The sequence below is a fragment of the Rana temporaria genome, chromosome 3, assembly GCF_905171775.1.
Source record: "Rana temporaria chromosome 3, aRanTem1.1, whole genome shotgun sequence".
In the NCBI taxonomy this organism is placed as follows: Eukaryota; Metazoa; Chordata; class Amphibia; order Anura; family Ranidae; genus Rana; species Rana temporaria.
This window is the reverse complement of record NC_053491.1, coordinates 127076526-127179102: the sequence shown is the minus strand read 5'-3', so window position 1 is coordinate 127179102 and position 102577 is coordinate 127076526. Positions and strand designations below refer to the sequence as shown.

At 43.3% G+C, this 102577-nt stretch overlaps 1 protein-coding gene across 1 annotated transcript; it reads left to right on the top strand.

The window, feature by feature from the left end:
* Positions 1–37043: 37043 nt before the first annotated feature.
* Positions 37044–101281, top strand: CCDC3 (coiled-coil domain containing 3). Its single transcript, XM_040343403.1, has 3 exons — positions 37044–37653; positions 48648–48813; positions 100553–101281. Exons 1-3 carry the CDS (start codon positions 37199–37201, stop codon positions 100826–100828), a joined length of 897 nt encoding a protein of 298 aa, XP_040199337.1. The 5' UTR covers positions 37044–37198; the 3' UTR covers positions 100829–101281.
* Positions 101282–102577: the final 1296 nt, after the last annotated feature.

Genomic DNA, 102577 nt, shown 5'->3' with positions numbered 1-102577 from the left:
ATATTTATAGTTACTAATGGTGCAAAAAAAAAAAAAAAAAAACCTGCATAGAACAAAGCAGGCCCAGTGCAATAGCAGCCATAAAATTGTCACCACTGTGCCATAACATTTTCGCCACTGTGCCATGCCATCAAACGCAGCCACTGTGCCCATCAATTGTCGCCACTGTGCCATGCCATCAAACACAGTCACTATGCCATTAATTGTTGCCACTGTGCCCATCAATTGTCGCCACTGTGCCATGCCATTGTCGCCACTATGCCCATCAATTGTCGCCACTGTGCCATGCCAAACGCAGCCACTGTGCCATCAAATGTCGCCACTGTGCCATGCCAAACGCAGCCACTGTGCCATTCCATTGTCGCCACTGTGCCATGCCATTGTCGCCATTGTGCCATCAATTGTCGCCACTGTGCCATGCCATTGTCGCCACTGTGCCATGCCATTGTCTCCACTGTGCACATCAATTATTGCCACTGCGCTATGCCATTGTCGCCACTATGCCCATCAATTGTCGCCACTGTGCCATGCCAAACGCAGCCACTGTGCCATCAAATGTCGCCACTGTGCCATGCCAAACGCAGCCACTGTGCCATGACATTGTCGCCATTGTGCCATCAATTGTCGCCACTGTGCCATGCCAAACGCAGCCACTGTGCCATGCCATTGTCGCCACTGTGCCATGCCATTGTCTCCACTGTGCCCATCAATTATTGCCACTGTGCCATGCCATTGTCGCCACTGTGACCATCAATTGCCACCAGTTTGCCCCTAAAATGCCGCCAGATTGCCCCCCCCCCCTGGCACTTACCTTTCTCGGTCAGCCATCCTCGAATCTTCCTCCACGATCCCTCAAAGTAGTGCCGCCCTCGATGTCGCTTCAGACAATCAGGTTCCCGGTAACCAGAACCGGTGAACCTGATTGGCTGAGACGCCTGTTAACCAGGGAACGCACACCCCCTGCGTCCCCTGGTTAACTATTTGGAAGCCGATTACAGCCCTCAGGCCGCTGGCTCTGATAGACACTTCCAAAGCCAAGCAGCTGCCGTTATTCAGATGGCCGGCGCTCACCAGGGGGCCAGCCATCTGAATAGTGGGCAGCGGCAACAATACATAGATTCATCCACTAAGAATAGACCCCCCCCCCCTCCCCCTGTACAGACCCAATTCTACACCAAGTATTGTTCTCCCTCAGTATAGACCTCCCCTCTCCACTAAGTATAGACAACCCCCGCTCTCAGTACTGACCCCCCCTCACAAAGTACAGACCCCCTCTCCACTAAGAATAGCCCCCCTCTATATCAAGTATTGTCCCCCCTCAGTACAGACGCCCTCTCCACTAAGAATAGACCCCCCTGTACAGACCCCATTCTACATCAAGTATTGTTCCCCCTCAGTATATACCCCTCCCTCTCCACTAAGTATAGACCACCCCTCTCTCAGTACAGAACCCCTCTCCACTAAGAATAGCCCCCCTCCCCTGTACAGACCCCATTCTACATCAAGTATTGTTCCCCCTCAGTACAGACCCCCTCCCTTAGTACAGAAGCCCTCTCCACTAAGAATAGACCCCCCTTCCCCTGTACAGACCCCATTCTACATCAAGTATTGTTCCCCCTCAGTACAGACCCCCTCCCTTAGTACAGACGCCCTCTCCACTAAGAATAGACCCCCCTTCCCCTGTACAGACCCCATTCTACGATCAAGTATTGTTCCCCCTCAGTACAGACCCCCCTTCCTCAGTACAGACGTCCTATCCACTAAGAATAGAGCCCCCCTTCCCCTGTATAGACCCCATTCTACATCAAGTATTGTTCCCCCTCAGTATAGACCCCCTCCCTCTCCACTAAGTATAGACCACCCCCCCCCCCTCAGTACAGACCCCCCTCCCTAAATACAGACTCCATCTCCACTAAGAATAGACCCCCTCTACCCCTGTACAGACCCCCTTCTACACAAAGTATTGTTCCCCCTCAGTACAGACCCCCCTCCCTCAGTATAGACCTCCCTCTCCACTGAGGATCAATTAAAGGGGAGGTTGGAGGCTGGTATTTTATTCAGATGTGTGTTGGATCACCTAAAGGGGAGGTTGGAGGCTGGTATGTTTTTAGGCGTGTGTTGGACAGGTCATAAGGGGAGGTCGGAGGCCAGTATTGTATTTAGATGTGTGTTGGATCACCTAAAGCAGGGGTATTGAATTCAAATTCATGGAGGTCCGATTAGTAAAATTTTCTTCCAGCCGAGGTCCGCATCGCAGTTTTGTGCGATTACCCCGATTCTTTACATCGCAGCCCAGGGGTGCAGGCACGACACACCATTCGTTTGAATGGGCTGCTGCGCCTGTGTTTCTGCTGGGAAAAGGTCCTGGCATCTTTTAAAAAAGGCAGCCACATGGAAACTGCATGATGCGTTTGTACCATGCAATTTCCTTGTGCAGAAAATTGCACTTTGCATTTTAGTGCATTTAGGAGTCAATGGTACCCCTTCACGTTTTCTGTGCAGCACCTCATTTTGTGTGCAGCTGCTTGTCCCCTTCACATCTTCCCCACCACAGCCCACACAGTATTACCCCCTTCACATATCACCCCACACAGTATTACCCCCCTTCACATATCACCCCACACAGTATTACCCCCCCTTCACATATTCCCCCACACAGTATTACCCCACTTCACATATCAGCCCCTCACAGTATTACCCCACTTCACATATCCCCCCACACAGTATTACCCCCCTTCACATATCACCCCACACAGTATTACCCCCCTTCACATATCACCCCACACAGTATTACCCCCCTTCACATATTCCCCCACACAGTATTACCCCACTTCACATATCAGCCCCACACAGTATTACCCCACTTCACATATCCCCCCACACAGTATTACCCCCTTCACATATCACCCCCACACAGTATTACCCCACTTCACATATCAGCCCCACACAGTATTACCCCCCTTCACATGTCCCCCCACACAGTATTGCTCCCCTTCACAGTATTACCCCCTTCACATATCCCCCCCCACACAGTATTACCCCCCTTCACATATCCCCCCACACAGCATTGCCCCATCACATATCCCCCCCACACAGTATTACCCCATCACATATCCCCCCACACAGTATTGTCCAATTACATATCCCCCCACAGTTTTGCCCCCTTTACATGACCCCCATCACAGATCCCCCACACAGTATTGCCCCATCACATATCCCCCCACACAGTATTGCCCCATCACATTTCCCCCCCACACAGTATTGCCACATTACATATCCCCCCACACAGTATTGCCCCATCACATATCCCCCCACACAGTATTGCCCCATCACATATCCCCCCACACATTATTCCCCCCTTTACATGACCCCATCACATACAGTTGTGTTGAAAATTATTCAACCCCCCAATGCTGTAAAGGGTTTTAGTGAATTTAGTGTACATTTGTAATTGTATTCAGAATGAAATCCTACAAGGACTTCTTAAAGAACCATATGCAACTAAAATGACATCAAATGGTTTTGTAATACAGTAGTAAATGTTTATTTTGTGAATTCTTCATTTACACAATTATTCAACCCCTTAAAGACTACCACTCTGAAGAACAGAGGTTCATTGAAGTGTTTTCAATCAGGTATTGAAAACACCTGTGGATGTCAGGGAGCAGCAATAACGCCTAATAAGCACCAATCAGGCAGCTTTCAAATGACTTTGATACTCGGCTCCTTCTAGACATTTACTAGTGTGGTTACAAACATGGTGAAGTCAAGGGAATGGTCCGGGAAGACAAGAGAAGAGGTGATTACTCTTCACAGGAAGGGCAATGGCTATAAGAAGATTGCAAAGATGTTAAACATACCAAGAGACACCATAGGAAGCATCATTCGCAAATTAAAGGCAAAGGGCACTGTTGAAACGCTACCTGGTCGTGGCAGAAAGAAGATGCTGACTTCGACTGATGTGCGTTACCTGAAGCGTAGAGTGGAGAAAAGTCCCCTTGTGACTGCTGAGGAACTGAGAAAAGATTTGTCAGATGTGGGTACTGAAGTTTCTGCTTAGACAATACGGCGCACACTGCGTAATGAAGGCCTCCATGCCAGAACTCCCAGGCGCACCCCCTTGCTGTCTCCAAAGAATAAGAAGATTCGACTGCAGTATGCAAAAATCATGTGGACAAACCACAGAAGTTTTGGGATTGTGTTCTCTGGACTGATGAAACAAAATTAGAAGTGTTTGGGCCCATGGATCAACGCTATGTTTGGAGGAGGAAGAACAAGGCCTATGATGAAAAGAACACCTTGCCTACTGTGAAGCATGGCGGGGGGTCAATCATGCTTTGGGGCTGTTTTGCTTCTGCAGGTACAGGGAAGCTTCAGCGTGTGCAAGGTACCATGAATTCTCTTCAGTACCAGGAGATATTGGATGACAATGTGATGCAGTCCGTCACAAACCTGAGGCTTGGGAGACGTTGGACCTTTCAACAGGACAATGATCCCAAGCATACCTCCAAGTCCACTAGAGCATGGTTGCAGATTAAAGGCTGGAATATTTGGGAGTGGCCATCGCAGTCACCAGACTTAAATCCGATTGAGAACCTCTGGTGGGACTTAAAGAAAGCAGTTGCAGTGCGCAAGCCTAAGAATGTGACTGAACTGGAGGCTTTTGCCCATGACGAATGGGCGAAGATACCCGTAGATCGCTGCAAGACACTTGTGTCAAGCTATGCTTCAAGTTTAAAAGCTGTTATAACTGTAAAAGAATGTTGTACTAAGTACTAAGATTGAATGTCAATTGGGGGTTGAATAAAACTGATAATGATGTGAGCACAGAAAAGACATTTGTGGTTATTTCTTAATAAAGGTTATGTTATATTTGTCTGACCTACACGTGCCTCTTTGATGTAATTGTAAGCAGGATGACAGGATGATCAAAATCAGTGTCAAACTGGGCAAAACAATCAATTTCAGTGGGGGTTGAATAATTTTGAATACAACTGTATCTCCCCACACAGTATTGCCCCATCACATATCCCACGACACAGTATTGCCCCATCACATATTCCCCCACACAGTATTGCCCCATCACATATCCCCCACACAGTATTGCTCCATCACATATCCCCCACACAGTATTGCCCCATCACATATCCCCCACACAGTGTTGCCCCATCACATATCCCCCCACACAGTATTGCCACATCACATATCCTCCCCACACAGTATTGTTCCATTACATATCCCCCCACACAGTTTTGCCCCCTTTACATGACCCCATCACATATCCCCCACACAGTATTGCCCCATCACATATCCCCCACACAGTATTGCCCCTTTACATGACCCGCATCACAGATCCCCCCCACAGTATTGCCCCATCACATATCCCCCCACACAGTATTGCCCCATCACATATCCCCCCCACACAGTATTGCCCCATTACATATCCCCCCACACAGTATTGCCCCATTACATATCCCCCCACACAGTATTGCCCCAATACATATCCCCCACACAGTATTGCCCCCTTTACATGACCCCATCACATATCTCCCCACACAGTATTGCCCCATCACATATCCCACCACACAGTATTGCCCCATCACATATTCCCCCACACAGCATTGCCCCATCACATATCCCCCCACACAGTATTGCCCCATCACATATCCCCCCCACAGTATTGTCCCTTTACATGACCCCCATCACAGATCCCCCCCATACAGTATTGCCCCATCACATATCCCCCCACACAGTATTGCCCCATCACATATTCCCCCCCACACAGTATTGCCCCATCACATATCCCCCCCCCACACACAGTACTGCCCTCATCACATATCCCCCCACACACAGTACTGCCCCTTTACATGATGCCCCCTTTACATGACCCCCCTCCACACACACAGCACTGCCCCAGCTCCCCATCCTTAACATTTTCATACATTTTCCTCCCTTCCCTCTCCACTCCTACGTTTCACAGAGCGGAGGGCGGGAGGCGGGACAGTCGTGGACTGAAGGCGCGGGAGCTGTCGGGTTGACTTTTCGGCGAACTGGTCATTGGCTGCTAGGACCGCCTCCTAGCAGCCAATCACCTCCCATCTAACATGACAGGCAGCTACCTCTCTGGTCCCACCCACGGTCCGGGATTGTCCCGCCTCCCGCCGTCCGCTCCTCTTCTCTGCTAATAATAGCGGAGGAGGCTGGGGACAAAAGCGGCGACTAAATGGCGCGATCGCCGAGGCCCGGAAAGAGCAGCAGCTCGGGCCGTACGCGGACCGCGGGCTGCCATTTAGTGATGCCCGACCTAAAGGGTTGGTTGGAGGCTGGTATTTTTTTAGGTGTGTGTTGGACTGGCTAAAAGGGGAGGTCGGAGGCCAGTATTTTATTCAGATGTTTACTGGATCACCTAAAGGGGTGGTTGGAGGCTGGTATTTTTTTAGGCGTGTGTTGGACTGGCTATAAGGGGAGGTTGGAGGCCAGTATTTTATTCAGATATGTTTTTTTTGGATCACCTAAAGGGGAGGTTGGAGGCTGGTACTTTCTTAGGCATGTGTTGGACTGGCTATAAGGGGAGGTCGGAGGCCAGTATTTTTTTCAGATGTGTGTTGGATCACCTAAAGCGGAGGTTGGAGGCTGTAACTTTTTTAGGCGTGTGTTGGACTGGCTAAAAGGTGAGGTCGGAGGGCAGTATTTGTTTTTCTTTTTGCCATTTTTTACTAGTTGTGTGCAAACCAGCAATAATATATTGACTGGAATAATATGACTTTACTCTCACAATAAATGGTAAAAATAATCAAGTGCTAGTGACTTTCTAAACGTTATAAACACCATCCTTTGTATAACTATGAGCACCCAAGATTCAGAATAGATTATGCGATGTGTCTCTGTGATCAAGTGCAAGCCATAAAGTAGATCCACACGCTCTGCTGTGGGAGTGCTGTGTAACTTCACATATGTTTGCAAATATATGCAACAAAAACCTCTGTTTTATCAACAGCTGATCACAGAGAGGGATAATCACAGCAGCCCTTTACCATGTAATCAGCTGTGTCCAATGACAGCTGATCGCGATGTAAACACAAACTGATTATCACAATAATTTCCACACGCTGGCAACGTGAGGAGAGGAGAGCCAAGAACCGGAATGTGTTAAAGGGACATCTACACTCATAATCAGGGTACTGATTATCAGTGCAGTCTCAGTGCTGCCAATCTGTGTCCACCAGTGCTGCCTATCTGTGCCCATAAGTGCCTCCTCATCAGTGTCACCTTTAAGTGCTGCCCATCCCTGGCGCCTATCAGTACCTATCAGTGTACCCTATTAGTGCAGCCTAACAGTGGCCATCAGTGAATGCGAAAAATTACTTGTTTGCAAAAAATATAAAACTATGAAAAACCTTTTTATTATTTATTTTTAATTTCGGCCTTTTTTTCATTTGTTTAGCAAAAAAAAAAAAAACACAATAGTGATTAAATACCACTAAAAGAAAGCTCTATTTGTGTGAAAAAATATGTCATATAAGTATAAGTGTTGCATGACCGCGCAATTGACATTCAGAGTGTGACAGCGCTAAACGCTGAAAATTGGCCAGGGCAGGAAGAAGGTAAAAGTTGCCCAGTAGGCAAGTGGTTAAAGGAGTACACACCTTTTATGAATAGCAGCAGTCCTGAATGTTTGTATTGCACCAAGCACAAATGTTTTTTGTAAATTTGATTGTACAAAAATGTAGATGGATGAATATAGTGACAGACAGAGAGAAGAAAAAAAAAGAGAGCAAGAGGGAGAAAAATTTAGAAAAAGCAAGAGAGAAGTAGAGAGCGTATGTAATTATTTCTACTTACTGATGACAGATACACTCCGGAGTGCACTCAGGCAGCATTCATTTGGTTTGTGTTGATGTATTAGAAAACAGGATGCCCTGTTCTTTGTCAACTGCTACCACAAGGGCTACATTTTCATTCTCAGAGAAACGTGGTCCCCTTTTGGGTGGCTTCTTGGAGTCAGTGGCATGACTACCATCATCAGCCCAAGGTTGAGAATTGGGAGTCCTCACATAATGGAGAAATCATCCTGCTCCTTCCACCCTCCTTCATTTACTCCTAACAGTGTGAGTACCCCCTTCCTCCTCCACTCCATTCCCGTCTACACTTACTCCTAACAGTGTGAGTACTCCCTTCCTCCTCCACTCCATTTCTGTCCACACTTACTCCCAACAGTGTGAGTACCCCCTTCCTCCTCCACTCCATTCCCGTCTACACTTACTCCTAACAGTGTGAGTACTCCCTTCCTCCTCCACTCCATTTCTGTCCACACTTACTCCCAACAGTGTGAGTACCCCCTTCCTCCTCCACTCCATTCCCGTCTACACTTACTCCTAACAGTGTGAGTACCCCCTTCCTCCTCCACTCCATTTCTGTCCACACTTACTCCCAACAGTGTGAGTACCCCCTTCCTCCTCCACTCCATTCCCGTCCACACTTACTCCCAACAGTGTGAGTACCCCCTTCCTCCTCCACTCCATTCCCGTCTACACTTACTCCCAACAGTGTGAGTACCCCCTTCCTCCTCCACTCCATTGCCGTCCACACTTACTCCCAACAGTGTGAGTACCCCCTTCCTCCTCCACTCCATTCCCGTCCACACTTACTCCTAACAGTGTGAGTACTCCCTTCCTCCTCCACTCCATTCCCGTCCACACTTATTCCTAACAGTGTGAGTACCCCCTTCCTCCTCCACTCCATTCCCATCCACACTTACTCCTAACAGTGTGAGTACTCCCTTCCTCCTCCACTCCATTCCCGTCCACACTTACTCCTAACAGTGTGAGTACTCCCTTCCTCCTCCACTCCATTCCCGTCCACACTTACTCCTAACAGTGTGAGTACTCCCTTCCTCCTCCACTCCATTCCCGTCCACATTTACTCCTAACAGTGTGAGTACCCCCTTCCTCCTCCACTCTATTCCCATCCACACTTACTCCTAACAGTGTGAGTACTCCCTTCTTCCTCCACTCCATTCCCGTCCACACTTACTCCTAACAGTGTGAGTACTTCCTTCCTCCTCCACTCCATTCCCGTCCACACTTACTCCTAACAGTGTGAGTACTCCCTTCCTCCTCCACTCCATTCCCGTCCACACTTACTCCTAACAGTGTGAGTACTCCCTTCCTCCTCCACTCCATTCCCGTCCACACTTACTCCTAAAAGTGTGAGTACTCCCTTCTTTCTCCACTCCATTCCCGTCCACACTTACTCCTACGTGCATCAACATCACCACCCTCCAATGCACCCACACCACTTTCAGTATCAACTACAAGCTCTGACTCTCCTCCTGACTCTCCACCAAACACATTCACTCGCTCAAAAACACCCACCAGTTCAGGTACAGGCTCACATTCAGACACAGCACCACCAGCAGGATAACCGCCTCCATGTACAATAACAACATGCTCACGCTCACACACAACCACCTTCTCCACAACAGACATCCTGAAAGCACAAAAACACATCAAATGAATCTTGTCTAACCAAATTAACACAGCACCTCAATAACACTGGTTCTCTCCTCTCCCTCTCACAACATGGCTGCCACAGATGACCCTATATAATGTGTATAGCGCCCTACTCCTGTTCAGTGTTGCCAACCTACCAGATTAAAATTTACTGGCACGACACCCGAATTTTACTGGCACAGCCACGTTTTTATTGGCATTTCACAAAAGTTACTAAATTACATTTTTAGGTGCAAATTTCATTCAGTATTTAGGCTACAAACAAGCACGCTAGGCAAATAGCAATGTGATTTAAGGTAGATATTAAGGTAAAAAAACATATATTTTTGTTATTTTCGATATAATAAAGGCAAATTATTTAGTCACATCACCTCCTGCCTCCATCCCCCTCTGCCACCAACACCCTCTGCCTTCACCCCCCTCTTGGGTGCCACAATCTCCTCCTGCCTCCAATCTCCCCCAGGCCCCCTGCCTCCAATCACCCCCTGCTTCCATCGTCCCCTGCCTCCATCCCCCTCTGCAGTGCCACCAACAACCCCTGTCTCCATCCCCCACCCTCTGCGGTGCCACCATCCCCCTCAGGACGGATAGAAGCGCCGCGCTTCGTGGATCTGGTCCTAGGTGTTTGGTGCATTCATCTGTGGACTTATTTTCCAGTACAGACTCCTGGTTCTGATATGGTGAACAGTGAGGTAACGGTAGACCCAAATTTAATTCAGCAGCTCCTACGGGGGTAGTGTTACACGTGCAAGGGCCAAGGGAGATGCATTGCATTATGGTAGTGCAGCGCTGTCTTTAAGGCAGGGCAAAAGGGTCATTGTTGTGGGGCCCAAAGCAGCTGCCAATTGCCTTGTCCCTTGAAATGTTAGTCCCGTGCTGAGTCCCGATATCTCAGTGTCAGCTGCTAGTAATGCTGTCCAGCTCTGCTCTATTGTTGCGTACAGATGACTCACCAGCAGACCCTGTGTGTACATGTAAAAAACATCATTCATATGTAAATATAGGGATCATTCATATGTAAATAGCAGCTGTATTTATATGTAAATAGCTGAGGCCAGGGGCAATTATATGTAAATAAAGGCGGCATTCATATGTATATCATGCCCCTCTGCAGTGAAGAAATTATGTGCTGTAACCTCTAGCAACCAATCAGTGAGCAGTATTACTGTACAGTAATCTCTAGCAACCAATCAACAAGAAGAAATCATGTGCTGTAACCTCTAGCATCTAATCAGTGAGCCTTAAAGTGTGCTGTAACCTCTAGCATCTAGTCAGTAAGTGGTAATGATATGCTGTAACCTCTGGCAACCAATCGCAATCACTGCCTGATCTGGTACAGTAAACTTATTTTAAGTCTAGCTGATATTTTTTTGCCCAGGGTCCAGTCAACATTAAAGACGACTCTGTGGTAGTGGTGCATAAAATGTGCATATTTTACCCCAGTGCTTGTGAAATAAAATAATTTTATTCATTTCGCCATTTAAATTTTCGATTTGTCAGTCAGTTCCAAAAGAAAAATGCACTTCTTAAATCTTAAAATTTCGACAGCCGCATTCTAAAATAAAAAATAAAAAAACAAAATGTGATTTGAAAATTTTAGATTCAGGTAGTTCGGAAAAAAATCATAATAATAAAATCGTGAAAATAAAATAAAATTCGAAAAAATAAAGGAAACAAATTCCAAAGATGAATTCTAAAAACAAATTCAACAGATAAACCGAATTTAACAAAATGAAATAAAAAGATTAAAGAATCTAAACGTAATTAAAACAAAACAAATGTTTTCGTTATGCACATGTCTACTGTGCGCAAGAGATAAGGCTGAAATGCAATAATGGATGCCTGATCTTCAAGTCCTCAGATGGCACTGCAATTTAACCACTTGCTTACTGTGCACTTAAACCTCCCTCCTGCCCAGACCAATTTTCAGCTTTCAGTGCTGTCGCACTTTGAATGATAATTGCGCGGTCATGCAACACTGGACCCAAATAAAATTTTTATCATGTTTTCCCACAAATAGAGCTTTCTTTTGGTGGTATTTGATCACCTCTGCGTTTTTTTTTTTTTGTTAAAAGAAATTAAAAACACAGATTTAAAAAAAATAAAAATTATATTTCTTTATATTTTGTTATAAAATTTTGCAAACTGGTGATTTTTCTCCTTCATTGATGAGGCTGTAATGATGGGCACTGATGGGCTGCACTGATGGGCACCGATGGGCTGCACTCATTGTGTCGCTTTAACTGACAATTGCGTGGTCGTGCGGCGTTGTACAAAAACAAAATTGACGTCCTTTTTTCCCACAAATAGAGCTTTCTTTTGGTGGTACTTGATCACATGTGCAAATTAAATTTGTTGCTCTATAAACATAAAAAGAGCGACAATTTTGAAAAAGAAAAATATATATTTTTTACTTTTTTCTATAATAAATATCCCCATTTTTTTTTATTTTTTTTTTTTTATTTCTTCCTCAGTTTAAGACGATATGTATTCTTCTACATATATTTGGTAAAATAAGTGTATATTGATTGGTTTGCACAAAAGTTATAACGTCTACAAAATTTATTTTTTTACTAGTAATGGTGGTGATCTGTGATTTTTATCGGGACTGCGACATTGCGGCGGACAGATCAGGCACTTTTGAGATTTTTTTGGGAACACTGACATTTATACAGCGATCGGAGCTAAAAATAGCCACTGATTACTCATTGGCAGGGAAGGAGTTAACACTAGGGGCGATCAAGGGGTTAAATGTGTGTCCTAGGGAGTGTTTCTAACTGTGGGGGGATGCGACTTCCTGGGGGAGGAGACGGATTGTTGTTCCTAAGCATTAGGAACAACTGATCAGTCTCCTCACCCCTGATATAACGGAGATCTGTCTATTTACATTGACTGGCCTTCGTTCGGTCTCAGTGTGGAGTGATCACGGGTGCCCGGCCGACATCGCGACCGCCGGGCTCACGCATCTGCTCAGTCGTCATGCCACGTGCATGCGCGCGCCCCCTAGTGGTCTTAAAGTTATGACAACTCGTCCAGTGATTGATCTGGTTGGACTGCTATTATTTTAAACACAACTGTATGTAAAGCGCTGTGTAAATTGACAGCACTATACTTGTAATAAATATAATACTGTACAGCAGAGATCTGACTGCGAGAAGCACAAGGAGCCAGTCAGGAGTGCTGCAGTTCAAGAAGCATGCTATAAGATGGAAAGAGCAGAGTGATGGGGACATAAGCTGACCAGTGTACTGTTTCTCTTTTGACGGGCAAGGGTGGGTATGAAACTTGTAAAGATCAGGTCCCCTCCCCTGCTAAGTAGGGCTGTGTGGCAGAGCTGTATACTGTATATCTCAGAATTGGTTGGACACTTCCTTTGGCATTTAAAACAGCGTTATATATTTTATCTCTGCAGGCTGCCTCTGATGCTTTTTGGGGAAAGGGGGTATATGAGTTTCCAGAACATCTCGCTTTGCTTCATAGTCTTATTTCAATGGATATACGGTAATCATCGCTATTTTATATTTAAAAAAAATGAATAAAAAGACAAAAGTTCTAACTATTGCCTCGAGGGAGGTATGTGTACCAAAACATGTTATTCTCTCAGACTCTATGGCTCCCATATTTGTTTTTTCCCACAGAGAAAATGGGATTTGCCTAGCTTTGTTTATCCAGATGCAAAAACAGACTGCGATTAGACTGCAGTATTTGTGGAATAATGAACATTAAGGAAGCAGGAGTCCAACTGAGGGTAGCGTTTCTCTGCCCTGTGGGAAACGGAATAGCGAGTAGCAGTCACATGCGCAGGGACTCAGCAGGATGTCGCAGAGAGACAAAAGAAGTAAGGCAATGTGCACAGGTCAAATAAAGTGTATCTGGCATGAGCTACAAGCTAAACAAAGTTGGCTTTCCAGCGGGTCAAAAATCTCTAAGGTTATTATAATTGAATCCGATAATCATAGGGAAATATTCATCCATTGTAAAAAATGTTACTATTTTCCAATGTATAGGACTATACCTATATTCCTATACCTGTGTTCTAATTGAAGAGGTACTGAAGTCATCAGTTATGTGTACATTGGTCTACTGAGCAAAGTAGTCTTCTGAAGGGTTGTTCAAAAGAAAGTCCGCACCAACAATTCGGTTTCTTTTTCTTCAAGAGTTTTATTAAACAGGTTCTCAACAGAGGGGGTAGAGGGATAGGGAAGATTGAGGTACCTTGCTTTGCGGATCACGGGTACAGTCTTAGATCCAGAGGACAAATCGGTGCCACGCTGGATTTAGCAACCACCGGCAGGGATGGACTGGCCCAGTGGGCTCAGTGGGCCAGCTTCAGTGACAGCGGAATGCCGCGTCCCTCCGCTCCTCTGTCTCTCCCTTCCTGCAGCGCTCACCTGGGGGGAACAAAGAAGCAGGGGGAGGACCAGAGGAGCATGGACGACGACGACAGAGGAGCATGGGGGGAGGGGACAGACAGCTGACTCAACAGCTATGGCCTGGGAGTTTCTCACTTCTGCCTAATCTTGTCCCATAAGGGGGGCACCGAACTGATTCTTTCCCCCGGGTGAAATAATGTCTAGCTTTCCCACTGGTACTGCCTATAAGAGTACCAGTACCAGCTATTCTACTCTAATAAAGTAGAACGGCTAGTGGCTAGTGAAGGGGGAGAAGGGGCTTGGGTGGCCGGGGGGGGGGGCGGGAGTTGTCCGGCCGCCATGGGAGAGACCTGTCAAAGTGGGCCAGTCTGGATGAAGTCCAGGGCCAAATTTCTGTCCCAGTCCAGCCCCGACCACCGGGTAGACCCACTCTCACTGACCTAGCAGCCGGTGCGAAGCTCGTTTTAAAGTCTCTGCCACAGACTTGATGAGTGTCGTTGGGTCGTTACACAGCCCTCTGCCACAGGATCGTGTAACCACACATACACTTATCGAAATTTCCTTGACTGACACCCTGCTATTGATTCTTGTGACCTCGTTGTATGGTGTAATTTCAGAAACTTGTACATCTTTCTACTGACCCCTTGTGACTTTTGGGTATAGGGCAGATTCTATTGCAAGAGGTGAGATTTAAAACATCTACCCCGCACCTCATGCTTAGCCATGGTGGTATATGTGCTGTATGTTTTATATTTACAGACACTACGCCTCCATTGATATACTCTGTGATTCCTAATAATTTCTGGGCTTTTGGAATCGACTTACTTACTGTATATATTAGTTGTTTGTCTTTTTTCGGGTCTCAGTCTAGGTGTCGGACACGTCGGCTGGTGGCTCGGGTCTCCCGGTGGGACGGGAGGCCCAGGAAGAGTGGCGGAAGGTGGGATGTCCCCTCCTGCAAGCCGCTTAGGGCCCCGCAAAGCTGCGGAGGGCCCCCAAATTACTAGAGGCCCCGCCTGGTGAGAAGTAATTTTCGGCCCCTCACCCCGCTTCTCAACTCGCTGGCTGCATGGGAGAAGAGGTAAGAAGTCAGCACCCCCCACTTTAATGTGACATGTCACTGTCGGCAGTGCCCCCCCCAACCCATCTCCCACGCTTCTCAACTTTAACCACTTAACGACCGCTGCATGTACATATACGTCCACAGAATGGCACGTACAGGCAGGTAGGCGTACCCGTACGTCCCTGCCTTGACGTGGGTCGGCCCCCCCCCCCCCGGTAAATGCGGTGGTCGGAAATCGTTTGGGAGCGATCCGGGATGAGGGGGCGGCTATTCGTTTCTAGCCACCCCCTCGCGATCGCTCCCCGGAGCTGAAGAACGGGGAGAGCCGTATGTAAACACGGCTTTCCCGTGCTTCACTGTGGCGGCTGCATTGATCGAGTGATCGCTTTTATAGGGAGACTCGATCGATGACGTCAGTCCTACAGCCACACCCCCTACAGTTGTAAACACACACTACGTGAAACATAACTCCTTCAGCGCCCCCTGTGGTTAACTCCCAAACTGCAACTGTCATTTTCACAATAAACAATGCAATTTAAATGCATTTTTTGCTGTAAAAATGACAATGGTCCCAAAAATGTGTCAAAATTGTCCAAAGTGTCTGCCATAATGTCGCAGTCATGAAAAAAATCGATGATCGCCGCCATTAGTAGTAAAAAAAAAAAAATTAATAAAAATGCAATAAAACTATCCCCTATTTTGTAAACGCTATAAATTTTGCGCAAACCAACCAATAAACGCTTATAGCGATTTTTCATTTTTACCAAAAATATGTAGAAGAATACGTATCGGCCTAAACTGAGGAAATTTTTTTTTATATATATTTTTGGGGGATATTTATTATAGAAAAAAGTAAAAAATATAGATTTTTTTTCAAAACTGTCGCTCTATTTTTGTTTATAGCGCAAAAAATAAAAAACGCAGAGGTGATCAAATACCACCAAAAGAAAGCTATATTTGTGGGAAAAAAAGGAAGTCAATTTTGTTTGGGAGACACGTCGCATGACCGTGCAATTGTCAGTTAAAGCGACGCAGTGCCGAATCGCAAAACCTGGCCTGGTCTTTTAGCTGCAATTTGGTCCGGGGCTTAAGTGGTTAATGTGACATGTCATTGACAAATGACATGTCATTTTAGGCAGCCCCCCGCTCCTCAACTTTAATGTGACATGTCATTTTGCTTAGGGCCCCAGGGAGGTCAGGATCGGCACGGCTTTAGGATAACAGCCAGGCGGCTTTTAGCAGCATCGGTTGTTATCACTAAATAGCCAACCGCTTGCTCTAAAAAAACGGTACCCGGGTGATGCCCGCAGCTATAACCCCTTCAAGCCATGAATGCAAATTTGCGTACGGTCGGCGTGAAGGGGATATGTGAAAACTGCATAAAATCATACTTACTTATCATAAGCAGTCTGTTCCAAGGTGCTGATGGAGTTGAGAGTTCTTTAGTATGTGTCCATGCTGATGGTGTGCAGCTGCTTCTTTTTTTTTTAGTTCTTATTGGTCAGATTTCCTGCCCACTTGTTGATTAGAAAAATATTTGAACCCTAGCTTCTCACATGTCCAGTGTCCCCAATGCTCTTCCCTCTTTTATATTTATATATTTCTTGAAATATTTATAGATGTGAGTTTGAGTCAAACAGGGTGAAATATGTGTGGGAACTCAGTAGAGAGCTTTTTCTTCTATATCCCCTTAAATAATAACAACCACATCAAAGTCCATAATACTTTTTAATTCGCTGCTAACATTTGTAGTACAAACCAATCTGTAGGGGTGAATTGGGTCAGCTGCTTTTTTTTTCTTTTTTTATTGTATTTTGAAACAATCAACGTATTATCCTCCTACTAATGCTGCTCTACATTCAAATTCTATTCTAATTGTGAGTTGCTTATGAAGGAATTTGCATTTTTGTATACATGTGCATTTAAGGGATGCAGTAAACTTTCTGACCACTAGAGGGAACACTTTATAACAAAAAGGGGAAAAACTGTTAGCTATTCAAGGATTCCTAACTAAATTGAATCTGCTGGCATCCAAATGAAAGATATGATGTTACAATTTCTCTGCCAGAGATTTACTATAGACAGCAATAATTTACAAAAAAAAACAAGTTAGCCCCTCCAAAAAAATCATAATGGTATACAGCAAACCAACAATATTTACTTTTGGCGCTATATAAATCTTGTATAGTTACAATAATAAAGTGGTTTCCAGAGAGAAGGATTGTAGAGTGAGTACATTTTTTATAATTTGTCTACAGTTCCGATTTATAAAGTTGTTTCCCAATTTTTAGTTTTAAATGCTGTATTCATCCAAAGCATTGTAATTAGGGTTGTCCCAATACCACTTTTTTAGGACCGAGTACAAGTACCGATACTTTTTTTCATGTACTCGCCGATACTGAATACCGATACTTTTTTTTAAAGGTGTCCCCACAAATGCAGCAATGTCCCCACAAATGCAGCCATGTCCCCCACAAATGCAGCCATGTCCCCACAAATGCAGCAATGTCCCCCACAAATGCAGTCATGTCCCCACAAATGCAGCAATGTCCCCACAAATGCAGCCATGTCCCCCACAAATGCAGCAATGTCCCCCACAAATGCAGCCATGTCCCCACAAATGCAGCAATGTCCCCACAAATGCAGCCATGTCCCCCACAAATGCAGCAATGTCCCCCACAAATGCAGCCATGTCCCCACAAATGCAGCAATGTCCCCCACAAATGCAGCCATGTCCCCACAAATGCAGCAATGTCCCCCACAAATGCAGCCATGTCCCCACAAATGCAGCCATGTCCCCCACAAATGCAGCCATGTTCCCCACAAATGCAGCCACGTCCCCCACAAATGCAGCCATGTCCCCAAAGCGAAAGCCAAGCCCCCCCGCCGCCATTGCCTAGTTGATCAGCGCAGGGAACATTACAGACTTCATTTGAATAGCTGTGTGTTCCCCGCCGCGCCTCATCATATATAGCCCCTCCCCCTTGTCCGGGCACTTTGATAGACAGATCACCCATCCAATCCTGGGACGGGTGATCTGCTATCAAAGTGTCCGGACAAGGGGGAGGGGCTATATATGACAAGGCACGGCGGGGGACACACAGCTATTCAAATGAAAGCTGTATTGTTCCCCGCACTGATCAACTAGACGGCGGCGGCGGGGGGGGGGGGGGAGGTCTTGGCTTTCTCTTTGAGGACTGCTCTGCTCCGCTCTCCGCCCACTCGCCGCCCCCTCTCTGCCCGCTCTCCCTCTGGAAAAAAAAAGTATGGGGTGAAGCATCGGGAGCATTTGCACGAGTACTCGCGCAAATACTCAGTATCTGTCCCGATACTGATACTAGTATCGGTATCGGGACAACCCTAATTGTAATGCAACATATTGAATATGTTACATGTCTGATTTTTCATGCATTATAGTGTGCTGCCAACACATTCAAATAAGCAGGCTGCCCTACGCAGCATGCTTTAACACAGTAAGTTTCATTAACATAAATGATCGTTTAAGGGGGTCTTATTAGAAGACACACAGGGGGCTAATATTCCTATTTGGAAGATGCTGGTTGTCTGGCTAGGTCATTGACCAGCTGGGTTGAGTAGGGCTTGAGTCACTGATCTGGAACATGTATGCATCTTTGTAAAATCAGAAATCCTTATTTATATATCTAGTCCAGGTAAGGAATATAAAGCACTGAAGCAGATAAACATGACAGCCAGGAATCTAGCATTTTTTAAATTAGAGGCAGCAGTGGAAGACTCCATGCCTCTAACATGAAAGGTTTCTTGTAGAAACTTTTAGCTGGGCTGGAAGCCTTAAAGCAGGCGTCTCAAACTGGCGGCCCTCCAGCTGTTGCAAAACTACAAGTCCAATGAGGCATTGCAAGAATGACAGTTACCAGCATGACTCCCACAGGCAGAGGCATGATGGGACTTGTAGTTTTACAACAGCTGGAGGGCCACCAGTTTGAGACCCTTGCCTTAAAGGGTTTGTAAAGGAAATTATTTTTTTTTATCTTAATAGCTTCCTTTACCTTAATGCAGTGCTGTTTTCATGTCCTCATTGTTCGTTTTTGCTCTCAAGTTGCTGTAATTCTTCTCTGATCTCCCCACTTCCTGGTTGTCTGTTTCCTGATAACCACAGTACTGGGAGCTTTCTCTCTGTGGTCACTAATCAAGGAGGTGTGATTACTGTGTGTCTAAAACACCTCAGCACCAATCAGTTTTGTTTTCTAAACCATCACTGCCCTGTATTGCCTCTGTACAGCAGAGAAGCATGAAACTAGATGCAAAAACGAAACTAGAAACTGCAGGTTCATTATATGATTGATTTTTATCTATTTGTAATCGTTTTTAAAAGGAATCAATTAACTATTATGTCTCTATACCCTGTAAACAGTCATTTCAGCAAAAAATGTTTTTTTATTTACAACTCCTTTAAGACCCCTTTCACACTGAGGAGTTTTTCAGGCGGTTTAGCGCTAAAAATAGCGCCTAAATACCACCTGAAAAACTCCTGCCCTGTAGTCTCAATGTGAAAGCCCGAGGGCTTTCACACTAGGGTGACCACGTGTCCCGGATTGCCCGGGACAGTCATTCATTTTGTAGGTCTGTACCAGGCACCTTCATTCCAGGACAATACAGTGTCCCCTAATGAAACTGACACAGCCACCCCCCGGGCCAATCTGATGCCCCCAAAAAATGCAGCCACATCACCGCTTTACTCACTGAAAGTACTTGTCCTGGCCGGTAATGCCTGGAGGAGCACAATCCCCACCCCCTGCTTGTGATTGGAGAAATAATAAATCCCGCCTTTTGTGTCCAATTACTGTGCTGTGATTCGTTACAGCACAAGCAGATTTTTGGGAAGGGAGGGTGTTCCTAAATGGTAGTTTGGAAATGTGGTCACCCTATTTTACACTGAGGCGATGCGCTGGCGGGACCGCTCCAAAAGTCCTGCCAGCAGCATCTTTGGAGCAGTGAGAGGAGCGGTGTGTTTACCGCTCCTTCCCATTAAAAACAATGGGACACTGCGCTAATATCGCCGTCAATGCGCCTCTGCGCCGTCGGTATTAACCCCTTTTCGGCTGCTAGTGGGGGGTTAAAACCGCACTGCTAGCAGCCGAATACCGCCACAATTCCGTCACAATTCCGACGGTATAGCGCCGCTAAAATTTACCGGTGCTATACGTCAGCGCACCTCCCGCCCCAGTGTGAAAGGGGCCTAAAGTGTTACTAAACCCAGGACCCTACATTCACTATATCTAACAGTACAGAGAACATGGAAATGCAATTATTTTAGTAATTATTTTAGTAAATTTAAACTGCTAAATGCCTTTTATCAACAGCAGTATATAACAATCTTGTGACTTCTATCAGTGTCCAGCTGAGTACTGGTTAAAGCTTACAGGAGTTTTCATTCTCCCCTGATTGTCCTATGAGGCTGCAGGACCCCTGACCCTCTGTCTGGACAGTGCTGATTGGCCCTGTGCTGATCACATGCACTCTCACAGGGGGAAACAACTCTATAGCACAGGGCCGGGACAAGGGGTGGGCAGGAGGGGAGGCTGCCCCTGGCGCAACGTTTTATTGGAGAGATGGGGGGCACCCTGGCCCTAACCCTAAGGGAAAGGGGGGCGCACTTTGCCCTGGGCGCTGGATCGCCTTGTCCTGGCACTGCTCTAGCAATACACACAAAACTGAGCATGTGCAACTTGCCCCCAAGGCTCTGTTCTATAAGGAGATGGGTTTGGTGCAGTGGAAGAAGGGAAGGGTCAGAGAAGACAGGATCAAACAACTTTTTACACAATGCAGAGGATTAACCCCTTCCACAGTGAGTATAACAAGCATGCTTTACTGCATATACAGTATTAGCCAGATTCAGAAAGACTGGCTTAACTTTGAGGTGGCGTAGCGTATCGCATATACGCTACGCCGCCGTAAGTCAGAGCGGCAAGTGCTGTATTCAAAAAGCACTTGCCTCCTAAGTTACGGCAGCGTAAATGGGCCGGCATAAGCGCGCCTAATTCAAATGAGGAACAGGGGGGCGTGTTTTCTGTTAATGACTCGTGACCCGACGTGATTGACGTTTTTAACGAACGGCGCATGCGACGTCCGTGGACATATCCCAGTGTGCATTGCTCCAAAGTACGCCGCAAGGACGTATTGGTTTCGACATGAACGTAAATTACGTCCAGCCCCATTTACGGACGACTTACGCAAACGACGTAAAAATTTCAAAATTCAACGCGAGAACGACGTCCATACTTAACATTGGCTAGGCCAGCTTTTTGTTCGACTAACTTTACGCCGGAAAACGCCTTACATAAACGGTGTATCTTTACTGCGACGGGCAAGCGTACGTTCGTGAATAGGCGTATCTCGCTGATTTATGCATTCTAGGCGTAAATCAGCGTTCACGCCCCTAGCGGTTGGCGGAACTAGACAGCTAAGATACGACGGCGCAGGCAGTCGTATCTTAGCTGCATTTAAGTGTATCTCAATTTGAGAATACACCTAAATGTACGACGGCTTAGATTCAGAGTTACGACGGCGTATCTACTGATACGCCGGCGTAAACGTCTCTGAATCTGGCTATATGATTTTACTGTTGTGGGTTTGGTAACACTTTAAGGCAGGGGTAAGCAACCTGGGGCCCTCCAGCTGTTGCAGAATTATAAGTCCTATCATGCCTCTGGGAGTAATTGTAACTGCCAGCCTTGCAATGCTTAATGGGAAATGTAGTTCCACAACAGCTGGAGGGCTACTGGTTGCCTATCCCTGCTTTAAGGTTCCTACAAATGAGGAGGAGGTTGAATAAAGAGAAAAAATATAGTCGGAATTATGCTCTGTTGTAGGAGATGTTATTTGCATGACAAGCAATTTTAAAATAATCTTGTCACCTAAAATCAAATAACCTTAAGGAGCTATTCTGAAAGATCAATCTGTATTTCACTCAGTTATTATGTAAATTCCAAGAACAAGACTGTATCCATGTCAAAACAATTAAATGTTCCTAAGAAATAAATGAAATAAAGTTGCGGGTTGAGGCATTCGCTGGGTAGAATGGCTTTGTTTAAAGAAGACCACCAAATTTGTAAGAAGCATCGTGACAGAAGCCAAATTGCCATACCAACTTGGCATTCTATACAAAGCTGTATCAGTGAATCCATCTGATGTCAGACTGAATAATAGTCCATTGTTTAAAATCTCTAACTAGGGCAGATCTAAGGCAGACTATACACAGCCAATGATCAAGGACATTTTATTATATTTTGCAGTAGCATTCTAGTAAGGTGTCTTTTCTTTTCAAAAATGCAGTGCCATTCATCCATCAGCATATTCTACAGAATTATCAGCAAATTAAAAATAGTTTGTGCTAATTGCATGAAAACTGCGGCACTTTAACTGACAATTGCGCGGTCGTGCAACCTGGCTCCCAAACAAAATTGATGTCCTTTTTTCCCCACAAATAGAGCTTTATTTTGGTGGTACTTGATCACCTCTGCGGTTTTTATTTTTTGCGCTATAAACAAAAATAGAGCGTCAATTAAAAAAAATGCTATATTTTTTACTTTTTGCTTTAATAAATATCCTCCAAAAAATATATAAAAAAACATGTTTTTCCTAAGTTTAGGCCGATACGTATTCTTCTACATATTTTTGTTAAAAAAATTGCAATAAGCGTTTATTGATTGGTTTGCGCAAAAGTTATAGTGTTTACAAAATAGGGGATAGTTTTATGGCAATTTTATTAATATTTTTTTTTTTTACTACTATTGGCGGCGATCAGGGATTTTTTTTGTGACTGCGACATTATGGCGGACACATCGGACACTTCTGACACATTTTTGGGACCATTGTCATTTTCACAGTGGAAAGTGCTATAAAAATGCACTGATTACTGTGAAAATGACACTGGCAGTGAAGGGGTTAACCAGGAGGGGGCGCTGTAGGGGTTAAGTGTGCCCTGAGGGAGTGTTCTTACTGTGGGGGGGCTCGGCTGTGCGTGTGACGTCACTGATCGTCGTTCCCTAACACAGGGAACAGACGATCAGTGACAGCCACACTAGGAAGCATGGGAAGAGGTTTGTTTACACTTACCTCTCCCCGTTCTTCCTCTCTGTGACCCGATTGTCGCCGGTGTCCCACAATCGGAAGAACGGGGAGAGGTAAGTGTAAACAAACCTCGCCCCATGCTTCCTAGTGTGGCTGTCACTGATCCCACGGGCGCGGTCATGGAGGACAGGACAGGACCCACGGCTGGGCATCTTAAAGGGGACGTACCTGTACGTCCATTTGCCCAGCCGTGCCATTTTGCCGACGTAAATAGTCGTGCGACGGTCCTTAAACGGTTAATATTGGCAAAAGCTTAGTATAAACAGCTGTAGAATATAAATGCACACATAGCAGATCAAGTTGAATGTAATCTGCCTATTTCACTAGCTGGAGTCAATACGGATATTAGCAGGCCAACAATAAACAATGAAATGGCCCCAGCCCCTGTTCCAGTCCAATCCGGGGACAAAATCGGGGACAGTCTTGGTCTGGGGACAGTGTCCTCAATCCGGGGACTGTCCCCGGAAAACAGGGATGTCTGGTCACCCTACTCTATGGGGGGATTGGATGAAAACGGACCGTAGAGTCTGTTTCACAAATTAATCTAATTAATTCACTAATTAATCTATTAGCGCCCCCATTAATATACACATTGTGTGGGGGTGTCAGTCAATTCCTTGGGAGTAATACATCCATCCTGACCAAATGTCCTTAAATCTCTCTTGTTGGTCTCTGACCAAGTGTATCCATCGTTCCGCCTTCATGATGGCGTCCACTTCCTTTTTCCAATCTAAAAGCGTAGGACAGGATGCTTGTTTCCAGAACCTGGGGATTAGGGATTTGGCTGCGTTTAGTAAGTGGGGAGTAATGTTTTTTTTTTTATAATTTATTAGAGGAAGGAACAACATGAAAAAGAAAGTGCATAAGGGAGCTCTCTATGGGTCTATGAGTCGAGGACAGGATCTATGGGTCTTAAGCCCCATACACACGGTAGGACTTTTTGACAACAAACTTCAAAATGATCAAGTTTTCAAAAAAATACTACCGCGTGTACTCTCCACCGGACAAACTTTTTCGGTTTTCATCGGACAAAAGTTTGCTCCGCAAACGGACAAACTTTTCAGCAACAAAAGTCCTACGGTGCAAAGTCCTATCGTGTGTACAGAAATCCATCAGACTTTTGTCCAAAGTATAAACACGCATGCCCAGAACCAATGTTAAAATCAACCAACAATAGCAGAAGTTGACCAAAGAGCAGAAAAATCATGTGATTTTGGGAAAGTTTGCAGAAAAAGTCCTGCCGTGTGTATGCTATGGGTGTTCCCGGCCAACACCCTTCAAACAAAAATCCACTGAAAAGTTTGTTTGAAGTTCTACCATGTGTATGGGGCTTAAGAGTCGAGGACATCCTTAGCTAGCAAAATGGAGAAAATGCTTTGAGACAGCAACGTTTCGTCTTTAGTCCTGACTCTTCAGCCAGCTAAAACGTTGGAGCTCTTTAACCGTTGGTGCACTTTGAGGCAGTCGTTAAGGCCTGCAGGGCCTTATGCCGCGTACACACCATCACTTTATGTGATGAAAAAAAAAAAAACATTTTTAAAAACGTCAATTCAAATGACCGTGTGTGGGGGAAAACTTTATTTTATGTCTTGTGAAAAACGACAAAAAAAAAATTGAAGCATGCTTCAATTTTATGTGTCGTTTTTCAAAACGTCGTTTTTTGTTTTTTTACAGAAATTGACCGTGTGTAGCAAAAAACGACGTTTAAAACAATGTTTTTAAACCCGCGCATGCCCAGAAGCTAGTTATGAAGCGAGCTTCAATGGAAAAAAGTGGTGAACGTAACCTCGCTTTGCTAGAGCATTGTGAAAAAACGATGGTGTGTAGGCAACGTGTTTTTGAAAATTGAAGTTTCAAAAACGTCGTTTTTTACTTCACAGAAAATGTCGTTTTTTTCCATTACATAAAGTGATGGTGTGTACGCGGCATTAGAGAAGATAGTCAGAACATCCAAGTAAGAGACAGTAAGTATGCCTCAATGATGGAAACCTGAGCGTATGAAACAGAGGGCAGGCAATCACTGGTGATTATGTGATTGGGACAGGAAGGTCAGACCCACATTATATCCAGCCACGTGTATGGTGTGAAATGGCGCTGCACACTGTCTGGCTATAATGTGGGTCTAACTCTTTCTGTTCTAATCACATAGTAACCAGGGATTGCCTCCTCTCTGTTCCATACTTGGGTTTCCATCATTGGGGCATACTCACTGTCTCTTACTTGGATGTACTGACTATCCTTTCTAAGGTCCTATGAATTGAACCATGCCATCTTTAAATTATTTCTACTTGACGGGTCTTGTGTGGTAGTGATTTTCTTTCTCCATGATTACTCATGCACCTTGGATAGAGATATATATATATATATATATATATATATATATATATATATATATATATATATATATATATATATATATATATATTACCTGTCTGATCATAGCCTGATGTGCATGATGTATTTCTGGTATTCTATGACTACAGTTTGAGCTAGAATGTCTAAAAATAGTGACAATCATGAAGAAGCCCCTCAATCGGGCGAAAAGCGTTGATCCATATACCTCCTCTTGTCCATTAATGTACAGACAATTGTATTATATATCTACAGTGATGATATTATGATTGGACTTGCAAACAGAAAGCACATGGCAGCAAGCCCTCCAGGCTGGACAAGCAGCAGGCAAAGACCCAGCAGCTCAGTGTCTCAGAGAATTTATACAGACTTCCAGTAGCCTTCAGGGCCACCCTTCCTGGTATTGGCCAGGGCTGTATAAATACTCATACTGCTTTTTGCATTGCTCTACACCTATGTTCCAGAGGATTCTACTGCTCTTTGAAAAACAGAGAAAATAATCAAACCAGCAGCAGCTGAAACACTGAACAGACCTAACTAATCAATGCAGCTGCACTGATTAGAGGGAGCACAACTATATTTACTGTAGCGCTACCCCCTCAGGGGCCGCTGGTTAGATTGGGATTGGCATAATTATGTTACCTCTGTGATGTGTCTAGGGATGAAGATGATAATGAGGAGCAGTAACGGAATGTCCAGATAGCAGGGTGACACTTTCTATGCTTTATTACTGGTCCAACATGACCAACAGTCAAACAGAGGTAGATAGAAGTAGGTTGGTGAAAAGGAGAAAACTTTGCAGATTCAGGCTATGAATAAAAGGAGCAGTCCTGCCTCCAATGAATATTCTTGTTACGTCGCCACTCCAGCCGGAGTGGGTAAAGTGCCCCTGGACAGGTCCCTCTAACAGGCCTGGCAGCCAGAGCGTCACTTAGAACCTCTGGGAAGGAACAAGTCTCTGCCACGACTTGGCTCTATTAGAATTAAGATTAGTGATGAGACCTCTGCCACAGGCCTAACACTCAAGAACATGAATGGTAGAGCGAATCCTCCCAGTTAATAATTTGCCTGAATCTTCCTCATTGTATCTTTGGGGTCACCGACCGACAGTTTGCAGCATACAACCTGTCAGTGTGCGGTCACCCAGATCCCCAATGGTTCGTCTAAGCCCTGTTGGATCACCTGCCTCTGGGCTCACCTCAGACCGACTCCCCATCGAACAGCACAACTCGCCTAAGATCTTCTCAATAAGAGATGGGGGATCCAGTAAGTCACTGGGGCCCCTTTGCAGCATCAGTTGCTCCGGGCCATAAGGGCCCAGAGTCAGGAACTACGCGTAGCACGTGCGCCCCGGCCTGGTAGGCTAAAGGTGGGTGCCGCACCTCGAACCAGGAACAGGCGAAGAACCCCAAAAAATGGCGTCCGCCCCAGAAATACCCTCCTCCAGCATGCCCCGCGAGGGAAAAACTCCTCCAATTGCCTGCTGGAGAAAGGCGCCTCCGCCTGGACCCCTCTGGCGCCACCTGCCACCCAGAGATGGAACTACATCTCTGGAGCACAGAATGACCCACAGGACAGTCCAGGGCTGGCGACAGCCTAATTTAAACAAATAAACATTGATGAGAGCAAATAACTCTCTCATCCCACTAAATTTGAAATACCACCTGTACTGAAAAGTACACAGGCGCTACATTACCTAACGCAGCAATTACAGCCACACTGGTTACAGTGAGAAAAGATATGCTACATTTAACTAACCACAAAAATACAGCTCCACTGAACACAGTGAGCCAGAACAAAGTCCTGCCTAGGACGGTGCTAAATTAGTATACATATTCCATACCTGTAGGATCCCTGTGGAAGCTGGAAATCACTTTAGTAGGCACCACTACTAGAGCGACTGCTTCTGTCCTCTGTGTTCTGTGCTGAGAGCCGCTGCCCTGCTGCTTAGTGAACACAGATCGCTTGCTCAGCACAGGTGCCATTCTCTCACTTGGCATGGGCGAATGCTTTGCAGTTTCTCAATGATAATGCAAAGTGTTCTTTGGATGGCACCAATGATAGTCTATTGCAATCTGTAGCCTCCTCATACTGAATGAATGACTATAAAGTCTCAGCCATGTGTACAGGTTTACTGAGTGAGAGTCAGCTTCATCCAACTCTGTGGGCAATCACATGTAGTGGGGGCCAACTGTCAGAAAGAAATAATTTCAATATAAATGCAGCTGGTTTTAAAGTGCCCCCATCTGAGCACAGAGGGGAAAATATCCCAACCAGGATGTGGGTTTCCTCTTGGTACTCCGGTTTCCTTCAACACTCCAAAGGTGGATGATCGGTTGCTGATAGGTTAAATGGCTCCCTGTCAAAATTGTCTCTCGTATGTGTATGCATGTGAGATAGGGATCTTAGGGCCTGATCCACAACGAGCGGGCTTAACTTAAATATTCGGATTTAAGTTACACCGCTGCAAAATCTCTACCTAAGTGCCCGATCCACAAAGCACTTACCTAGAAATTTTGAGCGGTGTAACTTAAATCCGTCCGGCGCAAGGTGTTCCTAATTTAATGGGGCGAGTCCCATTTAAATTAAGCGCGCTCCCGCGCCGGACGTACTGCACATGCTCCCAACGTTATTTTCCCGACGTGCTTAGCACGGTTTTACGTTGCGCCGGGTTTTGAGAATCGCGACGGGCGTAAAAAAAAAACGAGTTGCGGCAGGAAAAAAAAAAAAAAAATGACAGTGACGTGGGATAGAAGGGTCTACTTTTACGGTGTAAACAGTTTAGACCTTGTAAAAGCAGCCCTAATTTTGCGACGGCAAACTAATACTTACAGGAAAAAAACGAAGCGTAAAAGCTTCGTGGATCTCCGCAAGTGCTAATTTGCATACCCGACGCTGGATTTCGACGAGAAATGCCCCCAGCGGCGGCTGCGGTACTGCATCCTAAGATCCGACAGTGTAAGTCCCTTACACATGTCGGATCTTCTGCCTATCTATGTGAAACTGATTCTGTGGATCAGTTCCATAGACAGAAACAGGGATACGACGGCGTATCAGTAGATACGCCGGCGTATCCCTTTTGTAGATCAGGCCCTTAGTTTGTAAACTCCTTGAATGGCATGGAATGATGATGTAGCACTACCCCTGAAGGAGCTGCTGGTTTGTTTTGGGTGGCATGTTACCTCTGTATCTCCGCCGTCTAGGGTACTTAATGAGAGTTGTAGTAAAGGAAATGTCCACATTTTTTATTACCCAGCCGGGTAAAAACGATTAAACAGTGGAAAGGTGAAGGGATAGCAAATAGAAGACAGCAGACTCAGGTGTAACTGCATACAGGGAAACAGTCCTGCTTTCAACAACACTTTACTTCGCCACTCCAGCCGGAGTGGGTGTAGCGCACCTGGACAGGCCTCTCTCACAAGCCTGGCAGCCAGAGTGTCACTCGAACTTGGGATCAAGTTATTGCCACAGACCCTCCTAGAAGAATGGCGACAATTATGGTCCAGAAGCCTCTCTCAGTAGATTCAGCACCTGGATCTTCTTCAGGTAGTTTTTTGCAAGTTAGCGACTGACAGGCGATCAACATCCAGCTTGTCAGATCCCAGGTAGTCCCCCGACGAATGGACAAGCCCCTCCTGGAACAGCAGCCTCGTGCTTGGTATCTTTCGGACAGACTCCTTATCGGTCAGCCTCCTCAAATTGGACGGACAGCTCGGGACCCCCTTCAAGTTGGGGACCCAGTCAAACACTGGGCCCGCACAGCCAACGTGGTCCCGGAACCAGGAATACTGCTACCCACGCACACCCCGGCCAGGAGGGCCATATGCGGGGGTGTCGTGGAATGGCTACCCCAATGGTGGGCTCCACACGAGGAAGAAGACCTTGAGGCAATGGCGTCTGCCCCTTTATACCTCTCCCCAGCATGCACAGCGAGGCGACCCACCCCTGACTGCCTGCTAAGGAGTGGTACTCAGAAGCACTTGACCCTACTGCTGCCACTTGCTGTCCGGAGGGTGACCTGAGTCCCCAGACGTAAGGTTAGCCCACAGTACAGCCAAGCTAGAGCAGAGACCCAAATTTAAACAATTAAACTAATTCAGAGCCAACTATTTCTCTGAATTGTCCCCCTAAATTTAACATAGCACCGTGTCTGAAAGTAGCCCGGCGCTACAATGAGAATTTACAGTATATAAAGAGCTGCTTTAATTGTTTGCACTTTATAAATACCTGTAACAATAATAGTTATATTGATCCTGTATATCATTAATATTTCATTAATCAATCCCCAAACTAAAGCTGTACAGCTCTAGCACTAGATACTGAACAGAGAGGAGGCCTAAAATATTTAAAGGCGAGCCTCCTTGCTATCAAATATATTTTAAAAAATGCTAGAAAATGGGTATGTTTTGAGAGACTTCTGAGTTGAGATTTCCATGGCATTGCTTGTTTTTATATTTCTTCCAACAAGTCTTTAAAGTTGAACTCTGGGAAACAAAACTATTTGGAGCCATTCACTGTATAAATTATATATCAATACTGAGATTTGTAGTTCCGGTAGTACGATGCAATGCGGCCGCAGGTAGGCCCGTTCCTCTCCCTCTCCTCTCCACGGCGCCATCATTAGAACTGTGGGCACCCGGCCGTGACAGCTTGTGGCTTCATGGCGCTGCACATGCGTGAGTTTCGCTGCGCTCTCGGAGTGGTCAGGCGATCTTCTGGGACCTGCCGCGTGTCCCAGAAGATCGCCTAGAGGGGGGGGGGCATCTAGGGGGAGGGGAGAAGTCGCCTAGATGACCCATAGGCGGAAGGAGGAAGTGGGACAGGAAGTCCCCTTCAAATGAAGAACCCACTCCCTCCCAAAAAATTGACATGCCAAATGCACTTTTGGGTGGAACTCCGCTTTAACTGAATGTAATGCTTTCTATAATTGGAGGAGGGGAGATTGTGATGTTCATTTTCCCCTCCTCCAATCACAGAAAGCTTTGTGCGCAATAAGGATAGAAGTTTTTTTCTCCATGAAGGAGGTGTACAAGCGACTTTCTTTGTTCTGTGTAGTACTGCTGGAACAACAAGTCTCAGCATTGGACATTCAACACTTGCTGTAGGGGCTGAAGTAACACTTTTACCACTTTTTAAGTGGATGTGGAAGAGGTATCAATAGAGGTATGCATTCTACCACAGCAGATGGACCAAAATATTTTTTTTTTCCTCGAGTTTAGCTCAATCGATATTGTGACTCTCTCTGGTTCCACAATGTTTTTTCTACATCAGAAACTTTTGGAGAGATAGCATTATCATTTGGATTTTTAACACAAAAGCAACTACACAAAATTTTTGTGGCAATGTCATGCCACTAGAGTCCCGAGAAATACAAGACAAGGCATGTCATTCAGATTTCCAGTAACTTATTCATGTTCAGGCAAAGTAATTTCAAATTCATATAAAGGCTAAATATTTTTATTACCGTATTTTTCTAACCATAAGACACACCTGACCATAAGAGGCACCTAGATTTTAGAGGAGAAAAATTTGAAAAAAAAAAGATTCTGACCCAAATGGTGTACTGAAAAATGTAATAAAATTTAACAGAATTATATTTCAACCATGTAAAGTGAACAGCAGGCACCTGGTCCCTAGACTGGGTGGCTGAGCTGGCACCAGGTCAGTGTTACCAGTATTCAGTTACTGTAAATTCCTTATTACTGTAAATTCCGTTTTTTTTAAATGGGACTACTAGTGTCCTGTATTCTGTATGCTGTATTCCGTATGTAACAGATGCTGTCCAGATGCTTGTGAGGGAGCAACCAATGAGGTTACATTATTATGGCCAGCTGACTCAGGGGTCAGCTGACTCAGGAGAGCACTGAGTGCACGGAGCAATACGTAGTGACGCCGTGTGGGCGTAGCTCCGTTCACTCGACATGGCGCAATGCTTCCTGGGGCTTCTCTGTAGCCCGCTCCCCATGCTGACATGCCGCCGTTAAACCATCCGACCAGCCGCCGTTAAACCATCCGACCAGCCTGATCCTGTGAGCCCGCTGATTGCGCCGACTGCCTGCCCGGTATGTTAAATGGAGGTGCCGGGGGGGGGGGGGGCTGTCCATTCAGTATTCAGACCATAAGACGCAGGGACTTTTTTCCCCCATACATTTGGGGGGAAAAAGTGCATCTTATGGTCCGAAAAATACGGTAGTTATGGATAGAGGGTGGAAGAGGTAGACCCTCCACCAAGTCTTTATTACTGTCTGAGAGCAAGAGATAATGGGAAATCATCCATCGGTGTCCCAGACTTCCTCCATGGGCCAGCGACATTTTCTGTGAGCCCAGTCTATCATTTACATGCCCACTTGGAGGCACATCATCATGCAGGCTGGGCTCACAGTTCTCCAAGACTGATCATCATTACGGTGGGCGTGCTCATTCCTAGAAGAATACATGTCCTCTGTCACCAACAGAAAGAAAGAGAAAGCTGCTATGACATCACTGGGAGGGCTAGAAGACTGAAAAAATATATCTATAAAGTTTTTTAACTCAAACATCTTGGGGAAGGGGAGCTTCAGGATGGGGTGTTTGGGAATAACTGGTCAAAAAAGCTGGAATTCCACTTTAAAATGTTGGCGTTGCCATCACTTTCTGTACCAGTGATAATGGACGCCTGTGCAAAAAGGAGGTGAATCTACCTTGCAAGGACACAAACAGAAATAAAAGCTTCTAATCCTCACTAAGATGGAGGACTCTGACACTTGGGATCCCGCTGCTGGTCATATGTTGAAATTGCAAATGGCAGGATTGCTAAATCTGGCCACACAATATACAATCTGATTGTACAATCTTTGTAAAATCTCTTTTAGAGTTGCCACAACTTTGTACTACAGGGACAAATGTATACAATCCATTCAAATTGTATACAACAAAGGCAGACCCTTCCACTACATTACGTTAATGGTAGATGTCCCTATGGAATATCTTCCTCTGTAGCTGAGGCAGTGAGATACCATTCCCATATACAGTTGCAATAAAAAGTATGTGAACCCTTTTGGAATGATATGGATTTCTGCACAAATTGGTCATAAAATGGGATCTGATCTTCATCTAAGTCACAACAATAGACAATCACAGTCTGCTTAAACTAATAACACACAAAGAATTAAATGTTACCATGTTTTTATTGAACACACCATGTAAACATTCACAGTGCAGGTTGAAAAAGTATGTGAACCCTTTGATTTAATAACTGGTTGAACCTCCTTTGGCAGCAATAACTTCAACCAAACGTTTCCTGTAGTTGCAGATCAGACTTGCACAACGGTCAGGAGTAATTCTTGACCATTCCTCTTTACAGAACTGTTTCAGTTCAGCAATATTCTTGGGATGTCTGGTGTGAATCGCTTACTTGAGGTCATGCCACAGCATCTCAATCGGGTTGAGGTCAGGACTCTGACTGGGCCACTCCAGAAGGCGTATTTTCTTCTGTTTAAGCCATTCTGTTGTTGATTTACTTCTATGCTTTGGGTTGTTGTCCTGTTGCAACACCCATCTTCTGTTGAGCTTCAGCTGGTGGACAGATGGCCTTAAGTTCTCCTGCAAAATGTCTTGATAAACTTGGGAATTCGTTTTTCCTTCGATGATAGCAATATGTCCAGGCCCTGACGCAGCAAAGCAGCCCCAAACCATGATGCCCCCACCACCATACTTCACAGTTGGGACGAGGTTTTGATGTTGGTGTGCTGTGCCTCTTTTTCTTCACACATAGTGTTGTGTGTTTCTTCCAAACAACTTAACTTTGATTTCATCTGTTCACAGAATATTTTGCCAGTACTGCTGTGGAACATCCAGGTGCTCTTGTGCAAACTGTAAATGTGAAGCAATATTTATTTGGACAGCAGTGGCTTCCTCTGTGATATCCTCCCATGAAATCCATTCTTGTTTAGTGTTTTACGTATCGTAGATTCGCTAACAGGAATGGTAGCATATGCCAGAGACTTTTGTAAGTCTTTAGCTGATACTCTAGGATTCTTCTTCACCTCATTGAGCAGTATGCGATGTGCTCTTGCAGTCATCTTTACAGAACGGCCACTCCTAGGGAGAGTAGCAGCAGTGCTGAACTTTCTCTATTTATAGACAATTTGTCTTACCGTGGACTAATGAACAGCAAGGCTTTTGGAGATACTTTTATAACCCTTTCCAGCTTTATGCAAGTCAACAATTCTTAATCGTGGGTCTTCTGAGAGCTCTTTTGTGCAAGGCATCATTCACATCAGGCAATGCTTCTTGTGAAAAGCAAACCCAGAACTGGTGTGTGTTTTTTTTTATAGGGCAGGGCAGTTGTAACCAACACCTCCAATCTCATCTCATTGATTTAACTCCAGTTGGCTGACACCTCACTCCAATTAGCTCTTGGAGATGTCATTAGTCTAGGGGTTTACAAACTTTTTCCACCTGCACTGTGAAAGTTTACATGGTGTGTTCAATAAAAACATGGTAACATTTAATTCTTTGTGTGTTATTAGTTTAAGCAGACTGTGATTGTCTATTGTTGTGACTTAGATGAAGATCAGATCACATTTATGACCAATTTGTGCAGAAATCCATATCATTCCAAAAGGGTTCACATACCTTTTTTTTAAACTGTATATACACTATAAAGTATACACTATACTCACCGTCTTTCTAGTGCTCCCTTACCAGCTGCTGACATCCTTGGTACTTCTTCAGGGGGCAGATCTTTTATCTTGGCATTGCTGAAATTGTGTGGACTGGCAGGTAAGAGACTTTAATGCGGAGAGAAAAATATTTAAAATCCTGCCTGTTCACATTCTTTTTGTACTTAAAGTAGAACCTATAGGCAAAACGATTATATATATATATATATTTTGATTGAGAAATGGCCTTTACACACAATCCGAAAATCATACGAAAAATACCGCTTTCTAAGCGATCGTACGATAATCGGATCGTTAGTACAGAGCTTTCGAGAGTTGACAGATCCATCATTTTTATCGTACAAGAATTTTCGTAACTTAACCACTTGACAACTGGGCACTTAAACACCCTTAATAACCAGACCAATTTTCAGCTTTCGGTGCTCTCACATTTTGAATGACAATTACTCAGTCATACAACATTGTACCCATATGACATTTCTGTCCTTTTTTTCACACAAATAAAGCTTTCTTTTGGTGGTATTTAATCACCGTTGGGTTTTTTATTTTTTGCGCTATAAGAGAAAAAAGACTGAAAATTCAGTAAAAAAGTGAATTTTTCTTTGTTTCTGTTATAAAATTTAGCAAATTTGTATTTTTTCTTTATGAATTTTGGCCAAAATTTATACTGCTACATATCTTTGGTAAAAATAAGTACAAATTGGTGCATATTATTTGGTCTTTGTGAAAGTTATAGCGTCCACAAGCTATGGTGCCAATATCTGAAAATTGATCACACCTGAAGTACTGACAGCCTATCTAATTTCTTGAGACCCTAACATGCCAGAAAAGTACAAATACCCCCCAAATGACCCCTTTTTGGAAATAAGACATTCCAAGGTATTTAGAAGGAGGCATTGTGAGTTTTTTGAAGTTGTCATTTTTTTCCCACAATTCTTTGCAAAATCAAGATTGTTTTTTTCTTTTATTTTTTTTCACACAATTGTCATATTAGCAGGTTATTTCTCACACACAGCATATGAATACCACAAATTACACCCTAAAACACATTCTGCTATTCCTCCCGAGTATGGCGATACCACATGTGTGAGACTTTTACACAGCGTGGCCACATAGAGAGACCCAACATGCAGGGAGCACCTTCAGGCGTTCTGGAGCACCCAGGCCAATTCTGACATTTTCCTACATGTAAAAATCATCATTTATTTGCAAAAAAATTACATAGAACCCCAAAACATTATATATGTTTTTTTTAGAAAAGACCTTCGAGAATACAATGGTGGTCGTTGCAACTTTTTATATCGCACGGTATCGCGGAGTATTGCAGGGTATTGCAGGGTATTGCGGAGTATTGCAGGGTATTGCAGGGTATTGCGGAGTACTGCAGAGTATTGGGCAGTGTATTGCACAGTATTGGGCAGGGTATTGCAGTGTATTGCAGTGTATGGGGCAGGGTATTGCACAGTATTGGGGCAGGGTATTGCACAGTATTGGGGCAGGGATGACTGATCATGGATGGCTGGATCTGTGACTGTAGTTGTCACAGATCCAGCTCACACTGCTGCAGCCTCCGCTCTCCTCTCACACTGTACCGATCGGTACAGGGAGGGGAGGGAGGAACCGGCGTCATCACATGACGCCGGTTTGTTTACAAGTGATCGCTCCATCATTGGACGGAGCGTTCATGTGGTAAACCTCCGATATCAGCGGCGATTTACCGTGATCCGTGATGCGCCGGGTCCTCTGGACCTGGCGGTCACGGACACTCCCTTGCGCGCGCCCCAAGGGCCGCGCGGAAGGGCGATTCTGGATGGCCGTTAATTAATGGCCTCCCAGAGTTAAGCAACCGCCCTGTAGCCGTACTTTGGCTATGGGCCGGTTGCCAAGTGGTTAAAGTTGAGTTCCACCCTGATTTAGTCCCCCCCCCCCAAAAAAAAAAAAATTGTGATACTCACCAGAAAGGGCGGTTGCTATGCGGAAGTAGCTCTTCTGCCCCTTCCTCCACCGCGGTGGTCCTCTTCCTCGTCCTCCGTCGCGGTGTTTTCTGGTGGATGGGGCGCGCTGCCTTCTGGGAACTGTGTGTATCGCAGAAGACAGCCGCCCATTCACAAAGCGCCTCGCTAATCACGCATGCGCAGTAGTAAACAGGCAGTGAAGCCGTAAGGCTTCACTGCCTGTTTCCCTTAGTGAGGATGAAGGTGCCAGGACCGAGCGATCGCCTTCGGAGGGCCGACATCGTGGGCGCCTAGGACAAGTAAGTGTCCTTATTAAAAGTCAGCAGCTACAGTTTTGGTAGCTGCTGACTTTTAGAGAAAAAAAAATCGTAGGTGGAATACCGCTTTAAGTAAGCTTTTCAATTTCGATATATAACTAGCATGCAAAAAAAAAAAAAAAAAAGACAATCTGTCACCCGATTTTCAGGTCATGTATACGGGGCACAAGGGAGGGCTCTAACCCCTGTCAAATATATTTTTGCCATTTGTGTCCCATTGCAAAGATTTCACTTCTTGTCCCATAGCCAAACAGAAATTGAGAGGAAATCCCTGAAAATTAAGAGAATTCCTTGGAGACCCTCAGGTCTCCAGATCTAGTGTCCCCATAGGAAGATTTCCCCTCTATTACTTTTCTGGGGACAACCAAACATTTGGGATTTTCTTTTACTTTCAATGATAATGGTAAATAGGACACATAGAAAGAATGAGTCTCCTTAACAGGGGCACAGACAGCAATAAAAACTGACAGGGGTTCTAATCCTCCTCCAAAAGTTATACTTTTAAGTTCCACTTTAGATTCTTCTTTTATTTAATTTATAACAGCTGGAAAAATGAAAAACAGCTGCAATGTATGTATCTCTCTCTATATATACAGTGTATATCTGATGTCATTGCTGTTGTGTAATTCATGATTGAGGAACTCACTCCCCCTAATGTATTGTGTGTGATGTAGCAGCAAAGGGAGGGCACAGACTGCTGGAGTCCTTTCAAACTATCTGTACAGTTCAGGCAGTTAGCAGTCTGCTGCTCCAGGACAGGACACACCACAGGGACAGTGCAAGCTTTCCATTACTAGGCAAGAAGATGAATCTGTAACATATGAAAAGCCTGTATTGCTCATGGCAATGGAATGTATACTCTGTGTGTAAACCTTTGGAGGATTAATTCCTTTCCTTTACATTTGGGTGACAAGGACAGTAAGTCTGCCATGCTGCACTTTGTGATCACAGCCTGGTTTGTATGGAGCTGTGCCCAGGGTTGTCAGCTGTCATCAGATTGGAGGCACCTGAGTGAAGGATGCAGAGCAGAGCTGGCACAGATAATAGTCTATGCCAAGGTGTTGGCTGTACATCAGGAAACACACAGTAGTATCTTCAGCAGTATGTACAATTACCTGCCATGGCAGTATGAATCAGGGGACAGCACCTTCTTCTATTCTGCAGAGATAGAAATGCTCTGTGATCAGGGATGGGGCAGTATGCTGGAGGTACCTGCAGGATCCAGGCTCAACATCACTGGACTGGGATACTTTGATTGTCACTCATACACAGTTGTGCAGGGTCACTCCTACTTCTTCTTCCTCCGGTGAGTAGGACCATAAACCAACTTTTCATTTTAAACCTTTGATGGTGTAATAAAAACTTTAAGATCAACTACCAGTTGTGTTCAGCTGGTATAGTGATCATCGCATTGGTGACAAAGCTTACTGATGGGAGATGGAGTGCATGCATTTCAAAATAATTATTGTTTAAAGCTGAAGTTTATGTTTTTTTTTTTATATTCGTGATGTGTAATGGTGTTTGTCCCATTATTACCTGCAGGCTGTTGCTAAAAATCTTCCTGTCTGTGCCTCCTTGTGGCCGCCATATACTGCCACGAGCAGTCATCTTCCAATAGATAGCTGCTGCTATAAAAGAATATATAAAATAATAATAATAATAATTATCTTATATTATATATAATATAAAAAACTATATATATATATATATATATATATATATATATATATATATATATATATATATATATATATATATATATATACACTGTATATATAAAATAATTATACTGTTCAGATATATCTTGGCTATATAAATTATTATAGATAAATATTTTGTTAAAGCTGAACTCCGCGATAAGCAAAGAGGTATGTGGATTCTTATTTGAATCCTGTGCTTTGTGTATTTTTCCAGATCTGTGCAGTAATCCAGTGTGAAATGATGCAGACACTTCGGCCCAGATTCACAAAGCACTATAACACGTTACGCCGACGTAAGTGCAAATGTGCGCCGGCGTATGTGTGAGCCAGACCCACAAACAAATCTGCGCCTAAAAACGGGCTACACCCCGCCGACGTAGCTTGCACACGCTGGCGTAGGGTGGGCGCACATTTAGGCTGGGCGCATGGTGCCGCTCCCATTGATTAGCCATTCAAACATGCAAATGAGGGAAATACGGCGATTCACGAACGTGCGTGTGCCCGGCGCATGCTTCGCGAGATGCGCGTAAGTTGTACGTCCGGCGTAAAGTTATTCCCCATAAAGGAGGTGCAACCCGGCAGCAGACATGCACAGGTCTGCACCAGGGAACACAAACCGGCGTATTGTGCGTTGGACGTGTGTCTGGCTGGGCGTACGTTATGTTCACGGCGTACGCAGTGATCCGGCGTAGCTTAGGCAGTTGTGCCGGCGTGGTTGTGACCAGGCGCATGGGGGTGCTGTGCTTGCGACCACGTCACGGCGCATGCGCAGTTCGTGATACGTACCTGTCTGGCGCTCGGCCCATCATTTGCATGGGTTCACGCCCACTTCAACCTACGCCGGCGTTCGACTTCGAAACCCACGCCACGCTGGCGCAGCGTTGGGAGCACTGGCTTTCTGAATGCAATGCTTGCCTCTCTGCGCTGCGTTGGCGTAGCGTACAGTGCTTGCTCTACGGTGGCGTAATGTGCGCCATGCTCTCTGTGAATCTGGGCCAATCTGTTTTATAGACCAGTCACTGCTGCTCTCTCTTTGTGAAGGGTGATTGGTCCTTTACCCGCCCCCTCCTGCAATTTTCTGTAGTAGGTGGACCTGCTGGGCAGGCTATATGCAGCACAGTGGTATTGCCTTTGCTGTTTTGCAAGGTTATATCTGGATTTGCAAAGGAATTTGATGCACACAAATATGATTTATATATATTTGAGTAAAAGTTTTTGTGCCTGGAGTTCAGTTTTAAAACAAAACTACAGCTAATACTTTAGATGTTGCTTATTAATAGGATTGTGAAAGGACAGAACCATATTTGTATTGCTACACGTCCACTTTGGGGGAGTTGAGAAAGGCTAGAACCTCTTTCAGGTTTTATTGCTGTCTGTGTCTTCTTGTGCCACTAAAACCTATTTCTCTTTCTTCTCATCAATTTAGATGGAAATATCCCTATTGAAGGAACACACAGCAATAAAAGCCTCATAAAAATGCTCTTTACCACTCTTTCCAAAACATAAAAAAGGTTTTCGCTGGAGTTGCGCTCCAATGACATTAACTGGCAAATTACATTCAGTCACTTCTTGCCACTATTATATATGTATAATACAGCACCTTCTGATAGACCTTTAGAAGCCATGTGTGGCCCTTAAAGGACTTCAGTTTAGGAACTGTAAGGCCCCGTACACACGACCGGATTTTCCGTCGGAAAAACCTTGAATGTTTTTTCCGACGGAATTCCACTCAAGCTTGGCTTGCATACACACGGTCACACAAAAGTCCTCTGAACGCGGTGACGTACAACACTACGACGAGCCGAGAAAATTAAGTTTAATGCTTCCGAGCATGCGTCAAATTGTTTCTGAGCATGCGTCAGAATTTTGCGCGTCGGAATTGCTACAGACGACTGGATTTTCCGATAGAAATTTTTTCCGTCTGAAGATTTGAGAACCAGCTCTCAATCTTTTGCTGGTGGAAATTCCGCCAGCAAAAGTCCAATGGAGCATACACACGGTCGGAATTTCCGTTCAAAAGCTCACATCGGACTTTTGCTGGTGGAATTTCCGATTGTGTGTACGGGGCATAAGTTGCATTAGTCACTCTCTCCTGGCTAGGTATGTCCTGAGTTGTACCATCTCATTCCAAAAGCCATGTGTCATTTGAACTGTGCATTCTAGCTAATTTTAGCTAATATATTATTATTTTTCAGCTTGTGTGTAGCTGCCATATGTGGATCGAAAATTCGGCTGGTTCAGCAGGGATTGACTGAATTTCGATCCATATGTGACCACTCCTGCCCATCAGAAATCATCCTAACTTCTGAAGGATGGGTTTGTGGGAGAATCTTCGTATGAATTTTTCCTAAGACTTTACGTTCGAAATTCTATCCATTTATGGCCAAGTTTATAGATGTTTCTGACACGTCCCTTGAAGAGTTGAGAACAGCAACTAAACACATCCCTACATAGGGAGATCGTTGACTGATCCTAACAGACAATGATGGCTGTTCCTGTAGGCAATATCCTAAAGACACCTCAGTTGAGAATATTGGAAGTTATTTTTTGCTGATAGCCACTTCCAGGTTAACTAGTTATCAGTCACCCAGAAGATAGGGCATTCATCGAATCTAAGTGTAAATTACAGTTATACATATCACAAATTGTCACTAAATTATAAACCAGATTAAGACCAGTAACAAATAAAAAAATGTAAATATAAGACACATGATTCCAGCACAGTAGCACTGTAGTGGGTGTCAAATTGTATGCTCACAGGCTCCAGTGATAGAAATCTGGAAATACTAATTGCTGTTACACAAAAGCTGGTGGAAGAGCACAAAGACATGCACAGTTGTGAAATATGAGCATTCTGACTGAGCACGCTCTCTGGTTAAGGGAGTCATTGACAGGAATGGGTGCTACTTTGGAAAAGCCTATACATTACTTTAGTAATGGTTTCTTTGAATGTGCAGAGCATTCTGAGCATTGACTCAAATAGCAAGGATAACTTGCCATAAATTTGCGGCAGTGTTGAATTGTAAATCTTGTTAACTTGCTGCACATTTTACTGGCAAGTTGTATACTTTCAGAGCACTTGAAGCGCAAGCTCTAGTTGACACTTTTCCAATTTGTAGAAAATTAGAAAATGCAAAGTTGCAGTAATGAGTCTACAGCAAGAGCTCTGCAAGTCTACAGCATGAGAATTCAGCCACACTGACCCCTGCGGTAGGATGACTTGCAGAATGTTTGCAAACAAAGTTGACCTGGAGTCATGTAATGCGGACTTGCTGCAATTGTGCAACAAACCCATTTGTGCAATCCACTCCTTCAGTGAGGGTGGTTCAAAATCATTTCAGTGCCTAAGTATTAGCTTCTGGGCTTGAAATATAGTTCACCGAATGGCTTGTTTGGGAATGTCTTCAATGGGGAAGTCATGAAGGATTTATTTACAGTATTAAACACTCCTAACCAATTGGACAACGGGTCCTCCCTTAGTCCCATTTTGAATAACCTTATTGCTGTTAATTGAACCCTTAACGCGATATAAAGCAGTATCAAGCGTTGCAAGACACTAATGCCGCGTACACACGACCGTTTTTCGGGTTGTAAAAAATTACGTTTTTTTAAATGTCATTAAAAACGATCGTGTGTGGGCTCCTGAGCATTTTTCAAAATGTAAAAAATGGGCATTAACAATTTAGAACATGCTCTATTTTTTCACGACGTTTTTAACTTTGTCGTTTTTAACGTGGTAAAAAATGGTTGTGTGTGGGCTTTAACAAGGTGAAAAAAACGCACATGCTCAGAAGCAAGTTATGAGACAGGGAGCGCTCGTTCTGATAAAACTGGCATTTGTAATGGAAATAGCACATTCATCACTCTGTAACAGACTGAAAAGCGCGAATCGGCTATTACTAACACAAAATCAGCAAAAGCAGCCCCAAGGGTGGCGCTATCCGAATGGAACTTCCCCTTTATAGTGCCGTCGTATGTGTTGTACGTCACTGCGCTTTGCTAGAGCATTTTTTTTTCACGATCGTGTGTAGGCAAGGGCGTTTTAACGAAAAACGGTTGTGTGTACGCAGCATAAGAGAGAATGCTGGTACCGCCTGCTGTTCCTCAGCGAAGCCACCCACATCTCTTTTCCATCTACATCGGAGAACTGGAGAAAGTGCAGAGAAGGGCAACCAAACTGATAAGAGGCATGGAGGAGCTCAGCTATGAGGAAAGATTAGAGGAACTGAATTTATTCACTCTTGAGTAGAGGAGAATAAGGGGGGATATGATCAACATGTACAAATATATAAGAGGTCCATACAGTGAACTTGGTGTTGAGTTATTCACTTTACGGTCAACACTGAGGACAAGGGGGCACTCTTTACGTCTAGAGCAAAAGAGATTTCACCTCCAAATACGGAAAGGTTTTTTCACAGTAAGAGCTGTGAAAATGTGGAACAGACTCCCTCCAGAGTTGGTTCTGGCCAGCTCAGTAGATTGCTTTAAGAAAGGCCTGGATTCTTTCCTAAATGTACAGAATATAACTGAGTACTAAGATTTGTAGGTAAAGTTGATCCAGGGTAAATCCGATTGCCTCTCGGGGGATCACGAAGGAATTTTTTCCCCTGCTGTAGCAAATTGGATCATGCTCTGCTGGTTTTTTTTGCCTTCCTCTGGATCAACTGTGGGTATGGAGTTGGGTGTATAGGATTTTACTGTGTTTTTTATTTTGTTTTTTTTATTTTTTGTGGTTGAACTGGATGGACTTGTGTCTTTTTTCAACCTGACTAACTATGTAACTATGTAACTATGTAACTATCTATCGGCAGACCTAGACGGAAATCCTTTCAAAAAGATGGTCAGCAACATATAATAGCACCTGGAGATGAACCCCCTAAAAAAGTACACATCTGCCATGTAGTTGAAAATTGGGGAAGGGGATAGTTCCCATATATCTACACATGCTTGTGCCCTGACAGCATGTTGCAGTTGCAAATAGTGGAACCACATAGACTGTGGAAGGTGACATTTAGCCTACAAGTCCGCAAATGTGCATAACCCCCCCAATTTAAAAAGATATGAGACAGGCGTGTGACCCCACATAACCTCCTTCTGGGCCCATTTTGCACTGATAGCAGTTCATTATAGTATCTATTATCCCATATCGGGCATATATATTGTAACTGTCACACTTTAATCCAAACCTTCTGCATAAGGACAAACGTATGGAGAAGTTTATTGGATTTAGCAAACATCAGCCCCTCTAGGCCCTAAAACACATTATCCATCCCTGTCACATGATGCAAAAGGGTCGTCGTAGAATATACTTGGTTCTCCCCCTCTGTCGGTATAGCATGGGCAATATGCTGCAGTTGAGCTGCCATGTAGTAAAGCCAAGGGTTAGGCAGTGCCAAGCCTCCATTGCCTTTAGGTTACTCTAGCTGCTCTAGCCGGATCCTTGTGGGCAAATTCTGCCAAAGGAAGTTACGAATAATAGAGTTGGACTATACGGAATTGTTTGGGATGAACTACTATTGGGGAATTGTGCAATATATACAGGAGCTGGGGCAGATTTATCAGATTGACTTTTCCCACCAATGACAGCCTAAGTTTAACCCATATCTTTGTCTTATCACGGATGCGTCCCAATAATGGTGATTAATTGCGCGAGAGATAAGCTAAAGGTCTGGGTGTTACGAAAACCCCCAAGTATTTAAAGGAAGAAGATACAGGTATATCTTGGAGGGTGGTGGTCTGATCCTCTTTTACAGCATCAAGTAACATAATTGAAGATTTTGTCCAATTAACTACTAGGCCAGAGTATTGTCCAAAAATTACTGACATGGCCTGACACAAAGAGTTTGGGTGATATTTTGAAACACGGTGATGGTGATGTAGCTCAGGGCAGAGTTGTAGATACTTTTATATATTGTTTCTAGTATTTTGATTTTGATTTGTTGGGCAAGGAGAGGCCAGTGGAGAGATTGCCAGAGAGTCTGACAGTAGCCTTCATGATAGACTGAAGCAGAGTTAGCCTTTAGGCCAAAGAGAAGGAATTTGCAATAGTCAAAGTGAGAGGTAACAAGGGAGTGAATAAGTATCTTGGTGGTGCAATCGGTTAAGAGGGAGCGTATTTGGATAAGTTACAGAGGTGAAGGTGGCAAGATTTGGATAGTGATTGGATGTGGGCCCTGAAGGAGTGAGTCCATGATTACACCTGGCACCCTGGTATAAGAGGAGGTACTGATATTTGTGTTATTGACCTTATAGAAAAGTCGAGGGAGGGGACATGGGAGTGAGGAACAATTAAGATCTCAGTTTTGGAAAGATTACATTTTAGAGAATAGTGTGACATCCATACTGATATGTCGGTTAGTAAATACAGGAGACTAAAGTGGAGAGCTAAGGAGAAGAGCAATAGGTTTGGGTGTCATTAGCACAGAGATGTTTTGGAAACCATGGGAGGCAATCAACTGATCATGGGAGGAGGTGTAGATAGAGAATAGATGGGTCCAAGAACAGAACCTTGGGCGACCCCTATAGAAAGGCAAAGAAGAGAGGAGGAGAAAGAAGGCACTGAAGGAGTGCTTAGATAGATAGGTGAAAAAACATGAAAGAGTCTTGAAGGCCAAAACAGTGAAGATTTTAGAGGAGGAGAAGGTGGTCAACTTTATCAAAGGCAGCAGAAAGTTCTAATAATATGATTAAAGTAGTGGTCATTGGTTTTAGCAGTTAGTATAAATGTATTAATCTATTAGTTTACATTTTAACCACCCAAGGAGATTTCTTAAACCCTATGTTCTATGCTTGTTCAACCCAGGAAGTGCACTTACAAATATGTCTTGCTCAAGTAACAATTGCCATGTGTATAATCACTTATCCTGTTCTTTTGTTCAAAGGTTAAGTTAATTTGCTGGATTATATTTTCTTTGGTGAGCATTAATTTTCCTTCAGGATAATGCTGGTCCTGGGGTAGACTGCCCACTGCATACACAGTCTAAATTCTATATTCTAATAATGTTGTGTTTGCTTTATCTCTTATCTCACTGCAGATCTACATGACACTCAATTTCAAGATACAGTGTCATTTTTGCCTAATCTTTTACTCACGCAAAGCGATAGCATATTGGTGTCTTATAATATAAAACATCTGCTAAAATATCAGCTTTTAGCAGTTTAGTGCTGACAATCTGTTGTCAGCTGATTCATTACTACAGGTTATTGCTCTTAAAATCAGATAATAAATGCTCTATGTACTGATTAGTAGAAGAGCCAGTTTATATTCCTCAATAAAAACCCAGATAGCAATTGAACTACAAGTTTGAAAATGACTTGCTAAGCTATTGCTGGACTTGCCAGGCTTTACAATTTGTTGCACAATTGCAGCAAGTCATCATCGCATGACTCCAGATCAACGTTCTTTGCAAACATTCTGCAAGTCTGCTGCAAGTTCTGGTTCAGGTATATTGTGTAATAGTCACCCCACCACATGGGACACTTTGACTAACATAGCTCTTGCTGTAGACTCACCACTGCAATTTTGTTCTTGCTAGAGACTTGGCACGCAAATTTGCTACAAATTGGAAAAGTGTCAACTAGAATTTGTGCTTCAATTGCTCTGCGAGTATACAATTTGCCAGTGAAAATGTGCAGCAAGTTAACAAGATTTACAATCCAACACTGCCACACATTTGTGGAAAGTTATCCTTGCTCTCTGGGAAGGCAATTATTTTACATTCACTAGGATTGACTTTATAAATATGTAGACCCTCCAAAAAAGTACAAAAAGTGATATTTGTTATCACTCACCTTAGGACTCTTTCACACGGGTGGACCGTATGTCCGCTTTTTCAACACATCCGTGTACGGATGAAAAAGGAACATACATTGATCCCTATGAGATAGCGGGTGCCAGCGGATGAACATCACCCGGTTCCGCAATCCTCCGATTCTGCAGACGGAAGAAAACTCTATTTTTTCATCCGTCTGCGGATCGGGTGAACACGGACAGATGGTCTGTGTTTATCCGATCCCCCCATAGAGGAGAGCGGAAAAAAGGCAGGGCGGTCCCTGCACAGTGTGCGGGGACCACCCTGTCATCAGGCGGCTCAGCAGGGATCAGCAGAGCAATCCCTGCTGAGCAAGCGGAGGTTCACGGGGGGGGGGGGATCATCACTGTTCCGCCCCGTGTGATCCTCTGACTTTAGTTTTTTATTTCAATGGCTCAGAGTAGGTGTCCTGTTCAGGAAAGTCAAAGTGTAGTGAGAAGTTATCACATGAATGATTCCCTTTAAAGTAAACCTATGAGTGTAATATAGATGATATCATTGGTGAAATTTGATCAATGACGTCACAGCTACTGTTTTTAAATCATTGAAGTGTTGAGGATCTGGTCTGCCACTGCCCAGATAGCAAGGATAACTTACCACAAATTTGTGGCAGTGCTGAATTGTAAGTCTCGCAGAGCACTGAAGCAAAATTGCATTGGTGAGACTACAGCAAGGGCTCTGCAAGTCTACAACATGAGAGTTCAGCCACATTGACCCCTGTGGTGGGATGATTTTTGCACAACATTACTGAACCAGAACTTGCAGCAGACTTGCATAATGTTTGCAAAGAAAGTTGACTTGAAGTCATGCAATGTGGACTTGCTGGAATTGTGCAACAAACTTGTGAAGTCTGATAAGTCTAGCAATAGCTTAGCAAACTTGCAGCATAACTGCTTGCTATCTGAGTGGTAAGGAACACTTAAAACTATTCTCTTCTGACAACCCTAGCTACATGAAAGACAAAACCGAAAAAATTGCCAGCTCAACTCACCAACAAGTCTGCTTACCAACCAAAATAACCCGTCCAACAGTATGCGTTAAAAATTAGTAAGCACACATTTGCAAATGCACGTGTAGGCTGAAAGGCCTCTTCACGGCACCCTGTATCACTTGAAGTCCCAACATTCTAAATTTGTAAGTGTCTCCACAAAGGAAGCACATGCATTCTAATGAATAGATAAGGGGCAGGTGGCCCTGGAGGTAGCCGAATCTTACTTAAAAGAGAAGTTTGAGTTTATTTTTTATTTTTGATTCATACTTACCTGGGTGGATGGAGCATCGGACGGATGCTACAGCTATCCCCTGCCGTCTCTGCACTGAGAACTGAGCCACCGAACATCGCCGATGGCTCGGTTCTCACAGATCCCAGAGAGGAAAGCTGCTGACTGTCACTCAGCGTCTTTCCTCTCTGCTTCTCCACGCTCTTTGTAGCGCTGAGCCGTGGAGGGGCGGGGAGAGGCTGTCTCACCGGTTCGCTGAGCCACTGAGACTGCCATCAATCAGGGCAGCTGGTGGATGCCGACTTGGAAGTCATGATGACGCGATGCCCCGACTGATGGCAGTGACGTCAACGGAGAGCGGACTTTAGACCGCTCTCCACTGAAAACGGGTCACAGGAGTGACCCTCAGGAGAAGCCCAGCCAAAAAAGCTCAGGCTGGACTTCTTCTTTAAAGGCACAGGGGCACATTGGACACCCAGCACATAGCACAAATGGCAGCAAAGGTGCCCAGTGTGTTCCCTGACCAAATTATACCAGTAACAAAGAGATGGCGCCTGCCCCCACCTATAACTGGCCTTGACAGCAAGGAGCACATGGAAGGACAAACACATGAAAGACAAAGCCAGAGAAAATTCCCAGCTCAACTCACCAATCAATCTGCATGCCAACCATCCCTAGCTACAGGCCTAGGTATAAAGGTATTTTTTGAATTTCAAATGGAATCTCATGTTTCTGTTTTTTGGAGAGGAGAGTACATATTTAAAAAGAAACAGCGTAGGGTTGTGGCAAAGCCTCCTCCCTTGCAAAGCACCTTGTCCCAATGTCATGAGACAACAACCTCTTCCCCATGTACTGTGGGAGGTTTTGGAGGTTCAGGGGGGGGGGGGGTGGTGACTTGTAAAGAAACTTGGGAGCCGCCTTTATAATAAGAGGATGCCAGATATTTATCCCCTCCCAGGGGAATGAGTACAGGGGTACATTACTACCACTTATTACACAATCTCAAAAAATCTAAAACATGTAAATAAGCACAGATCTTAGAAGTGCTTTAAATACATAAAAAAATAATAATCATACAATTTTTAAAAAACGATTGTCCCTGATGAAAGTCCATCATCAAGCAGGTTTTCTAATTATGTAAATTCACAGTCAATCACAGTGTCCAGCAATGTAATTCCTCAACAATCAACAACCCACCACAACCCGTGCAAACCTTTGGCTCTCCTATTGCTAAATGACACAGCCCTGGTGCTGCGGTAATATAAACACCACAGTGGGTATCCCAAGTGACATCCTTAACCAAACATGGTCATGACCATATTTGATCAATGATGCCCCCCAGAATCCCCAGCATTGTGTTTACATAACAGCAGTGGCAAGAGTTTGGGTGGGAAAATGGCCGCGATAGTTTGGAAGGTCCCCAAAAAGCCTTGGTTTACCTTGAGCACAGACTTGACCCGAATCAGAATGGAATCCCTATTTATTATGCTAATTCCACTTGCAATAAAGGTAATGTTGTAACCCAACAAATTTAGCAAACTTTATTTAATGTTTTTTTTTATATTGTAGAATGGATGAAAATTACAGTCTGCTTCCACATGGAGTGAATTTCCAGGATGCAATTTTTGCAGATACTCAAGACAACTGGAGGCTGTTTTCCAGTCTTTTCCAGTACTCCAACTGTTCTCAAGGACAACAAGTCATGGATGAACTAGAAAGCCAAGAAGATAGTAGGGTAAGCCTTATTTATTATTTTTTTTTAATACACAGACTGACCATACCAGAAAATATAACAACTGTCTTTCTTGAATGCCCAAAGCCATCGTGGCTTCTCTGTTCACCTTTTAAACACTTTCAGGTCTCGTACACACGACCGAGTTTCTCGGCAAAAACCAGCAAGAAGCTTGCTGTTTTTTTTTTCTGCTGAGGAAACCGGTCGTGTGCACACTTTTCGTCGAGGATCTCGTCGGACCAAAAAGAAAGCATGTCTTCTTTTTCCTCGACGGGAATGGAAAAATTTGGCTCGCCGAGATCCTCGGCGGCTTCACAAGGAACTCTCCGAGCAAAACGATGTGTTTCGCCCGTCGAGTTCCTCGGACGTATGTACGAGGCTTGAGGCAGTGATCTATCAACTGTAGTGATTATTACTGCAACAACAGCAATATCCAGTGTGCTGAATATTCTTTGCAACTGCAGAACCAGATTGTATTTGATTGTAAATGCACCATTAGGGCATGTCTAGAGTTGTGTTACTATCAAAGATTGGTGGTGTACAAGAAGCTATAGAAAAATAAAGACGTTCTGCAAAATATTCCTTTCAGGTATAGCCAAAGTCTGTCCCCTCTTAACCCTGCCTCTCAAGCTATTTCCTATTCTTCATCTCCAGCATTTATTCTTACTTCCTCCACTTTGCCCTCTAATCTTATCTGTCATCCGCCCTGAAATATTACACTGTAAAAATTATGGTGGTATGTGGGAGTGCCAGTAGTTTCTTGTTTATGTTAATTAAATTCAATATTTTTCATTTTCCTGTCTGTAAGTTCCCATTTTGTTTGACCCTTTATGTCGCCTCACATTTAGCTGCATTTTTTATATTATTCCAACTGCTTGTACAGTATGTGTTTACTTTTGTACAGTTGTGAAGTCTTAAAATAAATGAACATATTTTTAACCATTTTATTTGGTTTTATGCAAAAGAAACTTGGTTACAATTAATCAGTATTTCACAAATACAAAAGTAAGTGGTGATGTCAATGGTTGTTGCCAAGTAAAATGTCTTACAGTAAAGGAAAAAGCACATTTCATTGTAAAAATCTAATTCATAATACTTCAATTATGTGGAGAAGGATCTGGGGGTTTTAGTTGATCATAAGCTCAATAATGGCATGCAATGCCAAGCTGCGGTTTCCAAAGCGAGCAAAGTCCTTTCTTGTATTAAGAGAGGTATGGACTCCAGAGAGAGAGATATCATTTTTCCCCTGTACAAATCATTAGTAAGACCTCATCTGCAATATGCAGTTCAGTTTTGGGCCCCAGTTCTCAAAAAGGATATCGGAGAACTGGAGAAAGTGCAGAGAAGGGCAACCAAACTGATAAGAGGCATGGAGGAGCTCAGCTATGAGGAAAGATTAGAAGAACTAAATTTATTCACTCTTGAGAAGAGAAAATAAGGGGGGATATGATCAACATGTACAAATATATAAGAGGTCCATACAGTGAACTTGGTGTTGAGTTATTCACTTTACGGTCAACACTGTGGACAAGGGGGCACTCTTTACGTCTAGAGGAAAAGAGATTTCACCTTCAAATACGGAAAGGTTTTTTCACAGTAAGAGCTGTGAAAATGTGGAAAAGACTCCCTCCAGACATGGTTCTGGCCAGCTCAGTAGATTGCTTTAAGAAAGGCCTGGATTCTTTCCTAAATGTACATAATATAACTGAGTACTAAGATTTGAAGGTAAAGTTGATCCAGGGTAAATCCGATTGCCTCTCGGGGGATCAGGAAGGAATTTTTCCCCCTGCTGTAGCAAATTGGATCATGCTCTGCTGTTTTTTTTTTTTTTTTGCCTTCCTCTGGATCAGCTGTGGTTATGGAGTTGGGTGTATGGGATTGTACTGTGTTTTTTATTTTGTTTGTTTATTTTTTTTTGTGGTTGAACTGGATGGACTTGTGTCTTTTTTCAACCTGACTAACTATGTAACTATGTAACTATGTAATTACGTGTCCCAAAACTCCCTTCCTTCCAAAAATGTACATTCACAATGTTATAATACTGACAATGCAACACCATACAAAAAACAATACTACTGTGATTGCAAACACACGTTCTTAGATGTTAGTACTGCTGTGTAAGGAAAGTACCGGTAGCTAATGAAAAAATTTTTTCAGTTACTTATACTAGCTGTATTTAAAAGGTCATTTTAATGATACAGTGGGGTTCATGTACTAAAACTAGAGAGTGCAAAATGTGGTGCGGCTGTGCACAGAAACCAATCATCTTTCAGGTTTTATTGTCAAAGCTTAAAGTGGAGGTTCCACATGAAAAATGTTTTTTTTTTTTACGTATCCTAAATAGCTGTTGCTATGCGGAAGTGCCGAATCTGCCTCTTCATCCTCCGCGGCGGATTCTCTTCCTCCTCCTACACTCGGTGTTTTCTTGTGAATGGGGCGCGCTGCATTCTGGGAACTGTGTGTGTCCCAGGAAAGCAGCCGGCCCGTTCACAAAGCGCCGCGCTGCTCGTGCCTGTTTCCCTTACTCGGCGGGGGCCGTCACCTCTGGCGGCTAGGACAGGTAAGTGTCCTTATTAAAAGTCAGCAGCTCCAGTGTTAGGAGCTGCTGACTTTATTTTTTATTTTTTTTGTAATAGAACCTCCGCTTTAATAGAACAAGCTGAAGTTAGAAGCTGATTGGCTACCGTGCACAGCTGCATCAGATTTTGCACTCTCAAATTATAGTAAATCAACCCCAATTAGTAACTGGATTAAAGGGTGTTTTTCCTAATACTTGGATTTAATTAATAAGTACACATAAGGAGGAGACGGGTATAATGTAATGTAATATAATAAAGGTCTTTGCATTAAGCAGTTATTATCTCTAAGCTGATAGGCTAAAGATAGAAGTCAGTTAAACAAGGTTGGATTTAAAAGGTAAGCACACTTTTGTCAAAATTAAAAAACAAAATAAAGGTCTAGGTCTGCTGTCAGCTGTCTTGTAGAAAAAAATCAAACAAGGCTGACTTCTATGGGGGTGCTGGGTACACTGTTGGGGTATAGAACTTCCCCAGATCTGTCATTTTCTTTTCATTTAATTGGCTTGTTGCTGTTGCAATCTTTTTTTGTTCTCAAAATAACACTGGGGCTGATCATTTGACTACAGCAGGATGACCATTCAATTCAGAGAGTAGGAGGTCGGTATAGACGTTGAGAAGAATACACATGTGGACTTCAATACAAATGGCAATTGGTAGGACTATGCAATGAGGTTTGTTACAGTCCTTGTAATGTACGAAACTTTACAGGGGGGTATTTTTTATTTCTCATCAAACGGGAGTTACACATTATGTAAGCTATAATGTTCCATGCAATAGATGCACCAGATCTTGTCAACCAATCTTTTCATTTTAGGTGGAAGGGTTATGTTGTTTTATCCTCATTTAACGCTGTCCAGGAGTGTGAAGAAATCTTAAACTATACTAGACATATAAAATTAATTTTGCAATTGAAAAGGTTCACATTTTTGGAAATACATACATTTTTTGCCCACTGAGGTATAGAGTAACAAGTAAATAATGAAACGATTGCATATACATTAGCATACAGCAGTATATGCACACATCTGTATATGATTTTAACCGTAGACTTCAATAAATCTCATAATATTCTGCAAAAAATGGGAGAGTTATATTAATAGTAGGTGACTATGTTTATAATGCATCTAAATGATTCATACTAGTACAGTGTTGTCTGATAAATCAAGAGCAAGTCCACCATGTAACATAATACATTTGGATTTGAAAGCATTCTTTGACATAGACAGATATTTTGCAGTATACACACATTATTAAATCATTATAAGGTCCTGTGTTATAGCCTTAGGCAGACCTAACCTTAGGTTACTGGAGACAAGAAAATACTTGTTTCATTTTTGTATCTGTGGTTCTCTTCAAATGTGTTTTGTGAGAATTATCATTTTTTTGGCAACACTTGAGTTTTCTGCTTTCTCAAAAGAGAATATATTCACACTCATATAATACTGGCACATCTAGACATGGTGTTTAGGGGTATCCATAGATGGGCAGATATCTCCCTGACAGTAATGGGAGGATAGATATCTGCTTGTCATGGAGTTGTCAGAGTACCAGGACCCACTTGCCAGCTGGTAATGGTGGTGTAAGTAATGTATTTTAAGCATTTACTCTTCTCCAAAATGTTGAATAATCTCCCTGTGTGATTACAAGTACCTCTTCACATCAGAGAGCTCCATGTTTCCTTCTTGAGTTTCAAAAAATAATTTCTATTTTAATTACAAATCGGGAAAGCTTTAAGTTAGTGTTGCACCGATATCGGTATCGGTGCCAATACTGAGAATTTTCACAAGTACTTGTACTCATGAAAATGCTTCAATACCCAAAACCTATACCTTTGCGGTGCAATATGAGCTCATACAAAATAAATGGGCTCAAATCACACTGCAAAGAATTGCATGCGATTTGAACAGGAATGCTCATAGTGATTTCAGCCTGGGTTCACACGAGCGGGAGACCACATGCGAGTCGGACAGAAAGTCTTTGCAGTGCAATTTGAGCTCATTCATTTTATATGAGCTCAAATCACACCGCAAAGGTATCGGTACTCTGCGAGTACTTGACTGAAAGTATCTGTACTTGTACTCGCCGATAAAAATCCAGTATCGATGCAACCCTACTTTAAGGTTCATATCACATGTACAACACCTTAAAGCGGAGGTTTACCCCAAAAAACATCTATGTACCATCCCATCCAGCATACTTGCGTCAGCTATAGTATGTTTTTTTATTTTTTTTGCGCTGTATTTACCGTTTAATCGTGCAGTTTCATTTCAGACTCCCGCGGGGAGTAGGCGTTCCTATGAAGAGGGGAAAATGATTGACGTCCAGCTATGGTGCGTCACGCGTTCCGAAAATAGCCGGAGTAGGACTCGGCTCTTCACGGCGCTATACGGCGCCTGCGCACAGACTAGGAGCTGACTGCGCAGGCGCCGTATATATCCGTGTCCTATTTCGGCTATTTTCGGAACGCGTGACGCGCCATAGCCGGACGTCAATCATGTTTCCCTCTTCATAGGAACGCCTATTTCCCCGCCAGAGTCTGAAACGAAACTGAGCGATTAAACGGTAAATACAGCGGCGAAAAAAAAATAAAAACATACTATAGCTGACGCAAGTATGCTGGATGGGATGGTACATAAAAAAAAAATAAGTTTTAGGGTGAACCTCCGCTTTAAGTGGCAAAAACCTTTAATTATAAATTTTTCTGCTGTAATCACCAACCCACATTGTGTGCGGACATGGATTACCAATTTTTTAAAAGAGATCTGTTATTAGTAGTGATATCCAGTTGCCAGAAGCATCCAGAAAAGTCTCAAATCCAAGGTCCCAACCAGCATAAACTACCAAACGCTTCATCCATTCCAGGAGTTGGCCTCCCCTCCCAGATCAGACCCCATACTGGAATTGCTTGTGCTTTGATCCCCTTCATTGTCCGCCTTCTCCCCTTGACTTTATACTGATATATTAATTGTTGTTGCTTCTTCTCTTATTATCATTTAGGAATTATATAGCGCCAACAGTTTGCCCAGCTCTTTACAATCTGAAGGGAGACATACAGTTACTATACAATAAAATAGAAGAGAGTTATAAGGCCAATTTTTTTAAGAGCTTACAATCTAATAGAGTGAGGCAAGTGGTACAAAAGGTTATAATTGTGGGGATGAGCTGATGTAAGTGATAAGAGTTCAGTTAGTTGGAAGTGTGATAGGCTTTCCTGATAAGATGAAATTTCAAGGATCGTCCAAAAGGCACCCAGAGTAGGAGATAGCCGTACAGGGTGATGTAGAGAGTTCCAGAAGATGGGGGAAGATATAGAGAAGTCCTGGATACTCTTCTTTTTAATTGACCTACCTTTCATCTCTTTTACTGCAATATCAAATAAGTATACAAGATATTTGTATCAGGATGTCAACACTAGTGGACTGAGTCAAAAGGTCACTGCAAAGGACCTTGCTCCCAAAAGAGTCTGGTGTAGTTGCAACATATGCAGGCTTTGTTCCTACAACATTTACAGGTTTCAACCTAAAGTCTGCTAAGTCTACCATTTACCAACATTGTTCGGATTACTGCTGTGTCTTATGTCTCGTACACACGACCAGTTTTCCAGTCGGGAAAACTGCCATGACAGCTTTTGGCCAGAAAAACTGTCAGGCCCCGTAGGTACGTCCGAGGAACTCGACGGGCAAAACTCATCGTTTTGCTCGTCGAGTTCTGTGTGAAGCCGCCGAGGGTCTCGGCGAGCCAACTTTCCTCATTGAACAACGAGGAAATAGAGAACATGTTCTCTATTTGGCTCGACGAGGAACTCGTCGGCTTCCTCGGCCGAAAGTGTACACACGCCGAGTTTCTCGGCAGAATTCAGCTCCGACCGAGTTTCTGGCTGAATTCTGCCGAGAAACTCGGTCGTGTGTACGGGGCCTCAGTGTGTATGCTCCATGGCAGTTTTCCCATCAGCGGAAACATGTTTTCTTTTTTCCTGCCGCGATTCACGGCGGTCTTGTTCCTATAGGAAACACTGCAGTGGAGCACACACACAGCTGGTTTTCCTGGCCAAAGCTCTCATGGCAGTTTTCCTGCCAGGAAAACGGTCGTGTGTAGTGGGTTCTCGGGTTTCCCGATCATGTGTACAAGGCATGAGAGTATTTCTGTATTGGTATAGGCTGCTATTTAGATTTAATAGGCTCACTGTAACTTAAAATATAAGTTCAGGTTTACAAAAAAAGCACACTAAGTTGTCGAATATTGGTATATGTGCATAGTGTGCTAAACCTACCTTCTATCCAGGGCCCCCTTTCTGTTCAAACAATGAAGTTCACAACCGCATTTCAAAGACATTTCCTCAAATCCTCTGCAACCAGAAATGGCTCCTAGTTATTGTAGGTACAGAGCAGCTGTCAGGACCAGCACCCCCTAGTGCAATGGGAGGGAATGCCCTTCTTTTCTTTTAGAGTGCACATGTGGAGTATGCACTCTCCCCGGTTGCAGCTGCTGAGATAATCTTAGGGGCCAGGTTAAACTACACACTGTGCATGTGTGGCCCAAAAGAACAGGATGCGCCCCTTCCGGTGGCATTATGGGATGCTGGCCCAAATGGCCTACTTCCGGTGTCGTTATGGGATGCTGGTCCCAAAGGCTGTTCATTCCTAAAATAACCCGGGATGGAGCCTTGCTGATTTCTTAGTGTTGAATGCAACATATTCTGGGAATGGAGCAGGGGGTACTGTAATTATCCCTCCTTTCCCTCATTCACAGAACATGTTGCATTCTGTGAAAAAAACAATACAGGGACTTTTCTGAATAAAGGAGTAAAAAGTAAGTGGCGGGTGGCCCTTGGGACTTCTTTAATGTACTGAAGTGTTAAAGATTTGGAAATTAACCCCCGCAAGGCTGTAAAGAGGACCTGTCCTCTTTACAGCCTTGCATCGCATACTAGCTGATTATGAAAAATGTATCTTAGATCAACGCTGTTGCAGTGGTCCCAGTACATCGCTGTTACCAGCATCATGGCTCCCGGAGTTATTTCCGGGTTCCCGGGCTCCGGCACTGTGATTGGCCAGAGCCACGATGATGTCACATCCGCACATGCACGTGGGAGCCGCCAGTCACGACACGGCTGCTAAAGAAATGGCACAAGTGAGCTGTTTCTTCAGTGCGCATGCGCCAATGACGTTAGTGCAAGCGTATATAATAAATATCAGTACCAACAGGTAAGCCTTATTATAGGATTACCTATAGGTACAAGTAGTGTAACTAAGTTTACAACCACTTTAAGCTTTAGTTCAGCCACATACTTTTTAAATCTCTTTATTAATTTTTCCCTTTCTCATATACAAATATTCATTTCACATTTTCATTTATCTACTTATTAAAATCACATTAATAAAAACATTCTATTACATCTTATTCCCATTAAACCTCTTTCTTATCCCTTTCTTCCATTACTGTAGTTCCATCCCACCTCCATGCCCCCCTACCCTGAAGCCGCATTCTCTGTCCAATTTGCCCATATTTTTTTATACTTTTCCCCATTTCCTCTATTATAGTATGTCTCTTTATACAATGACAAATTATTATTTATCAGATTTTTCCATGGCGCCACCGAAGGGGCTTCTGCTTTTTTCCAATTTAACACTATAGCTTTTCTTGCGTAGAAAAGCAACAAACCCACCTGTATTCTTCTTTCTATAGGGGCCATAATTTCCTTTACAAGTCCTAACAGGCAGATTCCTGCCTCCAGGTCGAGTTGGACTAACGTCACTTCCTCAAGTACTCTCAGGACCTCTCTCCAGAACGACCTTATCTTCGGACAGGTCCAGAATATATGTATAAAGTTCCCTTGAGTGCCTGCGCATCTCCAACAGTTTTGAGGATTTGATGGAAATATTTTAAACAATTTATATGGTGTATAGTAGCTCCTATGTGTTATTATGAATTTGATTAATTTGTCTCGTAGTGAGACTAAAATATGAAATGGAAATTTGTATATCTCCCCCCCAGTTTTCTGATGACAGCTTTGGGATATCTCTCAACCAACACTCACATAATTTATTCATGTCTGATGCCTCTGTTTTTACTAAGTGGGTGTAAAAAGTTGAGATCGACCCTTTTTCCTTTCTCTTTCTCACTAGTTGTTCTAAGAAAATTGGGCTGCCAGGGCATGCATATTGCATATGTCTAAAAAAATAATTCTCCTGCACATTCCATTTGTCTCTCATATCTGCAAATGAGGATATTTTTCCCTCATATATTACTTGTGATATTCTTTTTACTTCAAATTTTGTCCATGCTCTAGGGTCCTGAATAGTGCAGAAACAAAAAATATAACTAAACCTAAAGCGGTGGTTCACCCTTAAAAACAAGTTTCTACCATTAAATCCAGCATACTAGCGTGAGCTACAGTATGCCTTTATTTAATTTTTTTGCGCCGTACTCACAGTTTAATCGTGTAGTTAATTTTCAGACTCCCCGCAGGGAATGGGCGTTCCTATGCAGAGGGGAACATGATTGACGGCCGGCTATGGCGCGTCACGCTTCCCGAAAATAGCCGGAGTAGGACTCGGCTCTTCACGGCACTATACGGCGCCTGCGCACAGACTAGGAGCTGACTGCGCAGGCGCCGTGAAGAGCCAAGTCCTATTTCGGCTATTTTCGGGAAGCGTGACGCGCCATAGCCGGCCGTCAATCATGTTCCCCTCTGCCTAGGAACGCCTACTACTCGCGGGGAGTCTGAAACTTAACTACGCGATTAAACTGTGAGTACGGCGCAAAAAATGTAAATAAAGGCATACTGTAGCTCGCGCTAGTATGTTGGATGACATAGTAGAATTTTTTTTTTTTTTTTTTTAGGGTGAACCCCACCGCTTTAAAGAGGTTGTAAACCCGAAGAAAACACAAACAAAAAACAAACCCTGTAAGACAAAGGCATAATCAGTTAAATGTACCAATTCAGGATTTCTCCATAATGGAGTATTTGGAGATATATCTGTTTTTAGATTACTCTCTCTTGCTATACCTACTTTCCATACCTTTATTGTTGTTATCATTGATGGAGTTAAATCTCGCCTACATTTTAACCCACAAAATGGTAATGCCTGCAGTGCCTCCAAAGACTTGACCACTTCCGCCTCCACCATTGTAGCGGGATCATATCCATCTGGATTCAACCATCTCCCTATTGTCACCAGCTGGGTTGCAAGATAATATTTATGTAAATCTGGAAATGCTAACCCCCCCCCCCCTGTTCTACTGGACGCATAAGTGTTTTTAATTTAATTCTGGCTATTTTATTTTGCCATATGAATGAGGATAAAACACCATGTAGCTGTATGAAAAAGCTTTTTGGTAACCACTGTGGTGAATTTCCAAACAGATATAGCAACCTGGGAAGAATCTTCATTTTTAATAAATTTATACGTCCCAAAAGAGACAAAGGAAGCGTTTCCCATATCTTTAGTTTTTTCTTATATCTCATTGGACTTAGCTGAAAATAACTCATCCTCAAAAGATTCTTCTCCTGGTTGAACCTGTATAGTGTAAAGTAGGAAGGGACATATGGTCCAGGATCCATCGAATAGGTGGTTGGTTTAATGAGACATTAACATGATTTACTGTTCCTTTGTTTAAGCATGTAGCTATTCAAATGAATAAAAATAAGATTTTTTTTTGTTATTTGAAACTGGGGGGTAAGAAGTGACCAGGGACGTTGACCTCTCCATTTACATGCATGGGAATTTTTCTGTATGACCTCTAAATGCCAGAGAATATACTGCAGAGAAATTCTCACCCATATAAATGGAAAAGCATGGGATTTGTGTTTGTGCCATTAGATTCTAGATGAGAAATGTGCTTTAAAAAGCTCAAGGGCGACTGTAATAAAATAAAAAAGTAACAACGTAGCAATTTTACAATCACAGCGACTGTGTGCTATTTCCTTTGTGTTGTGTCTCATAAAACGTTTTTACAGCCACATATCTGATGAAAGGGTCAGCATGCCTGTGTATGAACAATCAGCAATGCAAAAAGCTAAACATACAGTGCGTACTAATTTACTTATCTGCAGGGCACAGTCGCACATATTTGTATGCCACAGTTCAATTAATCTGCAAACTGCAACACCTTGTATACAAAAAATTGCATATTTATAAACGGTTGTGAATTTTCTACTTCTTGGCACATATGAAATGGCAGATAGAATAGCTGAGTGTCTTCAGTGGTCCAAGCAGACATGGGGGTTATTTACGAAAGGCAAATCCACTTTGCACTACAAGTGCAAACTACTAGCCAGATTCACAAAGAGTTACGCCGGCGTATCAGTAGATACGCCGTCGTAACTCGGAATCTAAGCCATCGTACATTCTAAGCCGTCGTATCAGCCTGCGTCGTCGTATCTTAGCTGTCTAGTTCCGCCGGCCGCTAGGGGCGTAAACGCGGATTTACGCCTAGAATGCGTAAATTAGCGAGATACGCCGATTCACGAACGTACGCTTGGCCGCCGCAGTAAAGATACGCCGTTTACGTAAGGCGATTCCCGGCGTAAAGTTAGTCGAACAAATAGCTGGCCTAGTCAATGTTAAGTATGGCCGTCGTTCCCGCGTTGAAATTTGAAAAATTTACGTTGTTTGCGTAAGTCGCCCGTGAATGGGGCTGGACGTCATTTACGTTCACGTCGAAACCAATACGTCCTTGCGGCGTACTTTAGAGCAATGCACACTGGGATATGTACATGGACGGCGCATGCGCCGTTCGTAAAAACCGTCAATCACGTCGGGTCACTAGTCATTTACATAAAACATGCCCCCCTGTTCCTAATTTGAATTAGACGCGCTTACGCCGGCCCCATTTACGCTACAAGAAAGGGCTGGGACAGCCGCACTCCAAAAAAACTTCTCCTTTTATTAAAAATGGATCAGCTATGAATAAGCACTGAGATAAAGTGCGAAACGCGTCAGGTTTTGTTCTGTTTTTGGCCGTGGCATGTATTTTGTGATCCATTTTTAATAAAAGGAGAAGTTTTTTTGGAGTGCGGCTGTCCCAGCCCTTTCTTGTATTCAAACCTGCATCCTGATTGCATTGCCTGCACCCTAGGCTCGGACCATAGGAACTTGATTATCTGGTTCTCTTTGAGCTGTTACCCTTTCTCTATCCCATTTACGCTACGCCGCCGTAACTTAGGAGGCAAGTGCTTTGTGAATACAGCACTTGCCTCTCTGACTTAAGGCGGCGTAGCATAAATACGATACGCTACGCCGCCTGAAAGATGCGCTGCCCTACCTGAATCTGGCTATACAAGTGCAAAGTGCACTTGAAATTGCACTGAAAGTGCACTTGGAAGTGCAGTCGCTGTAAATCTGAGGGGTAGATCTGAAATGAGGGGAAGCTCTGCTGATTTTATTATCCAATCATGTGCAAGCTAAAATGCTGTTTTTTATTCTCCTTGCATGTCCCCCTCGGATCTACAGCGACTGCACTTCCAAGTGCACTTTTAGTGCACTTTGCACTTGTAGTTTGCACTTGTAGTGCAAAGTGGATTTGCCTTTTGTAAATAACCCCCACGGTGTATGTTGGGTGGGCTGGATTGTACATTCCTATTACTGTAGTGGAAGAACACTTGACGTTTACTACAGTTACACCAGTGTTGCCTTAGGAGTATCAATTTTATGACTTTGCTTTTAAGGTTATTGTGTACATTTCCTCTTGTATCCTTTGTATCCCACAATGAACACAGTGTGGTGACTCCTCCTGTTTCACGGTCTGTTTGAAGGTATAGCTTGCTCCTCACAGCTGTGCTTTTACTGCCACCAGGTTCCCGCACAGTTGCCATTTACTAATGCCACATTAATTATATGTCTACTGATTTTGGGAGGGGGGGTGGGGGCAGACAAAGGAGGCTAAACACACAAGGCTCTGACAACTGGGGCATTTCCCACACCAGACGTTTGGTTTACTTAAAAAGGTAAACTATTTAGATATCCCTGAACAGACAGGAGAATGCTGGATTAGGAAGGGGGGACCATTGCGTAAGATTCAGTCACAGCAGTAAACTGTACATTCTAGGGTTACGTTAGGGGATTATCTTCTTATAAATGAGGGAGCAGTTGTTTTGTGACATTACCTCTTCAATGTCTGGAAATGCTATTATTCCGGCCATGTGTAGGGGGAGATCAACAAAATAAAACAAATGTAATGTGCAGCTTTGTATTTAGAGTTTTGTTAATTTATAAATCTTACATACAGTAGGCACATCCATCTTTTTTAGCAGGTCGTTTTATTGTTTAAGGCTCTGACAAAGTTTAACTGTCCCATGTAAATATTTTGGCGTCATGCAAAACTTTGCACATCTATGTCTGTGACATATTCAAGGGTGATGGAACTCTTTTTATTGGATCTTTCAAATACTAAACATCAGAAAATGTACCCAGGACTTTTTTGTATTTAACAGCGTAGTGTAGTTTGTACACGAGTACAGCGAGTGTAGTTTATAGAAATATCTACCGCAGGGGCATTGCAGTTGGTAACTAAAGGCAAATAGACAGCAGAGGCGTTGCTAGGGGGGTGCGGGGGGTGAGGTCCGCACCCGGGTGACACCCGCTAGAGGGGTGACACCATTCCGACATTGAGGAATATATATATTTTTTTATTAGCTGACACGCCCCTAGCCCCAGCGCCGCCGCGTGTGGGGTGTGCAGTTCACTTTGCAAGGGAAGTTTCCTTAGCTTTGGGAATGTGGTGAAAATTTTCCTTGTAAACCATAATTGACCACATGCAAGGAAAACAAAAATCTTATTTTTGCTTGCACATGATTGGATGATGTAAGTCAATAGAGCTTCACCTCCTCACGACTGCCAAATGCTATTCTGAACTTCTGTCACTGTGAGAGTTAAAGCGAGATTAACCACTTCACCCCCGGATAAATAAGCTGCCCAATGACCGGGCCATTTTTTGCGATTCGGCACTGCTTTTTAACTGACAATTGCGCGGTCTTGCGACATTTTACCCAAACAAAATTGACATCCTTTTTTTCCAACAATTAGAGCTTTCTTTTGGTGGTATTTGATCACCCCTGCGGTTTTTATTTTTTTGCGCTATAAACAAAAAAAGAGCGACAGTTTTGAAAAAAAATCTATATATTTTTTGCTATAATAAATATCCCCCAAAAATTATATAAAACATATTTTTTCCTCAGTTTAGGTCGATATGTATTCTTCTACATATTTTGGTAAAAAAATTATCAATAAGCGTATATTCCCTCTTCTGGGAAGCGCTCTCCCAAGGGGATTAACTTGCAGGCGCTCTCTTGTGTGATATAGTGGCGGCCATAGCCACCAAGTGTATCACTCATCCCCGCCCCCCAGCGGGCCGCATCATTGATTTGATTGACAGCAGCGGGAGACAATGGCTGCGCTGCTATCAATCTCCAATGAAGAGCCTCCTCAAGCTGCGGGAAAGCATCGCGCCCACGTAGTTTCGTGGCTCTGGTATGTAAAACGGGGGGGGGGGGGCTGGGGGGCCCGAGAGTGGAAGGTGTTTTTTCACCTTAATGCATAGGATGCATTAAAGGGGTTGTAAAGGTACAATTTTATTTCCTAAATAGCTTCCTAGTAATGGCGACGATCAGCGATTTTTATCGTGACTGCGATATTGCGGCGGACACATCGAACACTTTTGACACTATTTTGGGACCATTGGGATTGGATAGATGGGAGAATGGTTAGAACATATGTCAGTTTTTACTGCTGTCTGTACCCCCATTAAGGAGATTCACCCTCTCTATTTGTCCTATTTACCATTATAATTAAAAGTGCAAGTAAAAGGAAATCCCACATTTTGGGTTGTCCCCAGAAAAGTAATAGAGGGGAAATCTTCCAATGGGGACACTAGTTCTGATGATCTGGGGGTCCCCAAGAAATTCCCTTAATTTGCAGAGATTACCTTTCACTACCTGTTTGGCTATGTGACAGGAAATTAAGGTAAATCTCCTCAATGGGACACAAATGTCGAAAAAAATCCCTCCTTGCTCTATCCAAAATTTAAAATAAAGTTTGGCCTATAGTTCTACTTTAAGTTTACATATCATTTAAAAACAACACAAATAAATTGGATTATTTAAATTAAGATGAAATCTTTTTCATCTATATTCCAAATATATGTAATAAAACGACTGTACATTATATTTAATAATATTCAAAGCAACTGGTCATCCCAAACTTAGGAATTTCAACTTTATCGTCATCTTAAAGCCTTAGTTTAGTCAAAAAATGTTTAGAAAAAAATCAGAGATTTCTCTTGCAGTGAGTATAATGTGTTTCTCTGGTGCTGCTCGCTGCTGGTTTAATTGGTATCTTCTACCTCCGATGCCCCCCCACCCACGCTACCGTAATCGTCTGCTACTGTAAGGCCTCGTACACACGGCCGAGGAACTCGACGTGCCAAACACATCGAGTTCCTCGGCCAGTTCAGCCCTGAAGCCGCCGAGGAGCTTGGCGGGCCGAGAGCTCCCATAGAACAACGAGGAAATAGAGAACATATCTCTATTTCCTCGCCGAGGTCCTCGTCGGCTTCCTCGGCCGAAAGTGTACACACGGCCGGGTTTCTCGGCAGAATTCAGCCAGAAACTCGGTCGGAAGCTGAATTCTGCCGAGGAAACTGGTCGTGTGTACGAGGCCTTAGGGTTTAATCAAAGAAAAGGGACCTTTCATATGCACTAATCAAGCGTTCCAGCTATACCCACTCTTTCCACCCTCCTTCCCCAGTCATGGAAGCTGTACTATAGTTTTTTATTAATGAAAGTGCTCTATGAATGGAGGAAGCAGACTTTTTATTTATCCACCTGTCCTCCATTCATAGATAGTTTTTTTGTTGTTTGGAGCTATAGTACAGCTTCTACGAATGGAAGAGGGACTAGGAATGGACAGGTATAGTTGGCACGCTTGATGCCAGCAGCACAAGGGACACATTGCTTTGAATGCAAGTAATGCCCCTGTGCTGTTTTAAAAAAAAAATTGGACTACACTTATGCCGCGTACACACGGTCGTTTTTCGGCATGAAAAAAAATGACATTTTTTAAAACGTAACTTAAAATCATTGTGTGTGGGCTTCACATCGTTTTTCAGCTTCTGAAAAACGTAAAAAAAAAAATCGAACATGCTGCATTTTTTAATGACAAAAAATCTTCTTTTACTAACACGGAATCAGCTAAAAGCAGCCCAAAGGCGAATAGAACTTCCCCTTCAGAGTGCCGTCGTACGAGATGTACGTCACCGCGCTTTGTTCATCATTTTTCAAAAACGGTGTGTGGGCAACATCGTTTTTAATGATGAAGTTGGAAAAATTTTGTTTTTTGGACATGCTGAAAAATTTCATTTTTTTTAATGCCGAAAAAACGACCATGTGTACACGGCATTAGGCTTTATTGAATCCCAATCTGACTGCGCACAGACTAAAGACATATAGGGCCATAAAAACCCCAGAGTGTTCTCATTTTTTGTTTCTAGCTTTTATTTCCTGTCCTCTTTATGGTGCCACTGCCTATATACATCAATTATCTGTCAGGTTTGTTTATATTACAATGCACGTCATTTACCAGTAAATTAATCACCCCCTCCACTCAAGGCTGACAGTGCCTCCCTAATACTATGGAAGTTATAACTTCAAAGAAAACAGCAACATGTCATCAACAAGCTGAAGCTGCAGTATTAGGGATTTTTCTACTAATAATCGGCACTGTAATGTGAACAGCATTAGTAAAAATAATAGGTATCATATTGAGTACGGTTCGATGTGCTACAACTGTGGTTAAACATACACACCTCTAAAATACGTCTGTATTAGCTCTTTAAGTAGTTAGTCTATTCAACGTTTACATTTAGGATGCAAAATTTGAAGGACAAGTATACTTACAAGTTATATATTATTATTATACAATAATACAGTGGTGGCCCGTTCATTAGGGGCGCCAATCCATGCATCTGGCCCTCTAATCTACATGCGAGACGCCGGACGCATGGATTCCAATTGTTTTTTTTTGTGAAGCACGTAAATAGAGCCAGAGCTTCTAATTGGCTTCAAAAAAGGGTGTGCTCAGGGCACAGAGCAGTGTGCCCAGAACCCACCCAGTTGTGTGACAATAGCGAATGAATATTCGCTATTGTCACACTGATTCTCCTCCCGGCCAATCAGAAAGCAGGTCTTGAGACCCATTTACTGATTGGCCAAAAGGAGAAGCAATCCTATTGGCCACAGGGAACGGAGGAGGAGGGAGGAGAAGCACGGCCACCGTGATACAAGTAGATGGGGTAAGTGTGGGCCCAACTGACCGACCGGAGGGGGAGGGGGGATTGCGGGTGACCCGAGCGGCGGGGGGAGTTGCAGGTGACCCGACCGATGGGGGGGAGTTGCGGTTGACCCCACTGGCGGAGGGGGGGTTGCGGTCGACCCGACTGGTGGGGGGTGGCTGTGGGTGCCACCCCCCAAAAAAAAACAACAAAAAAGAAACATCTAACAAACTCTCTCTGTCAAGTTCAGACTACATCTCCATTAGTAAACAATGTGTGTAGATAATCAACTTTTATGTTTAGAGCGGACCTTTCAATAACTTCACAGGTCTGAAGAATGTATTCCTGGCATATGACAATATGTAAAAAAAACATTTTTTATTTTATTTTTTGAAAAAGCTGTACCTTTTTTCATTAAAAACCAATTAATAATCACTAGTTAAGTCATTTGTTTGCTTCAGACTGGGTTCACGCTATTGTGAATTGAATACGGTTTTTCCGCATCCAATTCACATAGCAGGAGATTGTGACCAGGTCTCTATGGAGCCGGTTCACACATCTCCGCAGTGGCTCTGGTGCGAATTGCACAGGAGTCTTGTGCCTTTTTTGGTCCTTTTCAGGTCCGAATTCAGCCACAAATTCAGAGATACGACGACGTATCTGGAGATACGCCATTGTATCTCTTTTGAGAATCTGGCCCTTAATATGCAATGTTAGGACTATTTTAACCAATCCTTGCATTAGCTTTCAATAGACTAAATAAATGTACTTGCTGTGGGGAATTTATTAATTCTGAAGCTGATTCCTCAAAAATGCAACAATTCACTCGGATCAAAAGAATGCAATGTCCTAAGATAATTTGTATCCTTTAAATATCATGGCAATGACCCAAATCCCATTAGATCTTAAAAACATGTTTCACATAATAAAAAAAAAGATTAAACTACAAAAAAAAATAGAAAATAACAGTAACTGTCCAAGTACATAGGGCCAGATTCACAAAGGAGATACGACGGAGTATCTCAGATACTCCGTCTTATCTCCCAGAGTATCTATGCGACTGATTCATAGAATAGATATCCCTAAGATCCGACAGGTGTAATTGTTTTACACTGTCGGATCTTAGGATGCAGTACCGCGGTCGCCGCTGGGGGGAGTTCGCGTCGTAAACCAGCGTCGGGTATGCAAATTAGGAGTTACGGCGATCCACCACGGATTTTCGCGTTCGCTACGTCGCCGCTAGTCTAGTTTCCCGTCGCAAAGTTAGTCGTCGTTTTTGGTGCCTTAACTTTACACAGCAATCGTATTGCTGTATAAAGTATGGCCGTCGTTCCCGCGTCAAAATTTAAAAATTCACGTAGTTTGCGTAAGCCGTCCGGGAATACGGAATTACGCTACGCGCGTCGCCGTTCGAATAAATGACGTCACTTAGCGCAAAGCACGGTGGGAGTTACAAAACGGAGCATGCGCAGTCGGTCCGGCGCGGGAGCGCGCCTAATTTAAATGGCACACGCCCATTTAAATTACGCTGGCTTACGCGGAGGCCGCCGGCGTAGTTTTCATCGCAAGTGCTTTGTGAATCAGGCACTTGCGATGAAAACTTGCGGCGGTGTAAAGTATTTACGATACGTTACGCCGCCGCACTTCTACCTGAATCTGGCCCATAGTGCTAATTTTTAACTATCACTAGATAGTAGGCCAGTTCCGTATGACGACATAAGAATTAGAAGAACAGCATCCCTTTTCGTATTTTGTGTTTGGTAATGCGGACAATTAAAGCATAGGGAAATTATAACAGAAATGATCTCACTGTCCAAAAACCTCCAATATTGAGTGAATTTTCTGAGGTGCAGGGAAGAGGCCCCTAAAAGAGAGGAAACGTTAATACTGCAAGGGATGAATTGCAGGGGGCTGGATGAACTGTCCACTGATCCCAGATCATTTGATATTTAGTGGGGCAGTACCTGTGGTCATATATGAGTTTTTTTTGGTGGCAAAACAGCATTAAAATGGAACAACTGTGAATCTATATTCGGAGAAGAGGCTTTAATTAAAGTATGAGCTTACGAGCAACAAAGTATAATGCAAAAATATAGGAATACAATTGCCAAGCTCTGGATTCAAGAGTAGACCTAATAAACAATGCTTTGGCATTAGAGAAACTGGGGAGGCCATTTGGCATGAATAGACTGGCCAGTATCCTTGGATCAAGAGCATAAAACATGTCTACATTGTCATGTGATCTGCTGTGATTGACCACATTGATCACATGAGATAGACAGCGGCTCGGTACACTGATCTGTCATCTGCTGTGTCCGGTGGTCACAGCGGGTGACAGATCGTCAAATAATTTCCAAGCTCAACTGCAGGCCCTAGCAAGGCACCCTGTATACTGCAGGATACAGGGTGCCTTGGCGGGGCTTGCAGCTTACGAATGTATTTGCAAATGTGTGCAACTAAACCCCTGTTTTTAAGGCATACTGTTAGACAGGTTAATTTGGTTGGTCGCAGGCTGGTTTTATTTGACATTAGGGATGAGCTTCGTATTCGAGTCGAACCCATGTTCGACTCGAACATCGTATTTTCGATCATTTGTCGAATTACGAACGTTTTGGGCCGTTCGAGCCAAATTCGAATGGCATGTCACGGCCCATAATTCACTGCGGCATCGCAGTGCATTGCTGGCTGATGATTGGCCAAGCATGCACTATGACCCGCATGCTTGGCCAATCACAGCACGCAAAAAAATGGAGGGTGGCTTTGGCCAATTATGGCTCAGGGGGTTTAGTACACGCCCCACACTATATAATGCTGCCTGGAAGTCGGCCTTGTGTAGTGTGTTGGTGGTTTACAGAGAGAGACAGAGAGAGAGAGAATGTCCTTTTTTGGAGTTAGATAGAGCAGGCAGGCTGGCAGGCTAGTCAGTTAGAGTTACAGTGTGTAGAGGATATATATGCATCCCAGGTGTTGTATATATATTTATACACTGTATTGAGTTTAGCTAGATCCACTCTTCCTAATTTACTGACAGGCAGGCAGGTGATTGTGCTAGCTGCAGTATTTTCACGTGGTGTACTGTCTGTGTCCTCTGTACTGTGTGCACCTAAAGCTACGTCAATAGATTTGCTTGTGTTTCTCATATTAATTCCTAAAGGCAGTAGAGCTGCACGATTCTGGGAAAAATGAGAATCACATTTTTTTTGCTTAGAATGAAGATCAGGATTCTCTCACGATTCTCAAAAAAATGCATGGTGCTTTTGTTGCAGTATGTGGCTTGCTGCAGAACAGCCTATTAATTTGAGAATGAACTGCCTGCCACCCCTCAATAGCACCAAAGTGCATGGGCCTTTTTTTTTTTTTAATGCCTCTGCATCAAAATGCATGGTGCTTTTGTTAGCATGCATTTTAATTTTTGTGATTTTTTTTTTTATTTACACACATTATATATATATATATATATTTATATAATGTGTGTAAATAAAAAAAAAATCACAAAAATTAAAATGCATGCTAACAAAAGCACCATGCATTTTGATGCAGCGGCATTAAAAATAAATAAAAAAAAAGGCCCATGCACTTTGGTGCTATTAAGGGGTGGCAGGCAGTTCATTCTCAAATTAATAGGCTGTTCTGCAGCAAGGCGCATACTCTAAAGCATTGCATAGGTGTAAAGTTGAACCTTTAAAACACAGCCAGGAGGCCAAGGGGCACCAAAAAAAACACATTTTCAAAAAATCATTTGTCATTGGGACAGAAAGTGAGGTGCAATCTTCTGAACAGATGCGCACAGACAGCAAAACAAATGTTACAGGGGTGATAACCCCTCTCTATGTTTTCCAAAAAGCTTAAAAAATGTATTTTTTGGCTGGAGCTACACTTTAAAAAAGTACCAGTTGAAAATTACAAACAGATTATACTTAACAACAAACTTACAGTCCCTGTCTTGTTTGCACCGCCTGTATACTGTTGTTAAAAGTATATAGGGCCAAAGGGTCTGGTAATGACCTGGGGGGGAGGGGGGCGGGGAAACCCATGCTATTTTTCTCAATGATTTTCATCCATATTGCAGACATTACATTAAAGCCGCAAGCAGTTTTAAATGACTTTTTTCTTATAGTAACACCCAGCAGGTACGATATTTAAAGGAATTTTTCAATTTTTTTTTCACTTCATCATTAAAATCACTGCTCCAGAAAAAACAACAGTTTTTAAAACTTTTTTTTCCATTGATACATGTTCCCGGGGCAAGACCCGGGTTCTCAAACCCGTTTTACGACAATAACTTGCATATTATCCTTTAAAATGAGCACTTTTGAATTCGAACGTTCGAGTCCCATAGACTTCAATGGGGTTCTAAATGTTTGCACGAACGTTTGGTCCGTTCGAAGGTTCTGGTGCAAACCGAATGGGGGGGTGTTCGGCTCATCCCTATTTGACATGTGTTTGCCCTTCCAGTGCTCCTTGCTGTGAAGACTTTCAGTGCACTTTCAAGTGCACTTGTAGTGCAAAGTGGATTTGACTTTCGTAAATAACCCCCAATATTCCTTGCTTTTAAGAATAATACGTTATTAGTGGGACCTGGCAAAGTCTATGTTAGACATGTGTGATTCTATTCATAACAAATGGATTTTTGTACACATTTGTTAGTATTCGTACATTCGGATCAATTCGAACATCTGAATAGCTGAAAGTACTAAAATACGAAAATTACGGAATTACGAATAAGCAAAATAACGAACAAGCGAAAATACGAATGTACGATTGGACAAACTTACTAAAATACGAAACAGCAAAAGAACGAAAATGACATCTATAACAAACGATTTGCATTCCGTATTTTAAATCCTTTGTCTGTTCGTAATTTCGTATATTCTTATTTTCATTCGTATGTTCGTATTTTCATTTGTGTGTTTTGTAAATTTGTTTCTTTGTCTGTTCGTAAATTTGTGTACTCGATCTTTCGTTCTTTCGAATGGGCACTGGGCAGTGTAGTTAGTGAGTGATGTATTGTACTTAAAGGGACACTTAAGGATTTTTTTTTTTAGCTAAATAACATCCTTTACCTTACTGCAGTCCTGGTTTCATGTCCTCATTGTTCGTTTTTGCTGTAATTCTTCTCTGTTCTGAACACTTCCTGGTTGTCTGTTTCCTGATGAAAAAAGTCATGGGAGCTTTCTCTCTGTGGTCACTAATCAAGGAGGTGTGATTACTGTGTGTCTAAAACCCCTCAACACCAATCAGTTTCGTTTTCCAAACCATCACTGCCCTGTATTGGCTCTGTGCAGCAGAGAAGCAGGAAACATGCAAAAACGAAACTGAAACTACAGGTACATTATATGATTGATTTTTATCTATTTTTAATCATTTTAAAAAGGAATCAGTTAACTATTATGTCTCTATACCCTGTAACCAGTCATTTCAGCAAAAAAATAAATTTTCCTTTACAACTCCATTAATATCTTAGCCAATCAGCTTATCTCTTATCGACTTATCGACTTCAAACAAACTTTTCCGTGGATTTTTGTCTGAAGGGAGTTGGCCGTGAACGCCCATAGCATAAACACGGTCTAATTTTTTTAAAAACTTGCTCATTTTGAAGTTTGTTGGCAAAAAGTCAGACCGTGTGTATGGGCCTTAAATATGGATTAGCCGCGTGTTATAGATGAAAGTAAAATACGAGATTGCGAATGACCGCGCCGCAATGTATTTACGAAAGTCCAAAATTACGAATCCATTCAAAGCATGGTAATAGACACGAATCAACGAAAACAAAACAAAACAATGTTACGAATCAACGGAAAAGGCAATCTCACATAAGTAACAATTACTAAATTATGAATAGTGTCCAGAATAAACAAAAATTATTATCTAACAAAATTACGAATTTCGAATCAGCGAAAATAAAGTAGACAGAATTACGAATCATTCAGTATCAACGAAAATAAAACTGTTACGAAAATACGAACAGGTCAGAATGGAAAAACTTGCGCCTTACGAAATTACGAACGGGTCCGAATAGGAAAACTTGCGTCTTACGAAATGACGAATCTTTACGAATCTACGGAACGAGACGAAACAAAAAAAAATGATTTTTTTTGTTGTGCACATGTCTATTCTATGTCTCTGCCTCTGATGTTAGGAAATATAAAGTAACTTTTTAAAAGAGAGTTAAAACAGCAGTTTGTGATACAGTTCTTATAGCAAATTCAGCATTTTTAAGTTCTGTATTTCATACTCGCCCTCATAAGTGTTGCTTTTGAAATTATAGGTATGGAAACAAAACATCATATATTAAATGAAATATAAGCACTACTTATTAATCGTGATGATTGGTAGCATCTGGAATGACCCTGTTCTTCTTTGGATGTGTAAAGGAGGAAATGTTATGCTGACAAGGCATCATTTAGTAAAGCTTTAATGCTCATATTTTTCTGTCACATGTTGGAATGTTTCCCAAGTGATTAAGAAGAAAGCCTAAAGACAGGCAGCAGATGGGAAGCTGTCCTTATCTACAGTTTTTAAATAATTACACACATTCAGAACTGTCATGTCCTAGAAGAAATGATAATTACTAGGGAGGCATGGATCAAACATTGAACTGTAGACAGAGTTAAGACCAAGCTTTTCCCCGTGAGATGGCCTTATGTCCGGCTAGAAAAAAAACCGTGGGTTATGTTTAGGTCTAGAAACTCCACTTATTCTGTTTCAATAATTTTTATTGAAAGTTTTCTGAAGAATAAAAATAAAAATTCAATGTAAAGTTGCCTCCTGGGCACCACAGAGCTGGGTAACAAGGGCTGGAGGAAACTGGGGGGAAGTGCGAGATGAGTGGACGAAATCCTGTCCACCAATCAGCTAATCTCCTGACTCCTGTTGTGTAGCTGTTTAGAAAAAAACTTCTCCGGGTCTCGCTTGTGTTCAGTGGGGGACAGAAAGCAGACTATTTTTTCACTTTCGGCTTTAGGATTCGGATTTATCCACAGAAGTGCTTCCGGCCGGCTCCAGTGTACTGATATAGCACAGGCTGTATAGTGCGCTGCTGCGAATTAATCCGCCCAAAGCCAAAAGTGCGCTTTCTGTCCCCCGACCCCACTGAACACAGGGGGGACCGGAGACGTTTTTTTTCTAAACAGCTGCACAGTGGGAGATTAGCTTATTGGTGGACAGGGTTTGGGAGTCCCCTCCCCCCCCGCTCTTCCTCCGCTGTCACGGAAAATGGCCCACTGAGTCGTCGGCCTTCCGGGAAACTCCCGGTATTTCCAATGGGCAGGACTTGCCTGCTCCCATGTAAGTGTGTGTGCAGGGCCTACTCACCCTGCACGCGGGGGTACCTTTCACACAGAGCATGCTCATCAGTGCCCTTGATCAGGCAGAGTGTGGTCATGTGGAAAGTCTAACATTATTGCAGTTCCCTGACTTAGAGATGAGCCATAACACTGTGTGCAGTAAAGTGTAGAATTCCTGTAGAAAGCCCATGTCACTGCACACTGTAGCTTGATGTAGGTTGCATTAGGAGGAACAACACTGAGCCCGTGCCCTCTCCACCAGTCCAGCTACCTCTTTTATCATACTCCCAGTAACAGAAGGTGCTGTGCAACTAGCATGGACCTTATGCATGCTCTTGTCAACTCCTTGCCAACGCCTCCAATTTCATCTCATTGATTGGACTCCAGTTGGCTGACACCTCACTCCAATTATCTCTTTGGTGATGTCATTAGTCTAGGGGTTCACATACTTTCTCCAGCTGCACTGTGAATGTTTACATGGTGTGTTCAATAAAAACATTGCAACATTTAATTCTTTATGTGTCATTAGTTTAAGCAGACTATGATTATCTATTGTTGTGACTTAGATGAACATCAGATCAAATTTTATGACCAATTTGTGCAGAAATCCATATCATTCCAAAAGGGTTAACATACTTTTTCTTGCAACTGTATTTCTGAAACATAGTAAGCAACAGGGGACGGTTGACATGTAATCCTAACGCAAAATCCCAAACTCAAGGGCTTCCTTCCAATTGACTACCTAGACTAGACTATGTAAATATCAATAGGTCCTGCATTACCTGGCAGAAATCCCAGAGCAGTCATTGCTATTTTGTCTTCTAAAGGTGGTTGGGCGGAAAACCCTACCTTAGCTCATTTCTATCGGTTATTAGATCCCTTTGCGTGGTCGAAGTACGGCGTGAAATTAGTCTCCCATATTGTTTCGCAGAACGCGCTGAAGCCTTTCACCGTGCTTTCGTCCGAGTTTAATTTACCCGCTCACTATCTTTTCAGATATTTTCAAGTATCACATGCCTTTTCAGCTCAGTTTCCTCTGTCCTCCTGTATCGTAGCCCAGTTGGAGTTGGAGAGGACACTTAGATTCGATTGTGATGTGAAACCCACCTCGCACTTGTATACCTATTTACTCTTTGTGACCCTCCCTCCCCTTGACGGACTGCGATCCAGGTGGCAAAACGTCATCCCTGCCTTAGACACGGACGACTGGGATGAGATATGGGACCTTCCCTTCACTACTTTGGTGTCTGTTCGAGATAGGCTGGTGCAATACAAAATCGTACATAGGGCATACTTTACCCCCTACAGGCTACACAAAATGAACCCCACGCATTCACAGGAGTGCTGGAGGTGCGGCGCATCCCCAGGTGACTTTGCCCACATTTTCTGGAGGTGCCCAGAGGTGGTGCATTACTGGGAGGCGGTGCTGGAATTGATCAACAAAATTGCTGTAACACAATTGCCTTTAAATATGTCTTCTGGGCATAATAGAGAACATCGTCCAAACTTCAGCTAAACGCACTTTAGTCAGCCTGCTGCTCTTCTACGCTCGCAAAAACATCGCCATGCATTGGAAAAAACCTTCGCCCCCATCTCTGGTGCAGTGGCGGCGACTGGTGAACACCAGCCTTCCTCTGTACAGAGACACATATGCCAATCGCGGATGCCCACAGAAATACGATAAGGTCTGGCGGGCCTGGGTGGAGGAATCCGAGACTGCTGGTTAAAACATGGTTGTTAGGATGGCACCCACCACCTCCCCCCTCATTCCCCCCTTCTATGTATGCTGGTCATTGTGAGTATTAACCTGATAACATGTATACACTGCAGATATTGATATCAATTTGTTGTATCAGCCATCTCCCCTCGAGTGCTGTACGGAGTTGAGCTATGTATGTCTTGTCTTGTCTATTGTTTTGTTTTTTTGTGTTTTAAAATTCTTCAATAAAAACAATTTTCAAAAAAAAAAAGGTGGTTGGGCTGTTGTCTTTATCCTTGGTTGTGGTTTCAAGACACCTGACCTGCATTCATGTTTTGGCTCAGTGACTTAATAAGTATAGTTAAACATAACAGGCCTTAAGACTGTACCTTTAAAAAACAGTTCTCCTATATCTAAGCTGACAGATTCCCTTTGGCTGTGTTTTGTCTGGAGTTCACTGTTAAATATTCAAAACTGTCGAACAGTCTAAGCTGATGGTAACAACTGGTGATGTATCTCCCCAGTGGGGAACATTTATAAATTCTGTTGCACAGCAAGGCACTATGCTGTACAGGAGCAATGAGAAAGATTTACTATACAACTGCAGCTGGAATCATAAATTCCTCCCACTCAAGTAGCAATGGTACAATATAAACCGGCCTGACCTATTTTTAATTTGTTTTTATGTTTTTAGTAATAATTTTTTTGTCAAAAGGGACAAATCTGTGGCAGACTCTACCTGAGTTGGCTACCTAGGGTTGCAGAAGATCACAAAGAAAGAAAAGACTGCATATATGGTACGTTACTAAATGAGACAGTCTGATTTGCAATAGATGTGGGTCTAATTTATGAATTTGTTTGACAAATTTCCCCCTATGTGACCTTTAAAATTGTTAAGGGATTCTTAGCTGTGTAGATCATTGTAATAATCTCAACATGTGTGTAGCGCCCCCCCCCCTACTTTCAGTACGGGCGCTACACAAAAGTTAGTGGGGAATGGGAGGCTTAGTTTTACTCCCATTCACAAATTATGGACATTTAGGCTGCTGTCTATTCCAGAATTTGTCCTGTAGGTCAGTCTGCACTCAAGGGGTACGTTGACAATCCTGGGTGCCAGTTGGCGCTAGAGGGATTCTGGCAGACCCACCTGCTCCCAGCAGCCAATCAGAGGAGTCTTCCCTCGTTGGGCATGCTGGGGGGGGGATATATCTGGGGCAGCCGCTTTTGGCGGGTTCTGCTTGCGGGGCCCGAGTTCCAGGTGCGGTACCCACCTTCAGGGTACGTGCATCCATGGGCCCCGCCACCGTGTCCTGCCATGCTGAGGCCGTGTACCATGCGGAGCCTCTTACTACTATTGAAAGGGGCCCCAGCGACTTGCTGGGTCCCTGCCTTCTGCTGAGAGGATCCTAGGCTGGGAGCTGTGCGATGGGGGATTGGCCCGGAAGAACCTAGAACTAGAGGTTGTCCAGGAGGCCCAGACGAACCATCGGGGATCCGGTCACCGCACCGTATGACAGGTATGCTCAAGCTGTCAGTGGGTGACATTGAGTCAGGCCTGTGGCAGAGGTCTGTTTCCTCCCAGTGATTTATAAGTGACGCTCCGGCTGCCATGCCTGAGACAGCTTCCTGTCCGGGGGCACTTTACCCATCCTGATTGGGGTGGCGACGAATTGAGCTACACTATTGCTGAGAACAGGCTTGCTCTCTCTGAATATCCAAGGCCTGATACTAAAAGTTCCTCTACGCTCATCAACCTTCTCTATCGTGTGTCATGTTGATGTTGGCCAGGTTGGGCCTTGGAATAAAGCATTGAAAACTGAATTGGTGTCTGGACACTTGCTCTTTGCTTTCACTCACAGAAGTCACCCCTAGACCAAGTCAAGAAGGTAACTTAGAAAGCCGGTCCCAAAAACTAATCAGCGGCTCCTTCGAGGGTGAGCGATACACGCGCAAAACTCTAAACAAGCTTGTTTCTTTTTACAATTGTGTAATAAAGGTGTAGATAGGGGTAGTTATATTCATATATATTACTTATACAGTATATGCTTAAAGCGGAGGTTCACCCTAAAAACATGTACAGTATATACCATTCCATCCAGCATACTGCCGACACGTACAGTATGCTGTTTTTTTTTTTTCCCGCTGTACATACCGCGTATAGCTATTTTTCCCCCGGCTTCCAGGTAGTGGCTCCAAAAAAGCTTCCCCCCGGCGCATAAGGCGCGTCACCAGTTTCCGCAGTATGCTGGATGGAATGGTATATACATGTTTTTAGGGTGAATCTCCGCTTTTAAGTAGTAGTAAAGTCATACAGTTAAAAATCCGCCCAGAGGTTGCCCCAGAAAATATGACAAGGTATGGTCTAAACCAGGGGTCCTCAAACTACGGCCCGCGGGCCACAGACTGCTGTGTCAGGAGCTCACTGAATGTTTTGGGCGCGCTGTGATAAAAGTCCCGCTCTCCTCTTAGACCAGGTCGTGTGATAGAGCAGTGTTCTGTCTATCTAGTCTAGGAGGAGGACGGGACTACTTTCACAGCACGCCCAAACTTTTCAGTGAGCTTCTGACACAGCAGGAGATCCTGATGCACACACTGGCTGGTGAGACATCGTTGGTCACCGTAAGGCTGCAAAAGGTAAGGGGGGCTTGTGATAATGGTGAGGGGGGGCTGCAATGCTGTGCTGTGCTATGGAGGAAATCTCATATGCTGTGCTATGGGGGAAATCTCATGTGCTGTGCTATGGGGGAAATCTCATGTGCTATGGGGGAAATCTGTTGTGCTATGAGGGGACTCTGATGAAGGGATTATGTGAAATACTAATAAGTTTATGTTGATTAACTGTTTTTTGTGCACTACAAAAAAAAATATGTGCAGTGTGCAAAGGTATTTGTTTATATTTTTTTTCAAACTATAGTCCGGAACCCCAACAGTCTGAGGGACCGTGAACTGGTCCCCTGTTTAAAAAGTTTGGGGACCCCTGGTCTAAACGGTTAGCCCAACCTTCCACTGCATCTGATATGACCTGTAGAGCAAAGGTGAACATTGTGCAAGAATATAATGCAAGGGAGGGATGTCACACATAGAATATGGAAAAAAACAAGGAGGTAACATCACACTCTACAGGTATATAATGACGTAGATGTGAGCCACGCCTTAACACTTACAGATGTAGCCCTCTCGTTAGTCTTTAGACCCCTGTATGTTTATGTAATTGGCCACTGCGAGGGTTTCATCTATGAGACTGTTTGTTTTATGTTTGTTTTTATTGGTTTGTTATTTTAAATGCCAAAATCTCAATCAACTAATTTTCAAGTGGCCTAAAACACAAAACCTGGAAGGATATGGAAGCGCCGAGGATCGGGGAGAGCCCTGACAGCACATGGCTGGAAGGCTTTGTTTGTAGGTAAGTATGTCATAATGTACTAGCATACAGTGCATACTAGTACATTATGACTTAATCCTGCAGGGGGACCAATTATTTTATTGCACACTCGAGGCTTTACTACCACTTTAAGCTGGCAACACACAGCCTGTCGCCATCACCCAGCTCAACTAAAGTCAATAAAATGTTTTATTGAATTGGGTGGAAAATTATTGGCAAATTCAAAGTGACTACATCCTATCAGAAACAGTCACTGCTTGGGTATTCAGGCAGCTGCAGGTGCTGCGGCTGCCTGAATACAATAGCAGGCAGTGGAGATTCTACTGAACAAGAGAAATCAATGCATGTATGGCTAGACTTTGTAGTCTATTAGTCTACTTTGGCTGAAGAAAAATATTCTTTTTGGTCTTTATTCCTATTGTTTTTGTCAGTTGTTCAGAAAGGGTCCTAATTCTGAACTAGTTGGATATAAAAAGAGCCAAGTAGACTAGTGAAATACTGTGCTTTTTTTTATATGAAAAACCTTTATGAAAAAGTAAAGAAAGCAGTAACATACATATATATATATATATATATATATACACATATACACATATACTGTATATATATATATATACTGTATATATATATATATATATATATATATATATATATATAGTGGTAATCTAAAATAACTTTAAATGTGTACTCAGTGAAATATACAATAATTAGCCTATTAAGTGATTCAACCAATATAAGCAATTTACTGTAAGCATCAAGGTTGAGAAAAAATGCTAATAATGACCACACATATTGCAATTATTTTGCATTAATTGCTGTGGTAAAAAGGCTTTGGTGAAGATTCACCAATTAGTGTAAACAACAAAAATTGTCGATTCAGACACAGATGACTAGAAACTAAAAGAACACAGCAGGCTATATTTGTCAGCTAAGTTCAGTGTTGATCTCTGTGCACAGGACTCCATATTTGATTGAAGGTGTAAATGCCAAAGACAGAGGCCCAGATTCAAGAAGCACTTGCGCCCGCGCAACCATAGTTGCGCGGCGCAAGTGCTTACTTGCTCCGGTGTAACGAGTGCTCCTGATTCAGGAACCTCGTTACACCGAATGCAGCCTAGGATGTGACAAACATAAGCCTCCTTATGCCTTCACATCCCAGGCTGCATTCTTGCGTTGGCCGCTAGGGGGCGCGGCCTTTGTGATCGGCGTGTAGTATGCAAATTGCATACTACCACCGATTCACAAAAGTTGCGCGGGCCCTGCGTACGCAAGGTACGGAGTTTCCGTACGGCGCCTTTAGCATAAGGCTGCTCCTGCTAATAGCAGGCGCAGCCAATGCTAAAGTATAGCTGCGCCTCCCGCCCGTGAAATTTAAATTTCACGTCGTTTACGTAAGTGAACCGTGAATGGCGCTGGACGCCATTCACGTTCACTTAGAAGCAAATGACGTCCTTGCGACGTCATTTGCCGCAATGCACGTCGGGAAAGTTTCCCGACGGAGCATGCGCTGTTAGCTCGGCGCGGCGTGGGAGCGCGCCTAATTTAAATGATTCCCGCCCCCGGCGGGATCATTTACATTAGGCGCCCTTACGCAGGGCTAATTAGCATAGCGCCCGCGCAATTTACGGAGCTACTGCTCCGTGAATCGCTGGGCAAATGGAAATATTTGCGTGGGCGCAGAGAAAAATCTTTGCTCTTTGCCCACGCAAATATTGCTCCATTCTACCTGAATCTGGGCCAGAATTTCTTAAAACTTGTAATGCCATCGAAAACCATCCTTTATAAAAAAATTAACAGTTTAATTAAAGACAAACAATTTTCTTTGAGTCACACAATCACAATATCAGGGATTAAATCCAAATGATGGCAGCTATAGTGTGTTTTTTATGGGGTGTAGCACATTTATGCATGTAACATCATGTAATTATCATTAAATGTTATCCTTTATGTCTATGGGGAAGACACGGGACAGTGCTTTCCTGAGAACAATGAACCATTCATGCATTTGAGAGAATTTGAAAAGCTGTTTGACTGTTTATGCAGAACAAATCAACAGGGTTATGTTAAAGTGGAACTGAACTCAGAAAATGTAGATTTGCTTTGCTATAGGGAACTACAAAAAATGTTAATAGTGACTAAGCGGCCTAAAAAATTTACCATTTTGCCATGAATTCCAAAAAGTAGCCATGCACTTTCTACGTAAGGGTGTCTAGGCACTCCAGTGCCTACAAGTGAGATGTGAGATTTAAGGCACTATTGCATCTGACTGCTAGTCTTATTGAAATTTGGTGATATGTGTTGCCTACTGTTTTCCCTGTTGGAGACTCTGACATGAGTAATTCTGTCTCTATAAGTTCAGTTCTGACTCTATTCAGAAGAAGATATTGCACTAGGGCTGTTGGTTCGAATATCAACCATGACACTACCTGCCTGGAGTTTGCATGTTCTCCCTGTGCCTGTGTGGGTTTCCTGCGGAAACTCCAGTTTTCTCCCACACACTACAGATATGCTGGTAGATTAAATGGATCCTGTCTACATCGGTCCTAGTATGTGTATGTATGACTGAGTTAGGGACCTTAAGCTCCTTGAGCGCAGGGACTGATATGAATGCACAAAATATATGTAAAGCACTGTGTAAGTTGACGGTGCTATATAATATTTGCTCCCACCCATACCTAGGTAAGAGTCGGCATGGTGTCTGATATCTGCAACCTATGTCTAACAGATTTTTTTTCTTTGTTTAACCCTCCTGGCGGTATCCCCGAGCGTGACTCGGGGTTGATTTTTTCTACCAAAATCGGTAACCCCGAGTCACGCTCGGTGTAGATATGCAGAGCCTGCAGCGTGCGCTGGCTTACCTTCTCCTGGATCCAGCGATGTCACCACGCTGTGTGAGCGAGCGGGACCTCGCTCGATTCACACAGCGTCCTCCTGTGCCACCGAGCTCCGTTACCTGTGACGTTACGACGCACGGGAGCGGAGATCGGCGCCAAATTCAAAAAAGTAAACAAACACTATACATACAGTATACTGTAATCTTATAGATTACAGTACTGTATGTAAAAAATACACCCCCCCCCTTGTCCCTAGTGGTCTGCCCAGTGTCCTACATGTCATTTTATATAATAAAAACCTTTCTTTCTGCCTGAAAACTGTAGATTGTCCATAGCAACCAAAAGTGTCTTTTTATGTCAAAAATGGTTTTAGATCAGCTAGAAAACAGCGATAATAAATTATAATCACTTGCAGAATTGTGCGATAGCGATTTGCGGGGAAATTCGTCACAAAAAAATAAAAATAATCACAGCAACAATTCTGCAACTGAGCAAATTTCAGTGATTTTGAGTTGATTACATTATTGAATAATTTTTATTTTTATTATATTATTACTTGCTATAATTATTTATAATTATTTATTATGTTATAATTTAAAATTTTGTTTTTTAAAAAATTTCATACCCGGGATGCCTATTAGATTCTTGTTTGGTCAGATTTAAGTGAGTTATTCCTAAAAATCACAGGCCTACAGTATAAAACACCAAATTTCCTTGCAAATAATTGTACCGCTTTCAGCATGTTTTTTCAGAAAGAATCATACCGCCAGGGAGGTTAAGTGAACCTGCAGCCAGGTTACTACTATTCAAGTTTTTACAGATATTGATCTGTGTAGCTGCTGGCCTTGTAGAGCACTTTATCCACAGATTTCACATCAGAAGAGTTAGAATCCTTCTTCAGGCTATGGCCTGGGTTGTTTTACAAACGAAAGGTTCACATATTCTTTAATGAACCTATAAGGGGTCTCTACATGGTTGAAACTCTCCATGCTACAGTACTAGGTTGGGTCCTAATAAAAATGGATTTGTCTTTTTCTGGGAAATTCTCTTTACTAGAACAGATTAATGATACAATGGGCCTGATTCCCAAAAACCTGTGTACATTTAGGATTATCTAACTTATGTCATTTAAGTTACGGCGCCCTAAGTTGGTGTCGTAAGTACCGTATTCTCAGCGCATTTGCGCTCAAAATTGCGCCATCCTTAACCTAAGTTGCAATGCGTAAGGCGTGGTTATGGCAAGTGGGAATGAAGTGGGCGTGCTTCATTGTAATGAGCCGTGACCCCATGCAAATGAGGTGCCGGCCGTACTGCGCATGCGCGCACGAATCTGGACCTCACTGCGCATGTGCAGAACTTTGGTCAGCGCAATCAGTGAGATAGGTAAAAGGCCAAGCGTACTTAGTTTGAGGATCGCCCTGTGTCTAAATAGCCCCAGTCAAACACACTTCTATTGCAAAAGTATTTCCCTGTGTTCCCTTCCTAAAGCAAGTTGCTTCTGCTTTGAACGTTTGTCAGTGTTTGTTGGTAAGATTTGTTTGTGAGAAAAGTGTTTGTGGAGTTGGAGGGTATAGTTGGTGTTTGTTTTTGCTAATTTGTTCTTTGTTTTGATTGTTTGCCTGTTTGTTTTTGATAAGTGTTTCTTTTTTGGTGTGTGATTGTTTTTTGTTTCCCTTTTTTGCCTGTTTGTTTTTGATAAGTGTTTCTTTTTTGGTGTGTGATTGTTTTTTGTTTCCCTTTTTTGCCTGTTTGTTTTTGAATTTATAGTAGCTGTCTGGAATTTATTTTCTTTTGCTTGTTTTTATTTTCTTTGTTGTGTGTGTGTATTGTTGTTTGTCTTTTGGGTGAGTTCCCTGTTGCTGGGTGTTGTCTGTCATGGCTCCCAAGCGCAGGAAGCTAAATTTTACAGTGGCAGAGAAGCATATACTTGCTCAGGGCGTCATTAAATATGGTCGATTTCTCCATGGCCCTGAGAGCCACAACACCACCCCGGCCAGGAGGAAGGAGATCCTTAAAAAGATTACCGATCGGATCAATGCGACGGGGGGGGGGGGGGGGAGACCAGGACCATCGCTGGAGTTAAAAAATAAATAAATGACTTGAGGAGCGTGTCCCGGAACAAGCTGGCAACGCTGCATGCCCATACCAGGGGCACTGGAGGAGGGGGACCCTGCCCAGTCAGGATGAGTGAGGAGGAATGGGCAGTGGCCCAGTGTTTCCACCCACAGCAGGTGGTGGGCCTGCCTGGCTTTGACAATGATCCTCTTATGAGGACAGGTAATTTTTTGGAATTTCTATCTGGTGATTAGCATGTGTGGGTGGGGGAAGGGAAGATGTGCCAAGTGTGTGGATCCAACAACCTGTGATTGTTTTGTGTCCTCCCCAGATGGCCAGGAGGTTGCAGCCCCATCAGCCCAGGAGTTTGCTGGGTCATCAGCCCAGGAGGTGGCAGCCCCATCAGCCCAGGAGGTGGCAGCCCCATCAGGTCAGGAGGTGGCAGTCCCATCAGGGCAGGAGGTGGCAGCCCCATCAGGGCAGGAGGTGGCAGCCCCATCAGGGCAGGAGGTGGCAGCCCCATCAGGGCAGGAGGTTGCTGGCCCATCAGGGCAGGCTGCTGCACCACCCCCAAGACAGGCTGATGCAGAGTCCCAAGAAGGGCAGGATTCGCCATGGGAGGGGAGTGCAGACAACTCCCCTAATTTGGATGTTGAGTGGGAGGAGGATGAGGGGGAGGAAGATGACAATATTGAGATTGGGCAGCAAATCATGATGGGCCAAGATATGACCTTTGAGTCATCCCCTGAGGGAACCCCACAGGCGCCCAGCAGTCAGGCCACCATCATGGGTCGCCCCTTCCAACCCTCCTCCAACATGCAGCAGCACCCATGGCTCACTCCAACTCCTCCTCCAAGGCCACAAGCCTCAGGGGCAAGTAGGAGGCCGGCCCCGGAAAACAGGGGGGGGTTGGTGCGTCTGCCGGTCAGTCTGTTGAGGGACAATGTCCGGCAGACCCGCAGTCTGTCTGCAATCCAAAAAACTATGACCAACGTGGAGCACAGCCTGGGTGCAATGAGGGAGTCACTGGGTGAGGTGGCCACCAACTCAGTGGGGGTCATCACGTGTTTGTGGGACCTGAAAAACGCAACAACAGGCGTGGCCCAGGAGGTGACTGCCCTCACCCAGGTTGTGCAGGCCAATACCCGGGCTGTGCAGGCCAATACCCGGGCTAGGCCAGGCTAATACGGCTGACATTACTTCCTGTCTGACAAGGATAGCCGTTGCCTTGGAGGGAAGGCCAGCAGGAGGACAGACACCACCTCCTTCTTCCCCTGCACAGACCCCCCCCATGAAAATACTCCCTCCCCTGCACAGACCCCCCCATGAAAATACTCCCTCCCCTGCACAGACCCCCCCCGTGAAGATCCCCCAGTCGGCCGTGGGTGTCCCCGTGCCCGTGCCCGTGGGCAGCCCAGAAGGAGCACTCGGCAACATCCTTAAGTTGCAGGGGTACTTTTTTTTTTTTGCTACTGTACTTATGATTTGGTTTATGTGTGTGAATGATGTGTGAATGTGGGGGGGGGGGGGGGGTGGCATTCCTGAAAACATAAGGGTGTCACCCTCAGTTTTGGTGGAGTATGGATCCCCAGGACCAGGGAGAAGTCATCCTAGGTTCCTGAATGGTGTATGAATGCACAGTGACATAATTGGAGCCGTGGCGGGGCGTTACTGCTCCCAAGTACCAAAGGGGGGGGGGGTACTTGGATCTAATCCAATTCGATGTGCATGTGATGTGTCTGTGCTAGGGACCACAGTGACGTGCATTCATGCATTCTCATTGTGAGATAATTAATGTGCGTTTTGTACCCAAAAAAAAAACATTCTCATTTTCATATAAGTAATGTGCATTTTATGTGCAAAGAAAATGTTTAAAGGTCACATAATCTCTGTGATTTATTCTGGGCAAAGCAAAAAAATAAAGATAATTAGGGTCCATTTACTGGGCAAAGATGCCTTCAGCCAGTTGTCTCCTTATTACCTGGCCCTCAGCAGTCCGGGTAGAGGGGTTTGGGGGGGGGATTGCCTGGGTGGGGGGTTAGGTCAGGACATATCTCAACATGCAGGCCCCTTCTCACAGCATAATTATGGAGGATGCAACATGCCCCAATAATTTGGCAGACAAAGTCTGGGGAATACAAGAGTGTACCCCCAGTCTTGTCAAGGCATCTGAATCTGGACTTGAGAAGGCCAAATGTCCGCTCTACTATTGCCCGGGTCTGGATGTGCACCTCGTTGAATTTGCGTTCTCCGGGTGTTTGGGGGTTCCTAAAGGGGGTCATCAGGTGGGGTCCCAACGCATATCCAGAGTCACCTGTAAGGGAAAAGACAGGAGGATATTAGTCATGCATGTGCCCCTTGTGATGTCTGCATCACGGGGGGGGGGCATACCTGACACCAATGTCACTCACCAATCAGCCAGCTGTCTCCATACACATTCTGCTCCAAGTCTTGGTAGATCTTGGTCTGCCGTAGGATGTAACTGTCGTGGCACGACCCTGGAAACTTGGCACAAACGTGCCAGATGAGGCCATGGGCATCTACGATCACCTGGACATTGATCGAATGCCAGCCTTTCCTGTTTCTGAACAGGTGTTCAGTTTCATGGGGGGGCTGTAGTGCCACATGGGTGCAGTCAATCGCCCCGATGGTCCTTGGGAAGCCAGCAATGCTGTAGAAGTCTGTCATGGCTTGCAGACGCTGCTCCTCCTGGGTGGGCATCACAAACTGGTTGGTCATGCGCCGCAGTATGGCAGGGACCACCTGATGGACACATTTGCTCATTGTCGACTGCACCATCCCAGCCAGACCTCCAGATGCACGCTGGAATGAGCCACTGGATACAAAATGGAGGGTTGCCATCACTTTATGAAGAGGTGTCAGGGCATGGGAGCGTCTGGTTGGGGTGATAAGATCCTCATGAAGTAGTTGGGTGATCTCCAGGATGGCTTCCCTATCAAACCTGTAGTTGCCATACACCTCATAATCTGGCATTTGCAAAAGATCACGCCGTGGACGATAAACTCTCGCCTATGCCCTCATCCTCCTCCTCTGTGCCCTCCTCCTCCTTTGTGCCTGTAAGGCAGCAAGTGCCGTCAGAATCATAGCTGGCCCTGGCATTTTTACACAAAGATCCTTCTCAACTATAGCTCTAAGCTCTAGTCACTACCTACAGCAAACCCTTCCACAGCATGTGTAAAATTAGGGCTGGTTTTATAATGTGGAAATTTAGTCAGAAAAACTAACAGGTGCGCACAGGGCGGAAAATACGGCGCACACACTTAATTTTGAGAATCGCCCTAACTCCCTCATTTGCATCTTTGCCTATCAAAAACAGCGGCGAGCCTAGCGTAATTTGCGCCCGGGGATGCGCAGGTGTAACTAATTTAAGTACGGCTGAAAATACGGAAATCTTTGCTTAACTCGTTTTGAAGATCGTGCGCAAATATACGCGCTGTGTAAATTTAGAAAACTTGAGTTAAGTCTGCGTATCTCTTTTGGGAATCAGGCCCAATATGCTTAACACCTGTGGAAATACTGGACAACAGTTTGTACTAAAAAAATTGGTGGGATAGTGAATCCATTTCAAAACTGTGTAGGCTTCCGTATTCTTTGCTAGAACTGTGCAGGCCATATTTCATAAGCAGACAGCACTAGAAGATATTTAACATCCCCGTCCAGTCATTTAATGGACACAAATGAATAGTTGCAACATTTTATTGCAACCAGATGTCAACTATTTGTGTTGGCAATGGAAGAAAAAAAATGCCAGGACTAATTTTTATGGCTTTTGTAAGAAATACACAGTAAATCAATGACAATGCCAATGAAATCAGTAGTTTATGGGAAGCATCTTCTGTAGGTAAACAATGTTCACTTTATTTTGAGAATAATGTGGTGTGACCAAACTGGTAAACAGTAACTGCAAACAAGGTAGGCATGAAGACAGATGTGCTCCTTTTCAGCTGTGTCTATTGATGAATGATGAAAATATTGAACAGCTTTTCTATGACAAGGAATTAGGATCCTTTGGATCAAATTCATTGGGGTTTTAACTTAAGAATACATTCCCTTACAATTCAGGCTACACAGAGAGGAAAGATGCAATGAATGATCATAAATCCTCTTGCCACCTCTTCCTACTAATGTATACTGAGAGTATTTCAGCAATCCTAGCATACATAGATAGCATGATGCTTTGATAGAAAACTAGATTTTGTTTTTGTTTATGTAGCGCTACTCTCATAGGAGCCGTAGGATTACTGTCCAGACCTTCCCCATAGGCTTTGGCAAACAGCCAGGTACCCAGGCTCATTCACATATTTCTTCAATAACCAATCTAGGGGACGTTGTTTTTGTGGTTTTTATTTTTGGAGAACTTGGATAGGCAAAATGTAGAAACTGAAAGGATGGACAGCCGCACCTCCAAAAAAAACCTTAGGTTGTCTTTATTTTAAAAAAATTTATCGAAAAATGCACTACAAATAACAGCAAAGGGTGAAATACAGCCTACGCGTTTCGCACTGCGATCAGTGCTTAATCATGGCAGAACTTGGATAGGGTTGAGGGTAGTGGTGGGATACTCAAAAAACAAGAACTATGTACAACTGAGGACTATTCTTCAAATTAGCTATTTTGTAGTCTGGGCTTCAGCTTAGTAGACTTTAGCTTAGTAGTAGTAGCTTGGGCCACAAAAGCAGAGTCCCTCTAAGCTCTTCAGGACAAAGCTCTTCAGGACACCAGCTGGTGTCCCCTTTAAATAGACCCATGGCTGTCTATGCAATACCAGAGGGTAAGCTAAAGCACACATTTTCCCAAGATCTCTCAGCATCTATACTCACAAGGCCCATGGACAGCTGGTAGCCTCCATCCTACATTCAAGTGAAACCTTCCTGTGATACCAGACAGAACGTCAGCAGACAGCTTCTCTCAGTCAGCTCCATTTAGCTCCTGGGTCTCAGCATTCAAGCCCCTCAGGTTGCCCACCTGAGGTATCACCAACAGCAGCTCCCACCTGGGAGGACAGCGTGCCCCCCAAGGCTGGACTAATCTCCCTTGTGCTCAGTGTGCTCACTGAATATAGTCCATTACCCAGCATACCATCAGAGCCTGCCTCTCTAGGAAAGGCTAGGGCTGTATAAATATTCATGCTGTCATCTGCAAAGACTCACACCTATCATCCAGAAACTCCTTAAGTTTTCTGGATACAGAGGAAGCTATAGGCCAGACTGGCAGCAGCTGAACAAACTGAGCAGACCTTACTAGCAGATTACAGCTTCACTGGATACAATGAGCAAAATATGCTTTTGCATACCAAATACATGCAGCCACACTGACTACAGTGTGGCAACTAAATTGAACTAATACTAACTTATCTAATCCTAGCACCTTCCTAGGAGGGTGCTACATTTATATTTACAAGATAATAAGTAGTAATTCGAAAAAACCAAAAAAATTGTATACAATGAGTATTTCTGAGCAGCAGATAGCACCACATTGTATTACAACAGTAAATCTAGTTAATTACTTCTGTAATCTAGCATTAGATAGGGACAACAAAAATCAGAGTGAGACCTACACTTAAAGTGGTTGTTAAGCCACTTTATACCATCTTCTCTGTTCAATAATCCTATGTACCCCTGTGTCTGTGTTATATAAAAATAAGCTGTTCTTTACCTGTTTTCAGAGTGCCGATCGCCGATCACGTGACCCATCACCTCTCTCCTCCTCCCCTCCCACTGACGTCAGTGGAGAATCCTTGGTCCCGCCACTGCAGCTATCAGACAGGGAGGAGGAGAGAGGCAGCTGGTCACATGAGAGGCGAGCGGTGCTCTGAAAACAGGTAAAGAACTACTTATTTTTATAGGGCACCGACACAGGGGCACATAGGATTATTAAACACAGAGGATGGTATAAAACTGAAAGTTCAGAAGCAAGATGGGAGGGGGGCGGGCACTGACACAGGAGCAGACAGGCAAGGAGGGGGGGGGGGGAGAGAGGACAGAGGGGGACAAGAGAGCTGCGGATGACAGAGGCACGTAAACTGACCACAGTGTCAGGGCTCAGCAGCCATGATAAATTTTGGTCACTTTACAGGGGGAAGGGCATAGCCAGGCAGGATCAACCAGTTTTTTAGGTGATAGAAGGGGCTAAATTACACAGCACAAGCAAGGGAACAGGATCAATATTTTTTTTTTTAGGTTAACAAAAAAAGCATTAAGCATATCAAAACACAGAGGTATGGCTAAACATTTATCACATTTACTACATTTTACATGAATGCATATGTTAATTGCCTTGCACTTAAGCTTTTATACGCACTTAAACTTTACAAGCTTTTAAATTGATGCTTTACTTAATTTCTTTATATTTAAAAAAAAAATCTGTAATTCAGATGCATACTTTTATTACGAATCATTCTGGATTTTCTAAAGAAAAATTTGAGCAATATCTTCTCCCATTCTGACCGCCTTTTGCTAATTGAAACTTCATATAGAGCCATTCAGATGAGGAAGACTATGATGTGTTAGGCAGGCCATACATGGAGTGAATTTCTTTCCTGCGACGACAGACAGTGTTGACAGGGGAATCCCTCCCGCCGAGCCATTGTATTCCTCCTGGCAGAGGGGCTGAGGGAAGCCATCCCTGCCAGGAGAAGACAGTGAAGCCTTGTACACACGACCGAGGAACTCGACGGGCGAAACACATAGTTTTCCTCGCAAAGTTCCTTGTTAGGCTGTCGAGGAACTCGACAAGGCAAGTTTCTCCATTCCCGTATAGGAAAAAGAAGACATGCTCTCTTTTTGGCTCAACGGAATACTCGACAGTTTCCTCGTCGAAAAATGTACACACGACCGGTTCCTCGGCAAAAAAAAAACAGTTTCTTGCTGGTTTTTGCAGAGAAACTCGGTCGTGTGTACGAGGCCTGATTATTGCTAGCAGCAAGAAAAGGGACCCACACTACTGTTGCACTGGACAGAGAAATAATAGATGCTACTCACCCACTTGTGTTGTGGATATTGCAAAACAAATTACACATGTAGAGGTGATTTTACAAGTGGAAAGCCTGAGCTGAAAAATAACAGATTTGATAGAAAGATATTTAAGAAAACTGAAGTATAATTAACATTAAGAAAACTGAAGTGTAAAAAGTAATTACAGGCAATCTCCGGGTTACAAGCAAGATTCTGTAGGTTTGTTCTTAAAGCGGAGTTCCACCCAAAAGTGGAGCTTCCACTTTAAGCACTCCTCGCCCCCTTACATGCCACATTTGGCATGTAATTTTTTTTGGGGGGGGGGGAGTGGGGGATTCAGTAAGAGTGGGACTTCCTGTCCCACTTCCTCCTTCCGCCCAGGGACTGTCTCGTTGACTTCTCTTCTCGCCTTAGGCAGCCCCTCCCTTAAGGCGATCTCCAGGGACACGTGACAGGTCCCAGGAGATCACCTGTCCACTCATAGAGCACAGCGCGACTCGTGCATGCGCAGTGAGTGCCCACCCGTGAAGCCGAAAGCTGTCACGGCCGGGCGGCCGCATCGCTGGACCATGGAGCAGGTGTCTGTTTATTAAAAGTCAGCAGCTAGACTTTTTGTAGCTGCTGACTTTTAATAAACACTAAAAGGCTGGAACTCTGCTTTAGGTTGAATTGGTATGTAAGTTGTGACAGATACATTTTTTAAGTGTTTACTTTTTCTGGATAGCATAGGGAAAGGTTAACACCTCTGTAACGTTTGTTTTGCTGTCTCTTCTCCTGTTCAAAAGATTTCACCTCACTTTCTGTCCCAATGACAATTGGATTTTGAACATTGTGGAAACAAAGATTGGTGATAAAGCTTGAGTGGAGACACCTTTTTCCCATGATAACTCTTATGCCGCGTACACACCATCACTTTATGTGATGAAAAAAATTAAAATGAGCGTGTGTGGGGGAAAACGTTGTTTTATGTCTTGTGAAAAATGAAAAAAAAAAATTGAAGCATGCTTCAATTTTTTGTGTCGTTTTTCAAAACGTTGTTTTTTGTGTCAATTAAAATGATAATGTGTGGGCAAAACGACGTTTAAAACTACGTTTTTAAACCCGCGCATGCTCAGAAGCAAGTTATGAAGCTAGCTTCAATGGAAAAGAGTGCTGAACGTAACCACGCTTTGCTAGAGCATTTTGAAAAAACGATGGTGTGTAGGCAACGTCGTTTTTGAAAATGAAGTTTCAAAAACGTCGTTTTATTTCATGATTTAAAACGTGTTTTTTTTTTCATCACATAAAGTGATGGTGTGTACGCGGCATCACAGGAGTGAATATCCTTTCCCAGGAGTAGATTTCCTCTCACTTCCTGTTGTCTCCCTCCATTTGTAAGTATGAGTCGTATGGAAGTCGGATGTTTCTATTTCGTGAACAGTCTGTAAACCATCACATGTCACATTTTGTGACTTTGCAGTCATATCCTCAGATAAATATGGCTAAGCAGACGTGCCTTGTGTCCACCCCTCCTCCCCTCTGATGCACAAATTTGGCTTTTTTCCAATTTGTTTACATCTTTTTTTCTATTAAAGGTCTGGGGCTGGATTCAGAAAGATCAGCGGATCTTTCTGCTGGCATAATGTATCTCCGATACGTTACACCGCTGTAACTTTGGGCGCAAGTTCTGTATTCAGAAAGAACTTGCGCCCTTAGTTACGGCGGTGTAACGTATGTGTGGCGGCGTAAGCCCACCTAATTCAAATGGGGATGTTGGGGGCGTGTTTTATTAAAATTTTACTTGACCCTGCATTTTTGACGGTTATTTTGAACGGCGCATGCGCCGTACGTAAAATATCCCAGTGTGCATTGCTCTAAAGTACGCCGCAAGGACGTATTGGATTCAACGTGTACGTAAATGACGTACAGCCCTATTTGCGAACGACTTACGCAAACGACGTAAAATTTCAAAACTCGGCGCGGGAACGACGGCCATACTTAACATTAGCTACACCTCATATAGCAGGGGTAACTATACGCCGAAAAAAGCCTAACGTAAACGACGTAAAAAAATGCGCCGGCAGGACATACGTTTCTGAATCGGCGTAAATACCTAATTTGCATATTCCTCGCGTAACTATACGGAAGCGCCACCTAGCGGCCAGCGTGAATATGCAGCCTAAGATACGATGGTGTAAGACACTTACACCAGTCGGATCTTAGGGATATCTATGCGGAACTGATTCTCTGCAATACGCAATCAGAGATACAACGGCGTATCAGGAGATATCTTGTATCTGAATCTGGCCCCTGATGTCTTGTCTTACAGTACATATTTTAGAATCAGAATATTTTAAAGAAATAAATATTATTGCGTGTGTATCCCTTGTCCTCACACAATCATTGTCTTTTCTACTCTGAGTGAGATTGATGGATGTGTGACAAAGACTAGAATCAACATGCAGGTGGGCTGTAAAAATGCCTTTCGTTCAATGAGCTGTTCTCTCCCAGATGTCGGTCTGCATATTTCATAGATTTCGATGTCATCCTAACACAGAGAATCAGTCATTTTTCTGTCCTGTAGTCACATGAAGTTCTGTGCAAATACTTGGAGTCATATGTAGATATGATGTATTCATTGGTGCTATGGGAATGTATGGATTGCATGCTTCACTTGTCCTGTACTAAAGTAATTGATAGGGTGGCTGCAAAGAAGTCACAACTAGTCATTTGTGTTATGGTCTGAGCTTGTAATGTAGACGCAAATCAATGGGAAAAGTAGAAATATGTCATCAATATTTGTTACAGAACAGTTAGTTGTGTCAAAAAAAATTGAGATTGATGATTATACTCTAGTATTCGAAATAAAGAACCAATTATACAGCAGTGCAGTGACATTGTATTTAGTAATCATACTACATTGACACTCTGACACCTTTATGCATGCTCCACTCTGTTTAATACTGATTATATTAAATGACTGTTGTTATAAAGATCCTGCCAGAAAATTAAAGGCAGCATGTACTATATCCAGAGGTTAAACAAAGAAAAAATGGTCATATAAATAGCTCAAGGTCGGACTTTAGAGGCGCAAAGCACAGTGATGAGTATAAAAGGATATATTTTTATAACAATACATGATACAAAAAAAAAAGCGAACGATCAAGGATTAAAAGCATATAATACACACAGATGAACATGTATAGTATGCATGGTAGTTAGCCTCTGTGCGCCAGACACACGTGTGTGAGCACTATGCTTACTCTGTTTTTTTGTATTGTTCGTTTCCTTTGTTTTTGTGTAATGTTCTGACTGTACTACCCGTGCACTGTTTAATTGTATTGCCCTACCGAGCTGCTGGCAAGGATTTCCCAGGCTTTTTGGGGAATATCCCACTCTGTTGGGGAAAACATATAAAAAAGAGGGAGCCACCTTCAGGTAGGGGGCTCAATGTATGGGAAGGGAACAGGGGCTGTGCTAGGGTGTAATTGCTACTTTGCTTGATACCACCTTGGAGGGAAACCTGTCAGATTTACAGTGACATGGACGTATGCTATTAATCTACAGACTAAAAGGACTCTAAAAACGTTCTACAATATTCAAGGTATGGCTACCTCAAAGGGCAGCCCCCCCCCCCCAAGGGCCACATAGGAAGCACTTTGTATTATGAATGGATGTGAAAAAGCTGTAATTGTTTATTCATATTGTAAAAACTTTAGTAAAGAAATGTTGTCCGGGAACGACGGCCAATATCTGCTCGTTCTGGCTAAAAAGTTCCCAATTATACAAGAAAGGGGAATACACCCATAATGTTAGGACGAGAGAACCTGTCATCTGCTGCTATTTATATCAAAAGAATCAGAAGTCCGCCTGTCCTCTGCTGCTCCCTGTGTCGCCATGTCAGCTGAGGGCATCTGCCCATACACGGTGAAACAAACTAGCAGAACATCTGCTCTTTCAGAATATGGTCTTCTTGGTTTAAACTGAAATTGCATATATTAACTAAAAAAATATATAGCTGAAAAAAATTGTTGAAAAAATAGCAATTAGGGCAATTCTACTTTCTTCAATGACTAACAAGAGGTTTAATGTAATACGCCACATGGGCCTCAATGCCCATACGAGCGTATACAAAGGGCACCTTAAAAACATCCTATAAGAAAAAAAAAAATAGGAATAATATCTATGTCAATAAAATAGCCCACTAACAGTAGTGTATGTACTATCACTGTTGATGTAATATATGTCGGAAAAGATTCCGTCCTATATATACCCCCAGTGGTTGACATCGGCATTACACCAGAAATCAAAACCACTGGTGGCCAACTGGGTCTATACACATTTAAAACTTCCTTTCCTAAAGCAAAAAAATGTCACTAACTCGGATCAGGTGATTAAGTAGATCTAAATCTAGAGGACTCCTGGGAAGCAGGGTAATCAATTTCACAGGAGTGAAGAAAAACACTAAGTGTGTAATTTAGGTAACTAATAATGTAACAAGAATAGGGCCACATATGAAAAGGCACTGGCCCCCAATAAGTATGAATGACCAGCAATTCCCCATCTTAAACTTTAAATGTCAGGCCCCATACACACCATAGAATCTATCCGCAGATAAATCCCATCAAATGGGTTTCTGCGGATAGATCCTATGGTGTGTACACTCCGTCGGATATCTATCCGCAGATAAATCTCCTGGATTTCCAGCAGATGGATATTTGCTGACATGCTCAACAAATCCATCTGCTGGAATCCATTCCAACGGATGGATCCGCTCGTCTGTACAGACTCACCGGATCCATCCGTCCAAAGGGATTCCCCGCACGCGTCGTAATGATTTGACGCATGCGTGGAATTCCTTATATGACAGCGTCGCGCCCGTCGCCGCGTCATAATAGCGGCGACGGCGCGACACGTCATCGGCAGAGGATTTCAGCAGGGATTTCAATGCGATGGTGTGTACACGCCATCGCATAGAAATCTGCTGAAATCCTCGAGAGGATTTATCCGCGGATACGGTCCGCTGGACCGTATCTGCGGATAAATCCTCTCGTGTGTATGGGGCCTCAGAAGCCTCAGCAAATCAACTACAGAGGATCTAACCAAGAATGGCAAGACCATCTCTAGAGGGTATTTCCACTAGCATATTGACTGGCAAAAATGCAATGCATACACGATGGAAGATAGTAAAGGGAAGAAATTACAATTAAAAAATTAAAAAAAATGTTTTGAAAAATATGAGAAAATTGATTAATCCACCACTAAGGTTGAAATAACATATGTTATTTCAACCTTAGTGGTGGATTAATCAATTTTCTCATATTTTTCTCATATAACATATGTTATTCAAGAGTTGGCAAAAAGGCAGGACACTGCAGCCGTCGCTCCTGCTCGGAGGGTGTCTAGGCTTCCCTTTTGAACTGATGGGGCCTGGGCCCCCTACAGGAGGGCTGGCTGTACTGCCTTATCAGTGGCCCTGGTTGTACATGTGGAAGACGTGCAGCTTGGCACACAGCCCCGTGACACAACAATCACACCAGAGAGGCAGATAGAATTATGTTTTAATTATTGGAATTTTATATTTACATGCTGTTACTTTGTCTAAGATTCCAGTTTCTTCGTAATCTGCCTTTGCTTTCAGCTATTTAAGTTTTTTTGTGAGCAGAAAAATGACAAGTTTGCAAAACATGTTCACAGCAAATATAGGAAAGTATTCATGGCATCTGAGCGCAATTAGTGAGGAATGTCTGCCAAACCAAGCAAGTGCGTTTAATGTATTTTTCATAGTATTTCAAAGGAAAGCATAACTCTGCAGTACCATCCCTAGAAATACGGGACCACCAAATGTTCATGCAGAGATAGCAGCAACAGAAGAGTTTTTGGTTGTGTTTTGCTACTTGGGTTTTGGTTGTTTTTGTGTAAATTGAATGTTGTACTCATGCATAGATTCTGTCTCTGTTTATGTATATTTTGTTTGCTCTTGTCTGATAGTTGGAACTCATGATGATTATGTTTAGCTATCCAGAAATAAATAGGGAATCGAGGACAGAATACATTCCTAAGGAGAATTTTTAGTGCAACGGTGTTTCTTCTGTACTGTATTTATTACTCAGAGAAGAGCTACATACAGTGCCTGTACTACCCAGATGACTGGGAGCTGCAAACATCTGATGAATGCTCATAAACATTGTGAGAACTGGTGGCATTTGGAACCTGGCTTCAAATTTCAGCACATGCAGAATATGCTATTTTAATCCCATCATAAACACAAACTTTATGAAAAGTGCCAAATCAAATGTCATGTGGTCTGAGAAGTACATATTTAATATGGCTTATTTACAAATTCTAAAGAGTTAATCAGCAGAGCTGTATTACGGCCTCTTGCACACTGCAGCTTGAAAATCTCAGTACAGATTTTTTTTTTCTACTGAGCTAAAATACAGCCCATTTATTGTAATGTGCATATGCACACAGGCGCGTAAACAAGCGCTGTACATTTTCATTCAATTGTTTTAGTCAGTAACGCACACAAAAATGCATAAATAAGTGCAATTTTTCACCCATTGTCCCTTTACATATTATGCAGTTCGAGAACAAGTGTGTGCAAAAATGCGCAAATACATGGAAATGCGCGTAAATACGTTCAAATACATACAAAAACATCTGAAAAAAGTAGATGCTCTAAGGCAGATGTCTCAAACTGGTGGTCCTCCAGCTGTTGCAGAACTACAATTCCCATGAGGCACTGCAAGGCTGAAAATTACATCATGAGTCCCACAGGCAGAGGGCCCCTTTGAGACCCCTGCTCTAAGGCCTCTTGCACATGATCCTGTTTGAGCATCTACTTTTTCAGACTTTTTTTTTGATAAAATAGAAAGGGTTACAGATTTTATTATTGCCTGTGTCTCTATTTGAGAGTGACCATTGTGAAAGGAAATCCAAAATGTAAGAGTTGTCACCAAAACAAGAGGAAAAGGGAAATCGTTCAAAGGAGACAACTGGGGGACAACTCTCTAAAGTCTCATACACAAGATCGGATTTTCATCGGACAAAGCGTAGGACTGGCGTTGGCTGTGAAATTGTCGGCCAACAAACACAAACCTATGTGGTTTTTCAGCTCTTTAGAGCTACCCTTTGGGGATCTTCTGCTAATGTTGTGTTATGGTGAGCATTGCTTCTGAGCATGCTTGTTTGTACTTTGGTGTTTTGTCCGAAGGACTTGTGTACACACCATTGGATAATCCAACAACACACATTTGTTGGCGGACAATTTTAAAGAATGCTATCCCACATTTGTCCACGGAAAATCCGACAACAATTGTCCGATGGAGCATACAAAAGGTCAGATTTTCCGACAACAACCTGACGTCACACATTTTCCGTTGGATTATCCAATCCTGTGTACGAGGCTTTAGAAGGGAATTCCCCTAACTTTGAGAGATTTTCTCTAAGGCCCCATACACACAATAGAATCTATCCGCAGATAAATCCCATCGAATGGGTTTCAGCGGATAGATTCTATGGTGTGTACACTCCGGCGGATATTTATCCGCGGATATTTCCGAATTCCAGCAGATAAATATTTGTCGACATGCACAGAATATCTATCTGCTGGAATCGGATCCCACGGATGGATCCGCTCGTCTGTACAGACTCACCGGATCCATCCGTCCAAAGGGATTCCCCGTACGCGTCGTAATGATTTGACGCATGCGTGGAATTCCTTATATGACAGCGTCGCGCCCGTTGCCGCGTCATAATCGCGGCGACGGCGCGACACGTCATCGCCAGAGGATTTTGGCGCGGATTTCAATGCGATGGTGTGTACACGCCATCGCATAGAAATCTGCTGAAATCCTCGAGAGGATTTATCCGCGGATACGGTCCGCTGGACCGTATCCGCGGATAAATCCTCTCGTGTGTATGGGGCCTAACTTTGTGTTACATCTTTTAAACAGGAAATTAAATTTACTTAATGGTACACAGACAGCTAATTAACCTGGAAGGGATTTTAACCCTTCCCTGCTCTAAATAGCTTTGTTCAAAGAAAACGGGTATAATCTTTTATTTTCTACATTTTTGCTAAGAATACTATAACATTTGGATATGAATGCTACCGCTATATAAATGAGCCCTCTAAGCCTTTAATTTTATATTTTAAGCCAATACTTTATAGACTTTTAGAGATTTGCCAAAATCACCATTTACTCTGAGCCAGTTTATGTACCCAGAGTTTAATCCAACCACACCCAGGAAAGTAGAAATTATACCAGTTGCCAAAAGAATAATGTTATATTAAAAACAAGGTACTTAGCTGCTGCAAAATAACTGATGTCTACTGCCTAGTATACTGACTTTCACAGGAAGTTAATTACTTAATTAATAAACCAGATCCAGTAAACTGCAATATGTTACATTTTTCGTTTTGGGTTTAATACCACTTTAACGAACATTAAAAATATTTACATCAATTTGAGCTCTTCTATCTATAAAATAATTGAAAAAACTATACATTTCCAATAATATGTATATCTAGGTTACATTAGTTACATTTAGATTAGTTCTGGATAGAGTTGGGAATGGTAAGACCATCTGTCAATTTTTTTGCGTTCTGTGTCCCCACTGGAGAGGTTCGCCACTCTATTTGAGGGGAAATCCAAATCTTAAAATCTGTCAAAAGAACAAAAGGAAAATCTAATAGAGGCACATGACTGACAGGAAAACTGCCATGAGAGCTTTAGTTGGGAAACCCGGCCATGTGTATGCTCTCTTTTCCCCTAGGATAACTGCCAGCTTAAAGGAATACTAAAGGTTTGTTTTTTATTAGATCAATTGATTGCTGTAAGCTAGAGCATTTAAATATCACTTACCTTGTTTTTCCTTTTGACCTCCAAAATACAGTAATCCAGGTTTGAAAATGCCATTTCCTGTCTCTCCTCTTCTTGCTTTCCACCAGCATCTGAGCCGTTTTGCATGGTGGAAAGCAGAATGTGCTCACCCCCTCCCTATGACTACAGCCCTGCGTGAAGATTTTCTCTTATCCCTCACAGGCATGGAGGCTAAGCCTAATGGGAACTGTAGTTCCCATTAGGCCGTGATGTAGCAAGAATGAATGCGTACCGCAAACCAGGAAGTCAGTGAGAATAATGATTCAGGAGTGACGGAGGTGAATAAAACAGCTCGATTTCAACAGGTATCAAACTAGTTATAATGCAAAACATTACTTTTTACTTTATCAGCTACTGTCAGACTTTAATTTAAGAGGAAAATATTTTTGCCTTTACAACCCCTTTAAAAACCGCCGGGAATCCACGGAGGGAAAAAGGAGATCTGGTTCTCTTTTTATTCCCGGCAGTTTTCCTGTCGGGAAAATTGCGATGGAGCATACACACGGCCGGGGTTCCCGGCCAAAAGCTCTCATGGCAGTTTTCCCAACAGGAGGCATTAGAAGGGAATTCCCCTCACTTTGGGAAATGTCCTGTAACTTCCTATTGCGTCTCTGGAACAGGAAGTGAAGTAAAAGCTCTCCAATAGTTTATACACTTACCCAGAAACTCTATCTAAAAATAAAAACAGATACACTTTAAGCATAAGCTGATCTTATAAACTAGAGGGAAAAATTCCTTTATTTACAAGAGGTCTATTGGCTTTCTACACTGCCAGGGGTCTATGATGGGAGCTACTTTTCAGCTGCTCAGTTGAAGCTTCACTAGACCTCTTACTTGGTAGGCATGGGACAAATTGTTTTCTTGCCCAACTGTTAAAATGATCCTATCCATGAAACAGGAAATGTATTTAAATCTGATATGAAAATCTTAAAATAAGCCAGTAACCTTAATTTAATATTGCGTAAAAAGCTGTGGCTACCATTGTAATAGTGCTGAACCGACTGAGGAGCAACGTTCATTGCATAACATTATTATTCATCCTACTTAATGTGGTCAGCCAAAAAGTTATTTTAGCATTTTACTAAACCGCCTAACTTTTAACAACATTTAAAAGTAACAGGAAGTAAACAGCTGAATCATGGAGCAGAAAATAATTCATGTTACTCCTTTCTGTTTGAAATTTGGGAGAAGCAGATTGAAGAACTTTCAAGTCAATTCACTTATTCCATTCTGAGATGAACGAACACAAGTGACATAATGTCTCATGTTAACGCCCAGAGAAAAAGCGCAAAACAGTCATTTGGCAGCATACAAATTCTTACGTTTTTCAAAAAGTCAGATTGTTCCTCCACAAATAAATAATTATTTGTATGTGGGCACATATATTTTTTTATTGGCCAATGGTTAAATGAATGACCATGTAATACGAAGGTCGATGGCTTTCGATTCGGACTGAATGTATATTTGAACTGGCTGATTCACTACATCTGATTTTGAACTTGTGCATTAGTAATTGTATTGAACTAAACTCTCATTCTTATGTTTGTGGCAAGCTTTGGGGCAGAGGGGGCATTAAAGGAGATTGGGCTAAAATAGGGTACCCAGTACACCAGGTGCAGTGTGCATACATCCTACTCTAGTAAGAACATGACCGGTTCACTTTATCCATAGGTACTAAACATCCACTAGACAAGTATTCTTTTCTTTTCTCTGACAGTAAATGCCACCATGCTGGTATGTGTAATAAATTAGTTGTCCTTGACATCCTACTGATAGCACAATATTTTTGTGTTGACAGCTGATGTGCTCATCGATCCAGAGTGCGCTGTTTGAGGAAGAAGACAGAGCAAAGAAGCTTCAACAAAAAGTGGCTTCCCTTGAGAAACGCAACAAACAGCTCCGGAATCGAGTAAAGAAGGTCAAGAGCTCTTTACGACAAGCTAAAAAGAATGCCAGAAACATGGAAATGATTAACAGAAAACTGAATGAAAAACTCTCCTCAGTGGCTGGACAGATAACACACATGAATTCTTTTATCCAAAAAAATTCTCATTCATCATACCTCAAAGTATAGTGCTTTATACCAGAGACCTTGATATAAAGTCTGTGCAAAATATACGCAAAATCTGCATTGTAACTCAGATTTCTAGCGCCCTCTGCAATATGTCCTAGGAAACCTTGATGGAATTTAATTGGAAAAAAATGTGTGAATCATGGCTGAGATTTGTGTGAATCCTATGTGAAAACATATATCAATAGACACCCTAGGCATGCTAATCTGTGTAACAGGGTACTTTCCTATTGCTGGAATAAGCATATATATGCCTCTAAAAGTTGTGGGCCTATGCTGACCATACACTTGGCAATTGTTCACAGTTTTGAAGCTTTCTATCAGCTTTCAAGTACAGCTATCTGCAACACACTACTTTAATCATTTATCTATTTGAAGTGGTTGAACATGTGAAATTGCTGTTAAAATCGATCAGAAATACTGCAATGGCATTCCAATGGTTTTGCAATTATTTAGGGCCAGATTCTCAGAAGAGATACGACGGTGTATCTCAGGAAACACCGTTGTATCTCTGTTTTTGGCCCCGGGTATCTATGCGTATGATTCATAGAATCATTTTCGCATAGATACGGCCTAGATCCGACAGGTGTAAGTCACTTACACCGTCGGATCTTAGATGTAATGCGACGCCGGCCGCTAGGTGGCGTTTACGTTCAGTTCTCATTTGACTATGCAAATGAGCCTGATACGCCGATTCCCGAACGAAGTTGCGCCGCGTCGTCGTCGTTTACGTCGCTTCCGTAAGCGTAAGGTTACCCCTGCTATATGAGGGGTAACCTTACGCCAGTCCGCCGTATGCCATGTTAAGTATGGCGTCGGGTCAGCGTCGTCTTTTTCCGTCGGTTACGTCGTTTTACTAAGTCGTTCGTGAATACGACTTTACGTCAATGACGCTCACGTCAGCGTAATTGACGTTTTCCGTCGTGAGCTGGAGCATGCGCACTGGGCCATTTTTCCGCCATTTCAGTTCGATCGGCGCGGGGGCACGCTTAATTTGAATACAAGCCGGGGGCCCCCTTTGAATTATGCGGCCATACCTCGGGCCATTTACACTACGCCGCTGCAAATTACGGAGTAAGTGCTTTGCGAATACGGCACTTGCTCAAGTAATTTGCGGCGGCGTAGTGTAAATGGCTTACACTACGCCAACGCGGGATCTATGGGAATCTGGCCCTTAGATACTTAGGGGCAATTGTTAACTACCTTACGGTGGTGGTGGACACACCTGCGCATCCTTGTTTGTGTGCACTCGTACACCTGTTTGGCTTATGCCCAGTCCTGTGATCAACTGTGATTGGACACACCAGATCACAGCCAAAAGGAACAGAGCCAATGAATTTAGCTTTGTACCATATGAGAGCTGTAACCAATCACAATTGTAAACAGTGTAGCACTGTTTGCATTTGTGAGCCCTCCAATTCTCCTCACAATAGAGGAAGGGAATAACTGAGGATTTAATTAATAAGCCGATTCATTAAATCCCCCAGCTGCAGCAAAGGAAAGAGCAGTCAAAGGTGGGGTATTTAAATGGCCCCTGACCATCTGGATTATTTAGAGGGGGAGAACTAAGTCAAATCAATTTCAGCATGTTTGGCAATTTCACCTTGGTGTGTCTTCTTTCCAAAACGGACTCAAATTTGGGCGTGTTCAAATTTGCTGGCATTTTTGATTGATGTATTATACTAGAAAACAAGAATAAAAACAAAACCCACAATGGGTATTAAACACCACCAGCAGAAAGCTCTGTCTGCC

What these genes read in the sequence shown, in the direction of transcription:
- CCDC3 (XM_040343403.1), top strand. Translation starts at nt 37,199, where the DNA reads ATGTATACTCTGTGTGTAAACCTTTGGAGGATTAATTCCTTTCCTTTA. An exon ending in TCCTACTTCTTCTTCCTCCG is followed by an intron (nt 37,654 to 48,647) that starts GTGAGTAGGACC and finishes TTTATATTGTAG; the next exon opens with AATGGATGAAAATTACAGTC. An exon ending in AAAGCCAAGAAGATAGTAGG is followed by an intron (nt 48,814 to 100,552) that starts GTAAGCCTTATT and finishes TTGTGTTGACAG; the next exon opens with CTGATGTGCTCATCGATCCA.